Raw genomic sequence first — 124,087 nt, forward strand, 5'->3', positions numbered from 1 at the left:
TACTTATTTGGCAAAGCTGTGTAAAAATTGTCAGGGCAAAGTTGCCTGAATTGAAAAGGTTAACAAACTTGGGGACCCCCTCCCCCAAATTGTACTTGATTTTCACCACATTTCTCGATTCGTTCGTCCAGTAGAAAGGTCTCATTTTCTTTTTATTTGCACTGTCAATTTTTCTTTGGACTGTTCATGGTGCTATTATTCTATTTCTTATTGTTTGGGGAAAGGAAAACCGATGACAACTGAATGAATTATAAACCTTCCTGTTCTCTGTTTCAGTGTCCCTCTTCTTCCATTCATCTTTCTCTCCCTCTCTCCCCTATCGTCCTTCCTTCCTTCCCTGTCTCCCTCTTCTGCTGTTTCAATAGTTCGTCCTCTCCTCGCATACACCTCTCTCTGTGTCTCTGAATCACTGTTTCCACATGTTTATCCCATGCAGACCCTCTGAATCCCACTCTCTAGTGACTCAGTCCCTCCACAAACTGATCTGAATCTACACAAAACCCCTAATGTCTCATAGCCCACTTTAAAGGCCCTCTCAATTTCCAGTACCTGCCACTCCCATCCCCTCTCTGGTCTCCCTCCACCTTCTGATTCAGATGATAGATGTTTTCTTGAGCTGCAAATCTTTTCATGTGTCTTTAAAAATGGTTAGAATTAGTAGAGAAGTGAAAACCCAGAGACCTGTTTGGTTCTGGATTGGATCTTCTGCTGTTTCCCCTCTTTTGAGAGAAGCCTTTGATTTTCTCTCCCTGCTCTTTGAGAAATGGGCATTTCTTGTCTTTTTGCATGAGGAAATGCATTTCTGCTTCTAAACTGGGTTCAGGATCCCAGTGATTTTGCCTCTCTTTTGCCCCCCAGGATTAGACACAGTTTTTCCTGCTCATTCTTCTGTGGGCATTCTTGCATTTTCTCTCTCTGCTCTTTGGGAAATTAACTATTTCTTTTTCTCCTTGTGTCTTTTTAGACTGCAAGCTCCTTTCAGTAGGAGATTAGATGGGTCTTAAAGTCCTTATCTGTCCATTCTCTGTCCCTCTCTGCCTCTGTGTGTATCTGTTGGCGTAGCCCCGTCTTTTTTTTTTTTTTTTTTTCTTGTGGCATTAACATTTCCATTCTTCATCAGTTTCTGAGACTGTTACTGACCACACAGAAAGGCATGACACTCTCTGAACTTCTCCCATAATGCTCTTGTATCTCTCTATGGAACGGCCACAACTTGAATACTATGTGCAGTTCTGGTCACCGTATCTCAAAAAAGATATAGCGGAATTAGAAAAGGTACAGAGAAGGGTGATGAAAATGATAAAAGGGATGGGACGACTTCCCTTTGAGGAAAGGCTAAAGGGGTTAGGGTTTTCAGCTTGGAGAAGAGATGGCTCAGGGGTGATATAAAATGAATCACTTGTTCCAGTGGCGTACCTAGCATATGTGACATCCGGGACCCATCATTTTTTGACACTCCCCTCATCTATATGAAAAACATGATTTTTACTACTAATCCATACATCGCACAACAAGAATGTACCTAGGAAAAGGCAACATCTTACATAATGCAGCGAACAGTAGAACATCAATACACCCACTCTAAAACTAAACAAGCCAGACTAGTTAGTACAGATTGAGCCTGCAAAGAGAACCATGTCTTTCGTACACACAGAAAACATCTATGCCCAGTATGGAATATGTAAACACAAACTAAACTCCCCCCCCTCCGTTTCACAAAACCATGGCACGGTTTTAAGCACCAGTTCCGACGCTCATAGAATTCCTATAAGTGTCAGAGTTGCTAAAAACCGTGCTACGGTTTTGTAAAAAAGGGGGGGGGGGGGAGGTAAAATAGAAATTTGTAGACAAATGTTAAACTGAACCACCAAGAAGCTGGACTCTGCTTACAATGCAACACCACAGAAACAGAAGCAGTGATGCATGTCTCCTAATAGTGTGCAAAATATAAAGATAGCAGATGTAAATTTGAAAAAACCCCCAGAGAAATAGCAATCATCACTACAAATCAACAAAAAAACAACCACCCCCTTTTATGAAGCCGCATTAGGCTTTTTTATCGCCGGACATCCAATGTCTGCCCTTTTTCTCTCTCCATTCACCCCTCTTCCATCAGCATCTGCCCCCTTTTTCTCCCTCCAACCCATTTCCATCCAGAATGCTTCCACCCTTCTGTCTCTCACATGGAATTTCATAAATTGCTTCTATATAAAACATATCACCAATATCACAATAGCTTCATTCATTAAAAACCAGAGGCTTTCCTGTCACTCATCATAGCCAAGTTTTCAGTTTACATGTTAAAAGAAGCAACTGGAGGTCACTTTCACAGGGGACCATCCAAGCAAAAGTGTATCACCCAGTCTCAAAGAGGAGGTGAGAACAGCCAATATCCACATTGATCTTTTTTTAATTGTACTTCCCCCCACTTTCCTCTTGTTCTTATGTATGTTATGTCTTGTCATTAACAAGTATGTTAATTGTCAGATGCTTAGAATTCATGATTAGTGTTTCATCAAAATTTTAATAAACTTGAAACAGAGTCCATATCATTCACAGATTTAAAGGCTGAAAGAGCATCTACACTGGAAGGGCTGCGGACGTTATGTGGGGCAAAAGGTTCCCGGGGCCCCACCCAAATCTCTCTTCTTTCTGGGTGTAATGGTTTGCGAAATGCTGCTCAGTCCATACAGGTTGTGGCTCTAGGTGTATTTTAAAGGATTTGCCAACAATTCATGGATCACTTTGAAAATCAAGAGACAGAAGAATGACGACAGAAAAGAAAGGCAGGTCTGGAGAGTGATGGGAGCCCAGATGAGATATAGCGAGTGATGAACAAGGCAGATTTCCTGAGCACACAGAAACTCAGATGGTGAAAAGCCACAAGACAGAGAAAGACACATTGTTTACAAGTTAGAGAGGTGACTTTTTTCCTATTTTCAGCATAAAAGCTTAAAGCTGTCCAAAAAGAAAACAGAAAAACACTAAGATCTTTCCACCGGAATCAGCAAGGCAGAGAACGTGGGGTGGAGGGGGAACCGAGACTGCCAGCTATGCAAAGATACACAAAGACTGTCTCTTTAGAGACTTCCTTCACCCTCAGTAATGAGAGCAACATTTCCACCTTTACCCATTCTTTTTTTTTTGGGGGGGGGGATATTTCTGTTCCTCTGTATCATCCACACAGCACCTGATGCAAGAGAGTTGAAATAATATCATTACTGTTAATTTAATTCTATTTATGCTCCCTGCAGAGTCTGCGGTTCGTCCACACTGGTGAGTCTCTAATGTCCACATCAGAGCTGTAGGTCAGTGACCACACCCTGCCTCTAGTATCCAGAGGTCAGATCTGCAGCTCAGAAAGGTCAAGGGATGCCCAGAGGTCACACCCTGCCTCTAGTGTCCAGAGGTCAGAACTGCAGTTATGTCCCACCTTTCTAGAGTCAGAACTCAGAACTGCAGCAGAGACGCCAATATTTATCTTGCGAGTTGTACTATATTATTACTAATTGTGGGATCAATTGCCTCTTCCATAAGAACACAAGAAGCGCCATCTCCGGATCAGACCTTCGGTCTATCAAGTCCGGCGATCCGCACACAGGAGGCCCAGCCAGATGTACACCTGGCGTAATTTTAGTCACCCATATCCCTCTATGCCTCTCGTAAGGAGATGTGCATCTAGTTTGCTTTTAAATCCTAGAACAGTGGATTCCGCAATAACCTCCTCTGGGAGAGCATTCCAGGTGTCCACCACTCGTTGCATGAAGCAGAACTTCCTGATATTTGTCCTGGATTTGTCCCCCCTTAGCTTCAGTCCATGTCCTCTTGTCCGTGTCACATTGGACATTGTAAATCATTTTTTTTCCTGCTCTATTTTGTCGATTCCTTTCAGTATTTTGACAGTCTCAATCATATCCTCTCGCAGTCTCCTTTTCTCAAGGGAGAACAATCCCAGTCTCTTAAGTCGTTCCGCGTATTCCAGTTTCTCCATACCTTTAACTAGCTTCGTTGCTCGTCTCTCTCCAGCAATTTGATATCCTTCTTTAGGTTGGGAGACCAATGTTGGACACAGTATTCCAAGTGTGGTCTGACCATTGCTCTATAAAGCGGCATTATGACCCTCTCCGATCTACTCGTGATTCCCTTCATCATGCCTAACATTCTATTTGCTTTCTTTGCTGCCTCCGCACATTGTGCCGACGGTTTCAGGGTCCTATCTATCAGCACGCCCAGGTCCTTTTCTTGTTCGCTCTTACCCAGAGTTGCTCCTGACATTCTATACTCGTGTTCCTTGTTCCTTCTACCTAAATGCATTACTTTGCACTTTTCCACATTAAACTTCATCTGCCATTTCTCCGCCCATTTCTAGAACTAACATAAGACACTCTGGAGTTCCTCGCTGTCCTTCTGCGATCTGATTACCCGGCATAGCTTTGTGTCGTCTGCAAACTTGATGATTTCACTGGATGTTCCTTCTTCTAGGTCATTGATGAAAATATTAAATAAGATGGGCCCAAGTTCCGAGCCCTGGGGTACACCACTAGTCACTTTCTCCCAGTCTGAGAACTTCCCATTTATGCCCACTCTCTGCTTTCTGTTCTCCAGCCATTTGCCTATCCACCTTTGTATATCTCCCTCTATGCCATGGCTTTGTAGTTTCCTGAGAAGTCTTTCATGTGGAACCTTGTCGAACGCTTTTTGGAAGTCCAAGTATATTATGTCCACCGGTTCTCCATTATCAATTTGTTTGTTCACGGTCTCAAATAATTGAAGTAAATTCATCAAACATGATTTCCCTTTCCTGAAGCCATGTTGACTGGCTCTCATCAGGTCGTGTGTATCCAAGTGCCGGACTATGCTATCTTTAATCAGTGCTTCAACCATCTTTCCAGGGACAGACATGAGACTCGCAGGTCTGTAGTTGCCCGGTTCTTCTCTTGATCCTTTTTTGAAAATGAGAACCTTTAATAGAACCGATCATGTGTCCATCTCTAATGACAGAGAGAAACCAGGACTGGTTCAACCTCCCCAGATGAGCTGGAGTTGATTTCGTAAAGGTATATCCTCCTTTTGGGCTGGGGTGCAGTAATGGGACATTATGCAGCTTTCCATTCAAGGACTAAGATGTCTGTGGATTTAAAAATCTAGAGAATATGCAGAATATTTCAGTGCTGAACTTTGTCTACAGCTCCTAGTGTCTCTGGTTTACAGAAAGGTTTGGACAAATTCCTGGAGGAGAAGTCCATAGTCTGTTATTGAGAAAGACATGGGGGAAAGCCACTGCTTGACCTGGAATGGTAGCATGGAATGTTGCTACTCTTTGGGGTTCAGGAATCTTTTGTTACTCTTTGAGATTCGGGAATGTTGCTTCTCCTTGGGTTTTTGCCAGGTACTAGTGACCTGGATTGGCCACTGTGAGAATGGGCTACTGGGCTTCAAGGACCATTGGTCTGACCCACTAAGGCTATTCTTATGCTCTTAACCTTCCACTGCCCCAGGTGCAAAATAAGGACCTGCATATATGTAAACCGCATTGATTGTAATCACAGAAAAGTGGTTTATCAAAACTCTTTCCTTTGCCTTAAGCTCCAGCTGGGGAAACTTCAGACCTGGGACAAAGAGCTGTTATCACTCTATCTGCCTTAAATAACATGTAACAGCTCTCTCTCTTCCTTCCTCCTTCCCTCCCTCCCTCTCTTTGTCCCTCACACTGCCTTTGGACAGACCGTCACCCTTCAATGTGTCTTGGACATGCTAACCCTGGATTATTTGATTTCTATGGGAGCCCTTGTGACTATGTGGGGGGAAAGGTAGCTACAGAGGGTGCAGGGGTAACTCTGGATGGTATGGGGTAGTTCTGGATGGGGCGGTAGTTACATACGAGACAGATATAATCCTGGTTGGGCATGAGATAACTTCAAATGGGGTGGGGGCAAGTTTGCTTGGAACAGAGATAAGCCCAGAAGATCTGGCCACTGCAGAATTAGGGTAACTTCTAAAGATTGGAAACTATTTCCTGATGGTGAAGGGGTCATTCCAGAAGATGGGAGAGTAGATCCTCTTGGTGAAGCAATAACTCTAGAAGATTTGAGGTTAGGTTATAAATGTGACACAGACAGCTCCGTATGGAGTGCAGTCAAGTCTGGATAGTGTGGGTGTAACTGTGGATGATGCAGGGATAGTCCAGGATGGGAGAGAGGTAAGTCCCACAAGAGCAGGGGGAATTACTACTAGGATGGGAGTTACTCCAGAAGGTGCAGGGATAATCTTGGCTACCACAGGGGCAACTCCAGAAGATGTATATAATAATAATAATAACAACAACTTTATTCTTGTATACCGTCATACCCAGGGAGTTCTAGGCGGTCCACATCAATTAATCAAAATTACAAACAGCAATGTCGTTGAGGTTCTAGGTGAGTACATAAAGCAATGGGCTAACTCCGGAAGATGAGGGGGTTGTTCTGAATGGGACAATGATAATTCTGGAGGGTACAGGGGTAACTCTGCTGCTTATCCTAAGAATAAGCTGTGGATTTCCCCAAACCATCTCAATAATGGCCTATGGACTTCTCTATTAGGAAATTATCTAAGCCTTTTTTATACTAATGTTTGGTTTTATTTGTTTTACTGAATTATATACAGTAACAATATATAAACATTTCGGTTTAAACGGTACTGAAAACAGTAAAAAAAAGACAGTGAAAGAGAACGGGCTGCAAAGTAAAAGATATTTCAAATAATGTGGTAAATGGCGCCATCTGGTGGAAACAGTAAAAATAGAATGAATGTGAACGGGCTGCAAAGTAAAAGATATTTCAAATAATGTGGTAAATGGCGCCATCTGGTGGAAACAGTAAAAATAGAATGTATGTGAACGGGCTGCAAACTATTGTACTTTTCTTGTGTACCATTTTCCCTTTTGCATTTGTATTTTCTAAAACTTTCAATAAATTTTCAAGGAAAAAAAAAAAAAGATTTTCACATAATGTGGTAAATGGTGCCATCTGGTAGAAACAGTAAAAAAGACAGTGAATGTGAATAGAGTGAAAGATAATTCAAATAAGGAAGGGTATGAAGAGAATTTGTTGCCAGTTTCTCTTTTTTTCTGCAACATGAAAAGACAGGAATTGGATGCAATAGCTTTGTGTGCATAGCAACATCTGTGCCATGAACTGGAAGGTTGGTCTGCACATAAATTTAAGCCTTGTAAAGATTTTATGTGACACTCAGTCCTCTTACGCAGTCCCTGTGATCTCAAGGCAGGATGTCTCACAGGGACACTCAGACCTCATACGCAGTCCCTGTGATCTCAAGACAGGATGTCTCACAGGGACACTCAGTCCTCTTACGCAGTCCCTGTGATCTCAAGGCAGGATGTCTCACAGGGACACTCAGTCCTCTTACGCAGTCCCTGTGATCTCAAGGCAGGATGTCTCACAGGGACACTCAGACCTCATACGCAGTCCCTGTGATCTCAAGGCAGGATGTCTCACAGGGACACTCAGTCCTCTTACGCAGTCCCTGTGATCTTAAGGCAGGATGTCTCACAGGGACACTAAGTCCTCTTACGCAGTCCCTGTGATCTCAAGGCAGGATGTCTCACAAGGACACTCAGACCTCATACGCAGTCCCTGTGATCTCAAGGCAGGATGTCTCACAGGGACACTCAGACCTCATACGCAGTCCCTGTGATCTCAAGGCAGGATGTCTCACAAGGACACTCAGACCTCATACGCAGTCCCTGTGATCTCAAGGCAGGATGTCTCACAGGGACACTCAGACCTCATACGCAGTCCCTGTGATCTCAAGGCAGGATGTCTCACAGGGACACTCAGTCCTCTTACGCAGTCCCTGTGATCTCAAGGCAGGATGTCTCACAGGGACACTCAGTCCTCTTACGCAGTCCCTGTGATCTCAAGGCAGGATGTCTCACAGGGACACTCAGTCCTCTTATGCAGTCCCTGTGATCTCAAGGCAGGATGTCTCACAGGGACACTCAGTCCTCTTACGCAGTCCCTGTGATCTCAAGGCAGGATGTCTCACAGGGACACTCAGACCTCATACGCAGTCCCTGTGATCTCAAGGCAGGATGTCTCACAGGGACACTCAGACCTCATACGCAGTCCCTGTGATCTCAAGGCAGGATGTCTCACAAGGACACTCAGACCTCATACGCAGTCCCTGTGATCTCAAGGCAGGATGTCTCACAGGGACACTCAGACCTCATACGCAGTCCCTGTGATCTCAAGGCAGGATGTCTCACAAGGACACTCAGACCTCATACGCAGTCCCTGTGATCTCAAGGCAGGATGTCTCACAGGGACACTCAGACCTCATACGCAGTCCCTGTGATCTCAAGGCAGGATGTCTCACAGGGACACTCAGTCCTCTTACGCAGTCCCTGTGATCTCAAGGCAGGATGTCTCACAGGGACACTCAGTCCTCTTATGCAGTCCCTGTGATCTCAAGGCAGGATGTCTCACAGGGACACTCAGTCCTCTTACGCAGTCCCTGTGATCTCAAGGCAGGATGTCTCACAGGGACACTCAGACCTCATACGCAGTCCCTGTGATCTCAAGGCAGGATGTCTCACAGGGACACTCGGTCCTCTTACGCAGTCCCTGTGATCTCAAGGCAGGATGTCTCACAGGGACACTCAGTCCTCTTATGCAGTCCCTGTAATCTCAAGGCAGGATGTCTCACAGGGACACTCAGTCCTCTTACGCAGTCCCTGTGAGCTCAAGGCAGGATGTCTCACAGGGACACTCAGTCCTCTTACGCAGTCCCTGTGATCTCAAGGCAGGATGTCTCACAGGGACACTCAGACCTCATACGCAGTCCCTGTGATCTCAAGGCAGGATGTCTCACAGGGACACTCGGTCCTCTTACGCAGTCCCTGTGATCTCAAGGCAGGATGTCTCACAGGGACACTCAGTCCTCTTACGCAGTCCCTGTAATCTCAAGGCAGGATGTCTCACAGGGACACTCAGTCCTCTTACGCAGTCCCTGTGAGCTCAAGGCAAGATGTCTCACATGGACACTCAGTCCTCTTATGCAGTCCCTGTGATCTCAAGGCAGGATGTCTCTCAGGGACACTCTATCCTCTTACACAGTCCCTGTGGTCTGAAGGCAGGGTGTCTTTTATAGTAGCACTATTTCAAACAACAGAAACACTCAGTTCTTCAGTACAGTCCTTGCTGTCTCATCGCACAAACAGGAAGCAGACCAATGTTTCTGATGAGATCCCAGGGTACCTCCTGTCTGATCTGATTTCCAATATAAATATTCATGAGATAGATTAGCATGCCCTGCCTCATCTCATGGCTAGGGAGACTCCAGGACAGTTTGAGACACACTGAACAAGACACTGTCAAAATAAAAGTAACTGCCTCTACACCCCCTTTCTGTCTGGGGTTTGTACAAGGGCCTCAGCTGCTTTCATCAGCACTATAGAAACCAGAATTATAGTGTATTTACTTATTTTAAAAGCCTGTAGCCTGCTTAAATCCTAAGCAGGTTACAAAATCACAGACATGCAGCAAGAGGTGAAATTTACAGAATATTTTCTAAAGAAGTGAAAGCAAACCAGAAGCGAAAGTGAAACCATACTGGTGGCCTTGGTATTTGGAGGATCTCCAGTATTAAGGAACTGTGTTGTATCTGGAGTTCCCCAGTTGTGTTAGGTGTCCTAGACCAGGAGCTCCCCAGGTCTGTTAGGAGAAGCACCTCAGACCATCTTGTGGTAAGTGATAGGAGTTTTGTTCACACATTTGGAGAACTGTGCTCTGTCCTACCCATTAATCTTGCATGCTTAGTGATTTGGGCAGTTTCCCCAATGCCTTGCAGATGGTATTGGAAGGCCTTTTTAGGAGGCTATTATGTGGTTTATGGGATATGAATGGGGAACGGTATATCGGCCCCTGTAATGCTGAGATTTAATTGGTGGAGGGTGGCGATGTGGGTGTGGGTGGCATTGAGATGCCACCAGGAATTTGGATGTGAAATAAGACAATTTTAAAGGACTGGGAGGCAGTTTGGCCACAGCCTTATTCCAGGTCAGAGGACTTGCCTTTCCATCCTGTGTTTATTTTATTAGGTATTTATATACTGCCTATCAAGGTTATCTAAGCGGTTTACAAGCAGGTACTCGATCATTTATCCTTGTGTCTCAGTGGGCTCAAGGTCTATCGGTCATGACCAGGGGTTTGAACCGTATCATCTGGCCCTTTCCTCAATTACACTTCAGATGGTGGAAGGCTATCAGGTCATTTCAGCAAAGGTATTTCTCAATCACCAGCTACCAGGCAAGGCTTGACCAGAAAGGTCTGTAATTCTGGCTCTAAAAATAAGTGTTTCACAGATTAATTCTAGCACATAGATATAAAAAGTGAAAGAAAACCTATAGGGCCGTGGTGGGGAGTCCATAATTGAATGGGCTTTGTAAAAGGAGCCTGTAAGTGGCTCAGACGGTGACCAACAGTTTCTCAAGCTCCCATAAGCAGCAAAACTTCATGCTGCCTTGACTTTTCCTCCAGGAACTTATCCTTACCTTTCCAGAGGTTCAATGTTTTCCTTCTTGTAAGAGTAGACTCAGGTTTAGCCACTCACAGTTCTACAGACCTCTATGGCTCTGCTCCAACCTACGGATAGCATCTGGTTCCAGAAAAAGGAGGTTGGAAGCAAAACCCGGAGGTCTCAATCCAGCCTCCTTTTTCTGGAGCCAGATGGTAACCCTACTCCATCCTCTACCATTCCTCATCCCTTTCCTAATTCTTCTAGTTTATTGTTATTTGCTTAGACAGCAAAATGATATCCCCATTTCAACTCTTACAGAGGAAGAGAAGGGTTCTTCAAAGTTGAGCTCCTATTACAGGGGTGTCAAAGTCCCTCCTCGAGGGCCGCAATCCAGTTGGGTTTTAAGGATTCCCCCAATGAATATGCATGAGATCTATTTGCCTGCACTGTTTTCATTGTATGCTAATAGACATCATGCATATTCATTGGGGAAATCCTGAAAACCCGACTGGATTGCAGCCCTCGAGGAGGAACTTTGACACCCCTGTCCTATTGGTAGAGACTGGGAATGCTCATCCCCTATTGGTGATATTTTCTATGCTCTTGTAATGCTAATATCTCATTGGTGGAGAGCAAGGAGCTATTCTAACATGCTCTTGTAATGCTGATCTCTAATTGGTAAAGGGTAGGGCTTGCTGATCCTTCATTGGTGGAGGGTGGGGAGCTATTTTACATGCTTTTGGAATGCTGATCTCTAATTGGTGGGGAGCTAATTTGCTTGCTCTTAGTGGTGAGGGTGTTGCTCCCTGATCTCTGGCAAGTAGACAAGGGTTGTTCCTAACTTTCTAGGGCTGCTCAACTCTCTTCTCTTCATTACTAGGTGATCAGCATGGGTGCTAGTAGTGGATTTCCAGCAGGTGCGTAGTATTAGAGGGAATAAAGACAGAGGTCCCGGATGCAGTTTCCAATGCCCTTTTTGTCCTAAAGACAGAGAGCTAGGGGATAGTGGAGAGAGAAGAGTTGGGAGGGTTAAGGACCTGCTTGATTTTGGTTCCTGGGGGTCTCTCTCAGGAACTGGGCAGCACCTGGAGACCTTTTGCACAAGGGACAGGAGAAGCATGATGATCTGCTTACCAATTCTGCTCTATTCTATAGCTGCGACAGAGCAGAAGGTCAGCATCACACAGCACAAGCATGTCTCGGCCAACGAAGCGGCGGTCAGATAGCCACAAGTGTGGCCAGGACCCTTCAGCAGGAGGCCCTTTGCCGAGCAAAAAGGTAGCACGGATTCCTGCAGGCAAAGCCAGCGACCCAGAGCCAAACAAGTTGATGCACTCCGCAGCTCTCGTTATGTGCACCCCTAGAGCCCAGGAGGCCCACTCTGAGCAGCAGGAGAGGCCAAAGTGTGCTCAGCAGTGCTGGGAGGTAGGAGGCCCCAGCACACACCAGTCAGTCTTCCATACCAACCCGCTGGATGGCATCCCAATTTGTGACAATTTCCTACTTGGGACATGTGAGAAAGGGAGTCTGTGCTCTCTCCACCACACGCTGCGGCCGTACCACTGGCAGCTGAGAGAGAAGGCAACGCAGCAGTGGATGAGTCTGGGAGGCTGTGCAGAAGAACATCTCGAGAGACGGTACTGCAATTTGGAAGATGATGCCACGCTGACAAGCAGGTACAATCCTCCATTGTGGGATTCAGTGGAGTGCTGACCGGGGAAGCAGAAAGGCACTGGCTTTGAATTTAGGGCTGTTGGTTGGGATTAGTCCTTGGATGAGCAGCATCAAATCGGTTTTACTCCTTGGGATCTAGCTAGGTGCTTGGGACCTGGTTTGGCCACTGGGATTGATGGCAATTCTTAGCAGTGGCTGTGGAATACACTAGAGGATTAGGACATTGGAGAGCGGTGGAGGTACTTGTGTTAGGGTTAGAGAATGACACGGGGACAAATCTTTTCCAGTCCCTGCCCCATTCCTGCAAACAACATCCTTTAAAATCATAAGTGTTCGAGGCTGGTCCGGTTAAAGCAGAGCTTACAGGAATGGGGCAGAGATAAACTGGCGGGGAAATTGAATTCCTGTGGGGACAAATTTGGGGTACGTACAGGCGAGGACTAGCTGGGATGCAAGGTGTTTATAGGGTGGTTGTACACTCACGCTAACATATTGCTTTTCCCTGACAGCAATGGCTCCTCATGGGTGCTAAACCTGGACACCCTCAACTTGACTTCACACTGGGTTTACGACAAGGTCCGGCGTCTGTCCAATACTAGTGATCCAGGAGTTAACCCTTACTTCCCCACAGAGTGGTCTGTTTATTGGAAGGATGAAAAACGCTGGGTAAAATACGAGGTTAGTCATAGGGACACTTGGACCGAATGAACTGATCTAGAATTGATGGTCCAGGGGATCGGAAAGAGGCGGGTTAAAGAGAATGGAAAAGGGGGTATTTACAGAGAGTCCCAGATTATAAGATGGGGCAGCTGTAGGGGAGATGAAGCTGATTTGGAGGGGGTGGGGGTGGGAGAAGGGGAGTGTCATTTACAATCAAATTGAGTGCAAAGGAGGGGGAAATCTATGGTCGACTTGGATAGGGGGAGGGAAGGAGAAATTAGGTTCTTACCTGCTAATTTACTTTCTTTTAGCTTCTCCAGACCAGTAGAGGTTAACTTTACGATTGGGTATATATCTAATCATGACCAGCAGGTGGAGACTGAAAACAAAACTTTGGGACAGTATATCCTAGCCCCTCCTCTCTATTTCCCTCAGTCTGCCGAATAGCCAAGCAGAACCAAGAACTGGAAAACAACAGAGAGAAAAAACAATACTCCGAAAGGAGTAACAAATAACATACCCAAAAATGCTGTTGGAAAATGCAGAGGAGAAATTCCCGAAGGAATAAGGTCCCCACAGCTCGCCAGCTAAGCCAGCCGAGCCACAGCCGCTGTTCTTCAATTCTCCCCGGCCCTAGAAAAATACTAGAACCCGCAGCAAAAACCAAAAACTGCCCGCGCAACAGCCCCAACAACAACAACAACAGACAGGGTGGGGACCTCTACTGGTCTGGAGAAGCTAAAAGAAAGTAAATTAGCAGGTAAGAACCTAATTTCTCCTTCTTTAGCACTCTCCAGACCAGTAGAGGTTAACTTTACGATTGGGACGTACCAAAGCAGTCCCTCTCACGGGCGGGACCCCCGAAGGGCCGATACCAGAACACGCTCACCGAACACCGCGTCCCGACGCGCCTGAACATCTACCCGATAATGCCGAACAAATGAATGCAAGGAGGACCAAACCGCAGCCTTACAAATATCCACCGGAGGCACGAGCGACGACTCAGCCCAAGAAGCCGCCTGACCCCTAGTGGAATGAGCCTTGAGAAACTCCGGAACCGGCTTCTGACTCAGAAGATAAGCGGAAGCAATCATCTCCTTGATCCAACGCGCAATAGTAGCCTTAGAAGCGCCAGCCCCCCGACGAGGACCCGCCAGAAGCACAAAGAGATGATCGGAGCTCCGAAAATCCCGGGTCCGCTGCACATAAGCATGGAGGACCCGACCGACATCCAACTTGCGCAGCTGTCGTTGCTCAGAAGAACCCTCCCGACTACCCAAGACCGGGAGGACCACCGATTGATTGACATGAAAAGGAGAAACTACCTTCGGCAGAAAGGAAGGAACAGGCCGCAAAACAACCCGCTCCTTCGAAAACTCCAGGAAGGGAGCCCTACAAGAGAAAGCCTGTAGCTCAGACACCCGTCTAGCGGAAGTAATGGCCACCAAAAAGACCGACTTCAGCGTAAGGTCCTTCAACGAACAGCCATCCAACGGCTCGAAAGGAGGGCGCACTAGAACAGAAAGAACCAGATTGAGATCCCAAGAGGGAATCGAGGGCCTTATGGGAGGCCTGATCAACTTGGCCGCCCTAAGAAAGCGAATCACATCAGGAATGGCTGACAACCGCTGACCTGTCACCAGCCCCCGAAAAGCCGACAGGGCCGCCAGATGAACCCGAAGAGAAGACCAGGCCAGGCCCCTATCCAGGCCATCCTGCAAAAACTCTAGAATGTTAGGCAGAGAAGCGCGAAAGGAGACCACTCCCCGCGCTCGGCACCATTCCTCAAAAAGACGCCAAACCCGTACATAAGCCCGAGAGGTAGAAAGCCTCCGGGACCCCAAAAGTGTAGAGATCACCTTGTCGGAATATCCCTTCTTACTCAGGCGGCCCCTTTCAAGAGCCAAGCCGTAAGACAAAAGGGAGACGGGTCGAACATGGGAATGGGACCCTGCGTCAGAAGATCGCACTCGAGAGGCAGAGGAAGAGGATCCGCCACCAGATGCCTCACCAGATCCGCATACCACGGACGACGAGGCCAATCCGGAGCCACCAAGACCACCAGCCCCGGATGGCGAACAATGCGAAGCAGTACTCTGCCTACTAATGGCCAAGGAGGGAACACATACAACAGCCCCTCCGTTGGCCACGGTTGGACCAGAGCATCCAGACCCTCGGCCAGACCGTCCCTGCGACGACTGAAGAAGCGGGGTACTTTGGCGTTGCCACTTGTAGCCATCAGATCCATCAGGGGCTGCCCCCAAGCACGCACTAGCAACTGAAACGCCTCGGCGCCGAGACACCACTCTCCCGGATCCAAGAAGTGACGACTGAGGAAGTCCGCCTGAACGTTTTCTACCCCGGCAATGTGAGAGGCCGAGAGGTCCAGAAGATGCGACTCCGCCCAAACCATGAGCCGAGCCGCCTCCTGCGCCACCAGAGTGCTCTTGGTGCCCCCCTGACGATTGACATAAGCCACCGCCGTGGCATTGTCCGACAGGACTCTGACCGACTTGCCCAACAAAAGGGAGTGGAAAGCCAACAGCGCCAGCCGGACCGCCCTGGTCTCCAACACGTTGATCGACCAGGAGGCCTCCTCCGTGGACCAGGTTCCCTGAGCTGAGTGACCCAGACACTGGGCCCCCCAACCCAGGAGACTCGCATCCGTAAGGAGCACCGTCCACTGCGGAAGATCCAGACCCACCCCCTGAACTAGGTGAGGGGTCCGGAGCCACCAACGCAGACTGCAGCGCGCCAAGCCTCGCAGGGGAACCGGAACATCCATCCCGTGCCTCTGGGGAGACCACCTCCGGAGCAGAGCATACTGGAGAGGACGCATGTGGGCCCGCGCCCACCTCACCACGTCCAGGGACGCCGCCATCGACCCCAGGACCTGGAGGAAATCTCGCGCCCGAGGACACCGGGACGCCAAAAGCAGGCGAATCTGAGACTGCAATTTGCTCACCCGGGCCTCTGGGAGGAAGACCTTCCCCAAGGAGGTGTCGAACAGCACCCCGAGGTACTCCAGACGCTGAGCCGGAACCAACCGACTCTTGGAAAGGTTGACCACCCAGCCCAGCGACCGGAGAAACTCCACCACCCGAGCCGTAACCCGGGAGCTTTCCTGCAACGACTTGGCCCGAATTAACCAGTCGTCCAGGTAGGGGTGTACCAGGATGCCCTCCGACCGCAAGGCTGCCGCGACGACCACCATCACCTTGGTGAACGTCCGGGGAGCCGTGGCCAGCCCAAAGGGAAGTGCACAGAACTGATAGTGCCGACCCAAGATCGCAAAGCGCAGGAAACGCTGATGAGAGGCCCGAATAGGAACATGCAAGTAGGCCTCCGTCAGATCGAGAGAAGTGAGAAACTCCCCCGGCTGAACCGCCAGAATGACCGACCGCAGCGTTTCCATACAGAAAGAGGGAACCTTGAGAGCCCTGTTGACCCCTTTCAAATCGAGGATGGGCCGAAAAGTCCCCTCCTTCTTGGGCACCACAAAGTAAATGGAGTACCTGCCCGTGCCCCACTCCGGGGGGGGCACTGGAACTACTGCCCTGAGATCTAGCAAGCGCTGAAGGGTCTGGCGAAAAGCCTGCGTCTTCCCCGGAGTCTGACACGGAGAAGCGAGGAAAAAATCCGGCAGAGAGCGGGCGAACTCCAGGGCATAACCGTCCCGCACCACCTCCAGGACCCACTGATCGGACGTGATCTCGGCCCATTTGGGAAAAAAGTCGCGCAGCCGGGCCCCCACCGGAACCAAGGGGGGCGCCGGCAAGGCGTCATTGTGCAGGACGGGAAGCGGGGGAACCGGCGGAGGGGTTCCCTGCCCCCCGACGGGCCCCCCGAAAGGGCTGCATGCGCTGGAAGAACCGACCCCGGGAAAACCCCGGAGACTGGAAAGAAGCAGCCCCACGCCCAGGGCGATACTTGCGAAATTCCCGCAAACGCCCCCGGGCCGCACCACCCCGAGACGCCGGGCGGGCACGGTCCTCCGGCAAACGGGGAACTTTCGAGTCCGACAGAGTCTGAATCAACTTATCCAAGTCCTCTCCAAATAAAAACGACCCCCGAAAGGGAAATTTAGTAAGCTTAGCTTTGGACGCAGCATCCGCCGCCCAAGCGCGCAGCCACAACACACGCCTTGCGGCCACGCCAAAAGCCATGGACTTAGCCGAGATCCGCACCAAGTCATACAGAGCATCCGAGAGGAATGAGGCAGCCATCTCAATCTTCGCTACCTCCTGATCCACCAGAGACCAGTCGTCAGACTCTCGATCCAAGACCCGCTCCGCCCACCGAAACACGGCGCGAGCGACCAGTCCCCCACAAATAGCCGCCTGGACCCCAAAGGCAGAGACTTGAAAATTTTGCTTAAGGATTGTCTCCAATTTGCGCTCCTCAGAGTCCCGCAAGGCAGAACCGCCCTCAACAGGCACGGTATGCCGCTTGGAAATAGCCGAGACCACCGCATCCACGACTGGCGAAGCTAACGTAGCCCGATCCCCTTCAGGAATGGGATACAGGCGAGCCATGCTGCGCGCCAGCCGAAACGGCGTCTCCGGCGTTTTCCACTGCTCAAGAATAATATCCCGAATATCCTGATGCATAGGAAAAGAGCGGGAAACGGAACGGATCCCTCGTAACAGAGGGTCCCCCACACGCGGAGTCTCCGGCGGCGCGTCCTCAAAACGCAAAGCCGAAGAAACCTGTTGAATAAGGTCAGGCAGCTCATCTCTCTGAAAAAGGCGCACCACGGACGCCTCGTCACTGGAGAACGGGAAACCCGACAACCCGCCGCCAGCTTCCGTCCCCTCCAGAGGGTCCTGGAATTCCTCAGAAGGGTCCAGGTCCTCCTCCAGACCGACACGTTCCTCCGACCACAAATCCTCGTCCCACGACACCCGCGGACGCTTGGACAAGAGAGGCGGCGGAGGGGACGTCACGTCAGACGAGAGAGGCAAAGCCGCAGGGAGCGCGGAGGAAACCCCACCCCCCGAGACCCCCTGGGCGCAACCGGGACCCCCAGCCGCCTGAAAATAGGCTTTGCATAATGAAAAGAAAAAATCAGGGGAAAACCCCCCCGAGGGTCCCAAGGGACTCCCTGCCACAGCAGGGGACCCAGCAGAAACCTGCCCCTGCTTAGCCAAAACAGGGGGAAGGTCACCTGAGGTGGAAGACAAAATGGAGGGGCCAGACAGAGAAGATGGCGTCTTTCCCGCCAAAACAGCTCCCTCCATAGCCTGCAGCGGCTGAGAGACCTGAATAGTCTCAGCCGCTAAAACAGGCAAGCCGGCATCAGCTGTCAAAATATCAGCTGAGAGGGAATCCTCTAAAACCCGACCGTCGGCGGCTCGGGGAATCCCTCCGTGGGCGGACGGAGAAGACCGGGCTTCTCCACCGTTCCCTGCCGACTCGCGAGGCACCATCGGCGGGGAGCTCTGGGCGCCTGCAGCCGCTGCCGACGGAGCTCCTCCACCGCACCGGCCTGAACACCGCTTGCACAGGCCGGCCGCGAGTGCCTCGCGTCTGGAGCACAATGAGCACTTTTTCCCTTTAGAAGTGCTCATTGCTCCATACGCGACCTAGCTGCAAAAAAGTGCCGGTTAGTTGAAAAAATACAGTAAAATACAGTTTTCTTAAAGGGATACAACCCTCCAGACCAGCACTACCTCAGGATTTTTTTTTTTTTTTACACAGAACAGACTCCACAGGCTCTCGAAGCAATATGCCTTGCTTGATTTAGGGGGCAAGGCTTACTGCTGAGGCTCCTCTAAAAAAATATGGGGAGGTGGAGGAAGTGGGGGGAGGGACCCCGCTCGTGACCCGCCGGGTTTGACACCCCCGAGGTCGGACGAACCCCCAAACAGAGTCCGTCCAAGCTCCGTCCGGCTAAAAACAGGGACAATAAACCTCTAAACAAATTCCAACAGCCCTACCAAGGGAGATGGGTACAGATCACTCAACACCTGCTGGAGACTGAAAGAAGACTGAGGGAAATAGAGAGGAGGGGCTAGGATATACTGTCCCAAAGTTTTGTTTTCAGTCTCCACCTGCTGGTCATGATTAGATATATACCCAATCGTAAAGTTAACCTCTACTGGTCTGGAGAGTGCTAAAGAAAGGATATTTACAGGCAGACCCTGAAAGAAGGAAATCTCTAGGACAGACGGAGTTGGAAGCAGTTTTTTGGAGAAGGAATTTGAAATGTTTTCCCTTTGGGGGTTGACTGACTCTATTCTCTGTTGTAGCAGACCATCGCCTTAGAGCTTGAAGGAGCTTTTCAGAAGGGGATGTGGAATCATGCCTTCCGGCTAAAGGACAGACTTTACAATGCTGACCTGAAAAGATTCACCCAGACCAACATCAAGACAAAGTACAAGAGAGGCCTTCGGCACCGACCCACCTTCCAATGGCACATGGAGCTGGTACCTTATCTCAGGTGAGGTTCTGCTGACCCAGGGAACTCCTCCCCTCGAGATTTCCCACTTCCCTTGTTAGTCAATGAATGGCAGGACACGTCTGCGGAATTCATTTTCCCCGTATCCAAGTTTTTGAATGCAACGCAAAAGCTTTCTATTTCCTGAAGCGTTTGGCGAATATGGTAAGAAGTATGTGACAAGCAAAGCAGCATGCTAAAAGATCAGTATTTAGAAAGGGTGATCTATAAAGAACTTAAAAAAATATATGCACTTTCCCACTGGAGTAACAGTCATAAAAGCAAAAATGTGACATCTCTCTTCTTCTTTCCTATCAGGACCATATCCGCAGGCGAGAGTGTCGTCCATGGCATCTGCCCCCCAGGAGCAGTTCCTGTGGCCAGTTCAGAGGCAGCTTTTGCTAGGATTTCCAGCTGTTTCCACCAGACTCTCTCCAGAGAAACCTCCATCGTCTGCGCGATCTACCGGCTTAACAACAAACGGCTCCTGCAGAAGTACAGAAGGTGAAGGGGCTAAAGTGCACAAAAGAAACACTGGCTCAGAAAAATCTGCACCAATAGGAAGCCTTAACATCACCTGGGTTATTTTTAGTTTTTAAAGATTAGAAAGCAGTGTGTTAGAACATTTAGAAAAATTTTAAGGTCAACACCACAAATTCTAAAGTAGGTGGTAGCTTGAACCAAAGACGAAGCTTTACCATGAGAGATTGGGGATTGGGCCAGCCTATCGTGTAGGAGAGTTGTCTGTGCTGTACGGTCCCTTTCCTGGTCTAGAGCAGTTGGTAATGGCCTAACCCCTCTTTTCTTCCCCCTAGTCAGAAGACATTCATGAATCAGGGACTGACAGTCTTTGAGCGACGTCAGCTGGAAAAGAAACTCTACCATGGTACAGATGAGCAGAGTGTGACACCCATCTGCCAGATGAATTTTGACCCCCGTGTTTCAGGGACCAACGGAACCTGCTTCGGCCAGGGCAGCTACTTTGCCTGCAAGGCCAGCTACTCGCACAGATTCACCAGGTGTGGGCACGGTGGACACCGCTACATGTTCCTGGCCAAGGTGCTGGTTGGTAAGGCAGCACCTGGAATTAGTCATTATCGACGTCCGCCTGCCCTGGGCACCCCCGACGGTGCCCTCTATGAATCATGTGTGGACAATCTTTCAAATCCTCAACTCTTTGTGGTATTCGATAGCTGTCAGTGTTACCCTGACTTTCTCATCTGTTACAAAATGCTGGCTGATCCAATCATTGTGGATGAGTGAAATGAGCTCAGTTGCTCCTAAGAAGCCAAAACAGCTGAGCAGACTAGTTCTGTTCCCTGCCTCAGGAAGTTGATAGGAAGAGGCCGGCTTCCCAAGTTGAAATAGTGGTTACTACAGGACCCCGATTGGTTTTCCTTAGCTGGATGCGTTCTGCATGTCTTCATCCAAGTCGGTGGTTCTCAACTGTGTCGTAGGGGACCCCCCCCCCACAGCCAGTCGGGGTTTCAAGATATCCCTAATGAATATGCATGAGAGAGATTTGCATACTTGTCACTTCCATTATATGCAAATCTCTCTCATGCATATTCATTAGGGATATCTTGAAAACCCAACTGGGGGTGGGGGGTGGGGTCCCCTAGGACAGGGTTGAGAAACTGAGCTATAATCTCCAGTTTTTTTTTGTGTGCTTAGCCATTATAAGGCAGCCACCAGGCTGTTTCGTGTTTCTATCATGTCTGTACAGAAGGTTGGCTAGTTCCTCTTACCCTTGCTTGTGGGTGGGGGGCTTCCTCTGGAACCTGTGCTCTCACCCCAGTCTGACAAGGGCTTACCAATCTTGCTGAGATAGCAAAGACGGAGGCTTATCTGTTATGATTCTTTTCTCCTGCTCTGTAAAAGTGTGGTTATGGTTTTGAAATGGAAAATAAATACAAACAAGTTCTACAGATTACTGCTGGGAGTTTTCCGCCTCTCTTTTGCACAATGAAATCACTGTATGAACAGCAAGCTCAGAAATAAGATTTATTTACTCATTTTACCTTTTGTTATGGTTACAAAGTTTCTAAAGAAATGGGGAGGATTAATGGACACACATCATAATTGCAAATGGTAACAGTCCTCAGGAAAGGTGGCAGATCTACTGCATGTGGGGGCAAGTCCTGGTGAATGGATCAAAAGGGGAGAACGCACCTTCCCCCTTCAGGTCCAGAATACAAGTCTGTAATTACCATAATTAAGCATCGTCAGATCAAAAAAACGAAAGGTGAAAAAAAGCCTCTTATAAAATCCAGCCAACTCTTCTCATGCCCCCTTTTACACAAACTCAAAGCGATGTCTGCGTGTGAAGGAGGAAACGACGCCTCCCAGACAAATGCCCTCATTTCTTCACCACTTTGGGCATGAGACTGTCACTGGAAAGAGAAGGGAAGAGGGTGAGAAGCAGCCCAGTACATTGTAAAATCGCTAGCAGCCCAAATGTGTCCTCCCTCTCCTTGTGGGGCAAAGAGTCCTACTGCCCACACAAGTGAAGGGTTGTGCTCCGGCTGCCAAATCTGCTCTTCTCCACTCACATAGCTGATAACGTAGATCAGATGGAGTAAAGCTCGATTCAGCTCTACATGCATCAAAAGCATTAACGTTAACTTGGAATTCAGCAGATATAGATGTTTTTGAATGCACATATCTTCATATCCAGCCAAGAATGATTGATTTGAGGCAGAGGAGCTGTGGTAGTTTAAACAGTTCCAAGGATGACTGAACATTCAAACTCAAAGAGAGAATTACTGTACAGACACATATCTGCTACTTAAGTCGCCACTCCAGTACTCCCAGACTATAGCTCTTCAAGTTCAACATACATTTCTGTTAAATTTATGTGGATAAGTCAGCCAAATAATTTTAATGGCCCAGCAGGCTAAGGGTGAAGTAAGTCACTAAGAGCCAGAGCATGGAGCGTCCCAGACCTTACTGACATAAAGGTCACGACTTGTATGAGCCAAACTACCCTATCATATTCCTGGTGGCATAGCAAGGGGGTGTGGCACTCGCCCCGCGTGCCCCTTGCCTTCCTCAGTGTGAGGTTGCAGCCCGAGTTGGCATCGGGACTCACACCTAGGAAGTGATGTCAAAGGGTGAGCTGACATGGGCACGCTGCTCCCGCCAGAGAAGTTAAAAAGGTACAGGGAAGGGAGGGAGGTATGCCGCCACCCCAGGCACCGTTCACCCTTATACGCCACTGCATATGCCGCCCTTATGAATTCTTCAGAAGAAAGCCTGTCCAGCCTATTCTTTTCCAGAGGAGGAATGAACACGCCCCACACTCCTGTCCCTGCTGGGGTCAACCTCCCCCTTTCAGGTCCTCAAAGAGAGCCAGAAGGATCTATCCTCCCTTCAGAGCAAAATGTAACTGAAAACCTGGTGAGCAAAGCAGACTGAAGAACAGGAGCACAGAGCTGCCCGTTTTGGCTCGTCAGCCTGCTAAAATTCATGGTATATGTACCGCCAAAGCCATAATAGTTTGAGGCGGTTTACAATGAGAAGTAGTGGACAATCAGTGAAAAAATACAATACAAATCATCAGAAATACATACAAGATAAAAAGATTAAAAATAGTGAATCAGGTTCCAAATTGATCAAACAACTGGGTTTTCATTAATTTTCTAAAAGTAAAAGAAGATGAGAAGAGGCACCCCTGTACACACTTACATGGAGGAGTGGAAAACCAACTCTCCCTTTTCTTAGCCAGATTTCTCACGCTTCTGCAGCTTTCATCATGACTGTCTGGAGGGGGATTTCCAAAACCTGGCAGTCTCTCTGGGTTTTGGCTGCATCTGGAAGGCCTCCATGCATTTTTGGACGTGACATCATGTGGCATCCATGAATGCTCAGAGGCCCTCCAGACGCAGCCCCGAGCTCGGGGAAGAGGAGATGAAGTTCGTGTGGGGACAGGGCTGGGGCCACGGGTCCTCTTTCTTTTTACAGATGAAATCTGTTAACCCAGGAAGAGATACTGAAGGAGAATCACTCTAGAAGCCATTCATACGCCTGTCTCTGTCATCACCTTTCTTTAGATAAAAACTACCTATTACTATTAAATTCCAGCACTCAAGGTCATGTCTTACCTGCCCCTGCACGATGTCATGGACAGGTCAAAGAGAGAGAGAGGGAGAGAGAGAGAAAAAAAAAAAAGAGTTAGCTTTGAATTTTTCTCTTGCCCACGGAAGAGTCAAAATTCATACACACAAGATTGTCTGAAGACTAAAGAAAACAAAAGTGATCATCCCTTGCCTCAGGCAGGACAGCAAAGCACTAGGGAAGAGGGAGGTAGCATCTCTCATACCTTGTGAAGGCTTCATCTTGCAAGTTTAGCACAAGGCTTTCGGCATTCAGGTACACACGGTTCTGAGAAGCGGCAAGCTGAGGAGAGAGGCCCAGGAGTCTGTTAGAAAACACAGGAAAGAGCAACGACATGCGCACAGACAAGCGGAACAGTCAGTGAACCCTCAGCAGCTACAGATGTGGCTGGCTTGTCACACACAGCACAAATTCCACCTAGGGAAAGGAGAGCAAGCCAGCCTAAGAAAGACCCTTACACTGAAACGACATGTTAGCAGAATAGATCAGCTCAAGTTGGACATCAAATACAAATTAGAATCAGATTGGAAACTGCAAGAAGTCAGCCTCAAAGCAGAAATGCATTTCCTCCTGTATTGTGCAAACTCCAAAGACAGAAGAGATGCACGTTAGAGCATGACATGGGGAAAAATTGTGTCCCATCCGCACAAGCCTCAAGAGTTAGGATTGTATATTGAACATATTTTCTGAAAGTATAAAAAGGAACAATATTCTGTACAATTGTCACTTTATAAATACAATACAAAGCAAGGATTAACAAAACCCGTCTCCCCTCCCCTTCACTTATATCAAGAAAACTGAATAAGCCAAATTATTACAGAATTCTACATAGAATACCGAAGTCACACATGACAGGAAGAGTGTTAGGGGAGTACAACTAGGGCAACTGTCCCCCGGTCAGAGAGAGACCTAAGCCAGCTGGAAGCTAAAGAAGCACTGCCTGGGCTTTGCAGTCCGCAGTTATGTCGAACATCAGCTTTAGCAGGAGACATATTTCAAATCTGATATATTCTAATCACAAAATAGAAAATACAATTATTTTTTTCTATCTTTTGTTGTCTTGTCATTTGATCCTTCAAATCACATTGGTCTCTTTTCTTTTGCCTTCTCTTAACTCACTTGCCAGAGTCTCCTGACCATTTGACATTTCTTCTATCTCTGTGTATCTCCCCATGTTCAGTATCTCTCTTCTCTATGTCTCCTATACATCCCTTTCTAGTATTTTCCCTGTGCCCATCTCCCTGCCTTCATCATCTCACCATTCTATGATCCCCTCCTCCTGTGTACAGGGAGTGGGGAAAGAGAGAGAGAGATCCGTGGTGCATCTCTCCCACTCCCTCTACTGCCATATCCAACATTTTTCCCTCTCTCATCCCCTGGATCATGTGCATCATTTTTCACTATTGCTCACTAGCCCCATGCCCAACATTTCTCCTTCTATCACCCCTCTCCAGCACCATGCCACACCTCTCCCTCCATCACTATGTCCAACTCCTCCCCCTTGCATCCCCTTCAATCTGTCCCCCTGTTCCCTCTCCACCACCATAGTCAACATTTCTCCCTCTCGTCCTTCTCTTCTCCATCTATCTCTACCCAACAATTTTCCTCTTTCTTCCTTTCCCCATGTGCACCCTCTTTCCCTTTCACTTACACTCATCCCCAACAATTCTCCCTTTCTATCTCCTCCCTTGTGTCCCAAGTTCATGCCTCCTCCCTTCCTTCTGTGGCCCAAATTCTTGCCCCCCCTCCCTGCCTTCCAACCTTTGTCCCAAATTCATGCCACTCCTATGTCCCCCCCCCAATGTACTCCCCCCTCCCGATTCTCCCACATTATCCCTTCTCTCCCTTACTTGTTCAGGGCTGTCCAGCTGGGCATGCCTCCCTCCGCCAAAGCCAGATCAGCACTGGCAGCTACCGGCAGGTTCCGGGTCAGCCACGAGCAGCATGCAAGAGCCAATGCACGCTGTCCCAGGAAACAAGTGTGGCTAGCGCTGAAGATAAGGAGCAGCCAAGCTGTAAGGAAGACGGTGTCCGACGGTCAAGGTAACTGCCTGGGATCACCGGCTAACTAGAAAGGCTTCCCTCTGACATCGGAGGGAAGCCCTCCAGTCGGCTTCGACAGTGGCTGCAAGCACGAGGGGAGCTGCCAGTGCTGATCTGAAGGGTAAGGAAGGGAGGCAACTAGGCAGATTCTTTACTGCAGGGACACGGCGGTGAATGGCCTTGTCCCCATCCCGCAGCTACCAGTCACCATATCCTTCTCTAATGCACATTTCCCAAAGAGGAGAAAGAGAGTTCACAGCAAAGAATGAACAGGAAATAGTGAGTCTAATCTAGGGAGAAGGCCAGAAAAAGCAGCTACAGTGGCAAATGTGAGTTCTATTCCATCCTTTCTCAACTCCTGGAATTTATGTGTTTGCTTTCCTCTTATTTTTCAACCTGTTCATCTACTATATAATCTTTGTGTCAGTAAAACGTTTCTAAATCTGAGATGCCAAGACAGAAAAAGACAGAGATTCCTTACAGTTTTGGCGATGCTTTGTGCTGCTCGGATTCGGCGCAGTTTCAGATATCCAGGGTTTTTGCCGAGGGCATCACCGATGTGAAAAGAGAAGGTGTAAAGGAAAAGCACAGATCGTTCTGTTCAGCAGCCTTCTATCTCCCTCACTTGTACAGATGGAAACCCCAAAAGGGATGAAGCTGCAAGGCTTACTCCCCTCCCTATGTTACTTCAGCTCCACCCCAAGCCCCATCTCCTGAGGTCCCAGCAGACGACAGCAAGCACCAAAGCTTAGAAGCATCCAATCACCCTGGTGAAGGGAGTCCAAGGTCAACAGCAGAGATCAAATGCAACTTAGTTTCATAATGTGATTTAAGGAAGGCAGGCAAGCCAACCCCCAGCCCCCACGTCATAGGATATCATCTTAGCTGCCGCAGCTTCGCCCTCTGCCTGTACAATCTTTTGCTTCTGTTCCTGTTTAGCCTTCTCCACCAGGAATTGAGCCCGCTGTGCCTCCTGTTGGGCTAGAAACAGAGAAAGAGGGACACACATCAAAACCCTGCCCGAAATGAGACCTCAGAAATTGAGCAAGGTTTCTGTAAGAACAGAGAGAGAGCTAAGTCCACACTCACCCACTTGCTTGGACTCTACAGCAGCTGTGTATTCCCGGCTGAAGCTCAGTTCAGTGATGGCCACGTCATCCAGAATCAAGCTAAAATCCTTTGCTCTCTCCGTCAGTTCCCGGCGGATCAGCAGAGACACCTGTAGGGGAGGGGGACCCCACCTGAGATCAATGCATCCTTCTTCCCATGCCCCTCCCCACTTATCTGCACTGTGCAATCAGCTGCCTTCCTCTCCTGACCTCTCCCTTTGGTACCTGTGCTCGCTGTGTGATCAGCTGAGATGCGTTGAACTTGGCTACCACACTCTTCAGGACCTCATTAACAATGGAGGGCAGCACCCGCTCCTCGTAATCCAAGCCCAAACGCTGGTACAATGATGGCAGTTCTGAGGCCACAGGACGTGACAGTACACGCAGAGAAATATTTACCATTTGAAGGTCTGAGCAAAGGATGAGAATAAAAGTGTATAAACACGAGAGCAGAGGGAGCAGCAAGGGAAAGGGAAAGGTCTCTTTTGGAGCAGGAAAGGATTGGGGGGGTCTTGGGTACAGCATAGGAGGAGGGCAGCAAGGCACAAGCGAACTCCCCTCTCTCACCTTTTGAGCCTGTGGGAGAAGAAATCTTTCTGGGCTTTGCTCGAATATCATAGATGATTGGATACTGAAACCACGGAAATCTACAGATGAAAAAGACAACAGTACAAATCAAATAAGCAGAAGCACGCAAGAGGACGTGAATATGCATGAATTGCAGCCAATAAGGAAGGATGGAAAACATGCAATTACAAAATACAAGCAAGATACCCCATCGAAACACCATAATATGAGTACATAACCCTACTCAAATATTTATCCCAAACACACACAAACACTGCCATTTCTCTAAATCGCCATACATTAAACTAAAATTAGGAACAGAACACCAAAGGCTAAGCTGAGATCCAGGATAAATTCCTGTGGGATGATATTCCATAAAGAAGATGCAGCATAGGAAAAGACAGACCTCAGTTACTTCTAACATCAGCGTCATCCGTGGAGAGCTGAGAGAATGACAGTGGCCTTTGACCTGTGCTGAATGCAGTAGCCAAATGGAGAGTAAGACTAATTGATTAGGTCTTGTGGCTCTAGTAGGAAAGAGAACAAGCTAGATCGAGACAGAAACTACACCAGAAAAGACGCACAGAAAGAATATGGGACACAAATAAAAACGTAGAGGAGAAAAATCTGTGGGATCCTCTCTGCACAAGCAACAAAATGGGAGAATAATTTCTGGGATTTCGCTTTTGCTTTGTAATTTTCTTCCCCCCACCCCCCATGTATTGTTTTGACATATACAGACTGGAATGTCAAGACAGGATCTTGATTTGAACAGCTAAGAAATAAGGAGAGAAAGACGCCTCTGTACTCCAGGCGCCTTCTCTCTTTCCCACCACGTACACAAGGGGAGATGAGGGAAGATATACCTGAAATGCAGTCCTTCTGCAAGGATTTTATCTTTCTGGATCCCACCTATCCGGTTGAAGAAAATAGCTCTGTGACCTCCTTCCACTGTTGGCACAAAGAGACAAAGAGAGTTACGCCAGATATATCCCACAGATGAAGATTTCCTTTTCATTCAGAAATGCTTCTTAATGTTACTTCTCGTACTCATTTCATGACTTTTTGCTATAGAACATCCTTTCTGCTAAAAACCCTGTGTATTATTTGGAGTTAGGATGAATAATGTAGAAGAAATTCAATTTAACTGATATAAAGGATATAGGAGGATGGAGTAGCCTAGAGGTATGAGCTAGAGCCTTCCGCTCCTTGTGACCCTGGGCAAGTAACTTAATCCTCCACTGCCCCAGGTATATTAGATAGATTGTGAGCCCTTCAGGACAGACAACCTCCATTGATAGGCAGTATATAAATAACCTAACTAAAGTTGTGGAAGCCCTGTTCTTATCCTGGCTAATCGTACTTCACTTTCCTGAGCAGGGAAGAACAGTTTATCTTATAGGAAGCTGGTGCTTAAAATCCAATCTGACTCTATAAACTCAGGCACAGGAGCTGCTGGGTCATGGACTCTGTCATTTAAAAAAATGTAATATTGTTCATCAGCCACCAAACCTAGCAGTATAGAAAAGTCTGATTAACCATAAGATCAAAAGTATGTTACAATTAAAACACGTTATTACAATAATAACAACCACCCAACCTGTAAGAACATACATAAGAATTGCCGCTGCTGGGTTAGTAATATCTGATCTTTAGAGCTGTTAATCACTAGCTTTTAACTTTATTAATTCTACTCAATGTGTACCATCCTTTAATCTTTGTAAACCGCATAGAACTTCACAGTCCTGCGGTATATAAACTGTTATTATTATTAGACCAGTGGTCCATCGTGCCCAGCAGTCCAGTCCCGCGGCAGCCCCTAGGTCAAGGACCTGAGCCCTAACTGAGACTAGGCTTATGTGCGTACGGTCCGATTCAGCAGGAACCGGAGGGTGTTTTCCGGAAGAGCGTTCCAGTTTTCCACCCCTCTCTAGGTGAAGAACTTCCTTACATTTGTACGGAATCTATTCCCTTTCAATTTTAGTGAGTGCCCTCTCGTTCTCCCTATCTTGGAGAGGGTGAACAACCTGTCCTTATCTACAACGTTTCAATCGCGTCCCCTCTTTTCAAGGGAGGAGAGGCCCAGTTTCTCCAATCTCTCGCTGTACGGCAACTCCTCCAGCCCCTTAACCATCTTAGTCGCTCTTCTCTGGACCCATTCGAGTAGCACCGTGTCCTTCTTCATGTACGGCGGCCAGTGCTGGACGCAGCACTCCAGGTGGGGTGGTACCAGACGGTAAATGTCAGAGAAGCTCATTGAAGGCGATGGACCGTCAAGTGGCACCATGAATACCTTACCCGTAAAGACCGACTCCTTCAAGCCATAGGCCATGGCACCGGCACCCGCTAGGAGCTTCAGTGCTGTCCCCATGCCCCGGGGCCCTGCCGGGAGGCGGCCAGCAAAATCCTTCAGGTTCTGTGCCATGGCTGCTTCCTGCAAAGGGGAGAAGAGAGAAAGAGCTGGTCAGTGGCCTCAGAGGGAAAAGGATGAAGCCTGAGCTGTGAATGACCCCCCTGGGGGGAGGGGTGACCTTGACCACTTGACCCCCGAGGTGGGGGCCGGGGAAAAGCCGCCTCATACCGGCACAGTCTCAGTCTCAGCCTCAGGCACGCCACGAGAAGGACAGCGGAAGTGAACTCTGCAGCCCCGCCCACTTCCGCCCCTCTGCCCCCGGAAGCGGAAGGACGCGCAGCCTCTTCCGGCGCCTGCTCCCGGACATGGCGGCGCCCTGGAGAGAGCGGCGTGCGACCCCCGGGAAGAGGCCCCCGGCGGCGGAGGAGGAGGACGGAGGGCCGGGGAAGAAGCGGGCCGGAGGGCGGAGGCTGCTGGTGGTGCTGGAGGGCGCCAGCCTGGAGACGGTGAAGGTAAAGGGCGCTGCATTGTGGGAAATGTAGTCCCCACCCGCAATGAACTCAACGTGTCCTGTTCCTAGGAGAAGTAGCATCAAATCTGGTTCCCAGAGCTAGACTAATGAAGGCAGTGGATGCAAATCTCTCCTCTGCCTATTTACTGTGGGTGGGTTGCCCCAACTCGACGGCTGGGTCTTGAGGACCACATGGGTGATGATATTTACGAACAGGGGCTAAAGCAAATGAAGATCTAGTTCCAAAAAGTCACACTCTGCTTTTCTTTTTCCAGGTTGGTAAAACATATGAGCTCTTAAACTGCGACAAACACAAGTCTCTGCTTCTGAAAACTGGGCAGAACCCAGGAGATGTGAGGCCAGACATTACACATCAGGTATTGTCCACTCCCACTTCTCCACTGAGCTTGCCAGTGCTACTCCCACAATAACCTCCATCTTTCTGTCCTTCCTTCTCAGAGCTTGCTCATGCTCATGGACAGTCCGCTGAATCGTGCTGGCCTGCTGCAGGTTTATATTCACACCCGGCAGAATGTCCTGATTGAAGTGAATCCCCAGACTCGTATTCCCAGGACCTTTGACCGCTTCTGTGGCCTTATGGGTAAAGTCACCATCTCTGCCTTAACCACTTTAGTAGTACAGAGTGAGAGAAGCCTGGGGACAATCTTTAGCCTCTTGGAATACAGCGAGAGACAGTGTTAAGAAAAGGTTGGATAGGCTGGGGCTCTTCTCTCTGGAAAAAAGGAGGCTCAGGGGAGAAATGATAGAGACCTTCAAGATCATGAGGGGCATAGAGAGGGTGGATAGGGACAGATTCTTCAGACTGAAGGGGACAACAAGTACGAGGGGGCATCTGGAGAAACTGAAGGGAGATAGGTTCAAAACAAATGCAAGGAAGTTTTTCTTTACCCAAAGGGTCGTGGACACTTGGAATGCGCTACCGGAGGAAGTGATCAGGCAGAGTACGGTATAGGGATTGGACAGATTCCTGAGGGATAAAGGGATCATGGGATACTGAGGGAGGAGCTGGGATGTAACACAAGTATAGAAAGCTAACCAGGTAATAAGTATAGAAACCCAACCAGGTCATGCATGTGCAAGACCGGAGGATTAGGACTTCGATGGGAAGATAGGACTTCAATGTGAAACCAAGGTGGCAAGGGAGCCCCTTCTGGTGATACAGACAGGTCGTGACCTGTTTGGGCCGCCGCAGGAGCGGACTGCCGGGCAGGATGGACCTATGGTCTGACCCAGCAGAGGCACTGCTTATGTTCTTATTCCTTCCACTGACAGATAGAAACAATGGGTGGGGGAGGAGAGTCAGAGGTTGGCCTTTATTCCCGCCATGCTATGGTAAGATGAAATTGCCAGGAGGCTCATCTCTAAAAACCCCTTTGTCTTTCTTTATCACAGTCCAACTTTTACACAAGCTCAGTGTACGGGCGGCTGATGGACCTCAGAAACTCCTGAAGGTAAGATCTCTGCAGTGAGGTTGTGCTAGACCTCTAGCCCTTCTTCCTCTGATGCTGACAAAGCTTTTTTCTGCCTACATCTAGGTGATTAAGAACCCTGTGACGAACCATTTCCCTGTAGGCTGTATGAAGATTGGGACCTCCTTTTCCTGTGAGAGTGTAGCAGATGTGCGAGACCTGGTTCCTGAGACAGAACCCATTGTTTTTGTAGTGGGGGCCTTTGCTCATGGCTCGGTGAGAACTACATTTTCTTGTTCCTTCATTTTCTCACTTTGCAAATGTTTCATTTAAGTGAACGCAGACTTTTGTTGCTGTTTTGAATGTCTTGAGAAGATGTCCTGATTAATGGTTCTCTTTCATACCACAGGTGAATGTGGATTATACAGAGAAGATGATCTCTATCAGTAACTATCCTCTCTCCGCTGCACTGACCTGTGCCAAGCTCTGCTCTGCCTTGGAGGAGGTCTGGGGTGTGATGTGAGACCACAGGCAATGGCTCACTTATAACAAGGTGCTGGGGGAGCTCTGTGTTACCTGTACATTGTGCTGCTGTCTTCCTTCTTTTTGCTGTGAAGCTTTATTCAAATTAAACTAAGTTTCTAAGCTGTTAATTTCAGAAAAATGAAGAAAGCTAAGACCATATGGCCTATCCAGTCTGCCCATTCATGCCATCCCTTCTTCTCCCAAGCTTTCTTGAACCAGTCTTTACCTCTACTGGGACATTGTTCTACAAATTCACCACCCTTTCCATGAAGTACTTTCTCAAGTTACTGCTGCAACTGTCTCCTTTCAATTGAAGGAAAAAAAAAAAAAATAAGGACTCATCTCCTCTGCATTTATGCTACAGATATTTAAATGTTTCTATAATATCTCCCCTCTCCCAATGTATGCATAGAAGTCTTTATAAGTCTGTCCCCATATGCTTTATGACGAAGACCACTTTCCTAGCTGCCCTCTGCACTGACTCCATCCTGGGGGGCTCCAGAATTGGAAACCATATTCTAAATGACGACACTCGTAACCTTTTTCCTACTAGCCATTCCACTCTCTCTATGCACCCAAGCATCCTCCTAGCTTTTGCCATCACCTTTGCTAGCTCATTGGTCATACTCAAGTCCTACTCCTCTTTTGTGCAAAGAAGTTGGTCATCCCTAAACCGTATCAAATGTCCAACCCTCCATTTTTTAGATCTGAAGCAGGCACCCACCACCTCCCCCTTTCCAGTAAATAAATTCACCCACCACCGTGCTGAAAAAGACATACTTGTTATTCAGAATTACAACATACAAAAGAAGTTAGATAATGGATTATCCATTCAGTGTCTCTTCTGGAGAAGGCGTTTGAGTTCCACTGAGGAAAAGGCATTATTCCAAAAAGAGAAATCAACAAACCCCCTGGTTCTTTAGTCAAAGGGTTTTACATTCTGGGTCTCTGCGGTCCCCGTACTCATTTCACCCGCTCCATAATCAGTCAGAAATCAGATATGAGTGTCCATGTCTCTGTCCCCTGGGAGTGCTTCAGCAGGACCTGGGACACGCCCATGATTCCTCGTGTAATCTACAAAAGCAAACATGATTTGAGAGAGGAGAATAACACACATCTGTGCTAATGTGTTTACGTGAGGTGAATTACATTTTGGCTACTGTAGATATTCTCCTAACCAAGCAAAGAGACGGTAGCGGAGATGAGGTCACCGAGGGTCAGGATCTAGTGAAGGCACGTACCTTTTCTAAGGTTTCACTCCACTTTCCTCTCTTTCCTTGGCACAAGCACTTTGTGTAAGTAAGGCAGTAGGAGCAGCAGTGAGAAAAACAGGACATGACCAATAAAACAGACTGACGTAAAGACCTGGAAGTGACAGAAAAGAAAGGCAAAGTTATATTCCGAGTGACACATTCCTTACTCCTTTACCGTGTCAGAACACTGACTCCAGACCCCCACTCCCCCTTGTTGGGGGGTTATTGTAAAGCATTTTGCGGCAGTGCTAAAAGTCCATAGTAGAGCAAACACAACTAACTCCTCCCCCATCATACTTACCCTGAGCCACTTGTCCCAGGTGAAGAGGCAAAAGGGTACCAGTGCATATCCCATACACAACCAGTGGATACTCTGCTGGGCTATGTAGAGTGGTAAATTCAGAGCAGGTGTGGAGGTCAGCTGTGTAAGCAGTGGGCTCTTGTGCACCAGCTCAATGATCTGTGGGGATGGAGAAGAGAGTCAACAGATAGGCAGAAGGGGAAGCAGCTGCGATTGCTCATACATGTTGGAATTCCAAACCTCAAAATGCAGCAGTGTTGTGTAATGGGTGATTCAAGGACATACTAGCCCCACTTTCAAAGATGGTTGTATTGTTGATAACTTGTGAGCAGCACAGGGAGAACTGGGGTTAATTGGATGCAAAATCCGCAAATGAGGCAGACAATATCAGTCACACACTATTAATGAAACTACAGCCTCGAGTCAGGACAGTGAATTTTGATCCTCGCCTCATGTTACAGTTAGTTATTTTTTTTAATATACCGCCAATATTAACAAAAAAAATTAACAGATAAAAATGAAAGGGACATAATTTAAAAAAAAACCACAGCAGGGAAATGTATACTGTACAATTAACCATACTAAACACAAAATGACAATCAAGGACAGGAAAGATTTACAAATATCAAGAGGTAAGAACAAATGAGGTAAAAACAGGAGGAAAAGGGGAAGAAAAAATATGAGAAGAAAGCAAAGGAAGAACTAAATTGAAGTGTTAAGAACTAGAGTCAAATAATAGGCTTTCAAACATGATTTGAGATTGTTCTGTGCGCAGAAACTGCAAGACAAAAGTACCTTCATGTAACTGGTCTCTAAAGCTGTTGAAGTTGCTTTCGTTGGTCTTAAAAACTCGGAGCCCTGCTGAGAGCAGCCTTCCTAAACAAGAAAAGGAGCTGCTTGCTTGAACATGTGAAGCCCCCAAGGAAGCCAGAAAGCGTTGGGTTCCAAACAAGAGAAGTGCTTAACATTTGAAATTGATATCCCAAAAATGAAGACTTTAAGTATTATAAATATATAAGTCACTTTTGACATCACATTGTAAAGAAGACCAAAAAGTTATATGAAGGAATTTTTGGCTTGCAGTTTCTGGGGTCTCGCTTTCTCCGTTAACAAAATTCAGCTCTATTGACTCATGAGAGTTGAGGTTGAACACCACTGGCTGGGAGTTTACCTGTTTCTCCAAGACGACAATCAAGAATTCGAGTGAGAAGCAGATCAGATAGCCAGAATGCAGTCCATGCCAGACAGCCAGGAAAAGAAGTGCAGCGGCCTGGGAGATGATTTTATTCCCCAAGAAGCGCAGGCGCTTAAAGACATTCCTGTTTTAGGGACAGACACAGCTCCCCATTAAAATGTATTCATGACATCATTTAACCAATATTTGTACATGAGAGGAAAGGCTGGAGATCCATTACTGATGCAAAACATACAGAAAGCCTAAGCCTCTATTTCTGCACACAAGAAGGTAAGAAGAGCTGGGCCAAGTCAGGCTAAGATTCAGCAAGGCCAGCAGCTCCCATCTGTAGGATTTAGGGAGGGTTAGCTGGCTAATTTCATGAATCTTTCCTCCAAGAACTTGCCCAAACCTCTTTCAAGCTGCACTAGCCAGAACTAAGCCTAAATCTACCAGAAGCTGAGTAGAGACGATGCAGATCAGGAAGAGTCTCAGTGGCTTCTCTTCTGTATCTCTGTACATCAATAATATCCCCCAGGAGGTGCAGTCTCGGAGATGAACATTGCTTGTCCCTTAGGCTATGCCCCCAACCCCCACCAGTGTGGTCTCTGAAGCCACTTCACCTTGCGACCCATGCGTTGGTGTTGATGTTGAAAGATGCGATAGTGCCAGTGAAGAGAGGTGTTGTTTCAAACAGCCAAACCTTTACGTTGGCACAGGCATCCCACTGCGGCCTGCCGCTGGCGTCCATCCCATTGTACCCCATACCGGTCAAGATGCACACACCTTCCTGTGGGAGCAGAGCCAGAAAGTTACACCGTGCTGAGCTTCATCAAACTGCAGGGGAAGGGGACCCTCCCCCATTGCACACTGACCCTCATCACCTGTCCAGCACACAGACATACCCCTCTTAGAATATCTGCCTACATCCCTCTTCCACTCACCGTGACCAGCCAACAGGTGAGGTATTTATACAGCATGATCTTCCCCCAAATTGTTATATATACACAGCGGTACCAGAAGGGCTGGGCCTGGAAGAGATGAAAGATGACATCAGATGTTTCAGGAGGCCTGACACAGGGCAGGGTAGAAACTGGATTCTACAGAAGGTCTCAAGAAGGGCAAAGCTCAGAAGAGGGAAGCAGTCTGGCACAGGGCAGGAAGTGGCTTGTACAGAGGCCTGGCACAGGGCAGTAGAGGGCAAAGCTCAGAAGCTGGAGGCAGTCTGGCACAGGGCAGGAAGTGGATTGTACAGGGAAAAGCAGTACAAAGATAACAGAAAGGGTTGGTTGCAAGCAATTCCTGCTGCACTTACCAGGAACTGGTCTGTCAGGAGGTAGCTGTCAGGCAGGTAGGGGCTGATGATCGCATACACTGAGAGATAGATGAAACCCAGACTCAGGCGCTTTGCTGCTGGCATGAGACTGGAAACCCCCAGAAAAAGAACGAGGGGGCAAAAGTCACACAACAGACTCTCTTCTGTCTACACCCCCCCAACAATATGTCCTAAATGAGAAAAGAGAGAATAAGCTGGCAGATAAGGAGCACAGGGCCTAGTTTCTCCTTCTCATGCCACTCTGCAGAACCTGCGTCATCTCTCGTTGCCCTGCTGCTTTCTCCAAAGCATGGAAACCAGGTCATTTTCTAACATTACGCCTCGCATCAGGACCAGGGCTCAGCTTTTTTACCCAATACCTAAAAATTAGCACCACTGGTTTAGGGAGGGGAACTCACAAGATCCAGCTGGGCCCGCAGGAGACCTTGGGTTCTGCTTTCTTAACCCTATATGTCATGTCTGTCCAAGTTAGATTGTAAGCTCTTCTGAGCAAGGACAGGTCTATTAAATGTCAAAATGTACAGCACTACGTATGGCTTTCAACGCTATTTAAGTGATAAATAATAGTACCAATCCCGCTCAAAAAAAAAAAAGTTTGCTTCTTTTACATAAGTTATGGTAGTTGGAATGTTCTTATGCAATTCTGCCTCTTCTTGAGCTTAAGTTTAGATTTCTCCGGGGAAAAAGGGGCAAACTCTGCACAGCCACAGAAAACAACAAACAAGCAAATATGACCAAGGCCTTTAATAAGTAACAGATATAAGCAATAAACTTCTAACTCTAGCTGCCTCAATTGCAAGAGGACCCTGTGAGACTAGAAGACTGGGCGTCAAAATGGCAGACGACGTTTAATGTGAGCAAGTGCAAAGTGATGCATGTGGGACACTAATGCTGGGTTAGGAAAAGGATCTAGGTGTCATTGTTGTGCAGCGGCTGCTAAGAAAGCAACTGGAATGTTAGGAAAGGAATGGAAAACAAAGATGAAAATGTTATCACTGTATGGTATGGCCACTCCTCCAATACTGTGTGCAGTTCTGGCCACCATATCTCAACAAAAGATATAGCAGAAGAAGAAAAGGTTCAGAGAAGGGCGACAAAAATGATAAAAGGGATGGGACGACTTCCCTATGAGTAAAGGCTAAAGCGGTCAGGGAGATGGCTCAGGGGTGATATAAGTAGATGTGAATTGCTTGTTCACAACAAAAATACTAGGACTAGAGGACATGTGATGAAGCTATTAAGTAGTAGATTTAAAACAAACCAGAGAAAATATTTCTTCATAAAATGTGTAATTAAGCTCTGGAATGCGTTGCCAGAGAATGTGGTGAAATCGGTTAGCTTAGCAGGGTTTAAAAAAAAAAAGGCTTGGATAAGTTCCTAAAAGAAAAGTCCATAGGCTATGATTAAGATGGCTTGGAGAAACTCACTGCTTATTCTACTCCTTGGGATCTAGTTAGGTACTTGGGACCCGAGTTGGCCACTGCTGGGAACAGGGCTTGATAGGCCTTCAGTCAGTCCAAGTATGGCAAATTTTATGTTCTTATGTTAATGATGTTTATTAAAAATCTTTATATATCGCTCAGTTTGCCAAATAGGATCAAGGCGGTTAACAATATAATCCAAAGTAATGAATAGAACTCCATGTAAAAAGGCAGAGCAAAAAAATAAACTAAATATCACACATCTATCGTCCAAAATATTAAAGATAAATATGCAAAATAAAACTATAAAATAATGCAGGTTAAAGTACTGAATTCAAGTCCTATCAGTTGAAAGTAATGGGCCTATAAATGCCTTTGAAAATTTAGGAAAGATTCTTCCTGTCTCAATTCTACGGGTAAACTATTCCATGGAATTGGAAGCAGATAAAAAAATGCACAATTTCTAGTCAATGAACGCAGAAAACATTGAAGAGAGTGCATGAAAACAAGTGAAGCTACTGTACAATTGGCCGAAATACAGCCTATGTCGGGTTCTTTAGAAGCTTACTCGTGTGGAGGCCTTGGTCATCTCTGCTTGTTTACTTTTTGTTATTAGTTTCTCAGTCTCATCTGACAATGGAAGACGTTATCCAGCTCACCTATTTGGTCTTTGGCCTTTCACATCCGTCATAGTTCCCTCGGCCACCTTCTGATAGCGCTTTAAGGAGAACTGTGGGCCCACTAATAAGCCACCATAGAAATAGGAGAATCCAGCCACCTGCAGGAAGGAGGGGACGCTTGGCAGTGTAAACTGCTGCTGCTCGTTCGTTAACTGGTCCTGAGGAGACAGAGGGTTACATCAGTGTCAGACTTTTGGATCATTTAGCCCTGGGTTGACCTGTGCATAGCAAGGATTACAGGTAAGAAGCAGCACCTGTCTACCACCCCAAATGCACAGACATCTTTTCCTTTATTCTTATTGGGCTTTCCTTTAGTGTAATCTATTTTAGACTTTGTTAATTGTATATTATGTCTTTGTAATTTTGTTTGTGTATGTCCGTTTTAATTCTCTCCCTTTTTAAAAATATTATTGTGTCTCGCCTAGAATTTAAGATAGGCGATTAATCAAACTGGGACATCCTTACCTGAGCCTTTCCTCCATCATAGTAATCAAAGACGAGACCTGTGGGAAAGAGGAGGAGAGAGTATTACTCAGAGGGAAGACGTACGTGTCCTATTTAAGTCCACAAACAGAATACATAGATCACATCTGAAGATAAGCATGAGAGACACGAGCTCAGAAGAGAGGAGGAGAAGAAGGATGGAAGTAGACATGTTCCTCACCTATCATCTTGAGTGTAAGTACACAGTGTGGCATTGTCCATTTTATATCGTATTCATCTGTTGCAGTGTAGTAATACCCCGCCAAGAGATAGATCTGAAAGACAAGATCCAGCATGAAATATTACCCCTTAAAGGATACTGTTGAATCAGAACAGTTAGGGAGTTTTAAAAATGGTGAAAGAAAGCCAAGAGTGCTTAAGAGGGAAGCAGAGTAAAGATGTCAAGTTATCCCTGTCATCTTCTCAGCAGCTTGTAGATACAAGGAAAAAGCACAATTAGAGAGTGTCTGTATACAAATGCTAAAAGTCTAAAAAAATAAAGTAAGAGAGTTAAGAGTATATAGCACTGAATGATGAGCTAGATGCAATAGGCGTCTCAGAGACCTGGTGGAAGGAGGACAATCAATGAGACACTGTATTACCTGGGTATAAATGATATCGCAAGGATAGAGTAGATCAAATTGGAGGGGTTGCACTATATGTTAAAGAGGGAATTGAATCAAACAAAATAAACATTCTGTACAACACAGATAGCAGTGTGGAATCCATACGGAAGGGAAGAAATATACGGATAGGGTTATACAACCGTCCCCTGGAAGAGAAGGAGCAGACAGATGAAGAAATGTTTTCAGAGATTAGGAAAGCTGCCAAGTTGGGCAACAGTAGAATCCCAAAAAGCTTAGTAGCTTATCCACATTCAATTCAGGAGACTAGTCCAAAACTATCTAATTGCTATAAACTAACCTCTAGGCAGCGTTCTTGGAGACTGAAAAAAAAATGGGAGAAAAAAGGCTCAGTTGAGCTTCATGGCCAAAAAACCCCTTCCAGTTCGAAATACCTTCAAACTGTTCTTTATTAAAAATCTCCATGTACACAGCAACACAGTCCTTCAAGCCAACATGAAAGCAAACACTCAGCTTGCTCTGGCTCCAATCTGTCCGACTGCTGCTCTATTCTTCCCGTAGGCAATCAGTGCCGAAGAAGCACGTACATGTGAGCCCGAGCCTACCGGACCACCTCCAAGGAGGCCACCATGGATCCCAAGACCTGCAGAAAGTCCTGCGCCAGTGGACATCGGCAATCTATCAGAGAGCGAATCTGCACCTGTAATTTGCATGCTCTGGCCTCTGGAAGGAAAATTCTCCCCAAGCTGGGGTGTTCAAAAGCATGCCAAGATACTCCAAGCGCTGAGACAGAATCAACCGACTCTTGGCCAGGTTGATCACCAGCCCAGGGACTGGAGAAACTCCACAACTCAAGCCGTTACCCAGGAACCCTCCTGCAATGACTTCGCTCAAATTAACCAATTGTCCAGATAGGGGTACACCAGAATGCCCTCCTTGTGCAAGGCAGCTGCCACCACAACTATAATCTTGGTGAAGGTGCGTGGCACCGTAGCTAGACCAAAAGGAAGCACACAAAACTGATAATGCTCTCCCAAAATCGCAAAGCATAGGAATTGTTGATGAGAGGCCCGAATGGGATCATGCAGATATGCCTCTGTCAGGTCGAGCGAGAGAAGTCAAAAATTCCTCAGGCTGGATGGCCAGAATTACCAATTTCAGGGTTTCCATGCGAAAAGACAGCACCCGCAGTGTTCTGTTGAAACCTTTGAGATCCAAAATGGGCCAAAAAGACCCCTCTTTCTTGGGCACCACAAAGTAAATGGAGCATCTGTCGGTACAGATCTCCTGAGGAGGCACTGGGGCTACCGCTTTGAGGCCAGCCCTTCTCTTCCAAGTTGTCTGACAAGGAAAGGAAATGATCTGGCAAAGGACGTGAAAACTCCAGAGCATAACCATCCCGAATGTTCAATCTCTCTCGCTGCCAACCAACAACCCCCCCACCCCCCAGCAGCAAAGAGATGCCGATTCTCTCCCGCTGCCAAGAAACGCCTGCCACCACCTGGCCGCGCGCACCCCCCTCCCCCCGCAGTAGGAGAATTCTACCAAGTGACCCCTCTGCCATACACCATCTCCCCCCACCTCCGACGCCCCCTCACTCTTACCTCTAAGTGGATTCCCTTCTCCCAGCTGGCCTTCCCCTCCCGGGGGGGGGGGGGAGGTTTGCGGGACAGGCATTTCTTGGCAGCGGGAGAATTGGCTGGGGGTATTCACTGCCACTGCTGGGGAGGGGTGTTGTAATGTAAGGGGAGAGAATGAGTCTCTCTTCCCCTGCATCACAACATGGCTTATTTTTGTCGCCAAAAGCCAACGCCGCTTTTCAAAAATGGCTCGGCATTTTTTAAGAATTCACCGGAGGGTTCATTTCAATATTGAAGAGCCCATTTGCATGTCATTGTTGGAGACTACTAGAAAGCTCGCTATTGACAGCGATCTCTTGATAATCCACCGCTAAAATACATACAGGCTAATGGCGTTAAAAGTTTTGAGAGTAAGAGGGACTGCAAAGCTCACTAGCCAAATTTAGTGTCTCAATCTCCACCGGCTGGCAGAGGAGCATAAACCAATCCGTTTCCGTGCCGGCCTGGAGGGATGCTAAAGAAAGGTGAATTTGCACATTGCAGGTGCATGATACATTGAATAGTAATCTGTCCCAGTAGGCTCACAATCTAACTGGTACCTGTGGCACTGGAGGGTTGAGGCTGGAATTGCACTCTCAACCTCAGGAGGCCGAGGCAGTAGTTCTGAGCCCTAGGCCACATCTCCACTCCATTTAGCCTGTCTTTACATAATTTTCTGACTGCTGTAGGCTGAATTCAGGTGGGGGAAGAGAGGGGAATGTGGTAAGTGTTTAGGGATTCTCATTCATGCTGACCTGTAGCTCTTCCCACACCTAACAGAAGGTCCCTCTCTCCCTATGACTTAGGCTGGCATCATTTCTTACCATTTGGAAGGAGAAACTGGTGAAGACAGCTGTGATGGTCCTGCCCATAAGGCGGAGGATGAGGAACTGGAGCACCACACAGAGTAGGAAGTGACACATCTGGTACCCTGCAGGAAGAGTCATGTGTTAGTGGGACATAGTCTGGGTACTTGTCCTCTTCCTGGAGGCTGCATTATGCTCATTTCCAGCAATGTTCATGACCTGGGTGTGACGTGTCGTGTAATTCCTCAAGGTCAACTTTTCTTACTTTTGCTCACTCACTTTGCTTCAGCCTTTTCTGGACTGATCAGACCTAACAAAGTTAATGCGGGCTTTCATTAAGCCATGCTCAACTACTCTCATTCAGTTTTTGATTGCTGTCCTTAAAACATCTCTTAAATTCTTGCAATTATCCAAGAACGCCACAGCACAGGTAATATCCGGACCGATGGGATGGGAGGATGATATCAGCGCACCTGCCTTGTAGGAAGCTCCGTAAAACCTGGCTTTTCTTTATTTCTGTTTCTTTTTAATTTCTATGTTTAGTAGAACTTCTCTTTATTCTGTTTGTCTGTGATGCATCGATTCAATGAGTGATTGACAGATCTAAGAAAATGAGTTTATTCCTTGCTTTGATACCACACAGTATCTTGGGTGCAGCTGCTAAAAATAGGACAGATTTTAATCTGCATCTTTGTGCTGTGGGGGCTGGATGTGTAAAGGACCATCTGACCCTGTCTAATCCTACTCGGTTTTTGAGCGCATGCCAGGCCTTTGATTTAGTGCATCAAAGGAAGCCTGTATGTGGCCCATTCCCCTGCTCTGTGGCTTATCTTTACTTGAAGAAGTTAGTCAAAATATACTTGTTTTCACAAACATTTATTCAAATTATGTTTTTCTTTTTTTCCTCTGTGTGATGTTTGTCTTAAATATGTTTGTTTGCATTTTGAGGGATTTTTTACCTTGCCTAACCCTAGTGGGCTTTGTCAATACATGACCAGTAAATTTGGTCATTAAAGAAAATCAGATTGGCACAACACAAGTTTTATGGTAAGTGTTAGCACTAAGTTTGAGACAGAGATCATACTCCACATACCCTGGGGCTTAGGACCGAGGTTCACTCCTGTCATGCTACGTGGAGACATTGCATCAGAGAGTGATAAGAATGAGAGAGATGGACAGTGTGAATACATAAACATACTCAGCAAACATTTTAAGATGAAACAAATAGACATAAGGTAGAAATCCTGGATGAAGCATGGAAAGGAGAGTAAGAACTTTTGACTGTGGCTATAATGAAGAAAACTGGGTCTTTGTCAGGTTTCGATACAGAAGATGCTGGTAAAGTTAATATTATTAATTTGTAAAAATCCCGAAATGCTTTTGCATACTGCACTGGAAGGATTTTTTTCTGAAACTAATGATTATTCACAACATTATGATAGTTATTTTAGAGATCTCGTTTTTCCTACACACACGGGGGTGCTGAAAAGTTTTCAGTCCAACCAAGAAGAGAATGAGGTGGATACAGTTCAATCAATGATCTGTAACAATGTCAAAAGAGAGAATTTAGTTTCTGCAAATTGGCACTTTATGAAATAAGATAATGCTCTTTTCAGCTACAGTGGCAAAATAACGCTCAGTTTAGAAAGTTGGTTGGTTGGGCTGAGAACCTTTAAGCACTCCCTTGTACAGGGTCAACTGAAACTACTATGCTCTTCTAGTGGTTGGTTTTTCAAGACAAACAGAGGTGGGACCCTGGCCTGAACCAAGGACAAAACAGACAGAATCAGATGGAAACACGATGGGAAATAAGAGCTCGAGTACCATATCTAGAATTTAATACGACATCAATACAGACTGGTTACTGCTAGGCAGGGGCACCAGCACCCATTCTCCTCCCCACCCCTCTTCTCACTTACCTCTTTAATGTTCTGAGCGCAAACAGTAACTCCAACCTGCTGCTCGGACCAGCATCGGCTCTTCCTCTGCCGTCACTTCCTGGCACCTAGGAAGTGATGTCAGAGGAAGAGCTATGCCACTGCTGCTAACAGATGCGACATGGCCATGATAGTAGTAATCATTTCCCTCAAAGTCTTTTGGTTTGTACCGGAAAGCATGCTTTTTAGCCTTAGGAGAAATACAAAAATAAGGAGCTTCTAAAACTCCTCTCCTGCACTTACCAAAATTGAAATAGCTAAGCAAGAGGCCTGTGATGATATGGAAGAGATAAGTGAGGTGTGCTTCTTTTCCAAAGAGGTACCATCGCTGGAACAAGGCCAAAGGATAGCCTAGTTGGATGAAAGAGAAAATAATTACACGCTTATCAAGCCCTAGCGCTGGTGCAACTTGTGTCTGTGCATGAGAAGCCGAGGTCTCAAGTATCAGCTAGAAGGCTGCGCTTGAGAATCAATACATTAGTGACTGCCAAACAATAATGTCAAGGCCTCCTAGTGATGGTTCAATGACACATCCCTGCATACAGGCCTTTCTCCAGAGTAAAAGGAGAATAATTACATGACAGAACCACCACCAAGATTTCACAAGAGGATTATTCTTCAGAAAGTATGCTTATTCCAGAGCAAACTAAGGCTTGTGTGTCTACCTCTCAAAAGAGAAACATCTGGATGTTTTAAGAAGATAGATGAGGCAGCCAGGAATAAAATCTCAGAAGGATTGATTTCCTTGCTTGGTTTTTTAAACTAGCTCGCACCTTTTCAGTGGATGCTGAAGGTGATTTACATTCAGGTATATTAAGCGTTTCCCTGTCCTTGAAGGGCTTAGAATTGAAGATTGTAACTGAACAACCAAGGGTGAAGCAACTTGCTCAAGATCAGCTGGAATGTCAGTTTATGCCAGCCTACTTCATTCTGCTATTTCCGACCGACACTGGTTCTCATTTATTAGGTCTCACTTTCCTCATGCAGTAATTGAGATGGCCACAGAACACAGGTGACTGCCATCAGCCCAGCCCTGTATTACTTCAGATAGAAAAATAGATGAGAAGCCTAGTGGTTAGAGCACCAGAGGACAACCAGAAAGGCCTGGTTCAAATCTTGCTGCTGCTCCAAGTGATCTTGGGCCAATCACTTACCCCTCCATTTCCTTAGGTACAAACGTAGAATGTAAGTCACCTTGAGCTATTAATGAAAAAAGTATGAGGTAAATCCAATTACATATGAACATATGGAGACCCAACTTCCAATATAGTCAGTGAGACCTGCTTTGACAACTATGAATCAGCTTCCATTCCCACTGCTAACACCATCTCTCCCTGTGTGACCTTAAACCCGACGTTACTCAGGTACACCTGCAGACCTAAGTTCCAATCCAATTTCTCCCACCATCTCTCCCTGTGTGACCTTTAACCCGACGTTACTCAGGTGAGACACCTGCAGACCCAACTGCCAGAGAGCCTCTGGGGTGTCCGGGGGAGCATCCACTGAGCATGCGCGGAACCCTATGCCACTGAGAAGGGGAGAAGGTGGTACAGGCGAAAAGTCGCGTCCTCACCGATGAAGATGGACAGAATGAGTCGCAGCGCAGCTTCCGAAGACCCCAGAGCCTCCGCCGTCTCCTGCAACAGCGTCTGCCCGGTTCCAGCAGTTACCGCCATCTTTATCGCGGACAAGCCGCGACTCCCACGAACCCGAATCGCGAGCGCGACAGAGAGCAAGAGGCGGCGCGAAAGTCAGCACTCGCACGGCGCCACACCCCCCTACGCTGCCATAGGCCACCGGAGCGCAGCGGGCGTGATTGCGTCTGACGTCTTCACACCTGATTGGGCTCAGAGGAAGGAGGAGGAGCTTGTCGCAGCCGTCTGGGTATACTACTTGTGGCATTTACTCAAACCAGGGGAAAGGTCGCGGAGGGTTGACGAGTCGAGAGTGGAAAAGGGGAGGGGGCGTGGCTTAAGCTATCGAAAAGCCTCCCAAACTTAATGAGTAATGAGGAGGCGTGTTTTTACGCCACCGTACGACGGTGCAGTAAGTTATTGAAGGTTTTTGATTGGTTAGTGGAGAGTATGGAACGAGGGGAATGGGGAGGAGCCTGAGCTCTTGGGGTTACTGCCGGTCGTCGTACCAGTTCCGATGTTTTGTTAAAAGGGGAGGGAATCATAGTGCGCAAGCGCATTGGCTTTTTTACGACGTTCGTCTTGGAGGGCGGGTCACGCGCTTTTCCCGCTCTTTAGTTGCCTGCTCTGAACTTCTGAGCTAGACGGGTGCGCGCTCTTCTTAGAGTAGATGACAGCAGATAAAGACCCGAATGGTCCAACCTGATTCAATTTAATTTATTTTTCTTCTGTTTAGCTATTTCTCGGTAAGGATCCAAAGCTCTGCCCGGTATTGTGCTTGGGTTCCAACTGCCAAAATCTCCATCAAGCTCACTCCAGACCATCTACACCATCCCAGCCATTGACACCCTCCTCAACTAAAACGATCTGGACATTGTTTCGAGAAGTGAGGTGATTAAATTTGCGGACGATACAAAGTTATTCAGAGGAGTGAAGACACAGGGAGATTGCGAAGATCTGCAACATGACAATCATGCTCGAGGAATGGGCGTCAACATGGCAGATGAGGTTCAACGTGGCTAAGTGTAAAGTGATGCCTGTCAGTAACAAAAATCTCAAGCACGAATACAGGATGTCCGGGGCGGTACTTGGAGAGACCTCCCAGGAAAGGGACTTGGGAGTTCTGATTGACAAGTCGATGAAGCCGCCCACGCAATGTGCGGCGGTGGTGAAAAGGGCAAACAGAATGCTAGGAATGATAAAGAAGGGAATCACGGCTCTGCCCCTGAATTTCTTGAGCTGTCCTTGTGGGGGGCTGTTCTGCCCTTCCTTGTTCCTTTCGGGCCTGTAGCCTTTTTTTTTCCCCCCCCTATGGATGGGATTCACTGCCATTTGGTTTGCTACTGTTCCTGGTCCTACTGTTGTATGCTCCTGCGAGTGTTATTTGTATTGCTTGTTTTTTCCCTGTTTGCTCCCTCAATGGGGGGAAGTTCAATAAAAATTATAAAAAAAAAAGAAGGGGATCACGAATAGATCAGAGAGGGTTATCATGCCGCTGTACCGGGCCATGGTGTGCCCTAATCTGGAGTATTGCGTCCAGCACTGGTCGCCGTACATGAAGAAGGACACGGTACTATCCGAAAGGGTCCAGAGAAGAGCGACTAAGATGGTTAAGGGGGCTGGAGGAATTGCCGTACATCGAAAGATTAGAGAAACTGGGCCTCTTCTCCGAACAGAGGAGATTGAGAGGGGATATGATCGAAATATTCAAGGTACTGAAGGGAATAGACTTAGTAGATAAGGGCAGGTTGTTCACCCTCTCTAAGGTAGGGAGAACGAGAGGGCACCCTCTAAAATTGAAAGGGGATAGATTCCGTATGAACATAAGGCAGATCTTCTTCACCCAGAGAGTGGTAGAAAACTGAAACACTCTTCCGGAGTCTGTCATAGGGGAAAACACCCTCCAGGAATTCAAGACAAAATTAGACAAGTTCCTGCTGAGCCAGAACGTAAACAGGTCTCAGGGCGCTGGTCTTTGACCAGAGGGACGCCGCGTGAGCGAACTGCTGGGCATGATGGACCACGGGTCTGACCCAGCAGCAGCAATTCTTATGTTATGTTCAAATGGCCATATACAGATACAGACCGTGCAAGTCTGCCCAGTACTGGACTTAGTTCTTCAATATTTACAATTATTTTCTGATTCTAGATCCTCTGTGTTCATCCCACGCTTTTTTGAACTCCATCACCATTTTCCTCTCCACCATCTCTCTCGGGAGTACATTCCAGGCATCCACCACCCTCTCCGTAAAGTAGAATTTTCTAACATTGCTCTTGAATCTACCACCCCTCAACCTCAAATTATGTCCTCTGGTTTTACCATTTTGCTTTCTCTGGAAAAGATTTTGTTCTACGTTAATACCCTTCAAGTATTTGAACGTCTGAATCATATCTCCCCTGTCCCTCCTTTTCTCTAGGGCAGGGGTCTCAAAGTCCCTCCTTGAGGTGCGCAATCCAGTCGGTTTTCAAGATTTCCCCAATGAATATGCATGAGATCTATGTGCATGCACTGCTTTCAATGCATATTCATTGGGGAAATCCTGAAAACCCGACTGGATTGTGGCCCTCAAGGAGGGACTTTGAGATCCCTGCTCTAGGATATACATATTCAGGGCTTCCAGTCTCTCCTCAAACATCTCAAACACCCCACGAGTGGCTACTTAGGAAGCTGTGGAACCATGGGGTGAGAGGGGATGTATACCGATGGATTAAACCAGTGTTTTTGAACCGCTGTTCCGCGGCACACTAGTGTGCCGCGAGATGTTGCCTGGTGTGCCGCAGGGCCGCCGGGCCCGGAGCTGACAGGGGGCCCGAGGCAGGGGCGCCAGTAGCTCGCCAAGGCAAAGTGAGTCGATCACCCAGGACTCACTTTGTCTTGGCGATCTAATCTATCGAGCCGATAAGTCTTCTTCTCCCCGACGTCAATTCTACAGTCGGAGAGGAAGTTCGAGCCAGCCAATCGCTGCCTGGCTGGGCGGAACTTCCTTTCCGATTGTAGAATTGACGTCAGGGAGAGCATGCGTCGGCGTCGGCTTTGGGGCCTGTTATCCATTGGTGGGTCCTGTTCCCCGATGGCAGCGGCAGTGGCTTGGGGAACGGCAGGGAGAAAGAAAGAAAGGGGGCAGGCAGGGAAACAGAAGGAAAGAAGAGAAACAGAAAAAAAGAAAGAAAGGTCAGGGAGAGAGGAAGAAAAAGTTGGGGGAGGGAATGAGGTGTGGAGGAGAGAAAGCATACAGGCTGATAGAAGGGAAGAAAGATTGGATGCACAGTCAGAAGAAGAAAGTGCAACCAGAAATCACCAGACAAGGTAGGAAAAATGATTTTATTTTAAATTTAGCAAAGTGGAGGCAGTATTACCACAGTTTTCAAAGGAATTTGCCCAAATAACTTAATAGTTAACTGGGTAAATTCCCAGAGATGAAAACTTCCCTTCACTTACTATGCACAGTTCTGAATTTATATCTGCTGTCTATATTTTACAATATGGTCACCTTTTACTAAACCGCAATAGTGGTTTTTAGCGCAGGGAGCCTATGAGCGTCAAGAGCAGCGCTGGGCATTCAGCGCAGCTCCCTGCGCTAAAAACTGCTATTGTGGTTTAATAAAAAGGATGGAGGGTATATTTGTCTATTTTTGTATGCTATAAAATCCAAATACAGAGAGAGACTGAGAGCTGTTGACGAAGAGCTACGTGTGTGTCTTTCTTCGATTCCAGCCAGAATATCAGCTTTGTGTTCAGCCAAACAGGCCCAGGTTTCGCACTGAATAAAGTATTTTATAATTTTTATTTCGTAATAAAGTAATTATAAAATACTTTCTTTGTGTTTATTTGATTCCTATTCAAGAGAATTACTTTATATATAGTCAATATAGGCAGAGAGTTAAATTTTTTAACATTTTCTAATGGTGGTGTGCCTCGTGATTTTTTTCATGAAACAAGTGTGCCTTTGCCCAAAAAAGGTTGAAAAACACTGGATTAAACAATGGTTGGCAGAAAGAAAGCAAAGGGTTGGTGTAAAAGGCCAATACTCGGACTGGCAGTGGGTCACGAGTGGTGTTCCGCAGGGGTCGGTGCTGGGACCGCTGCTGTTCAATATATTTATAAATGATCTGGAAACGGGGACGAACTGTGAAGTTATCAAATTTGCAGATGACACCAAACTCTGCAGCAGGGTTAGAACCACGGAAGAATGTGAAGACCTGCAAAGGGATCTAAAGAAACTGGAAGAGTGGGCAAAAAAGTGGCAAATGCGCTTCAATATAGAGAAATGCAAGGTCATGCAAATAGGGAAAAAGAACCCGATGTTCAGCTACACAATGGGGGGATCATTGCTAGGGGAAAGCAACCTTGAGAAAGACTTGGGTGTGCTGGTGGATACAACAATGAAAACATCGGCACAGTGTGCGGCAGCCTCAAAGAAAGCAAACAGAATGTTGGGTATCATTAAGAAGGGTTTCACGACCAGGACGAAGGAAGTCATCATGCCGCTGTATCGTGCAATGGTGCGCCCGCATTTGGAGTACTGTGCCCAGTATTGGTCGCCGTACCTCAAGAAGGACATGGCGATGTTTGAAAGGGTCCAGAGAAGAGCGACGAAGATGGTAAGAGGCATGGAAAACTTTTCATACGCTGACAAGTTAGAAAAGCTGGGGCTTTTCTCCCTGGAAAAGCGGAGACTTACAGGACACATGATAGAAACTTTCAAAATTATGAAAAGCATAGAGAAGGTAGACAGGGACAGATTCTTCAGACTGTGGGGAACCACAAGTATAAGGGGGCACTCGGAGAAACTGAAAGGGGACAAGTTTAGAACCAATGTCAGGAAGTTCTTCACTCAGAGGGTGGTGGACACATGGAACGCGCTTCCGGAGGTTGTGATAGGGCAGAGTACGCTACGGGGATTCAAAGAAGGATTGGATAAATTCTTAAAGGATAGGGGGATTGAGAGGTATAGATACAAGTAGAAATAGGTTAGGAAGAGTATAGATAGAAGAAAAAGGGGATTATAGGGCTAAGTCAAGGTACACATGAAAGGTCATAGACCTGATGGGCCGCCACGGGTACGGACTGCTGGGCGGAATGGACCTCTGGTCTGACCCAGTGGAGGCAACTTCTTATGTTCTTATCTTCTGGTGCAAGCCTATCATTTTCGTCGCCCTCCTCTGGATCGCTTCAAGTCTTACGTCCTTCGCCAGATATGGTCTCCAAAACTGAACACAATACTCCAAGTGGGGCCTCATCAATGACCAATACAGGGGCATCAACACCTTCTTTCTACTGGCTATGCTTCTCTTTATACAGCCCAGCATCCTTCTGGAAGCAGTCACCGCCTTGTCACTGTTTTTTCGCCTTTAGATCTTCAGACACTATCACCCCAAGGTACGTGCATATCAGTCTCTCATCTCCCAGCAGTATTAAATACTCAATGAACAAATTGTGAAGACTGATGCGACCACAAGGAAACTGGCCAGATGTTAAAGACTAAATTCACACAGGCTTAGGATCAGATGCCTCAAAGCAGACAACGGTGATATCTCTGAGGGGGAGCACTTTTCGGGACCAGAGTACTGATCAATGACTTATGGTCAGAATACTAAATACTAGAAAACTAAAAGGACATTTTAAAAGAGTTTAACTTCAAAGATCTTACATTCCCAAAACAAGCATGTCTTTCATTTCAGTATATCTGATAAACCACCCAAAAGCATGATAATTATTCCACAGCTTCCTGTAATGTTCTGTGGTTCAGTTGCTATGTTTGCAGTTATGTATTTATTTATAGCTCTTTATACACACAGCTTGATATACTACAAGTTTGCCACTAATAACGTCAATGAAGTTAACAAATGTAAGAATACTACAAAGGAAAGGCAACCTAGAAATTGCATAGAAAAGACAAGAGTTATGGTAAAGAGTGTTTATGGAGCAGTGAGACCAAAGGTCTCAGAAAAGAGGTGTGTCCTGAGCGGTGATTCCATAGTTTCTCTGGAGATACTCAAAACGGAGATGAGGAAGGGAGAGAAGTGCCAGTAGGGAGCAAAGGGAATAGGAAGGGAGCGTATGGGATAAGAAGGCTGTTGATATAGGAGGGGGTTGAGTGAGTTGGTTCATATATTTACCCAGCTTTATGAGGTCTACCATTTTTTCCGTGAGTGCTCCCTCTTTGGAATAGTATCCTGACTTACTTACACGAAGAATCAATTCTTAACCATTTCAAGACAAAGCTAAACACATTTCTTTTTCTTGATGCCTTTGAGATCTAACTGCCCTTTTAAAGGCGATCTAGAATGATTTTACCCACAGTTCCCCTCCTATTGTTTTTCCCCTAAACGTTATATTTTACCATGAAAATTGTAGTTCTGGCCTATTTACCTTTTGTCCCCGTTTGTCATGGTATTATGACTCGGAATGTTATTGTCGTCCCTAGAGATGCCCTGTAATCTTAAATCTCTATTTTAGCCAATGTATGCTTTTACGAATTTGTACACCGCCTAGAAGCCGATTAGGCGGTATAAGAAATTTTAAATAAACTTGAAACATAATAGTCTTACTGGTCTAGAAGCCTGTTCTCATGGTGGCCAATCCAGGTCCTTAGTACCTGGCCAAAACCCAAGGAGTAGCAACATTCCAGAATCCCAAACAAAAGATTCCAGAACCCCAAAGAATATCAAGATTCCATGCAGTTTCTCAAAGAATAGCAATAATCCGGAACTCCAAATGGTAGCAACAGTCCATGCTACCGATCCAGGGCAAGCAGTAGCTTCTCCCATGTCTTTCTCAATAACAGACTATGGACTTTTCCTCCAGGAAATTGTCCAAACCTTTCTCAAAAATAGCTATAAAAATCTTGGCTGTCATTTTTATGTGAAAAGAATCTGACTAGAAATATCGAGATAACAAAAATGGACAGTTTTGTAACTAGGATGAGGCATGGAGGACTAACCTTATGGTTAATGCAGTGGACTGAAAGTCAGCTTCAATTCCCATTGCATTTCCTTGTGACCCCTGGGCACATTACCTTACTCCCCCATTGTCCCAGATACAAAATCTTAGATTGTGAGTCTACTAGGGACAGCGAAAGTACCTGCATAGAAAGGCAGTGTATCAAATGCATGACCATACTGCATGACCATGCAAGACCGATAGTATGGCACACGACCTCCTCCTACTGGAGAATTGGTCCAGGACCTGGCAACTAAACTTCAATGCCAAAAAATGCAAGGTCATGCACCTTGGCAACAAAAATCCATGTAAGACTTACACTCTTAATGGTGAGATCCTAGAGAGAACTGTAGCGGAATGAGACTTAGGGGTAATCATCAGTGAGGACATGAAGACTGCAACTCAGGTGGAGAAAGCTTCATCTAAAGCCAGACAAATCATGGGTTGCATACGAAGGAGTTTCGTTAGCCGTAAGCCCGAAGTCATAATGCCATTATATAGGTCCATGGTGAGACCCCATCTGGAATACTGTGTACAATTCTGGAGACCACATTACCGCAAAGATGTGCTGAGACTTGAATCGGTCCAGCGAATGGCCACACGGATGGTCACGGGGCTCAAGGATCTCCCGTATGAGGAACGGCTGAATAAATTGTAGCTCTACTCCCTAGAGGAACGCAGGGAGAGGGGGGACATGATCGAGACATTCAAGTACCTCACGCGCCGTATCGAGGTGGGGGAGGATATCTTCTTCTTCAAGGAACCCACGTCAACACGAGGGCATCCATGGAAAATCAGGGGAGGGACATTGCATGGCGACACCAGGAAATACTTCTTCACCGAGAGGGTGGTGGATCGATGGAATGGTCTTCCGATGCAGGTGATTGAGGCCAGCAGTGTGCCTGATTTTAAAGCTAAATGGGATCGAAAGGTGGGATCTCTTCGCAAAGGGAGGTAGGGGAGGGTCATTGGTGTGGGCAGACTTGATGGGCCTTGGCCCTTATCTGCCGTCACTTTCTATGTTTCTATACTCAGTGAATATGATATGATAAGCAATGCAAGCCAGATAACAAAGGTCATCACAGATTAAGAAAGCAATCTTGTGTTTTATAACTGTTCACTGCCCTGCAGTAACATCAGTATTATTTAGTGACTAAATCCCATTGGAAATGTATAACCTGTAGTAGATAATGTGTGTATTAAGCTTGTGTTAGTTTAAAAAGAGTAGGTAAATACATAAAGACAGAAAAATAAGTGATTTTTTTTCATATTGTTATAGGGGTTTTTTGGGATCATTTTTAATACATTCAAGTGGACTAACACCAGCCACCCTAATATGTCATGTTAATGTTAACATGGGTTAATGAAGAGCCCCATAAGATCAGAAGGGCACATGGAAAGGCTGGTGGAATGCTCACCAGTGGAGATGGTGAATATGAAGACAGTATATGAAATTAAGAAAGCAGGGCAAGCACAGATGATCTTTGAGGAAGAGAAAGGTAGTGTAGTATTTAAGAGATGGAGGGCAGACTGGATAGGTTGTATGGTCTTTATCTGCTGTCATTTTCTTTGATTATATTGTATTCTATCACCTTTATTTTTTAATATCTTCCTGGCCCCTTTGTTAACTCTAGGACAATCTATTGGTTTCACAATGTTCGCTTATGCAGATGATGTCCAACTAATTCATCCTATCAATCTAAACAACTCAGACGAGGTGATAACTATAAACCTAAAATTGGAAAAGATTAAGTCATGGCTAGATTCCAACATGTTGTCCCTCAATATTGAAAAGTCCAAACTAATGATTTTTCCCATCAAAGAGGGATTGTCCCTATGGGCTCCTCTAAAATTCAAATCTTTATCTATCAAAGTGGTATTGTCTTTAAAATTTTTAGGAGTTACCTTTGATAACAAATTCAATTATCACCTTCACATCAGTACAGTGGTCTAGGGCAGTTTCTACCATCTACGAATGATCAGATCTCTTTCTAAATTGCTTGAACCTTAAGAACATTGATCCACTCTCTGGTGATTTCTTGCATAGACTACTGCAATGCCCTCTACAATGGCATAACAAAAAAGGAAATAAGACATAAGAACATAAGCACCGCCTCTGCTGAGTCAGACCATAGGTCCATCGTGCCCAGCAGCCCGCTCCCGCGGCAGCCCTCCAGGTCAAAGACCTGTTAGTGATCTTTTACATACAACATTTTGCCTTGTATAGTACAGAATACTGCAATAAAAATTATATTTAATGCAAAAAAATATGATCACGTCACTCCCCTCTTGTACAAAGCATACTGGTTACTGGTAGAAGGCAGAATCGGCTATAAAATTATTTTACTAACATTCAAAACCCGACAGAATAACCAGTCTGAATTCATTGACAGTTTTCTTATTCCATATAACCCCTCTAAGACTCTTCGATCCTTGACTCAGAACCTTCTGTCAATTCCGTCTTTGAAGTACATCAATACTATGAGATCAAACATCTCCCACTCTATAGCATTCCATCCCTACCTATTGATGCGAAGAATCATTGCTAAATCAATTCAAAACAAAGCTAAAAACATTCTTATTTTTGGATGCCTTTGAAACCTAACTGCCCTTATAAGGATGAGCCTATGTTGTTTTCCCCCAAAGCAACCCTTCCTAATGTTCTTCCCCTATCTGTCACCTTTTTCTCAGAATATTGTAGTTCTCACCTTTTTACCTTTCGTTCCTGTTTGTTCAAATTTTAAACATCTCTGAATGTATTGGCTACCCTAAAAGATCCCTTGTAATTTTAAGTTTGTATTTTAGTCAATGTATGTTTTATGATTACTGTACACCGCTTACAAGCCTGATTAGGCGGTATAAGAAATTTTAAATAAACTTGAAACTATTGGGAAAGGTTCTGTGGTTCTGTACTATGCATGCAGTTCTTCACAGTGAACACAAGATGGCACGTAGCTCACAGAATCTTTGTTGGGGAGGTGGAGGAGTGAGGGGATTGAAGTGGAAGGTTTTTCATTCCTAAAGACTTTAACCATTCTGTGTACAGATGATTCATCTTCCATGCATAGTCTGATATTCACTCCCCTAACATCACAGAGATCTGCTCTACAAGCCACTAGTACTGGGATTGGTACACTTGGCTTTGAGCTGAACATCGGTGGATGGATGATAAACTTACTCTGGCTGGAACAGAATAAAATTAGACACACATTTTATTGTTTGATTCACCCTAAAGAGCTACCAGTAGGCAAATAACTTGATATTGAGATTTGCAAACATCCAAACTAAAACTAAACTTAATTTTATAGACCAGGTTTTCAACCAAAAGGTGCTCAACTCGGTTTACAATATAGAAGAAGAATGTAATCTAGAATGGCTTAGTTTCTAAAGTGTTTAGTAAACAAGAAAGTTTTCAGAGCTTTTGGAAATAAAACAAAGGGGTAGAGGCTTCTAAGTGAAAGCGGTAACTCATTCCAGAGCTCAGTTAGTTTGAAAATGAAAGAGTGGCTGAATCTCTTGATTACCCCTAAGGGAAGGAAATGTAAGTTTTAATTTATTTGAACTCCTAGCAAGATGAGATCTGTGTACATTCCAATCTAAAGGAACCAAAGTAATAAAGATGCCAAAGAGAATTTTGAATGCAATACAAACGCACTTAAATTGAACTCTAAGATACACTGGAAGCCAATGTAATTCCTTGAGCAATGGGGTTACGTGATCGATTTACTCATCAAAAATGAGCTTGGCAGTGGTACTCTGTATCAATTGAAGTCTCTGCAGACTGACCTTTGAGAGACCCAGGTACATTGAGTTGCAATAATCCAACCTTGACAAGATAATGGAATGAAACAATGCAGAGAAGTGTTGCTGATGAAAGAGCGCTCTCATTCTTCTCATGATACGGAGGCTGAAAAAACACTTTTTAACGAGAGAATTTAGCTGATGTTTAAATGTAAGAGATGAATCAATAAAAATACCCAATATTAGCAAGGAAAACTCAATTTTCAGAGATTCTCCTGAGTCTAAGGTCACAACTGTGGTAAAAGGAAATACCTGCCTGCTAATTTGTGTTTTAAACATTCCAGCTGTTATTTGGAAAGGTTTATCTCCCCCCCCTCCCCGCAATATTTGGGATATGAAAGATGCAGCTCCATCCCTGGGTTTTGCTCTGTTGCTGGTGGCAAATACTTTCTGCTGCTCAGTGTGGAGAGAAATTTGGGGAGCTTCATGTGGCTTCTGCAGTTGCATCATCCTAGAGCACCCCAACACCACACCCTGCAAACCTGCTATGGCTTTTAGATGGAAGTGTTATGACTTGGTTGATGAGATGGAGCATCTGTTTCATCTGATGCCGCTTTCCTTGTGGGTTAATTTTTCACATGCCATGACAGTAATGAATGCCACTCCTAAGCCAGGCTATGTGGAGTAAGATCAATCTCAGGTTTACTACTAAGACTCATCATACTACTTGCATCAGGCCATAGAGAGCGTCCTTCTGGAGTTCATAAGATGTAAAGTGTAGGCGATCTAACCAGGTATGCTCAAATTATTTTTAATCAAGGATTTGTGCATTTTGCCTGTGATCTGATATCTGAACATTGCACATAGTTTCTGCTAGTCAGCATTCTGTAAGAGATCATTTACATATGAAGGTGACCATTTACCACATCAATAACTGGAATCCCATCATTTACATCTAAAACTATAGAATAACTTCCATTAAACTCTCCTGCAAAATCTCCAAAGCTGACTATAAAGATAATCTAACCATTACACTATTCTACACCCCCCAACAAATGGAACCAAGCCAAAGAAGATCTCTACAAATTCCTCCTCACAAACTCCGTCGCGGGCACTCACAATCTTCTCGCAGGCGATGTCAATCTACACCTTGAACAGGAAGAGAATTCTAACGTGGCAGATCTCCTCTCCTTCCTAACATCCCTAGGTTTCTCTAAACCACCCCCTACTAAAACCCATGCTAAAGGTCATCACTTAGACCTGATCTATTTCCTCCCCAATACCCCTACCATCCCCAGCATAAGCTTTAAAGAAGAAAACTGGACCACCATCCCTTGGTCAGACCACCTCCGATGCAATTTCAAATTACACTGGCTTAAAAAACAAAACAAAAAGCAACCAAGAACCATCCACATGTCAGATTAATTGTATTATCAAAAAGGGATGTATAATTATATATAAATTTGGAAGGAATATTTTATTGATATGGAAAAGGGTGGGAGGTGGGGGGGAATAAAAACATGTATAATAATATTATTTAAGAATGCCAAGTGTGTTATGTAAATTAATTGTAATAATACTGTACACTTGTTGAAAGAAATAAAAAGGAATAAAGATTTAAAAAAAAAAAAAAAAATGAACCATCCACAAAGAAAAAACAATATGGACTAGAGGCCAACTAAACCCAGAAGAATTCTGGTCCCACTACAACCCATCCATCCCAGACCTAGACCCTAATTTCATCTCAGGTTGGAACAATTTCAGCAATCAGGTCCTAAACGACATTGCTCCACTGAAACTATGCAAGAAAAAACTCCGCTCATCTGCCAACTAGTTTGATGCCGACCTACTCACCCTGAAACGAGAAGTACGCAAACTGGAAAGAACCTGGTGCAAATCAGGCACAAACACTGACAGACACTCCTGGCGAATAAAAGTTACAGAATGCAAAAGAATGATCAAAGAAAAGCGCTACAAATATTACTCCCAATCTAACAACACCCCATCCCTGAACAGCAAAAAACTCTTCAGACTAGTTAACTCCTTATTTGACACCAACCCACATAAAAGCTCCCCCACAGAACTACCAAGCTCCCCCACAGAACTACCACCCTCCCCGACAAATCTAGCCGACCACTTCGCAAACAAAATTCTTAACTTGAAAGCATCTCTCGCAACATCTTGCACTTACCCATCTATCCATCTACCTACCCCAGAAAACGATGGTTCAATGGCCGACATGACCTGGTCTCGTTTCAATAACCCAGATTGGAACCTATTCCTCAAGCTATACTCAAAATATTCCAAATCCAACTGCCTACTAGATAACTGCCCTCCATCCATCATGAAAACTGCCCCCTCCCCTTCAACTGGGTCACTCTCTGCTTGTCTACCAACTACTTCCCGCTGGAACTCGGCCACATCCTCGTGTCTCCAATAATCAAAAATCCCAAAGAACCACCCTCTGCAGCCGCCAACTACAGACCTATTGCCAATATTCCTCTCTTCCTCAAAATTATGGAAGGTCTTGTCAATCATAACCTCATGTCTTACCTAGAGAAATTTAACATCCTTCACGATTCCCAGTCAGGATTCCGCACCAACTACAGTACAGAAACCGTTCTAGCCTCATTAACCGATCACCTCCTCCAACTATTCTCACTGGGAAACAGCGCACTGCTACTCCAGTTTGACCTCAGCAGTGCATTCAACCTAGTAGACCATGACATACTGCTTAGCTGCCTCGACTCCATTGGCATTTCCGGACAGGTACTAACTTGGCTCACAGGCTTCCTAAAAAACCGCACCTACCAAGTCCACAACAACGGAACCTTCTCCCATACCTGGTGCAACCCCTGTGGAGTTCCCCAAGGCTCCCCCCTATCTCCTTCTCTGTTCAATATCTACATGGCATCACTGGGACACATGTTATCAAACTGAAACCTGAAATCCTACATTTATGCAGATGGCATTACAATCATCATCCCTATTACCTCACTGTCACAAGAGACAGAACAACACATCTCAACTGTCCTCACCATGGTTGAACACTGGACCACACGCGTCAAACTGAAACTAAATCCAGAAAAAAAACACGTTTTTCCTTGCAAGTCCCAACCACAAACTAACGACCACCACCCTGCAACTTAACGGGCTAACGTATCCAATCAATTCTACCATTAAAATTCTTGGAGTCATCCTGGACCGCTGCCTCACCTTTGAAGACCATACCAATGCCCAGATCAAAAAATGCTTTTCCACCCTTTGGAAACTCTGTTCTATCAAACACTACTTTGATTTCCTCACCTTCAGATTGCTGGTCCAATCCCTAATCTTAAGCACCCTGGATTACTGTAACATCATATACTTGGGTCCCACGGCAACAAGAGGACATCCGTGGAAAATCAGAGGCGGGAAACTGCGCGGTGACACCAGGAAATTCTTTTTCACCGAAAGGGTGGTTGATCGCTGGAATGGTCTTCCACTTCAGGTGATTGAGGCTAGCAGCGTGCCTGATTTTAAGGCCAAATGGGATTGAAACGTGGGATCTATTCGCAGGGTAAAGGCAGGGGAGGGTCATTAGGGTGGGCAGACTGGATGGGCCGTGGCCTTTATCTGCCGTCAATTTCTATGTTTCCCTCCCTCCCAATCTACTAAACTCGACCCTGCCTCCCTTCCTTCCCTCCCTTTCCTCTCCCTTCTCACCTATATACCCATCTCCCCCGGATTTTCCTATCCCCTTTCTGCACTCCCTTGTAATTGTTACTGGATTATTTTGTAATTGCTACTGGTTACATTATACACTTGTTAACGAACTCTCTGTATCTTCGCTATATATGTAAAGCCTCTTCTCCTGTAAACCGCTCTGAACTGTTTTGTGGTATTGCGGTATACAAAAATAAAGTTATTATTATTATTATATCAGCTGAGGTTTTCCACTCTATGGGGTTCATGCACAAAGGCTTGTGGTTGAGTGTGTAACATAGCACTGTACAAGATGCAAAGCAAAATATATGCAGATTTTATGCATGGAAAACTTGCATAAAACTAATGGGGGGAGGAACATGCCTGATACCAGAACACAAAGGTTTCCGGGTAAAGGATGGCTCTTGTGCACATGCCCAGACAAAAGCTGAAGAGTTCGCACACATTGGTATAAGCCTCGCAAAAACTGCTAGGCTCAGATGTGTGCTTTTACTTTTGGTCTTTCTTTAAGAAAATGCTGAAAAATCAATTGTTTGTTGGCACTTTGCTGTGTTAGTTTTTTAATGAGAGCTGTTCTGAAATGTGTCTAGATGTGGTGTTTAACTCGTTATGATCGTAATTTTTGTAAACCATATAGTTAATATACAGTATATAAATGTTTAAATAAATAAATACTTTCAGACACACATATTTGTTACTTTCCATCTGCATTTAAACTTGCAGGACTTTGCTTCCACTTGTAAAAGAAAACAGTTAAATGTGAAAAACTAACAAGAAACTCTTTCCTCAAAACCAGGGGTGTCCAATGTCGGTCCTCGAGGGCCGCAATCCAGTCGGGTTTTCAGGATTTCCCCAATGAATATGTATGAGATCTATTAGCATACAATGAAAGCAGTGCATGCAAATAGATCTCATGCATATTCATTGGGGAAATCCTGAAAACCCGACTGGATTGCGGCCCTCGAGGACCGACACTGGACACCCCTGCTCAAAACCTTCTGTGCTGTCCTGGATCTGGCAGAAAAATGCTGTTATTGCATGCACATTAAAAGGTCTTAGCACTGACGAATAGAGTAGGTGGCCACGTCTTCTGCACTCAATCCTTTTTTGCATTCTGTGTCCAATAATGAATGCGTATACTTGGTGGAAACTGCGCAGTAAGGCTTGCAGTAGCTTTGCGCATGGGCCTCTCATCTTTTGAAGCCAAGGTGAATATCTTTGAGAGTGTAAATGAGGAGGGCAAGAGTTGAACCGTGGGCAGCCATTTTTGAGATCTTGCTCTTAGTTTGTGCTGAAATTATGACCTGCACATGTTCTGTGTTATCCTATCCCTTTTTCTGTAGGGACCGATCTCACTTGAGCAGCTCTGTGTATATTTTAAGGAGTGAGGTTATGGGCTGGGCAAACTCCAAATGCTTTGTTATGCTATTCAATCTCCTGCTGTTGCTTTAAAGAGCATTGTAAAAACTTTCCAGGCCTTCCTCTAAGGTATTTCTCATGCCTTACTTTCCTGGCTCGAGTTCATAGGGTGTATTTAGTTAAAAAATAAGTATAGTCTGCACAATCTACATCAACTAAAACAACAGACAATAAAATGTACTTTAAAACCAAAGTATGAAATAGAAGCCTTCCAAAAAGTGCCCCTTTCGCCATGTTATGTCTCTGTTATTGGCTATATAAAGATGAACTGGGTGTTTCCATGGGAATAATCTTCAGTGAAGTCTTGACATGGTCTTTCTGCTGAAAAGTCACCTGATTTCCCTGAAAGGGCAGGCTCTGGTTTGGACTTTAATTTGGCCAATGATTGTGCAATTTTGGGAAGTCCTGTTTCTCTCCATCCCCCTTCTGTCCCAGGACTGTCGATATGAAGCAGCAACTTGCAAGGTTACAGGAAGGGGGCGCCCAAGGATCACAGCATAGAGATGCCTCTTCTGTTTTTCAAGGGGAGATTCAATGGAATTCTCTGCAGGCCAAACACAGTCAAGTTGAGATGTAAGTTTTAGCATAGAAACTCCCCATCCTGACTGTTCACCACAGTCCAAATAACAGAAAGTTCCTAAGCACTGAAAAAACGAAAGGGAAGAACGGAGAGGTGAGAGATGGATTATGTCACACTGCTGGTTTCTCGCAAAATGAAAGCTTCCCAAAATGATTTTTTTCCCTTATTTATTGACTGGTTATTTTATGTTCTCTGTTTGTGCATAGTCATAGAGACTGCTGTTTGTTCTCCATTTCTGTTGGTGCTGGAATTGCAGGTCCTGGGACTGAGTGATTCGCCAACATGAGGTGAGTTTTTATGCTATGAAAGGTGATCGGTCCTCACAAACACACTTTTGTGCTTTGCTGTATAACAACTTTCTGGATTTTTAGTATTGCTTGTGTCTGACAGACAGGAAGGGGAGCAGAAGCTTTGTTATCCAAATAGCAGATGAAAATTTAATGTGGACAAATGCAAAGTGATGCACATCGGGAAGAATAATCCAAATCATAGTTACCAGATGCTAGAGTCCACCTTAGGAGCCATCACCCACGAAAAAGATCGGCTTGTTATTGTACGCAATACGCTGACATCTGCCCAGTGTGCAACTGCAGCAATAAAAACAAAAACAAAACAAACAAAGCAACAGGATGCTAGGAATTATTTAAAAAGGGATGATAAATAAGACCAAGAATATTATCATGCCTCTGTATCGTTCAGTTCTGATCGCAGTAGCTCAAAAAAGATGTAGCTGAATTAGAAAAGGTTCATAGAGCGACCAAGATGATAAATGGGATGGAACTCCTCTTGTATGAGGAAAGTGCAAAGAGGTTAGGGCTCTTCAGTTTGGAAAGGAGACAGCTGAGGGGAGATATGATTGAGGACTTCAAAATCCTGAGTGGTGTAGAATAGGTAAGAGTGGATCCATTTTTCATCCTTTCAAAAAGTAGAAAAACCATAGGATCAATAAAATTACATGGAAATACTTTTAGGTTCAAACAATTTTTATTGATGCAATCAACAGCAAATACAACACCAGGGCACCCCAAAGGTGCACAGTACAAACAATGATGCATCATATACAATAATATAACAAGCATGGACAAAAGAAGAGTAACAGCAACCAAACTCCCCCCCATCCTACTCTACATAGGGCGAGCAAGATTAATGAGGATGGAAAGGCACTCCGAGGCCCTGGACTCTTATGAGCACCGAAGATCCCGCACCACCCCCTCCCCCCACCTAAGCCCACGTATACTATCCGAGACTAAGTGTCAGAACCTTCCAATACCCCCCTCCCCCCAATGGTACTCTCCACCCCGCCCCACCAGTACTCGCCATTGCTCTCCCAGCCCCACTATCCGAGCATCCAGATTAGGACACCTATTTTAAGACCACACTGCGGCCCTTTGGATGCAAGGCTTGCAGATAGGGCTCCCAGATATTCAAGAATAACATCTTTCGCTTCCTAGCCCCTCCGGCATCTCACGCCTCCCAGATGGCCAACTGATGCAACTGGTTCTGCCAATGCCAAAACGCCGGAGGGTCCGGGATCATCCAGCACTGAAGAATACATTTCCTGGCCAGTAAGCTCATCTTCCTGCACAGAGCCCAATGCCCCCTAAACAAATGGCCAAAAGCCTCTGGCAAATCCAAGACAAAGTGGGCCGGAGTGCTGTGCAAGGTTCTTCCAAGTAACCCTGACATGTAAGAGATTATACGCCTCCAGAAGCGCTGGATAATGGGGCAGGACCAAAAGGCATGTCCCAAAGTATGTTCCCCCTGTCCTACATTTATGACACAGTGGAGTAGAGAGACCCCCACTGTAATACAACTGTGTACGAGTGTAATAGGCACATAATGTCATACATGTAAATACTTTTAAAACAAATAGGAGGAAATATTTCTGCACTCAAAGAATAGTTAACCTCTTGTTGCCAGAGAATGTCGTAACAGCTAGGTTTAAGAAAGGTTTGGACAGGTTCCTGGAAGTAAAGTTCATACAGACGTGCTGTTGAGACAGACATGGGAGAAGCCACTGCTTGCCCTGGATCGGTAACATAGAATGTTACTACTATTTGAGTTTCTGTCAGATACTTGTGACCTAGATTGGCCACTGTTGAAAACAGGAGACTGGGCTAGAAGGGATCACAGGTTTGACCCAGGAAGGCTGTTCTTATGGTATTTTCTTTGAGCTGGTTGGTTGGGACCCTTTTATTTTGTGTTCTTGGAGGATGGACCCACTGGTGAGATCTTTTATTCCTTTCTCTCTATTCCCTGTATCAGGTGGCCCATATTGCTTGCTTTTTTGGTGTCCGGCAGTACTGCAGTGCAAACCATGTATGGGGAGATACTATCTCCCAACTACCCCCAGGGCTATCCTGATAATGCCCAGGAGACCTGGACTATCACAGTGCCACCGGGGTTTGGAATACACATCCATTTTACCCACTTGAACATCGAACCTTCGGAGAACTGCGAGTATGATTCCTTAAAGGTAAGGGTACAAAAGATGCAGCCATCTGTTATGAAGTGGGAAAACTGTGGGAAGAGGCAGTGAGGACTCAGTATGTTTCCTTGAGTCATTTAAGACAGGGACATACTGCAGGACAAAATTGTGTGCATAGACTTGGACAGTTCCATTTTACTTATGTACATAACCAGTTTTCTGTCTTTCACTTTTAGATCATAATAGGGGACACCACTGATACGGTCCTGTGTGGCCAAAGAACAAACAAAAAAAATGGCTTCCCAATCCTTGAGGAATACTACTTTCCATCCAATATGATAACTGTCACATTCCAATCTGATTTCTCCAACCAGGAGCACTACACAGGATTTGCTGCATATTACATGGCTGTGGGTATGCTGATTCAGTTCTTCCTTGGGCATCTACGAAACATTATAAGGTGAAGGCCAGCTAGGACTCCAGTGGTGCAGTGTCATGTCAGCTTCTAAAACTGCAGTGCCCTATTAAAGGGACACAAGCAGTGTGAGCCCCCTCACTGCACTGCCTGCCAGGAAACCAGCAGTGTCGGCCCTCCCCTCACTGCATTGCCTGCCAGGAAACCAGCAGTGTGAGCCTCCTCACTACACTGCCTGCCAGGAAACCAGCAGTGTGGGCCCCCCTCACTGCACTGCCTGCCAGGAAACCAACAATGCTGTAACATTCTGTAATTAAATTCTTCTGTCTTAAGTTCTTTTCATCTCTTTTTTACCTTTGTTTTCTTCTCTTACTCCCTTATACAGATTTGAATGAATGTGAAAACCTGCAGAAGGAAGCCTGCAGCCATTTCTGCAATAATTACATTGGAGGTTATTTCTGCTCCTGCCGGCCAGAGTATTTTCTAGAAGAGGACAACAGAACCTGTGCAGGTGGTTTACGTCTGCCTCCCCAAACGTTGCATGTGATCGCGCCGATCCTTTGTGTTTCCCTGCTAGTCCGCAGCTTTATTTTGCCAACCTGCGCTAATGTCTAGGAGTTGAGCTGAAGCTGAATGTAAAAGAATTGAATCCTCTTAAACAGCCTGGCCTTCAAGGATTATAGGTTTTATACCCTGCACTGGGGTACTGCTTTTCACTTCCATGATATCTTTGATTAAAAATAAAATGTGTTCAGTATTTTGATGGGTTTAGGGCACGAGATATTAATAATGTCTTTCAACCAATCCTTGTTGCTGTTGTTGCTTCCTTTCAGTGAACTGCAGTGGTACTGTGTACACGGACCTCAAGGGGGAAATCATGAGTCCTAACCATCCCAGCCCATATCCTGAGAATTCCCGCTGCGAGTACCACATCCAGTTGGAAACTGGCTACAATGTCGTGGTAACCTTCCTGCCAGGGGACTTCGACATAGAACACAAGGATGGTAGCTGCGGATATGACAGCCTGATGGTAAGACCTGGAGACACACAATTTGCAATGCTGGTGAAGGTTTTTCAAGGCCATTCAGAAAACAGTTTTGGTTGCTTCTAGAGATTTTCATGGGCACCCAAAGCAATGAGTCTGGCCACTTAAACCTAGCTGCTTCTCTCTTTCTTTTTTTTTCCAAACTCTTTTTTTTTGTTTTGTTTTCTTTTTCTCTTTACACTTTCCATCATCCTTTTTATGTTTCTCAGGTGAAGACAAATGATCGCATGTTTGGTCCTTTCTGCGGCCAACAAGTTCCCAGTCCATCAAGAATTGAAACAAAAAGTAATAAGGCTACTATCATTTTCCAAACGGACAGCGGAGGAAACAACACGGGCTGGAAAATTCAGTACTCTGAGGATGGTGAGCGGCTTCTGCTGTGATATGTCCTTTTGTCACATGTAGTACAAGAGTCCTCAGTAACCCTCCAAAGTCTCATGTCCTTTATCACCTTCACAGGATCTTTGACTTAGAACTGAACTCATACGCTTGCTGTCTAATGAAGCTGCAAACTTTCTGTTCTTTCCTCCCACTGGAAAGACCTGTTAGCAAAGAGATAAAGCAGAGAAAGAATGGATATGTTTTTGGGAGGGGTAATAATTATAAGTAAACAATAGAAGGATGAATTAATTCATTTAACCCCCGCCCCTTTTTACAAAATCACAGCAGTAGTTTTTAGTACAGGCCGGCAACTGAATGCTCTGCGCTGCTCCCAACACTCATAGAGTGCAGAGCATTCAGCATGCCAGCTGATGCTAAAAACCACTTTTGTGATTTTGTCAAAGGGGAGGGGGGGTAATGTAGTTTAATTTGAAGCTTGCAGTCTGCCTTTCTCAGTTTCACAAACCGACTCAATATAGATTATATACTTTATTAATAAACACTTAAGGAACCACATAGTACATCCAGAAATTACATAGAAAGCAATTAACGAAGGCACAAAGGACTAGAGATAAGGATTAATAAAATAATTGTTTCCTATTGGGAGGTGATTGAACTGTTTAGTGTAATGGATAATGTCCACCTAAGGTGGTAGATGGATTCATTGATGCACTGTATGGATGGACCAGAGACATTGTCGTCTCTCTAACTTTTCTCCTAAGCTGTTCCCTGTCCAAGGGAAGTGACACCAAACTCCAAGCTGATTCCCAGCCAGGAGAAATATGTCTTTAAAGATGTGGTGACAGTGCAGTGTCTGACAGGCTACGAGATTGTGACGGTAAGTCCATATGAAACCTGTTCACTTCCCCTTCTCTGTTTTGGTTATCATTGTTTCCTGCAGAGGTGGAGAGATTTAGGTTTATTAAGAAAGGTGAAGAGATGTTGCAGAAGATGCTTCTCAAACTCTTATGGGTTCTTTCCATTAAGGCTTTGGTCAGCTGATATACGAGGTAGGGAGTGGGAGGTAAATGCTCCACTGATGGATGTCATATTTAATTCCAGGTGGGAGGCAGCCAGTATTCCTTTATATCTGACTGCCAGGCAAACGGAGAGTGGCGAAACGCACATCTCAGATGTGAACGTAAGCTTGCCCTTTCTTTCTTTTGTAGATTGCATGGATCTCACAGACCAGGCTCTGTACAGATTATTCTCATACAGCTTTTGTCTGATGCATGAAACCTTAAAGTTGAATACAGTTGGATTCTCCATCTGTTTGGTTTTCGAGGAATGTAGATTCAAAAATATGGGTAATTGAATATTTAACCTGCCTTTCCAAATACTGTTCAGGACAGTTTACAACATGACTAGTTATTCCAGCAGAGCAAGCCTCCTCCTTAAACAGTGTCCAATCTAAGTGGCTCTCTGAAGCAGTAGGTGATAAAGGGACTTGCTCAGGTTGCATGTTACTTGGATTAGAACCTTGTGTAGCTTTGTTCCAATTGCACTCCATGCTTCCTTCCCTTTAACTTTGTGGGAACTGGTATTGGGATTCTGGATCCACATTTTAATAAAGCTTTCTTTCCACTGTTCCCAGTGTGGACATTGGAGCGGTTGTCTGATACACTGACTTCCTCAGGTCTGAGAAATGGAGTGAGGTGAGAGAGGATCTTGGTAGAAAATAGAAGTGAATCATAAAATCAGTCCCATGAGAACATAAAGGGGAGGTGGAAGGGGCCAAGAGGCAGGTGTTTGATGTGTTAGAATAGATCAGCCATCCAACTACAGATCCTCGAACACAAGAGGACATCCGCTCAAACTCAGGGGAGGGAAGTTTCATGGAGACGTCAGGAAGTACTGCTTCACGGAACGAGTGATAGAGCATTGGAACAAGCTTCCAGTACAGGTGATCGAGGCCCGCAGTATCCCAGACTTCAAGAATAAATGGGATACCTATGTGGGATCACTGCGAGGGTCATACCAATGAATAGGGTCGCTAGGATATAGACTTAATAGAGCAGGTCAGTAGAGTTAAGGGGGCCAGTAGACTTAAAAGGGGGTCAATGGTATGGGCAGACTTGATGGGCTGTAGCCCTTATCTGCCGTCATCTTTCTATGTTTCTAATACCACTACACTTCAAGCTAATGGAAGACCTGGTAGCATAACTTCTTACCGACTACCTAGAAAGCCATAACATACTCCACCTCTCACAATCAGGCTTCAGGGCCAACTACAGCACAGAAACACTACTAGGCTCTCTCCTAGACACAGCCGTACAACAACTAAGCGAAGGCAAAAAAAATGGTAGTCATACAACTCGATCTCACCAAAGCATTTAACCTGGTAGATCATGACATCCTACTGCAAACACTGGAAACAACAGGAATCACAGGTACGGTTTACACTTGGTTCAAAGGATTCCTTTACTCCAGGAGATATAGAGTCAAAACAATGAAAAATCAGAATCCTGGATCAATTCCTGTGGAGTCCCCCAAGGCTCTCCTCTGTCTCCAACACTCTTCAATCTCTACATAGCCACACTCAGTACTTGCTTGGACAAACTAGGCATAACTTCATACAGCTACGCAGATGATATCACCATCCTTCTTCCCTTTGACCAACCTATCCCCAACACAACAAAGAAGCTACAAATAACCCTAGAAACAGTGTCACAATGGATGATAGAACACAAACTAAAGCTGAACCAAGACAAAACTAAATTCCTACTTCTCGGAAAATAAACCAACACCCCAACCATAACAAACCTAGAAATAAACTCCATCACATACCCCAAGCAACCCAACCTAAAACTGCTGGGAATAATGATAGACAAAGGCTACTCCATGCAGCTACAAATTAGCAAAACAGTTCAGAAAGCCTTTGCTGTCATGCGCAACCCAAGACAAGTCCGAAAATACTTCGAGAAAAAAACAATTCAGACTCCTGGGCAGTCCCTGGTCCTCCTAGACTACTGTAATATTCTATACCTGCCATGCCCTGCCAACATGATAAAACAACTACAAGCACTGCAAAATACAGCCCTTAGGCCGGGGGTGTCCAACATGCGGCCCTGTGAAGTATTTTGTGCGGCCCCAGTCGAGGGCGATGCAGTGTTTTCCTCTGCTGCCCCCGGGTGTTTACCTCTTGCCAGCTCCCTCCTCTGTCTTGCTGCAGCGTTTGCGCGACCCCAGAAACATAACTATCTATCTTGTAATTTCTCTGGGTATGCCCAGACCAATTCTTTTGTAATCCGCCTTGAACCGAAAGGTAGTGGCGGAATAGAAGACACTAATGTAATGATCGGAAAGTGACAGTTAGTGGAATTTTACGTCTCCTAATCAAGTCTTTTAAGCCCTTTTCTCATCATTTTCAAAGCATCTGATCATTTTAATTTCCGATGTCTTCTGTTATTGGATTGTTTTGAATGCCCGTCTATTGAGGTGTGCCTCGCTCTTCCCAGTAGCGTGTAATCTTATATTGGTTAGTTAGTTTTTTAATATCTAGCCTCTGTCACCAGCATGACACTCCTTTTTACATTTTTTTTGCATTGAATGATAAATAATGTATTGAAATGCATTGTAGGATTTACTAGTAATCCTGTATTTTACTCATTCTGTTTTCAGACTTGAGGAAGGGAAATTAGCTCTGAAAACTAGTCTAAAAGCTGGTTGTTTTTCTTTCTCTGCATTCAGCTGGACTAACACAGCAAACACGGTGGTACTTTTGTTTTGCAGCACTGAATTGTGGGCCACCGGAGGAAGTAGACAATGGTCGTATAGCTTATATATCAGGCTCGGAGAGCTACAGCTATGGGTCTGAAATACGGTACAGCTGCATAGAGAAATATTATAACATGAAATCTGAGGGAAATGGTATGTATACACTGTTTGGAAAACACATTGTTCATCCCATAGGCTCCAACTCACATGCAGAAAGGGGGGGTACTATGGGGAAGCAAGACAGCATATACTAGATTGCAATATTTTAAGAGCTATTATTTTGCACAAAATTATGCAAAATGCCAGCATTTCTCACTTTTTTTCACAGAAAGGTCTGTGGCTCACTGGTAGAGTTGCTGCCTCTGCACTCAGAGGTTGTGAGATCAAATCCCAGTGCTGCTTCCTGTAATCCTCCAGTGCCCACCGCTTTGAAATGACAAAAAGGCAGTATACAAGTCATTGCCTTTCCCCTTTCTTTGAAAGAATAGGAGGTTTGGGCGCTGTGCACAGGGGACGGGTTCTGGGTTTTCATTGTGATGTTCAGTTACGTGAACCAGGGAGTTTCCATATAACCCATGATTTCACAGTGTTGGCTTGTGAAGCATAGGGGTTTTTTAATGTTTTGCTTTATATTTGATATTCTTCTTTTATTGGTGTATTTCTGAAACTAAATGTGATTACAGAGCTTCAAAATTCACTTCAAATGGGTATTTCACTTTAGAAATGTAGAGTATGGAACTTAAATTAAATCTTCAAGATAAACTTTTACATTAGAGATTATTTAAATTCATAAATAATGGGCTGATGGAATGCAAAAAAAAAAAAAAAAAAAGCACCTCATTATTATGAATGTTTTTGAAAACTTGTTCGTGAGCTGCTCAAAGTACAAAAGTTCTTGCGAAAGTTTGCTTTGCAGCTCATATGCTTCGGTAACAAACTTTTACCAAAAAACAGGCTGCCAACCCAGAGCAAATCTCATAGCTTAGCACTTAAGAGATGGTGTCAACCCCTCTGCCTGATGTAAAGGGGGCAATTTGATACCGTAACCCCACAGAAACACCGGAAGTGTGCTCATATCAACAAATTCTCAAAACAAATATATATACTGTAGTTAGTTCCATCTCAAATTTGACAGCTGTTATTTATTATTTACACACACAGCCATGTATTTTCAAAAGCACTCATGTAAATGCAAATCCATTGCCACAGTCTGGGTAAACTTGTACAGGCAATATGAAGAAGTTTAAGCACATATGGGACACTTGATTTTACAGAAGCTTATTTCTGTACAGAAAGCACCTGGGTTAACCACTGTTGGAAACAGGATACTGAGCTTGTTGTATCTTCAGTGATATTCAGCTGCTGAGAGGGACTCTGTGTGGTTGCCTGTCGGAGTGGATAAGCCAAGCTTTGTATCAAAGTGGCAGTTCTGTATCAGGGAAGCTGTGGACATAGGGTTAAAAAGCCTTATGAAATAAGGCAGAAGTCAGTAGTCGTCCTCAACTTACCTCATAGTCTTTATCTGAAGTCGCATTGTCTGTTTTCTCTCTTTCTGGCTGGTCTGTGAAGGGCTGTACCGCTGTTCTGAGGATGGAACGTGGAAGAACGATGTTGCTGGAGTGGTTGTTCCCACCTGTAAGCCAGGTAGGAACTCTGTAAACCCAGAGAGGAGAACATGCAAAGCAAGTAAAGTACGGGCCTGGGGCTCAGACATTTAGGAGAGGCCCCTAATTCTGTGGCTCCCAAGGCACATACTTGATGTGCCACCTAACATACAGGAAATCTAAGCAGTTTGGCCTTGATAAATCAGTTCTGACAGAAAGAAGGGAATATTGGGGAGAGGGAGAAGTTAGGTAGACCCAATTCAGCCTGCTATCCCCTGTGCAATGTCATCCGGGTGGTGGGAAGGGTTGGCTAGCAGCACATCTTACCGTCTGCTTCTCACTTTGCCAATTTTCCCCTGTCAGATTCATGCAGGCCCCTGTCTGTATGAGTTTTAAGAGGTATTTTTATTGCAATGGGAGCCCACTGTGCTTTTCGCCTAAGGCACTCCAGATGTTTAATTTTGTCCAAAACAAGGAGAGGGAACATCTTCTCCATGGTCTCTACTCTGAATGTAAATTGTGGTCTCTTGTACTCTGCCTCCTGGGAGCAAGGGATCCTGTACAAGAAGGGTTTCCGGGTAAACATTGAAGACTGGAAGCTTCTAGTCCTGTAAAGCTGGATTTCCAGGCTACACCATTTGTACAGAGTGATTTCTTTCACCAAAGCAAAGCTTCCTAGTCCTTGCGAAGGAGCCACTTCCCAGTACTTTCAGATACCAGAGATCTCACTCTGGGGCCAATGCAGAAAGCCACAATAGACCGTGTGCAGATGTCAGCTTCTACCCTAATCTTGGCAGGCAGAAAGCTAAGTCTATGCACATTTTATATATGCAGAGCTTACATGCAAATTGAGGGTGGGAAGAGCCTGCTAGACACATGCACTCAAAACTTTTGTGATAAACTCAACTTCTTATGCATGTTAGAACAAAAAAAGTGTCTGCACATGTGGAGCCCAACCCCTCCTGCCCCTGAGACACCACCCACCCCCTGCCCATGACGAACCCCCCCATGACCACCCCCCCCTGAACCCCCGATCGCCCCCAAACCACGTGACACCCCCCCACCCGGCGACACCCCACCCCCAACCCTTACCTAAAATCTGTTGTCTGGACAGACGGGTCCCAAGCCCGTCCACCCAGCAGGCCCGCTATCTGCCAAATGGCGAGTCTTAGGGCCTGATTGGGCCAGGTGCCTAAGGCCCCGCCTGGATCTGATCAGGGGTGGGGTGGGGGGAGTTGCCGGGGCAGGAGGAGTTGGGCTCCCTCCTGCCTGGATCAGATTGGGGGGCTGTGTCGGGGCAGGAAGGATTGGACTCCCTCCTGCCTGGATCGGATCGGGGGAGGGATTGCGTCTCGGCAAGAGAGAATGGCTATCTCTCCTGCTGCGATGGCGATTCCCTCCCCCCGCCCCGAACCGCAGTACTTCGGGGGAAGGATTGCGGCAAGGGAGATGAGGCATGTCTCCTGCTGCGACCGTTGCAGTGGGGGGTGGGCAGGTTGCCAGGGCCGCTGAGCTGATCATGGTAGCCGCGATCAGCTCAGCGGCCCCTTTTTCGGTACTTATAATTGTTTTGACTTGGTCTAAGTCAAAACGTATAAGTGCCGATTAGGCAATCTGTTCAAACTTTTGGTTATACCTGCTGTATGACTATGTCTAGGTCGACCCACCTCCCGCCCTTTCCCCTCATCTAGAAACGCCTCTTTTCGCTCTATGCGTTTAGAGGCAGGGGAAAGGCCTAAGCTCGTTTTAGATACATCTAAAACCAGCTTTGATTATCGGTACTTGGACGATCTGTTTTTTTGTTCGTCCAAGTACTGATTTAGGCCACTTTTTAGACGTTTTTTGTTTTGGTTATCAGCCCCTTAGGTCTCTGCTTCATAAAAATATCAGTCTTGCAAATATTTCTAGAACATAATAATTTTGTGAGGCTGATGTTTATGAGCAAAGGGATTAGTGCCGATGCGTGCTGGCACTTTCATTTTTGTTGCAACACGTCCATCTTCTAAATTAATGGCACCTCTTCTGGCTATGGAAGAAGACAAAAATTGGCAGTTAAATATTAAAATCTGTCATTAAATCCCTTCTTTATTTCCTTGGACCTGGCAAAAGCCTCTGCTCCCTTCTCTGCTGGCTGCAGAATACTTAATGGCCTCATTGCCAGACATTGTAGTTCGGTCTGCAGCCGTGGCGTGCGAGTTAACTTCTGCGCTGAAGTCATTTGTGCGTTGCTTAGCGATCAATGCACATGTACAACTCTGTGGTTTTCTGCATCGGCCTCTATGTGAAACTAAGCAAGAGCTAATCTCTGTTTTTTTTGTTGAGGGAAATAGTTCATAGATATCAGAGTCTCTGTGACCCGTATCCTTTTCTCTTCCCTTACAGTCTGTGGAATACCAAGTGAAGCATTACCTAGACTAGGACGAATTTTTGGGGGAAGCCGCGCTAAAGAGGGTAATTTCCCCTGGCAAGTATTTTTTGAGAGCCCATATCGAGGGGGAGGAGCCTTCATTTCAGATCAGTGGGTGATGACAGCTGCCCACGTTGTGGAAGACACGGATGCACCGTCAATGTTTGCAGGACTAACAGATGTAGGTATAAGGACACCCGACCAACGCCTCCACCCAGCAAAAGTAAGAATTCATCCAAACTGGACGAGAGAAGATCCATACACCCGGTCTAATTATGACAATGATATAGCACTGATAAAACTTCAAAAGAAAGTTACAATGGGTTCATTAATCTCGCCCATTTGCCTGCCCGGAAAAGACCCCAAGTACACTGCAGAGGAGGACACTCTTGGGTATATCTCTGGCTGGGGGAGAACAGAGAACAAAAACATAGTACGGAGGTTACACATGGCCATGATTCCTATAGTGAATGTGAAGAAGTGCCAGGGAGTGAAAGCAGCAAACAGAGATACCAGCAACTACGTTTTCTCTGAGAATATGATCTGTGCTGGTGGAGGTAGGAATGACAGCTGCCAGGGAGACAGTGGGGGCGCGTTTGTCATGGAAGACCCCTATGAAGAAAAAGGTTACTATGCAGCTGGGATTGTGTCTTGGGGTCCTGTCTGTGGCACCTTCGGGATATACACCAAAGTGATAAACTACTTGGACTGGATTGAGGAAACACTGAGGACGGAGGTGGATGAATAGCTGCCAGTGGGACGCATGGGGTGTTTGCTGTCAGATCAAGGCATGAGTGGTAGAGGAGAATGGAGTAGAAATCTTATAAAGCGAGGAGACCACCTTGAGTGGTTTTGAGTGATACTGAAGCTGGATATCTGGGGCCTGGTGAGATTCACCTGCTTTCTAATCTCTTTTATGCTTTGTATCATCCTACCTCTTTCCTGTTTGCAGTCTGGTCATTTCTTCATTATAATCCCGTAAACAACTGTGTCTTTTAGAGGTTATGTCATTGTTTCTAATGGAGTTACACATCTTAATTAAAGTTAAATGTCTTGTTGCACAATCCCTGCCTCTCGGAGGGAAGGAGGTCATCTCCCACATGTTCACTCGTATTTTCCATTTCAGTGTTTCAAGTTTCAAATTTATTTAAAATTTGATATCCCGCTTATTAAATATCTAAGCAGTGTACAACATTATCAAAATTTAAAATAAATATGGGGTATCAAGTACAGGCTCTCTGACTAAGACATACAATATCATACATGTGGAAAGGTAGGGGAAATGGAAAGATTGCTAGGACAGAGATGCAAAAAAAAAGGGAGAAACAGTAGGGAGGGAATATGCTCGTCATATGTAGTAGTTTTGTCTGAAGAGTAAAGTGTTTATGAATATTTAAAAATTTAATGCATCTTTAAACAGAAAAGTTTTTAGATTAGATTTAAATTTGCTTAAAGAAGATTCATCACGGAGGAAGAATAGCAACAAATTCCATAGAGAAGGAGCAGTTACCAAGACTATCATAGACTATTTTGCAAAGCGATGGAATGGCTAAAAGATTTGGGCTGCTTGAACATAGTGATCTGGGGGAGCTGTAGGGAAGGATTAATCTATCGCTGAATCCCGGAGAGTGAAACATTCATGATTTAAAGGTTAGAAGTAATATTCTGTAGGTTATTCTATGGGAAAGTGGTAACCAGTGAGCATTTATCAAAAGTGGGGTTACACGGTCGAATGTTTTGGCCCTAGAAACCTCATCACATTACTCAAGCTTGGATACATCCTTCCTGTTTCTCTGCCATCCTGGGCACATGGGGATTATTCTGGAAGGACACCAGTCCTAGACTTATCTGCACTCACAAGTCCTCTCACGCGTATTTTACCTCCAGGCTTTGGAACAATGCAAACAGCTGCCAAAAACAGTGTTCCCCCAAATGTCCAGCTTCCTGTGTCACTGGGGCTTCAACCACCAGCAACTTTCTGGTACCAAACCGCTTGCTTTCTGGAGAATTATCGCCTACTGTTATTAACTTAAGGGCCCTTTCACTAAAGCTTAGCAAGCAGAAACAGATACTAGAGCAGGCTAAATGCTGCATGTCCTGTTTTATACCTGTAGGCCATGTAGCATTTAGACAGGCAATGTCTGTTAGTGCATGCTAAGCTTTCGTGGAAAGGGCCCTTAGCATGCTGCCTGCAGTGTCACCAGCCTCTGCTTCCTTTCTCTGCCTTTTGCTCTGTCTCTATCTCCTTTCCCCTCACTCCTGCTCTCGAGGGAGTGAAAGGTGGCTGTTTTGAAATACTGCAACCTCTGAACCTTGTTCCTATCCCTGTCATAGAATATGGTGTCACCCCTCCACTACTGAGTAATGTCACCAATCCCAGCTGATGCCTAGACTCCCCTTTACCTCTTCCCCATTAGTGAGACTCTGTTTGCCTCACTGGCTTTCTCAAATCATTTTACCAGTTTTCTCTCCCCTGGAAAGCCTCTGCATCTAACCTGTGCCCTTTCCAGGAAGAAATAGTTCCTGATGTTGCTTTTCACCCCAGAAAAAAAATCTGAGAAGGCTTTGGTGGTTTTGTTGAATTCAAATCATCAAAAATAATCTTAAAAATGTTTTTTGCTAATTCTGAGATAGTAAGAGTGAAGGATTGAATGGAATGGAATGAAATCACTGTATGTCTTCCTTAATTGTCACTACAAATGAGCAAAGAGGAGAATGTGGTGAGTTAAATGGCAATTTTCACCCTGTTCAGTGAAGTGCCTTCAGGCTGAGAACTCAGTGTCAACGGGGAGAGACCAACACAAAGAAAATGAGGAAAAATGGGGAAAAAAAGAAGAATGTTTACAAGGCCAGTGGATATCTGAATGTGAGCCCTGGGGATCATTGCATTTCCTTCCACACAGTCTGTGCTGTGGAACCTGACGGAGCAGCTTAAATTCCACTGCTGTCACAAATCTGCCTGTGTCTGGTAGCCAGATTTTCTGCTCTCTGTGGCTGGACGTTTATGTGTTGTTGCCCAGTACTGCGCTCACTAATGACTCTGTATAACCACCACAATAATAATAAACTCCATCATGTTCTTGCTGTGAGCAGGTGTTTGGGGTTTTCTGTGTGTTTTTAAACTTCTGTTGAATGACGTTTGTACAGAAGAATAAAAAACATTCAAACAGTCATAGATCAAGCAATACAATTTATACAGGCTCCCTTTCATCAAGGTTTTCGTGTGGGCCGGTGCGGTAAATGCTCTGATGTTCATAGGAGTTGAATGAGCATCGGAGCATTTCCTGCAGCAGCAGCTTGATTATTCTAACAGTTAATATAGTAGTATTGCTGTTTTGTATTTTACCTGGAATGTAGCAGGTTGATTTTATTGTAATCTGCATTGAACCATTTTTTTGACTTTTGTATTCTAAGTTATCATATCATATTGTATTATTCCAACAAACCAATTTCAAGCATGGATCTAAACTAAAAACCAATGATGTACTTTCTACCTCTGTCTCAAACCTATTAGTTTCAGAGCAGTTTCATCATACATTGAAATGAATGCCAGATAAAACACAGATGTGACTGGGGATTAAAAAATAGGGGATATGGCATAGCGATTGTACCATGAATTCTACTGTCATGCAACGCACCAAAAGCAGTCATTGTTTCTAAGTCTGATCCGCAACCCTTCCTTCTACTTGCATTAAGATGGAAGCATTCACCTTTTTCAAGATGCCTTAGAGATTCAGGTGCGGTGGGTAGGCCCCTGCCCCAGAGGGCTTACATTTTAAGCCGTACCTAAGGTAACGGTGGGTTAAATTACTTGCTAAAGCTACAAGAAACATCTGTGGCAGTTGGGTGTAGTATGGGCATGTTTTGGGTTGGACGTGACATGACACATATAAAGAAGGGGAATGCATCTTTATATCCACTTAAAAAGATGCCCAAAGAGATAAATAATTAAATAAGCACAATGAACTCTGGGGAAGTAAATAATCATAAATTATTAATAATTATTACGTGAATCCTCAGTGTGAGATTGTGAGCCCTAAAGAGAAAATCTCCAATAGGAGACAACTCTAATGGTCTAGTATCCCCGGAAATAGACCAGCACAGAAACCATGAAGATTTCAGCCACACACCATTATCAGATTTACCATTGTGTGTGCACAAGTGAATTACGTGAGAAAGATAATGTACTAGTGAATCAAATCAGTTTCAAATGTATATTTCAATAATGTTTTCTACCAGAGTTCACAGTGTTAGTCCCCCATTAGTCAGCCATGATATGAATCAACAGCAGCGTTAAAACCAACAAAAAAACTTAGCTTGTGAGTGTAGTCCGTTTGCCATTCAATCGGGAGCATCAAAGTTTATTAATTGTTGCTGTCTTCCTTCTGTTCAATAACATTCTTGATTCGGTTACATCCACCGACATCTGCTCACGCTGCTGGTTTAGGGCAACACTCCACTGGAGGCATTAGGAGTGGTCCCTTCATCTCCCAGTGGTTTTTGTACCCCCTTGAAAGTGATAGAAGCACAAGATACAGGGGTGCTTGGACAGCTTCAGAAAAGACAGACGTATTTATTTCTAAAATCACTGATAACACATATATGCTTCAGCATATGCACTGTCATGTTGCTGTTTGGACCCCGTTCATATTGTAGACAATGTGTGTGAAAGGGATTCTCCTACTACATGGAATCGCTGCCTACCCTTCCAATGCTGGATGTCTGCACATCAGCAAATCCGGTTCTAAACTCGACATGACTCAGATTAGACTTATTTTACTGATTTTGCAAAAATAGGAGTCTGGATTGATGAATTAGAGGGCATAGAGAAAGTGAATAAGGACAGATTCTTCAAACTGTGGGGAGCCACAAGCACTAGGGGTCACTCGGAGAAACTGAAAGGGGACAGGTTTAGAACAAATGCTAGGAAGTTCTTTTTTACCCAGAGGGTGGTGGACACATGGAACGCGCTTCCGGAGGAAGTGATAGGCCAGAACTCGGTACAGGGGTTCAAGGAGGGTTTGGATAGGTTCCTGGAGGATAAGGGGATAGAGGGGTACAGATAGAACTTGAGGTAGGTTATAGAAGTGGTCAGAAACCACTTCATAGGTCGCGGACCTGATGGGCCACCGCAGGAGCGGACCGCTGGGTGGGATGGACCTCTGGTCTGACCCTGTGGAGGCAACTCTTATGTTCTTAATTAGCTTTTATTTTTTAGTAGATCTATTTTACATTCTAGGTCTGCAAGGTTATTTCTGATACAATATGAGACTTTTAGAAATGAATAATGCTTATGAGCATGAAGATGGCAATTTTTATAGTTCATGTACTTTTTTCTGTGCCTACTCTCACTTTGAAGATTACCTCAGGAAACTTATGTGACAAACCACTGGGTTCATTTACATATATTATAAAAAGTATTTGATTTTTTTTTAGCCCGTCCTCCCAAAGTAGTTTATTCAAGGTGGCCGATGCATTACACACAACCATGTCTTTCATACACACAGTCACCCAGTATGGAATAAGTAGCTAAAGGTTAAACTGAACCGCCAGGCAAAATAGAAATATGGGTCAATTTGAAGAAACTACTAAGAATTTGCCATTTCACTGGCCTAATCCTTCTTCAGGTTCCATTCTAGTGGGGTTTTGGTCTCTAGAAGTTAACTGGAAAATGGGGTCAAACGAGCTTATTTTCGGCTTCTAAAAGTTACAACAGTCTTTTCTTCTTTTTCCTACCTTTTGCCCCTCCCATAAACCGTCTCTCACGGAAACAGGAAGTTGACGACCGCCCTCCGCGCTCGCGCGCTCACAATAACCGTCGCTCTGCGGCGGCGCTTGCGCTTGCGCTTTCCCGCCACTTTCCGACAACCCCGCCTCCCCAGGACGCCTGCGCAGCGCAGCACGTGAGGCAACGCGCATGCGCCACGCTACTCGGGATCACGTGCCTCTGGGTTTCATCCATCCAATGGGTGTCTTGGATCCAGCACCCAAACCCCAGGGAGCCTCCTCAGGCTGGGATGCTGCCCACTCCAATGACACAGCTGCAGCCACTCGTTGGCATTGGGGTGGTCAACATGGGGCATTTGTTGGCACTTGGCACGGGTACTACGCTAACACAACCATGCATACATGTGCACTTACACAATAATAGCACGCATGTAATAATTGTGCACTTAAGTCCCATAATGCACCTCTGCATAGGGAGCCTTGACGGCTGTGTCATGGGCATCACGCCACTTATAAATAATGTAAGTTGCGCAGTTAGGCACGCCCACTTATGGCTGCCATTGAGTTGGCATAAGCGACTGTGCCTATATTTTCATGCCCCAATGCCACCTGTATTCTACAACATCTCAGCTCCGCCTAAGCGCCGTTATTCCATTTGCACGCCAAGTGCAGCCCAATGGTGGCACCTAATGTTTGATGCCAGTTCGCAGAATTGCCAGCTTAGACCGCGAGACGTCTGAGACAGTGAATTACCTGCAGTAGCTCATCGTGACTTGCCTTGGGTTTTGCGATCGAGCTACATGCCAAATAAAGTTTTAAAAACATTCAGCTGTCGCAGTCCACAGTTTTTTAATTAGTGGGTAAATTAAGCATGAATCTTCAGCACCGCTCTCTGGATACCAAATGGCACTGAGAAATCGAGTGGACCTGCAATACTCAAACCGCTTTCTGGACAAAGTTAGAACAGCCGTTTTCTGGCCTAGCCTTATTCAGACAGCAGGTTAAATAGCGCTGCTCTTTGGATTAGAGAATGACACAGGGACAAATTTTCTGACCTAGCTTTATCTGGATAGGGGTGAATATTGCTAGCCGCACATAAATCCTTCCTCTGTTCATGCTGGCAATATTTAGATAGTGATGAAGCAGTCTGGAAAGATATCCAGCAGGGCTGCTGATACCCACAGATAGCATCTGGCTATGGCAGCCTTTATCTGCATATCTTACTCTGCAGGGACAAATCATTAGCTGATTTTCTACCCAAGCACCATCCTGTAAACACGTGTGTAACCTACATAGCATCTCTGATGGGAGGACATGCATGTGGGCAGAGGCAGTGCAAAGCATAGCTGGGACTCATCCTTGTCTGTTACTAGGGCTGGCTTAAGTGTTCCTGCCTAAGAAATGGGTTCATATCTACTAGGATACCCTTACTACTCTATAAAAGGCACTGGACACCTATGTTCCCTTATAGCAATGTCTCTCAAACTGTGTGCCAAGGCATAGTGGTGTGCCCCAAAGAGATTCTGAGTGTGCCACAAGAGATTCCAGAATTTTACATTATTTTAAAAAATTCCCTTCATAACTATGCACTAGAATAGACGTCATGTACATTGCGAACACAAGAGTCTGTCAATGTTATGAGTGTCTGTGTGCGTAAGGGTACAACCACCCAGACAAGCATCATTCTTTGGTGTGATTGGTCCCTGAAAATTAACAGCAAGTAATTTTAGTTTAATTTTTATTTTTTTATGCAGTAGTTATCCTAAGTTGAGCAACAAAGCAATCAAGCCTTTGTTACTGTTTGATTCTTCTTATCTTTGTGAACTTGGATTTTCAGTTCTGACAAATTAAAAAAAAAACAACAACTGCAGATGGTGGATGATGAAATGTGTGTTTGCTTGCCAACTATTGAGGCGCATTTGAGTTAATTTGCACTCAAAAACAAGCACATCCATCGCATTGATTAGCAATTCTATTCTATCTACTTTAGTTTCACCCTTGTTACAATTACCCAGACATAGCTTAAAGAAGTTTAAATAAATAATAACTATCAAATTGAATTTTTTGTTGGTTTTGCAATTTTATAATTTCAATTATAATGTGCCGCAAAAAACATTTGCTCCATTTGAGAGACACTGCCTTATAGAATAAGCACCTCCCAGACACTACCCTCTGTGTGTTTAGGAAACATTTTTGTGGGGAGCACTCAAAGGAATTTAAGTTTATTGCATAGGTTCCATAGTCTTTGTAATGGTCTTGATTTTATGCAAAAATTGATGAAGGGATTTTAGTTCTTCATCACCTCGCTCATCCAGTCTCGATAGTTATTGAGTTTGGTGTAGAAGCCGTATCCTTTTCCACAACCGATTCCCCAAGAGACAATACCCACTGCAATCCAACGGTTGATGCTCGGCTCCTCCACAGTGAACACCCCACCGCTGTCTCCTTGGCAGGAATCCTGGCGAATTTTACTGGTTTCAGGGAAACCTGCGCAGAACATATTCTCAGAAAACACATAGGCTTGGTTAGTTTCTTTCCCTGCCAGATAATTTCTGCATTCACGGTCACTCGTAATTGGGAGTGAGACGTATCTAAGCTTCTTTGCGATCTTGTTTTCAGTTACACCAAAGCCACTCACGTAGCCCAGTTGTCTGTCACTGTAGAGGCTGTTATGGCTGCTGTCTGGAAGGCAGATCGGCATGGCGTCCCTGTTCATGGTGACACTGCCTGACAATTTGATGAGAGCAATGTCGTTATTGTAATTGTGTTCATCCATTGTGTAGCCTGGATGCACAAAAATGTTCTCCACAGCATAATTACCTAGTTTAATCAGTTCCTCAACCTCAGTGTGCCCCAGATAGATCTCTGTATTGTCCATGACTTTCTGTAAGTCTTCTTTCTTGTTCTCCTTGGGGTGTATCACATGGGCTGCTGTGAGGATCCAGCGTTCAGCAATTAATGCTCCTCCACCCAAGCCACTTCCAGATGTCCGCAGATACACCTGCCAGGGGAAGGCCCCATGTTTCGCTTCATGTCCTCCAATGATCCTCCCAATTCCTGTCACAGGCAAGTCAGGTTTCCCACACACTGTGCAAAAAAGTAACAACAACCAAAGTCTGCACTAAGTATTACAATATAGTGTTACTGTGCAGTGCTGAGTACAGAGAGACTGCTATATGAAACTAATCCATAGAAAATCCAACATCCTGACTTAACCCATGTCTCCTGCATTACTGTACTATGTGCCCAATCTACTCTGCAAGCCAGCTATCTCAAATCCAAACTCTTCTCTGGGCTGGAAGAAAAACTGCATACATTCCTGACTGGAGTGGAACAGATAAACATGAATAAATTGCTTACTTCTGCCAAAATTAGGGACATCCCATGAAGTTATTAAGTAATGCATTTGAAACAAATCGGAGAAAATATGTTTTACTCAGTGTATAGTTAAGCTCTGGAACTCATTGGCAGAGGATGTGTTAACAGCTTTTAGAAAAGTTTCTGAAGGACAATTCCATAAACCGTTATTAAAGTAGATCCAGGGAAAGCCACTGCTTAATCTGCATGTACAAATCTGGATTAGAAAAACCCAGCACCTAAGTTTATGCAAGGTAAGGGAAATTCTGTAATTGAAACCCCCAGAGTTCTGCAACCCTAGCAAGCACAAATGCACAGAAAGTGACCACTTACATACCAAGTCCCCTAAGCGCTCTTATCTAGGGGGGGGGGGGATGTGGGTGGGGCATAGGTGTGTCTCCCACTTACATCTATAAGTTACAGAATAATGTAAGGTCCATGCACATCAGGTGGCTACTGTAGTTGCTGGCACTGTGTGCCAATGCTGGGTTATACCTATGAACTCTCATCGTGCACCCTGGAACACCTAGAAGGACACCAGTAGGTATCCCCATGGGCAGAGAAGGGCTGGGATTGGAACTCCTTCCAAGATGCATGCATAAGTCCAAAGCTATACTTGTTTCAGGGTAGATGAATCTAAGTTCTCTGTGATAATTTTACAAAGGTTCTTCCTTGTCTAGATGCCCATTATAAATTCACTCTCTTACTGTGCTAAGGTGAGAAACAGATGATGAAATAAATGCATACAAGACTCCCACACACATGCACACAAATTCAAAATGGACTCTGCCCCTGTGCTAGAAATGTCTCCCTCAGCCCAGGGCTCTGCCCACCTGGCAAGCAATCTGGAATGCTCTCAAGGTCCTGTGTGTCCTTCCACAAGCGCTGAGCAGTGCAAGTGTACGTGTCTAGAAAAAGAGACAAGTGGAATTTCTCCTTCAGTGTGTTAGAATCAAAAACATCAAAATGCAGTATAACATTTCATAACGAACCAAAATTAATAGGAAAATTCAATAGGAGCATGCAGTTGATATGAATAGAAATGAACAAAATGTATAACCACCATTCAGATGCTGCCCTCAATCAAACCCCAGATGTTTTCCACACTCTCTTCTCTCAAAGAAAACAAATCTCATCCACATTTAATAAAACAAAAGTCAGCTGAATCCAAACACTCTCCTCATCCCGCTCCACTGCTTCCAAAGGAGATCCCCAGTCTTTTCAAGAGACAAACCTAAGCAGACCCATAAAAAGACTGAGAGGCAGAGAATTGTCCAGTGTGGAATGGGTACATTCTTGCTAAGATCCCTGAATGTCTGATCTTAGAAGGTCTTGTAATTGGGAGGAAAAACATTGATTTAGGGGATTTCAGGAGAGGAGCAGAGGGCCAAAGGTCAGGTGATCAGTGAGTGAGATACTTGGACATGGAAGGGCTGAAAGACAGATGAAGGTCTGGAGGGAGAGTGGCTGGTTATGCTGAAAGAGGAAATGATGGATGTATGGAAATGAGAGAGAAGAAATACTGTATATAGACAGACCTATAGATAAAAGAAGGGTGTAAGGAGAATGAAATATGGGTGAAATGAGGAGCGGCTAAATGAGGGGTGACTGAAGGTTAGACTCTACGTGGCATGAAGTGTATGGCGGGACAGTGACTTTCTTTGAATTTATCTGTTAACTCAGTGTTACGTAGTTGCAAAGACTCACCATTGCTGTTTTCTTTTATCATGCTGTAATAAGGCTCGTTACACTGATACTTTATCACCGACTGGTATGTGTTCTCATTTGGTGAGCTCTTATAAGTGTACTTTCCATTTTCCAACTTCTTGGGCTTCCCGCAGCTCACAACTGTAGAAGACAAATATTAATATATCACTGTCATGACTTACAAACAGGGCAATTGTTGAATTCAAATCACAGTTCCTTATTTTAACTCAGTTATGTGATTTATGGAAACATTCAAGGTTGGATGGATATGAATGAACTTGACTCATTCCATGAGCTGGTACCCACTAGGAGAGGGTTGGGATCTGACTAGTGCAACACTAGGCATGTTTGAGAAAGTTCAGAATATTGAAACTCCTGAGAAGAGATGAGGTACCATTGATGGTGTTCATCTAAGTTTATGTGAGCTGTCAGGGTAGGGCTGGGTTGGGTTGGGATTCCATTGATAGGCCAGTGGTTGTATGAGTTTGTGTGTTTGTGAGTGTCTGTGAGAGAGAGCTCTCAGGGTAGGGTTGGGATTCCATTGATAAGCCAGTGTGTGTGAGAGAATATAAGAACATAAGCAATGCCTCCACTGGGTCAGACCTGAGGTCCATCGTGCCCGGCAGTCCGCTCACGCGGCGGCCCAACAGGTTCAGGACCTGTTCAGTGATCCTCTATTTATACCCTTCTATCCCCCTTTCCAGCAGGAAATTGTCCAATCCTTTCTTAAACCCCAGTACCGTACTCTGGAAGTGCATTCCAGGTGTCCACCACACATTGGGTAAAGAAGAACTTCCTAGCATTTGTTTTGAATCTGTCCCCTTTTCCGAATGTCCTCTTGTTCTTTTATTTTTTGAAAGTTTGAAGAATCTGTCCCTCTCTACTCTCTCTATGCCCCTCATGATCTTATAAGTCTCTATCATATCCCCTCTAAGTCTCCTCTTCTCCAGGGAAAAGAGACCCAGTTTCTCCAATCTCTCAGCGTATGAAAGGGTTTCCATCCCTTTTATCAGACGTGTCGCTCTCTTCTGAACCCTCTCGAGTAACGCCATATCCTTCTTAAGGTACAGCGACCAATATTGAACGCAGTATTCCAGATGCGGGTGCACCATCGCCCGATACAACGGCAGGATAACTTCTTTAGAAACATAGAAATAGACGGCAGATAAGGGCCACAGCCCATCTAGTCTGCCCACCCTAAAGACCCTCCCCTACCTTTCTCTGTGAATAGATCCCACGTGTCTGTCCCATTTGGCCTTAAAATCAGGCACGCTGCTGGCCTCAATAATCTGAAGTGGTTGTAATACCCTTCTTGATTATACCTAGCATTCTATTTGCTCTCATAGCGGCCGCTGCGCACTATGCCGTCGGCTTCATTGTCATGTCCACCATTACCCCCAAGTCCTTTTCTTGGGTACTCTCATTCAGTAACATCCCTCCCATTGTATAGTTGTACCTCGGGTTTCTGCTTCCCACATGCAATACTTTACATTTCTCAATGTTGAACTTCATCTGCCATCTCATCGCCCATTCCCCTAGTTTGTTCAAGTCCCTTTGCAATTCTTCGCAGTCCTCTTTAATCCGAGCTCCACTAAATAGTTTGGTGTCATCTGCAAATTTTATTATCTCACACTTCGTCCCTGTTTCTAGATCTCAGGGTAGGGTTGGGTTGGGATTTAATTGATAGGTCATTGGTTGTATGAGTTTGTGTGTGTGTGAGTGTCTGTGAGAAAGAGAGAGCTCTCAGGGTAGGGTTGGGTTGGGATTCCATTGATAGGCCAGTGTGTGTGTGTGTGAGAGAGAGAGATAGAGAGATCTCAGGGTAGGGTTGGGTTGGGATTCCATTGACAGGCCAATGGTTATATCAGTTTGTGTGTGCCAGCTGTCAGGGTAGGGTTGGGTTTCCACTAGTGGAGAAGTACTTGTGTTTATGATAGGGTTGGAATATAATTGATGGAACAGTGTTTGTGTTGGAGTTACACTAGTGAAGTAGTATTTAGGTATTCATGTGTTTGCGTACATGTAGGATCTCTAAAAGTAGGACTTGGCTTGCACTGATGAAACAGTGTTTTGTGCGTGTGTATGTGTTTAGGTATGGGGAGGGGGGCATGGGATAGCTTTTCATGGCAGTGTTGAAGTCCCTGTGGTGAATTATTGTGTGAAGGAGAAGCTCCATAGAGAATAAATACAGGGATTAAATTCCCTTCACCCCAAGAACAGAGGTCCTTCCAAGGATGAATGTAGGGTTCAGCGTTAATCAAAGCATGTGGGACTTTATCAGAATGGAATAAAAATAGGAGATCATTCTTCCCATCAGTGGAGCAGTTTGGAGAAACTTTCATGACAGAAGAAACCTCTGTACAGAATCTTCAGCAGGTTTGAGGGAATGACTGAGCCTGTGATGACCAAATCTTCCCACCAAGACCAGTATGGAGGCTTCATACCATGCATGTGCACTTACTTTCACAGTGTGGGAGTTTTCTGTGCCAGGTGCCGTCAGGTTGACAGACAGAGGTGAAGGACCTCAGCTCCTCATTATCCTAGAAGAAACACAAAACTTGAGGAGGGATGTTGACAGCAAAACTCCAGCATGATGCCGAAGAGAGAAAGTACTGGGGTGAATAAGCAGGGTGCCTGGCTCAGGAGCACATAGGGAGAGCTGAGTTTCCTGCATTTATAGATACGTGCTCAAGACAAGGAAGGACTGAAACAGGAGGAAGAGAAGGACAGACACCAAACGGGCCAGAAAAGCCCCAAAAGGAAAGGTAGGGACAAGCATGGTGGGTAAAGGTGAACACTGAACTTGGAGAAGGAGTGAAGTAGTGAGCGAAGTATGCTCGAAGGTGGGACTATACAGTACCTCCATGAGCTTGTAGCCCGTCTTACAGCTCACAAGGATGTAATCATGCAAGCGATACTCTGCTTGTTGCGGTTTAAGGATGCTAAATTTATCCCGCACAACAGGCATAGGACAGCGAACTCCTGCAGGAGAAAGATACCTGTCTAAATGAGGTTCATGAGCCATAGCTTCTGCAACTGGTATGGTATTACGCTCCATCATTTTCTATGCCAAATTGAGACTGCCTAGTCAAACTCAAGGAAGCAGCTCCTTACGCTCTGAGGTGTAATGAACCTTCCAACCCCTGCAGTCTCCTGAGTCATCAGTTAAGAAGAGGAGATCCACAGTGTGACTCTGGGTGTCGATGGTGCCCGGATTCTTCCTACCACAGTACTTTCCAATCCTGTTCCCTTTTGCATAGATCTGTGGGAAAGACAAAATAAAGGTTTTTCACTGTGAGCCCCAGACGGGGTGATCAGTGGAATTATGCATGACAGAATGAAGGGAGAGGCAGAAATTCAACCAGTGCCTGAGGAGCAGCAGAGGGGTTTTGATAAAGAGAGCTCACGTCTATATCAATAGCAGCTTACGGCGAGTTACATTCAGATCTAGGAATTTCCCTGTCTCCAGAGGCCTTTGTACATGAGGCAGTGGAGGGTGAAGTCATTTGTCCAAGTAGGATTTGAACTCTGGCTCTTGGCCTACTGCTCTAACCATAAGGCTCCTCCTCCACCTTCAGAGGGTAATTTCCCTAGATACTTACCCATATGAAAATCCTCTCAATACCATGTGGCAAGCACACCTCCCTAGGAAGCTTGTGAGAGGGAAGGCCACAAGCGCCCTGAGCCTGAGATTAGGAATTGGGAATGGTCCCTAACAGAAGAATCAGCCATTCCCCAGAAATGTGTTCCCACACAGGGTAAGTGTGGAGCGCCGTGTATTATGATCATGAGATGGGCTGAAGGGGGCTGGGATTGAGGGGGAACCTATGGTACAAGGGCCCCAAGTGAAGAGGGAACCTGTGGAAGATACAATGAAGTGTGAAGCTACAGGCCTCTGAAGGCAGTGAGAACAACAGAACTCTCTCTCTGTGCACTGCCATTTGGTGTTGGGGGGCCTCTCTTTTTAAATCTTTTTTCCATACACAAACTTGGGAAATTAGAAACTGTGAATGTTTTGGGAGAGATTATAAATGGACAAGCTAAGAAATTATAATAAGTCCTGATTCTACCAGACGTGAACCTGAATGGGCTCCGAGTGCAAATCCAACTGCCAGCGTGCTGTAACAATTCATCTAGATGAACGTATCCATGTTCTGAGAGTAAACTCATGCTTACAGTCTGCTGGGTAGGTCTGCATTTACCCAGCTCGATCCCTTTGAAAAATATCCATCCAATGCAAAAAGGTGAATGATGCAGCCCAGTGGATGATTCATGAGAGCTGGAGAATGGCTATTAAAGCCACTGAAAATGTAACTTGGTCAATCACTCTCTTATGATTGATTTTATTTACTTTTATATCCCTCTTCTCAGAAAGCTCAGAACGGGTTACGAGTTAACATACATTGCATTAAACATACCTAGCGCTGCCAAATTTCCTCTTTAAAAATGAGGGCATCTGGCCACGCCCCATTCCAGCCGTGTTCCACCCCAGCCCTCCCCCCAAACCTCATGTCTCCTTCCCTGAGCTCGAGGCCGAGTCTGGAGGGCATCTGTGAAAGCACGGACATTGACACAATGAGATCATGCACATGCATAGATGCCCTCCAGACATGACCACGAGCTCAGGGACTTCAAAACCTGGTCAAACTGCCAGGTTTTGGAAATTGCTCTGGGTCTGGACATGTTTGGGTTTCCCAGACATCTGGTAACCCTAAACATACTGGAGGAGATACATAGCGTCAACATACTGGAGGGGTAACAGTTAATGTATTGGAGGAGATATCAACTAGAGAGATAGATTAGCAAGGAGATACCTGCAGAGTGTCGTATGGACATTCCACCTGCTGATGGTCATCTATTTCAAAGGGATCCAAGAACTTCAGGCTGATGCTTAAACCCTTCTCCAGCCGAATGCTATAGTTACACTGGAGATCTGCAGGATATGGGCTCGGATACTCCGGGCTGCTAATGTATCCCTCCGCCTCCGTAAACAATTCATTGATGCATTGAGCTGAAAACACAGAGACAGCATAACACCTCATCCTGCTGGTTGCATTACAAGGTGAGAAAATTATTTTGTTCACACACCACAATGCCCTTTTCACTTTGTTTCCAGTGTCATAGTAAATGATGATGACCTGAGCGGTCCATCCAACCTGCCCATTAGTTATACCCATGAAAAATACATGTTTAAATTAAATTGCCTCTTCTTTGATATTTCTGGGTCATGGACAAATGTGGTGCCTTCTCAAGACATCGTGCTAAGAACAGCGGCCGTCTTTGTGCTCAGTCATTGCTATTCGTTACCTTTGCATGATCTTTGGTCACTCTGGAGCTGGTAACCTGGTCGACAGGAGCAGAAGTAGCCCCCGATGTAGTTGTGGCAATGATGATCACAGAGGGGGTGTTCAGCGCGGTTAGACTCATCAACATCTCTAGCACATTCATCCGTGTCTCGAGAGGGGGAGACAAAACAGGAGTTGCCACAGTTAAAACCCCCAAATCAGCTGCATATTTCCAGTGCGCTTTGTGCCTAGTTTACAAGTTTATTTAAAGTTTGAAACCCCGTCTAATCAGGCTTCAAGGTGGTTTACATATTTAAAACAAAGGGGGATACATAATGAATTAAACAAATGAACATAGCACAGATAAACATGAATTACAAAACACAGACTGGAACAGGAACGAAAGGGAAAGAGGGGAAGAATGACATTATTTGGATAGAAAAGTCTAGTTGGGGAAGGACATTAGGGAGAGAAAACGTAATGGCCGGTCAAAAATGCATGTAAGACATCCTTAAAAGGACGATCATAGGTCAAAGGCTTCAACCCCTTCAGGGACCCTACTGATTGCAACTCTTGGACTCTTTGAGCGCAGGGAAGGCCTTCTTGTTATCCTCACAGAGCCCATTGACCTTCCACCTGAAAGCCTGCCTTTCTTTTCTAAGAATGAGCTACATACCCACAGCTTGGTAAAAGGCCAGGAAGCCTCTGTAGAAGATGGTGACACCGTTTTCTTCGTTGGAAAAATCGGAGTTGAAAAGGAGCTTCATCTGGTTTCCTCTGGATATAAATTCTTGCTGACCAGGGTGGTTACCCACCTTAGAACTGACCTGACCGCAGTATCTGCCCAAATCCTTCTTATCAGCTGAAATCTAAGATAAAAAGTACCATGAGAGGTTTTCTAGTGAAACCAGTGCTCATGAACCCCACAAGGCTGTAGTACTGGGGAGGGTTCAGCTCAGTGGCAGTGACTGAAAGAACCATGAGATTGACATACTGGGCTGGGAAAATGAGTCTGGAACGGTGAACCTTTAAGTACTGGGGAAAACCCAGGAAAGGAGTAGCAATTGTAGGGCCCATGAGATTGTATTACTGGATACAGCTGAGCTTGGGGGCAGTGAGTGAGAGACTCTGTGGTACTGGGTAGACTCAGCATGAGGCAGTGAGTGAGGGACTCATCAGTTTGTGGTATGGCAGAGACTCAGCACAGGGCAGGGAGTGGGACCCATCAGTCTGTGGTACTGGAGTGGAATCAGTATGGGGCAGTGAGAGGAAGGTTTATGAGCATTTTCTTTCTAGAAGACAGACAAATTGCATTTCCCCTTCTCTCACCTTCACATAGTCGTAGTTACAGGCTTCAGAGGGCTCCAGGTCGAACTGCCAGAAGTTGAGCTTGACATGGAAGCCCTCGGGCACAGCTATGTCCCACACACTAATATTGTTATTGGGATATGAATTGGGATAGTTTGGGGATGTAATTTGCCCATAATACTGCCTCTGAGTTGGAGCAGAATGTACCAGTCTGCAGATGAAGATCCAGAGGAAAATCTGAAACCTGCTGGAGCCGGGGGAGGCCGGCAGAGAGAGAACAGACATTGGTTAGATACAGTGGGAAGTTTCCAAGACAGCAGAACACTGGCCTGAGAGAGGGGACGAGAGGAGACGTCTGGCCCTCCACAGTGTCATATTCTGTTATCACTTGATTCCCTTGATATGTAATTCTCAAAATTGAATCCTCTACCACACCATTTAATGTACACGAATCACTGTTATGTAATTTATCTAGATAATCTTTATTACGCAATTCTTTTGGTAATTCCTATAATTTGTATTCCGCCTTGAACAATATATAATGTATAATGTATTCGAAATTAATTTTCCTATGAACTGTTTTCCTACCTTCTTCTACTCTATGTTTATAACCTAACTAACTTATTTTTCTCAAGTACTTTAGCAAGAATGTGAGCCTTTGGGACAGTCAGGGAACTCTAAGTACTCTCTCTTCATCTTAATTAATCTTACTTATTGCATTTCTTCTGTTTCTACTGTAAACCGCTTAGAACCTCTCGGTACAGCGGTATATAAGAAATAAAATTATTATTATTATTAATCACTTCCCTCCTTCACAGTGTGACCCTCCAACAATGCATTGAGTTATAACTTTTCTGGCTGAGACTTTTCCCTTTACATGGGCATCTTATCCTGTAAATCACCTTGAACCTGTACTGGAAAAGTGCGATTAAGAAATACTGATTATATGAGATCAAGATTATAATAAAGTGAGACAGATAAAATGAGTGAAGGTGAGAGATAGGGACAGAAGCAGCGAGGAGGAGATGGAGGAGCAAAGTCAGAGGGGAAAGAGCGAGGGGGCAGGAAGAGGAGATGGATAGGAGGGGAGAGAAAACAGGACAGGAGCAGGAAAAAGGGGATGAGAAGGAGGGGAAGAGTGGAGTGAAGAGGAAGATGGAGACTGATATCACCTTTTTGTTTCAGTGACTGAGCTGACCATCAGAACAGCACTGTAGTTTCTGCCATCCTCTCTTTCCACACACCCCTCCTTGCACCCCAATTCTACTGACCCAAGGAGTGTATCATAAGCAACAGCTCATGTTCTAGCACTACACCTGGTCAATATCAGCCACCCTCCCTCACCGCTTCCCACTATTAACTAGACTCACATATCTCCCTGTCGGTTGCCTGGGCTGTGTCTGCACCACCGTCATATACCAAAATGAAACTCAGAGCAGCCAAACTTGATAATTCTCCATGCAAGGGGAGGAGGAGGGAGCCTGGCCAGGGATACAGAGAAAATAAACCCAGAAAAAGTGTTACAGTATTCTGAAAATAACCCACTGCACTCCTTGGCTTTCCCTCTAGCCTGTGCTGCCCTCTCCTGGCTGTCTGCTTCACAAGCTCTTAGACCCCACAGTCCCCTCTCTTATTTGCCCCCTTTCCCCAATCCCCCCACCCGCCATTACTACCACCCATAAAACAACTTTAAATGACATCTTTACACACAAAACACAAAACAAGGAATTACAAATTAGAAACAGAAATTTAAAGACCAAAATGAGAACTTTAGCACTCGAGAAATAAAACCAAATGCACTTCCTTTTGTAAACATAAACATAACCATGAGGTTTACAAATAGAAGTTTCAAGTTTCAAGTTTATTCAAAATTTGATGAATCGCTTATACATAAAATACTAAGCGAAGTACATTAAAATCCAAATTTGAACATACGTTAAGATACAAGGTAATAATAATAATAATAAATCAAAAGAACAATGGAGAAATTGAATTACCTGAAAATTGAAAAAAATAGATGGGTCTTCAAATGTCTTCTGAACTCCAAATATGAAACAGATGCAAAGAATAGTTGCCTAAACTTTTTGTCTCAAATTGCAGCCTGATATGATGTCTTTTAAATTTGCAACCTTTCACTGATGGATAACTTAAAAAAGCACAAGCTTTGCAAAAATATTTTGGATTAGGGACTGTGAATGCATCTAATAAGTAAGAGGGAGCCTGGCCTGTTATGATCATATAGTAAATACAACCAAATCTGAAAATAATACGGGCCTCCATGGGCAGCCAATGCAATTCGTGGTAAAGTGGAGATACGTGACCATAGATCAATCTCCTTCCTACCAGCAGTGTTTTCTAGACATATTCTTCTTTACCCCTGCTAGATAGATTATATTGTAATAATCTAGGTCAGTGTTTTTCAACCTTTTTACACCTATGGACCGGCAGAAATAAAAGAATTATTCTGTGGACCGGCATCGGTCCGTGGACCGGCGGTTGAAGAACACTGGGCTGTCGTGGGCCAGACCCCCGCCCATCTCTACCCAATCTCCACCCCAGACCCTGCCCCCATAATAGCACTAATTGCACCTTGCACGTCCCGTGCCTCATCTGGAAGCCTTCCCTCTGACGTTGCAACGTCAGAGAGAAGGCTTCCGGTTCAGGCGCAGGATGCCCGTAGGAGCCACTGCCCGTGGCTTTGTGCACTGAACCAGTGAGGAAGAGGGAGCTGGCTCGAAGATAACGCCGCATCGATCACACCGTGGACCGGCGGTTGAAGAACACTGTTTTGGGCCTGATGCACGTGCTGGCCTTGTGGTTGAAGAACACTGATCTAGGTGTCCCAAAACCAGCAATTGAACTAGTGACTTAAATGCAGTGATATAAAAAACAGCATAATTGTGGCAATGAAAAATCACTTTAAACATTTCAAAATATTTATGTGGAGGAAAAGACCAAATAGTGAAAGTGTGGAACTCAATTCCCACAACTACAGTATACACACAGTTTCACAAAACTCTAAAAACATGGCTTTTTAAGAAATCCCTACCAGGGAGGGCTGTTTTGGACCAGAGTGCATCTCTGAGATCAACCGACAGGCACCCCCGTGAACAGCCACCGATATCGGGTGCCAGGAAAAGAGGTCCTTTTATGCCTCTTAAACAACATCAAGCCGCGGATTCATGTCCGAAGGGGCATGGCCAAAGGGGTAGGACATGCCCCTTTTGAGGCTCTTTGGAACCCTGAGCAGCAGGAAACTATTGTCTTCAATATAATGGACAAAAGAAAAGTGAAGATAATTCCATCCACTTTTGCAAAAAAAAAGACTATAATTTATGTGAATCATGTAATATTTATTTTGTTTCATTAGTCAATGCCATGAGATGCACTTTTCACAATGCTGGCACTGTACTGGCACCCCCGGACCAGTCACTGATTTTTTTGTCACCAAAAGCTGACGCCACACTTGGAGAATGACTCTTTTTTTTTTTTTAAGGGAGTTTAAGCATGCTTCTTGAGCACATGTATGTATTATAGCCATGTTTTATGAATTATTGTAGTTTTTGTGGAAGAAAAGGCTTATGTTATGCGCGCTTGTTCTTTCTGATTAAAAGAGCCACCACTTCCTGTCCCGATCCAAATCTGAGAACAAATGTATTTATCTTCTGAGCCTGTGACGTATCTTGAGGTTTAGCTGATCAGTTAATAACAAATCAAATTTACAGGTGCTGTTTCCTGCCCTGATCTGAAGGTGCCACATAAACGCATTTCTTTAGCTTCACGTGCTAGGATCTCTTAAATGCACTTCGCATGTATCAGTCATTCTGGTCAGTCCAAAAGTTTACTAAACCCACCCTCCTGTGTTCAGTACTAACCAAAATAGGATTCCAAGGAGTTTTTATTTATTTATCGGGATCTATTAAGCGCCTTTATGAAGAGATTTACCCAAGGCGGTGTATACCAGGTATACTTTAACACAAACTTTATAGTTTTGTAAATGTTATAACAATAGTGAAATTATCAAATACAGTATACACCTACTCGTAAACCTTCTGAGTGAAGAAAAACCTCCTGTATACACATACTGGGAAACGCTTTTTACCTATGCGGATGATATCATTATACTGATCGAGATTGATTGAATATTACTAATTTAGCTTTTAAAATAAACCACTGTATTTCTAAACTTCAAGCTTGGGCTATGTCAGTCCAGATAAAGTTAAATGCAGCCAAAACTAAACTTTTGTGGTTAGGCCCAAGACTGGACTGCCTTCCTTCCACCGTAGTTCTGGATTCTGGGGCCTTCCTGCAAATTGAGTTCTCTTCTAAGATTTTGAGAATCCTTTTCAACTCCTCTTACTTTTAAGGATCAAATAAATTCTCTGGTTAAGAAATGCTTTTTCAGTTTACGAATGCTGAGGAAGATCAACGTCATTTTTCTGTCCTGATCCAATCAATTATACTATCTCAGCTAGATTACTGCAATGCTATTTATCTTGGCACCACAAAGATCTGTCTCCAAAGTTTACAACTGATTCAGAATACCGCTGCGAAGTTGATTTATGGAAAAAGCTTTTGAAAGGGGATAGATTCCATACAAACGTAAGGAAATTTTTCTTCACCCAGAAAGTGGTAGAAAACTGGAACGCTCTTCCGGAGTCTGTTGTAGGGGAAAACACCCTCCAGGGTTTCAAGACCAAGTTGGACAAGTTCATGCTAAACTGGTGAGACTGGACTCATTTGGAGCACTGGGGCCACCACGTGAGCGGATGGACCATTGGTCTGACCCAGCAGCGGCAATTCTTATGTTCTTATGTTCATTGGCTCCCGGTTCATCTCAGGATTCAATCTAAATGTGTATGCCTTACTTTTAAAATTTTATATGGGATTTTATTCCTCTTGTTCCTCTGCTATGGAACATTTATAGATTTTCCTATGCTAGAGGCATTCAACAATTTAAACTTTCCCTTCCTTCTAGGACAGTGGTTCCCAACCCTCTCCTGGAGGACCCCCAGGCCAATCGGGTTTTCAGGATAGCCCTAATGAATATGCATGAGAGAGCTCTGCATATAATGGAGGTTCCAGACATGCAAATCTGCTCCATGCATATTCATTAGGGCTATCCTGAAAATCTGACTGGCCTGGTGGTCCTCCAGGACAGGGTTGGGAACCACTGTTCTAGGAAAGGTGTTAAAGGAGTCAAGAACTTTAACTTTTAAATTTTCTCAATTATGGAATGAACTCCCTTTAACTTTGAGATGCCCTCGTCCTTTCCAATGCTTCCACAGATCATTAAAAACATTTTGAAAATTAATCTCCTGCAATTTTAGCATTGTTTTTCATTATTGTTAAGCTTCCTCTGGTTGATGGCCCGGTATATAAAGCTGAGTTTTAGTTTAATCTCCAGAGCTATCACTCTCTCCCCTGAGGGGCTACAGTCTCCAGCACTGTCAGTCCCTCCTCCTGCCTGGTTACTTGGGTGGGGTGTTACTGTACACTTGCTCACTCACGCGCTTGATGTAGTCGGAAATGTTTTTTAGATGTGTAGGTGGGAGGGCTGTGAACGGAGATCCTGAGACACACAGAAGTCCTCAGTCTCTGCCAAGAGAATGACAAAATTGCGGTTAGAGTGTCCCAAGAATATGAACCTGGTCAATGGAAGGTGCTGCCAGATGTGTCCTGCGGGTAAGATGGCTAACGAATGCCTTACACAAGCAGTGGCCAGTGTAGGATATGCAGGATAGTCACATGGGATTTAAACACTTCAGAGACACATAAGCACGAATGGATGTACACACCACATGCCTAGATATTTGGAGGAAATGAGGCCAGGATGCAGGAGAGAGAAGAGAAAGAGTCAAAGAAGGCAAAAAGGGGAAGTAAAAATAAAAGAAGGGAGATGGAGAGTCTTTTGTCACACACTCAGTACATGTGTATGTGTCTGACATGGCTGAGGAAAGAAGAGGCAAAAACCAGAGCGCAGCCTAGTCACACAGCAGGGTGAGGGGTGCCTAGACGATCGGATCAGTACAGCAGGCTGATGGTCACTGGAATGATCAAAAGGCCCTCAGGGGAAACAGGTGTTGACGAGATCTTCTATGCTCAGTAGAGAATAAATATGAATCTGCTTTGGAACGACATCATCTGTCTGGCAGCTGTAGATGTCTGTTCCAGTGCAGAGAGAGAACTGGGCAGACTGGAGAAACTGGTAATTTTGCCAGCTAGATCTGTAGCCACACGCAAGCTGAGATCTGGGAACTGGGTTGAAGCCTTCCCTTGCAGTACCGAGGTTCAGGAACATATGTTGGTCAGCTACATTTCTTTGTACTTCAGGGGGAGAAGGGAAACAGTACTGTAAATCTGTCATCTCCATGGATTTAGAGGCTCATTCTAGGGTAAACTGGCTAGATCCAACTGGATCGATTTTATAAAGACTAGGTGGCACTTTTAAAACCAATAGGAGGAAATATTTTTCACTCTGGATTGGAATGCATTGCCAGAGGATGTGCTACGAGTGGTTAATGTAGTTGGTTTTAAAAAAGATTTGGACAAGTTCCTGGAGGAAAAGTCCACAAACTGTTGTTGAGACAGATATGGTACGGTAGCATGGAATGCTACTGCTCTTTGGGTTTTTGCCAGGTACTTGTGACTTGGATTGGCCTCTGTGAAGATGGGCTACTGGGTTAGATGGACCCAGGAAGGCTGTTCTTAAATATCTCTCACAGTGTGTCATAGTATATGCCTATCTGAGGATATCCATGCAGTCAACTGCAAGTCTGTGATGATGGGACCCCTCCTCAGCCCCTCAATGATGCATTTTTCATTTCAGGAAATCACAAGCTGAAAGACTGCACAGACTCTGCAAAAACCGAATGTGAACTCTGCGAAAAAGGAACCTTCATGGAGCATGAGAACTCCCTCGCCAAATGCCAGCCCTGTTCACACTGCAGAGGTCAGTAACTGGAGCCCCTACTCTGAATCGACCGTTGCTGATCGATGACTTGTTAAGCTGAGCATAAGTGCTGCAGAAGGTGGTAAGTGCAGTGAGAGGGGCAGAAAGGAAGAGAGAGATTCAGTGTTCAACACTGTTGAATTGGTGCTCCTGGAAACAATCTGACCTTGAGACGTGCAGTAGCTTTGACCCCTGACACGGGCTTTTAGTTGGAAAACGGGCCAGATAGACTCCCTTTCCTTATCGTCTTCTCATGGCCCACTGGTTTTTGTTTTGCAGGCATACACCTCATTGAGGCCTCTCCCTGTAATCAGACACATGATGCCCTGTGCCAATGTTCGGAGGGCTTCTACTGTTCCCTGAGAAACAGGGGTGCCTGTGAATTCTGCTTGCACGTGTCTTCCTGTCCTCTTGGCTTTGGGGTGCTGAGAAGGGGTGAGTGAAATCAATGAATTATATTGAACTACTAATGCAGATAAAAGGATTTGAATGTGTGTGAGTACGCGTGAGAGTCTCAGTACTGGAATAACAGGGGTGCGGCAGGATATTGATGGAATCAGATGTGATAATTTCTCCTTGCTTTCTAGCAACCTCCTGGGATGACACTGTGTGTGAAATCTGCCAAAATGGGACTTTCTCGAATGTCAGTGACACCTCTTCCCCCTGCCTGAATCACACAAAGTTAGTAACAAAATATTATATCTATTTTACATTGAATAATTCTTCAGACAAAGAATCTGTCAAGGTTCCTCTTCTTCACTAGACAGTTCACAGGACACAGGAATGCACCAACACGAGATCTTTAAAAAACAGTGTCGTGCAGACGTACAAATAGGATTCATAGTCTTATGTGTGATTAATATTCTTCCAGATGCCCAGAACTTGGACTAGTGCTGACGCTTCATGGAACAAACGTCACAGACAGTGTGTGTGCTACACCCTCAGCAACCTTGTGTAAGAGCTCTTCCTCACTTCATGATCTGCTTCCTTTCTGGTCCCCTCTTCTCCCTCATCTCTCACTAGCTTCTCCTCTCCTTGTCTCACAGCTCCATATTCCTTTTCATGTTATCTGTGTCTTTCTCCCTGCCTCCTTATCATTTTGTCTCGTTCTCTCGGTCTCATTTTCTCCCCTCTACATTTCCTTCCTAACTTCTTCTTGCTTTTTCCTTTAGAATATTAGCACCAGAGTCTGTTCCCAGGGGTCCTATATTACTGCTAGATGTGGAAACTCTAGGTTCGATATGCTGCCCTGTGCTCTGTGTAATGACTGCTTTCTATCCAATGGTTTATTTCCCAGCAGCAACCTCTTGGTGTCTTTTGCTGACTCTATCTCTGCCTCTGGTGATCATCAGTCTTATCATTCTGCTGTGGAGACATTGCGGCAAAAAACGTGAGTTCTGCTCAGACTATCATCAAGAGGGACATAGAGGGAGTCCCTGGATACAAACATTACAACCTAGGAAAAGGAGAATGACATAGTGACAGAGCTAGGGATTAGAACGGAGGCTTAAGGAAGTCTAGTCACTCTAGTCACTGTGATATTTGCAGACAGATTTATAACATAATGGAAAACAGACTAAAAGGGCAAGAAATGCAGAGCATATAAAGCTACAGATCAGTGAATGCTGAATAAAACCATTATGAGCAACTGCAGGAAAAAAAAAAAGAATTTCCGTGACCCATCCATTGAAAGCTTTTAATAGCATTCTATCCTCTTGGATAAGGATCTCAAGCTTACCATGACAATATAGCAAACTAAACTCTATCTGAACTGTCCAGATGGACCATTTCTTATTTCTAACGTTAAGATTTCAGAGGCTCCCTGTCACCACTTTTATTTTGTATGGTAATAAATCCACTGTTGGAAATTAATTGAGTTTGATTTTGTTCTTAATCTCAGAGACCTAGATAAGAACATGAGTTGCTATACTGGGACAGACCAAAGGTCCACCAGGCCCAGTATCCCGTTTCCAACTTGGCCAACCCAGGTTACAAGATCCCAAAGAGATTTTCCCAAGTCCATCTTAATAATGGCTTATGGACTTTTAGGAAATTACCTTGCTAAGCTAAATGGCCTTCAGATGTGCCAGGTCTACTGATGCCAGGCTAAGCTAGTTTTCTATATTGAAATCTGGGTGCCCAGATGCGATTATAGAATAGTTTCTCACTGCATGGCATTGGGGCACCTAAGAGAAAGTGCCATCTAGGTGTAGAACAGAAAGTTTTAGGCTTACTTAACAGCATCAACGGACATAAATACACAAAAAATGCTGAAGCATGAAAGGAAAAGATGGTTGGTCTCTATCCTTAAACCTGGACAAGTGTTCCAACAAGCAGAAAGATTGAATGATGGTCCACCAGGATATGGAGGGGAAAGAAACTCTTTAAAGAATTGGACCAGCAAACAAGGAAAAACAAGTGAGCCAAGCACAAGTTCATCCAGAAATGAAAAGCAGATCAAAGCCAGACACAGAAACTTCAACATGAGATGTTGATAACTCGTATATAACAACACAAAATAGTCACAGGCAGCAGAGAAACTGCATAAATGAACCCAAACTGACTTACAATGCATTTCGAAAAGCAATCAAAACCACCCTATTCGACAAATTCATTGACCAAAACAGACCACCCTCAAACCAAAACAAACCCCCATAAAGGCTATTCAGTCTCTCAGGAAGCTCCAATTTTTCATGTATCCTTTACCCATGGAACTTAAATTAGTATGTAACTTGTTTATGTAACTTTTCTATTTTAGGCTCCTCATTATTCGCTGACTGTCCAGCCTTCTTTCAATGTGAACCGCCTAGAAGTCGCCTGACTATGGCGGTATAGAAAAATAAAGTTATTATTATTATTATAGAAAGAAAGCACGTAAGCAGACAAGTGCAGATTTTGCAGCCCTGAGCTGGAAATTGTCATTGGATATTTTTATTTTTATTTATTCCATTTTCTCTACCGTTCTCCCAGGGGAGCTCAGAATGGTTTACATGAACTTATTCAGGTACTCTATCTATCTAACGTACCTAATGTCCAATCCAGTCTAATCCTTGGTTTTCTATACCGATTCATCCCTTACAAAAAGGGCTGGACTCGGTTAAGAAGATTTCCTAAATTCAGCTAGAGAATGAGATGATTCGATTCAAAATGATCTTGGAAGCGAAGAATCAACCAGAGATTTTTCCCAAAAGTTGTCAAATGAGAAACTAACCTGGTCTCCGAAGGAAGCTCATTCCACATTTTTGGAAAGCCAAGTTTATATTTCGGAGTATTTCTTGAATGAGATGGAAAAGAAGAATTGAAAAAGACAGGAATTAAGAGGGAGAAAATCCCATCCAAAATTGTAAAAATCACACAAGTACGTTTGAATTGAATTCTCCAAAACACAGGAAGCCAATGAAGTCAAGGGGTCACAGGATCGTATTTGTGCTTCCCAAATATCAATTTTGCAGCAGTATTCTGAAGAAGTTGCAACCTTTTCAGGCCTGTGCACAGAAGAGCCCGAGAAGCAGGGTTTCCATATGGCTCCAGAAAAAGGAGGACAGATTGAGACATCCGGGTTTTACTGCCATTGCTTTCAGTGGAAGTAAAACCCGGATGTCTTAATCCATCCTCCTTTTTCTGGAGCCATGTGGTAACCCTAACAAGAAGGTCCCATGTTTCTTCCACTTGAGACTGTATAAACATTATAACATTGCTGTACCCGGAAAACAACTAGTATTGTAGAGAATGAAGACACTGCGATTACCCGAGACGTTCACATTCCTTCTGATAATGCCAGAGCTGGTGATTAGAGCTCAGGCAAAGGGAGATAAAGTGATTTACCCCCCCCCCCAAATCATGTGCAGAGTCAGTGACAGAGGCGGGGATTAGAGCTGAGGTACGGGAGATACAATGAGGGCTTCAGTCAGTGCTATGTGATCCTGATTCATCCTCTTCCATTCTTTAGGCTCTACGCTGAGACTGCAGACCCCGGGGACTCTAAAGATGGTGAGTCTGAGCAGCAACTCACTGGCAGGAACCTTTTACTGCATTAGGCCTTATCTGGTGTAGACTGGGGCTCCCAGCACTGCTGTTTACAAATACTTGGTAAAGATTCAGAGACGCTTTCATGACGTTTGTGACGTGACTCTTTCCATTGTTTGATATTCTCCTCCTGTTAGCTCTGAACCTTAGTTTGGCACGGGCCTAGCAGTGGTTTCATGTCTCCACCCATGCATACTTCCTCTGTATGTAGACCTCATCTTCCTGTCAGTGGTTAGTGTAAGATGCATCTGTTTCACAGCTAATACAGGCATCTCTGTATACCTATAGAGAATACGAAGCAGATCATCATGACCTGAGACCAAAATCAGCTATAAAGGCTACAAGAAAAAATTCTTTGAGCCCTCCAACAAATCTGCTATTACAATCATTCAACCAACCCTCTTATATCTGAGTGAAGTCTGAGATAGAGAGATGGGGAACAAGCGCAATAGGATCCTGTACAATAGTACACCACAGAATTCCCTCATAGGAGCTCAGTTGTCCTTGGGTTTGAGGAAAGATGGTTGCTTTTAGCCCATCCTTGAATTGCCGTTGAACAGGTGCTGAAAAGGGGTCATCCATCTAGAGGTAGAACCAAGTATCTGTACGGGAGACATTCTATGACATATCCTGTAAAACTATTTTCCTGCTCGACATCCAAATGGAACCCTCTCTTGACAAATTCAGATCCAAAATTAAAACCTTCCTCTTCAAAGATGACATGAAACGTATTGAGCAGAGAATGATAACCGCTGCTTTAAAACCTTCTCCTACTGCACTCTCCCTCCCAAGTTTTATTTCAAATTTGATAAAACTCTTATAAACATTTCTAAGCGATTTACAATTAAAAGAATCAGGGTAAAAACACGTAAATCATACCAGACCAAAACAAGACAGTCACTAACAGGACCTACAAAGAAGCTGTATTTTCTTTCCTTCTATTCCACTTAGTAGTTGTGGTTATGTCAAACCCCTTTTTCAATTTTATTTAGAATTCTTTAATTTGATTCTGGTTTTATTAACCCTTTTTTTTAAAGTCTACTTCATTACTGTAAACCATTTAGTTGCTCCTTGATAAATGGTATATCAAGTGACGAACAAACTTGGAAACTATCCATAGGGCCCAATCAGCTGAGCAACTGGCTTGAGGTAGACGTTAAACAGAACAGGTGACAGTCTCGATCCTTATGAGACCCTGTAGAGGTGCCACTGAACTAAGCAAGTCCTGTTCCACTGATATTGTGTGTCAATCAGTGGCATAGTGATTGCTGGAGGTGACCAGGGCCCCCTGTACCCTCCTCTCAACACCCCTGCTCCTTCCCCGCCTCCCATGACACACTTGCGCCCTTCCTTCTCCCCATATATCTTTGCCAGCGCAAGGGGCTTCTCTGACCTGCTGCTCATGCTGATGTTGGCTTTTCCTCTGACATCACTTCCTGGCCCTGCGACCCAGGAAGTGATGTCAGAGGGGAGCCAGGCCAGCGCGAGCAGCTGGCCAGAAAAGTTGCTCGCGTCAGCAAAGATTGAAAGAGGAATGGTGGGGAGTAGAAGGGAGAGTGTGAGCGTAGCTTGGGGGGGGGGGGGAGCAGAGAAGTGCTGTCGCCCCCATCAAGACAGTGCCCAGGGTGGTCACCACTGGTGTCAAAAGCTTCTGAGATATTCATCAGGACTTAGACTGAGGCAAATCCCATGTCTCGGTTTCTGTAAAGATCATCTAGGAGGGATATAAGGGCCGTTTCTGCTCCATAACTGACGTGGATGTAGCCAATCACTGAGCTGAATGCAGAAGGTTTGCTCTGTAAGTTTTCCTGGAAATGGGTTGATAGATACAGGCTAGTAATGTTTGAACTTGTCCTGGACAAGGCTGTTCTTTAGCAGAAGATGCACTGCTGGCCTTTCCAATGCCGTTGGCAGTTTATTTATGTTATTTTAAAATTTCTATACCGTTTAAAACAAAAACATGATAAAATAAACATACAAACAGTCCTCAGAAATCATGTCTACAAACTGGTACCATGACTTGCATAATAAAGATCATGAAAAGTTCATCAACACTGCCAGAGAAGAAAATGATTGGCTAGAGAAAGACATCTACAAATAAGTGCGTCGCAAGTCATTTGCTAAACATGCCCTTTTCAGGGCAATTTCGTATCTGTTTCCATTGTTTGATATTCGCCTCCTGTTAGCTCTGAACCAGGCCTAGCTGTTGTTTTTAGACTGAGAGTTCATGATTTTTGTGGCCCTTCCATGGGTCCCCTGCTTGCCTCTTGCATTAATGTGAAATTGAATTGAGGTAAAGAGAAGAAGCAGCGGTGTGGTAAGGGTGAACGGCGCCCAGGGCGGTGGCACCCCTCCCCCCCTCCCCCGCGCCCCCCGCCATGCATGCATCTCCTTCCCTTTCCCTGTACCGTTTAAACTTCTCTGGCATGAGCAGCATGCTGCCTACGTCAGTGACGGCTCCCGTTTGATGTCACTTTGTAGGTGCGGGTCCCGGAAGTGACATCAGAGAGAGCACCACAAAGGTATGGGGGCAAGGCAAGGAGAGGAGAAGAGAGGAGCGGGGTGGGGGGGCTGAGAGGAGGGGGGGCTGCTGCCACGCCCTTAGGAAGACCCGGGGTGGAGCTCACCCCCCGAACCTCCACTTACTATGCCACTGAGAGACTTAGGTTGTACACATGGTTCTTTCTACATATGCCAATCTCAGATTATAAGATATTTACAGGTTTTTCTATGATCCTGGGATGAGCCTTCACACAGATGCATTTTCATTTTATCTTTTAAGCACCGGTTGGATAAATACATCTCTGGCTCACAGGACGGCGTAGCCTCTCCAAGATCACTGTTCTCTTCAAACAAGGTCCTAGACGGAGAGAACCCCCGAAAAACAAGGTCCAATATATACTGTGGTCCCTTTCTGCAATCCTCGCCAGCATCCTGCAGACATGTAGAGAAATGTAAGAGCACAAGGGGCTGCAGGAGTGGGACCTTCAATACCTAAATGGATCCTAGCACTCTGTATCTAGAACCCGTCCAACATGGATCCTAGCACTCTGTATCTAGAATCCACCCTACATGGATCCTAGCACCCTGTGTCTAGAACTCCCCTTATACAGATCCTAGCACCCTGAGTTTAGAACTCACCCCACATGGATGCTAGTATCCTGTACCCTGAGTCCACCCTACATAGTTCTTTGCATTCTGAATCTAAGATGTAGAATCCCAGCATCCTGTACTTTGACTAATTTCCACATGGTTTTCTTTTTCTCTCAGGCTCTGCAGGGATTCCAACTGCCGCAGTCCTTCCTCCTGTTCTACCTATCAAAGTCAAGTGTGTACTTTCTGCAGAAATGGCTCATCTTCCTTGTCCTTCCTCCCAGTCTGAAACCATGGAGGGACCAAGAGGCTGCAGTTCAGAGATGGGAGAAGAAGACGATGTCTGTGACTCATTTTGCATTAGTAAGTGATTTTTGTCAATGAACTGTGCAGACTCACAAACAGGAAACAAAATGAGGGGGAAAATTGCACTGGAATTACAAACAGAGGTAGGGAGACTTCACTGCAAGCCTCAGAAGAATAATGCAAACAGGATAAACATTTTGGAAGCACTTTTCAAACAGCCAGCTTTAAATAAAAAGTAAAAAGACAGAGTTCCATAAAGTAGGGGCCAGATAAGGAAAACAAGGGTGGCATGAATGAGAAGAGGGAATAGTCAAGAAATTCCCTTGGAAGGATGTTAGTGAGCATGTGCGGCTGGAAGGAGAAAGAGTTCAGTGTAATTGGCAGGCCAGTCTTTGTATTGTACAGGATCTTGACAACTGTGTTCCGCAAACATTGCAGATGAGAGAGAGGAACACCTGCCAACAAGGAGTCGCAATAATCTAATCTACGGATGACCAAGGCATCTATTAGGGCTTTTAAGACTGTAGGGCTCCTTTTATAAACAAGTCTTTTCACTTCCGCGTACGCTAATCAGTAGCACCGCTTTGTAAAGGAGCCTGAAGTGTCTAGAGAGCTGGAAAAGATTTCTCCACAAATGCCACAACTTGGAGCCTGAAAGTCAGCTCGCAAACAAACAAGATCCAACATGAAAGGCTAATGCTTTTCATGGACAGGAATGGGCCAGATAAATGTGATCTAAATAGAGCAAGAAAATGATTTTGAGAATCGGATACATCATATTTCAGGGGATTTCATTTCAATTTATGTCTGATGATACAAAAGTGAATTCTTGTTAAAATCTGAATCGATCGTATTCCATTTAGAATATTGACATTGGTTCACAAGGTCCTACACTTTGGCATCCTTAGTTATTTAGCTTCTTGAATTATTCCTTATTCACCTACTTGTATCCTCTGCTCCTTATCATCCCTCATCCATCAAAAACAAAATGGGAAAGAACTAGATGGTCAGTATTTTTTATGGAACTCATTACCATCGCATCTGAGGAGTGGTATAGTGAGGGGCAGTGGCATTCCCCTCCCTTCTCCCCACACCTCTTTAAATCTTAACCAGTGCAAGCAGCTTCTCCCGCCTCCTGCTTGCGCTGGGATTTGTTTTCCCTCTGATGTCACTTCCTGGTCCCGTGACATGGAAGTGATTTCAGAGGGGAGCCAGGCCAGCGCGAGCAACAGGCTGGAAAAGTTGCTGGGGAAGGGAGGGCAGGTGCGTGGCATGGGGGGGTGGAGAGGTGCAAGCACCCCCACCAAGATGGCGCCTGGGATGGTCCGCCCCCCCTTAATACGCCACTGCAGCTCTAAAAACCCATCTCTTTGAACAAGCATTTGCTCTCGACTTGTTCTGTTCTTAATGGAGTTCTATTTTAATTAATTATATGGTGAATCACCTTTATTTGCGCTGCAACAAAAGCGGTATATCAAGTTCAATAAATGATACAAACGTATGTTCTTGCTTAGACTTTGGAAGAATCTGGCCTGTGGAGCCAGAGAGAGATTAACTCAAGATGGAGCTCCGTCAAGGGGAATGGATCTGATATGCCATCTTTCTGTTGTGCAACCCAAGCAGTCTACAAGTATTATATGCAGATATTTTCGCTGTTCCTAGTGGACTCATAATCCAAGTTTTGTATTTGGTGCAATGGAAGGTTACGTTCAGGGTCACAAGGGGCTGTTGTCAAAACTGAACCCAGTTCCTCAGGTTCTCGATAGAGACTAACTGAATATTGACTTCAGTTTTGGCTTTGCCACTGAAACCGGCCTGAAATATGTATTCAGCCTTGTTTCTGTTTCTTACGAAAATGCCTGTACTTTTTTGTAGCTGAAACTGGAACTTACTCTCTAGACATAGCACATGATTGCTACTGGCAGCCATTTTGAGCAAAGACGGTAGGGTCAGGAGCGAGTAGGGATCGCTTCTGCTGCACTAGCCAATACACCGCCAAGGACTCAGAAGCAGGCCTGGGGGACCAGATGTCCGGGAAAACCCAGCCATGTCCTCGTTTTAGAGCAGGGGTGTCAAAGCCCCTCCAGTCGGGTTTTCAGGATTTCCCCAATGAATATGCATGAGATCTATTTGCATGCACTGCTTTCATGGTTTGCTAATAGATCTCATGCATCCCGACTGGATTGCGGCCCTCAAGGAGGGACTTTGACACCCCTGTTTTAGAGGATCGTGCCTGGAGGGTTTTGGAATCCCCTGAGCTTGAGCTGCATCTAGAGGGCCTCTGCACATGTGCAGATGTCAATGCGATGACTTGACATGCAGGCGTGTGATGTCATCGCGTTGACATCCGTGCATGTGGTCCTGAGCTCAGGGAGGTTCATGCGGGGGTGGGACTGGGGGTGGAATGGGGCAGAGCTGGAGGTGGAATGGGAGAGGTTGGGTGGTAAGGGGCGGGGCCAGATGTCTTCTTTTTTTAAAGAGGAAATCTGGCAACCCTTCCTGGGGGTAGCTACCATTCAGGGAGGAGAGAGAGGCAGCAACGACAGCACTATTTAGAATACTGTGTTCAATTCCAGAGGCCGCACCTTCAAAAAGATATAAAAAGGATGCAGTCGGTCCAGAGGAAGGCTACTAAAATGGTGGGTGGTCTTCGTGATAAGGCGTATGGGGACAGACAATCTGTATACTTTGGAGGAATGGCGATTGAGGGGAGATATGATAGAAACGTTTACATACCTACCTAATATAAATATGCATGATCGAACCTCTTTCTTTTGAAAGAAAACTCTGCAATGAGAGGGCATAGGATGAAGTTAAGAGGTGAAAGTCTCCGGAGTAATCTGAGGAAATACTTTTTAACAGAAAGGGTGGTAGATGCATGGAACAGTCTACCGGAAGAGGTGGTAGAAACAGAGACTCTCTGAATTCAAGAGGGCCTGGGATAGGCACGTGGGATCTCTCAGAGAGAGGAAGAGATAATGGTTACTGTGGATGGGCAGACTAGATGGGCCATTTGGCCTTTATCTGGCATCATGTTTCTTTGTTTGGAGGGAGGGGAGGAGGCTGCTATGGTTTGGGGGCAGGACTGATATCAGTTTCAGCTTCAATTATGGCTAAAATTGAGCAGCAAATTTCAGATACTGATTCGGTTTCATATGAAATGCTAGAAAATGGTTTCCATCAACCTGTAGTTCTCAGTCCACTGCACTAACCAATAGGGCTCTTCCTCCACTTCTCTGTGCATGGTAAACGGTATGAGAAGGGGTGCCTGGCTAAAAAAGTTCTCTCTAACTTGAATCTGAATGATCAATAGGGGGTCGCAGAGTGCCAGTAATCTTTCTGATTGACCTCTTTTCCACAGATGGGGCAGAATCACCATTAAGGACTCTGGAAGACAGTTGTCCTATGTCCCTACCGACCCTGACTGCATCTCAAAACTTGACGTGTGACCCTTACCACATGGTCCAGCCAGGGCTAGAGACTGAGGTCAACTCCTGCAGCATTTGGGCTCCTCCCTGTGAACTGAAGAGCCAGGTTCAGGAGAGACACACTGGGGAGAGGTCTGAGACTTCACAACCGGAGGAGGATGAGTGGAAGGAATGAAGACAGTTGCAGGTGTTAGAGCTGACCCGGTCAACTTGAGCCTTTATTTCACCAGCTGCACAAGATCGCAGCCAGAGGGGACAATAGCAGGAAGGCATGTGCCACCTTCTCACCCAGCTCTCAATCCCACCTCTGCCACTATCTCACATGCTGTGATCTTCAGCATGGAGTTATTCTGAGCTGTGACATTTGCAGACCTAACTCTCAATCTCACCTCTGCCACAATCTCTTACTGTATAGACTGTAACTTCTTTGGCAGAGACTTTCTAGTTATTGGTTAATGAAAAGCTATAAAGGGCAAATATTGCAGTGATTCTGTCACTGAGAAAGTGGTTGTGGATTTATTTTGATACATTTTTGGACCTGGCTGGAGCCTTAGGCTGACATTGCAGAGTGCCGCTTGGTATAATTAATTTTAATTTAATTTAATTCTTATAAACCGCTAATAACTGTGAGGTTTCTAAGCGGTTTACAAAAATGAATGCATTAAAAGATACAATAAATAAGATAGTTCCTTGGAAATTCCCTAACTGTCCCAAAGGCTCATAATCTAACTAAAGTACCTGAAGAGACCTCTGTAATAGTCCTACTTGCACAAACATATCCTCCAGGTAGCGCTGGGAAGTGTTTTCTGGTTTTCTCTCAGTCACAACTGGACAAAGAGGTGTGGGGAGAGGGGACATAGGAAGGTACCTCTTAAAATCTCCAAGAGATGGTGTGTGCAGAGGCAGAAAAGCGTTTCAGAGTGAAACCAAGGTCCTTTGAGTCCTGCATCCTGTTTCCAACAAAGTGTAGTTACTTACCTGTAACGTAGGTTCTCCGTGGACAGCAGGATAGTCAGCCACACAACCCACCCGCCTCCCCATACGGCCGACCTGGCCACAGCTAGGAACATCCTGGGGATTAGGGGGAAGCAGGGGGAAATGGGTAGGGCTCGGGCATGCCCAGGGGGGCCCGGGCACTGCACGTGCTCAGAGGAAAAAAAAAAAAAATCTCTCTGAGCTATTGGAGAGCTTATCCGCAAATTGGGAGGTGTTGGGACAACACCCATATCACGGAGAACCTACGTTAATACAGGTAAGTAACTACACTTTTTGGTTTCCCTAAGATAAAACACAGGACTGGAAGATCCATTTGTGGCCTGAATAGCTAAAATCAGTCTGGCTGGCGCAAGCATGACGCTTACTGGTGAGAAGGGGAAGTTGATAGGGTGAATGTGACCTTAATGTTGGCCTCTGATGCAGTCCGAAAGGTAGTGTCCCAAATCACCAGGTAAAAGGGAGGCACTGGGAGGTGTAACGGGACCATGATCCATGACTTCCAGGTCAGACCAGGTCCATTTACTAGTGACTGGACTCAAGTCTGCTGAGAGAACCCATCCCAAGACTCTGAATCCATTCCCTCTCAACAACAACCAAACCAATGAACTGAGCAGATCTAAGAGGAAATTCTGCCTTGATCCTTATCCTTGGAACGAGTTCCTTTGAATAAATCACTGCACATTGGTCTGCCAGTGCTAGCTTTGGACAGGGGGTGTGAAAGCAGGACCGAATGACCTGCCTGATGACTTTCATGGATACAGACCTCCCCCCACCACCCCACTCCAATAAAGCACAACACAAAGTGTCACGTTGAAATCTGAAATGCACTTTATAAGGGTCACAGTGTAAGGTGCATGGGGTGGGGAGAAGTTTCTATGTTCTCGGCTTCCTGGATTTCACAATGTGAGGCTTTGCTCACTTCACCTTTCGATAAATTTGTCTGCTCACCGCATCCTCTGCTGTCAATTCCTGCCATGGGGAAACAGAAAGAGGGGAGGTGAGGGCAGCTTTTTATTCCCTCAGAATACCTCATTAATCTGATCTGAGTCTCAATCAGTTCAGGACTAAAATGTCTACATACTGTCGGATTTTATTACATTAGAGCATTCCTTCCATCCATTCCACTCATCACAGTGTGCCATTGTCTTTATTGGAGGTATTTTTGAATTTTATTTCATAGTTCGATATATCCTGAGTGATGGCAAGGGGTGGGGGAAAGAGAGAGAGAGAGAAAACACCCAACATTGGGTCCAGAGAGGGATTAGGGTGCTTGATGGCCCTTTTCTGCCGTCATTTTTCTATTTCTTTTACTCTGCTGCATATATATATAAAAAAGAACATTTAAATTCTGGAGTCTGCCAAAACTCTGCCCACTCCTATGAGTTCTTTGATATAGCACAACCCCCTTCCCTCCCCACCACCACACATAGGACTAAGGGAGGAAAAGTACGGTAGATAAGAACTTAAGAATTGCCGCTGTTGGGTCAGACCCGTGGTCCATCGTGCCCCGCAGTCCGCTCACGCGGCGGCCCTTAGGTCAAAGACCAGTGCCCTAACTGAGACTAGCCCTACCTGCGTACGTTCTGGTTCAGCAGGAATTTGTCTAACTTTGTCTTGAATCCCTGGAGGGTGTTTTCCCCCATGACAGACTCCGGAAGAGCGTTCCAGTTTTCTACCACTCTCTGGGTGAAGAAGAACTTCCTTACGTTTGTATGGAATCTATCCCCTTTCAGTTTTAGAGAGTGCAGGAACTACCAGGACTCACACAGCAAGAACCCTGCCCACGAAGAGACAACACTATAAATATTACATCAGCCCTAGAACATCAAGACCCCTCCCATGGAGAGAACAGACCCAGCTGGACTGCAAAGATTCTTCCAATGAGATCTTTGTCCTGAGACTCAAGTCTTTGTTCTTTTGCCTCGTCTGAACTTAGTTTCATCAAGCTCCACTGCTAATAAACCCACAACTCAAAACCCACCTATGAAGAACCTGATGGCAGTCAAATTCCTTTAGACCCTCTCTTGTCCTCCCTTCCCTAGGGCCGTTTTTAGACATGCTGGGGCCCAGGGCAGAAATTAAGAAGGGAGCCCCTCTTCTACCTTTAAATGACTTCTTCACACACAGAACAGACAGTCCTTCACCAAATATAGAACAATGGATCACAAATTAGAAATATGAATACCACAGCTGAACTGGAACTCCCAAAAAGTTAAACTCGGCAAGTACTGTACTTCATTTTGAACACAATCAGTGGCATAACCATGAGAGGGGGCTGGACCTCCCACTTTGAGCTTGGGCCCCCTCAAAATGAACATCTCTCTTGCTTGATCCCCAAGCCTTACCAACTGACGCCCATCTCCTTCCCCTCCAACTTCCCAAGTTCTGCAGCTGGCAGCACTATTGCTGCTGCCTTCCCTCCTCCCTGCCCAAACCCCCCAGCTTGGCTTTCATGCATGCATGAGGATATTGCCATTAGCTGCAAAGCTTGGAGATTTCTGGTTGCCGGACTGGAGGAAGATGTCTTCAGTTGGCAAGGCTAGCTTAACTATTTATATATTGCACTCAGGCCAGGAGAAACTTTAGTGCCCATCCACTAATTTTGGGCTCCAATCCATTTGTTCTACCTTGTTGTCTGGACATTTTGTTTTTCCATCATCTTGGTCCCAGTTTTTTTTTTCTGCTTTTTGTCTATCTTCTACTAATTCTCTTTCCAGTGTCTGCTGTCCATTCCCTCCTTATGCCTGCCTCCAACATTTTGATTTTTTTTCCCTTTCAGCTTTCTTTTCTCACCCTTCTTCTTTTAAAATGTTCAGCTACTTCTCAGTTCTCCATCTCCTCTCAGTCCCTAGCTCTCCCATTTCCCAGCCTCCTACTTCTTTCTACCTACTCAAGTTTCAAGTTGTATTTAAAATTTGATAGATCTCTTAATCAAAATTCTAAGCGATTAACATAGTTAAATTTTTTTTTTTTACAATATTCAAGGGGAACCATATACAGACGTACAAAAGACGCACAGGACTTACTGTGCCCAAAGGGAGAGCAGGGTAGGAAATACAATAATGGATAAGAAAGACATCCGGATGGGTGTGAAGAGACAAAACTAAGATAAAGAGGAAGTGCATAGGCCCACAGGTATGGGAAATTTGAAGAAGTTCCTCTTTTGTAAGATGAAATATGGGAATTATGCTTTTATGATAACTGGTTGCTGATTGGTTCTGATTGTCTGATTGGTTTGGTTTGTATGTGAAGTTGTTTTAACTATGTATGTACTAATTGCAACCCCAAGTCAATAAACCATAAACCACTGTACTCACTGTTCTCTCACTCATCTTGTCATCTCCCTTTTGACCTCATCCAAATGGCTCACAACTTTCAGAACCCCCCTCCCTCTCTCCACTGGTCCCTTTCTCTCCATCCCCTAGCACCTTCTTATTCCAGATCTCTTCCCTCCTGCCCTCCCATGGGTCCATCTCTCCTCCTTTCTATGCCCCCACCCCCTCCCTCTGTTTTCTGTTGTTCTCCCCCCCCCCCTCTTGATGCTGAACAATGAGATGAAGGGAAAAAATGAGATGCTGCACTTCTCTCCCTTCCACCTCCAGGCCTAACATTTCTCCCCCCCCCCCCTTCCATTCCCAGGTCCAACTTCTCTCCCTTTTTCTTCCTAACTGTCCCCCATCCCTACCTGCCTCCCTCCTCCAGGTCCACCATTTCTCCCTTTCTCTTCCCAACAGTCCTCCCTTCAAGTATCTCTTTCCCCAAGTCCAACTTCTCACCCTTCAGACCATTGCCCACCGTATCTCTCTCTTGCTCTCCTCTGTTTCTGGCCCCATAAGCTCTCCCCTACACCCAGTCTGGCACTTCTTTTAATACTCTCCCCGGTCCAATGTCACCCTCACTTTCTGTCTCACTGAAAAATCTGATGGCCTTGGCTGTGATTCAGAAACATTGTCCGCAGTTCCACTTCTGGAAACAGTCCTTAAACACATCTTTAGGAATCGCCAAAAGTTGCTGGTTAAATTTTGCTTTACATCTTCAGCATGGATTTCAGTTTAGGAAATAAGAAGTCAGCAGAGGCCATGTCAGGAGAGAAAGGTGGCTGGGGAAGAACTGTTATCATGTGTTTTTGTGCAAAATTTATGAATTATGATGGAGGCATGAGCGGGCGTATTGTCATGATGCAGGAACCATGACTGCTTCCTCCAAAGTTTGGGCCACTTCCTCCTGATTCTCTCATGGAGTCATTTCAACACTTTCTGATAGAAATTTTAATTGACAGCTTGTCCTTGTGGCAAAAATTCATAGTGAATAACCTGTTAAGATCACTTTGACGTTCGACTAAACTTGCCGAGCTTTTTTTGGTCTTGGCAATGTTTTGGTTCTCCATTGAGACAATTGAGCTTTGGTTTCCACGTCATAACTGTAGACCCATATCTCATCACTAGTCATAACTTTATCAAGAAATATTTTGTCTTCATTTGCCTGCTCAAGAAGATTCTGACAGATCATGACGTGGTTGTTCTTCTGGTCGTCAGTCATCAACCATGGAACAAACTTTGCTGCAACGTGAGACATCCCCAACTTCTCTGTTAGAATGTTGTGGCATGAATTAATGGAGATGTTGCATCCGTCTGCCAATTCTCAAGAACCCTCAGTTGATTAACATGATCATCATCAGTTGACATTGATGGTCACCCAGTTTGTGAATCGTCTTCCACTGATTCACAATCACTTTTGAAGCATGAATACCATTCAAAACTCCTTCCACAACTCACGACATGTCCCCATAAGCAACTTTCAATATTTTATAAGTTTCTGTAGCAGTCTTATCCAATTTAAAACAGAACTACACAAGGTAGCACTGCTTATTGAGGTTGCACATGATGAAAAATAGCCGATCACAAAAATACACTTTGTTAAAAACAGCTGTAGCTCGGAGATGAAAACAGATATCAACAAATGGAAAAAAAGGAGGTTACTGATGAGATTTCAAGCTATTCAGCGCCACCTAGTGCATTTCAAAAGAACTTCCCATTGGTGTGCAATTCAAACTGTCCTGAGACTTTTTGAATAGACCTTGTACAGTGAAAGTAGGACTTAAGGACATGTAGTGGCAGCTCTTCCTGCATAGGGTTACCATATGGCTCCAGAAAAAGGAGGACGGATTGAGACATCCATGTTTTACTTCCATTCCTGCATCCGATGCTGGGAGGCTGCTATGGACAGAGAAGAGTTTGATCTATCAGTTTAGGCAGCTCTTCTGAGGTTGCTAATTGGTCTGTTTTTTTTAATGCAATGTATGATCTTTTGGACCCACTGGAGTTTTGCTGGAATATTCCTGTATGTTATGACTTGTACTTCAGAGAAGTGTTTGGAGCAAACAAGCCCTTGAAGAGCTTTAAATTCTTATTGTTTGTTATCGCTACTGTTAGTTCAATTCTGTCTTTCATAAGGCAAAATTTAAATGCAAATGTTTTGCTCTAAACTGTTCTGGGCTTTTTGGGAGGATGGACTGAAACGTAAGGGCCCCTTTTACTAAGATGCATTAGGCATTAGCGCGTGAATTAGCGTGCACTAACACACACTTTAGCAGAAAAGGCTCCTAATGCGCCTCTATGCGGCCATCTACGCGTTCTAATCCACGCACCTTAGTAAAAGAAGCCCTAAGGAAATAAAGAAATACATAAAATTCATAGTAATACCTTTAAATATAACCAATTCAAACAGAAATATCAAAGTGATAGCATCATTAGAAATATTAATTACAATCAAAGTAAAATAAACATTCTAAACATCAAATCAAATTAAAAAATAAAACTAGTGAAGGAAAAGAATTCCAAGCTATTCGTGGCACTCTTTAATGAAGAAGAAAATTCAATTCATTGGAGGCATTTCCTGTGTTGATCATATTTCATTGGCTTCTGATTGGTTTTTGGATTGAATTATTTATTTTTTTTATAAAACAATGTTGTTGGTTTTCAAAATAATTCATGATAATATTTCAAAATATTGACACTCATGTCCTTTGAGATCCGAACATAAGAGTTGCCATATTGGGACAGACCGAAGGTCCATCAAGCCCAGTATCCTGTTTGCAAAAGTGGCCATTGCAGGTCCCAAGTAGAGAATTACATGGGGACAAATTTGTCCCCGTGTCATTCTCTAGTCCCAAAGCACTTGGCAAGATCCCAAAGAGAAAAAGAGATTTCTCCAAGTTCGTCTTAATGGCTTATGGATTTTTAGGAACTTATATAAACCTCAAACCTTAACTGCTTGGACTACATTTCAGAGTTTAATTATTTTCTGCTTCACTGGATATTCTTGATGTACCTTTTTTTCAATCCGTACATTTAGAAAAATACAGATTGACCATTTTTTTCCATTGCTGGCCTGAAACATTGGAATATAAGGAGTATTAAAAGCCTTTAGGTTTTCAAAAACTGCTTGAAAACATTTTTATTTCAGTGTGACTTTGGATCTGGTTAACGCTCCTGATTCCAAGAGAAAATAAGAACAGTTTCCTCCGGGAACTTGTTCAAACCAGCCATGTTAACCACTCTTAAGCCACCTCTGGATTTTCTAGCCGTCTCTTGTCCAAGCTGAAGAGCCCTAAACGTTTTAGTCTTTCCCCATCCCCTTTATCATCTTGGTCACCCTTCTTTGAACCTTTTCTAGTGCCGCTATATCTTTTTTGAGATAAGGCTCCAGGTGAGGTTGCCTAGAGTTATAGACAGTACAGATGTGGTATTATCACTTACTTTGGTACCCCAAAGCTTTTCATTAATAAAAATGCTTTCAATTGTTTCCTAAAACTAGCAACATCTGGTATCATTGGGATCTGGTTTCATTGTCTGGTCTAAATACGGTATCAGACTCTCTCTGACCCATAATGGTCTTGCTGACATAAACACTTTCCAAACTGTGCAGTCATATTTTCCTTTCCTTACTTCTTAACCCATTACCAGTCATTAGGGCCTGAATTTCCTTATTTTAAAGGTCCATAAGCTTTCATGTTGTTTATTCTTGTAGGTGTAAGTAGACTCCTTTGGCCTGTTTCTGTAACTCCAAGACAAGGGCCATCCTATCTGCTGCCTCTTTTCTCTTTAGACCTTGAAAGTCATTTTTTTTCAGGTTTCTGGAGACTACACACTAGCCGAAAACAGAAAGCATGGACAAACCCTTCACCAAATACACCACAAGTCAGAAGCAGACAGCTGAACTACAAACCATAAGTAGTCAGGCATTGCTTGCTGAACTAGAAGCAGAAATGCATTTCCTCCTGTACTGTGCAAAATCTGTACATTTTCCAAAGAGCAGAGAGAGAGAAAAATCAAAGACTTCCCCCAAAAGAGAAACAACACCTGGAACAGCAAAATCTGGGGAATCCTGTCCCCAGGCTAGAAGCAGAAATGCATTTCCTCATGTACAATGCAAAATCCAGAGAGAAAAGAGATGCGCAATTCCCAAAGAGCAGAGAGAGAATGTGCAGGAAAAACTGTGTCAAATCCTGGGGAAAGGGGAGAAACAGCAGCTGGAGCAGCAAAATTTGGAGATCCTGAACCCAGACCAGAACCAGAATGTGAGCAGAGAAAATCCAGGTCTGCGGCAAGTGTTCTGGCATTGGGGGCGTGGCTTGGACACGCATGAAGGAGGTCGGTTAGCAGAAGAGCTCCATATTTTTGGGACACCAAGCCGCAAAATGGTATAAATTAATATATGGATTTCTAAATAAAAAAAAGAAAACTGGACTTAGGGATATTTGGAGCATTGAGATTGGACAGACAATTTCTGCATCTCAATGGTCAAGATTCTGGTCCTGGAGATTAAGATTAACAAAGTCAGCATCTATGAGTCAAACATGGATATTTTTATTACATAGAGTGTTATGGACCCCGACGCGCTTGCAAAAAATAGATAATACTAGATCTAATAGATGCTGGCATTGTAAAATAGAAGTAGGGACATTAGATCATTTAATTTTTTTTTGTCCTTGCATAAAAGCCTATTGGAATTTAATTTGGCCCCAAATTAACATATTACTAGAAAATCATATTGGTCTCTCATATGATACCATATTATTTGGTACTGCAATGAGAACACAAAGTCCAATATCAGCAAACAATAACAAATTGCTTTTAATATTGACAGGAGTTGCCATGCAGCAAATCACACAAAATTGGAAGGATTATACCAAGCTAAATTATACATTCTGGTGGAACTCGGTGTGTCACATATACAAAATGGAGAAAATATTGGCATTACAACAAGGAAATATAAAAAATTTTAAGAAAATATGGGATCCATTGACAAAATATTCTAAAGATCAGATATCTTAACACATTGATAATAATAATATAGGGTTAGGGAGGGAAATATAGAAATTAATATGAGGAAAAATGAAAAAACAAATAACAGGGGAAAGGGATTCAATATATATGATATGATATTGTACATACAACTATAATTATTATAAACTAAATATTATGCTATTTATTTATTGTAAGAATGAAAATTTTATAAATAAAAATTAAAAAAAAAAAAAAAAAAGTGTTCTGGCATTTCTATTCTGCTCTTTGTAATTCGCTCCTTCTGCCACTTTGTGGAGAATTTTCCGATCCACTGACCTGGTGTAACAGAGGTATACAGAAGAACACGTGAGCTGATTTCTCCTTCTAAAATGGCCGGCATCCTATTTCAAACAGCCACCTTGGGGCAAAGCCTGTGGGTACTTTCCCATAAAAACTGCCAGAGGGTACAAAGGACCTGTTAAGAGTGCCTGAATGTGTTTGTGTAGTATTCAAAATCTTGCATGGTATTTTTGCATTGCTATTACCTCTATCTCTGAATGCACAACAAGAAACATTCAAAAAGACAACATATATATAGATTCAGTCCTTTCGTAAATCTATGAAAACAGTATTTAGACAACTGTCTCAGAGAAAGCAAACAATTTTGTTCATCAGTCGACAGGGAATCTTTGCCTAATAATTTTAGTTTATTCCAATTAAAAACCATCTGCTTTGTCTGATGCTTATTTTGTTAACCAAATCGAGCTCCTTTTTAGGAGATGATGCAGTATATAAATCTCAGTCGTAGATTAGACATTTATAATTTGCCAACCCCCCCTGGGAATGCTTTCCCCTATATGCAACTGCAGGTATAAACAGGGAACCCCATAGAAACTGTTATCTGGACTGAGGGGGTTCAATTTGCAGACACTTGATTTACCAGGATAGAACCTGACTTTGAAAATTGCTCTCCACGCTTTCCTTTCCTGATACAAATGGTCAAACCAAAAAGATCTCTCCCTCTCTCTCTCTCTTCTCTCCCTTCACCCCCATCAGCCCAGATTAGAGAACACCAGCAGTGGACATTTCCAGCCCCTGAAATACATTTTGGAGTGGAGGAAGGGAGAGAAACCAGTGAGATGTTGCTCAGCTGGTGCTATGTCCATTCTGGGTGTATCTCGTTTCCTCTCACCAGGTACAGCAGGTCTCCCTCCAGCCAATGTTTCCAGCCTCGGTTCCTTATCTCACCTTTTTGCACACAGACCAGCACATCTCCTTCCCAAGTGACAGTGGTCTGCAGGAGAGAGAAAATGCACACATCAGTGAGGGAAGAGGAGAACGAATGGGTTTAAAGGGGATTTGATACGGAGATAGGAGAGAAAAACGTAAAGCAGTCACCCTGATGGACTTCAGTGGTCTCACCCTCTTAATGATGTCATTCAGCCTTGGGATCCAGGAAGGGATCATTTCCATTGGGTTTAGTACCTGACATCCTGGTCACTCCCATAGACTCTCACCTTGCACTTATGCCCATCTATGGCTTCCAGGTCCTCCTCAAACTCTACTCCTAGTTGGAAATCCATGGTGTAGTTCTTGAAAGTTGAAAGCGTTCTGATGATCATGTGGTCCCCTTCCTGGATTAATTCCCTCTGGGGCTTCAGGAGGCAAATGATCTTTCGCAGGGCTACGTTAATATCTGGGGGGAGAGAGTGCAGCCAGATGCTTGAAATACCTTCCCAAACATGGGGGTGATTACACCCCTGTCATAGTCTTCACTACAGGTCCCCATCCCAGTAAAATTTGGAAACCAGATGGGCTGCTTGAAGGTTTTTTTTTAACCATCAGAAGGGAAGGGGGGAGGGAAAAGTATGACCATCTGCAGCCCCTTGCTGTACTCACCTAGTGCTTTTAGGTAGGCTTCAAGGTTCTCATGGGAAACGAAGGCGTATGACCCATTCAGATCCACAGGCATTGCAGGAGAGAGAGAGGCAGTGAGTACTGGGCAGAGAGAGGGATAGAAACTGGAGCTCATGTAAACTTCCCTCCCTCTCTGTCTGCTGGAGCCCTTCCCTCTCCCTATGAATTGCCTTTTCTCGCTCCCTCTCTTTTTCCCTATAAACTCCCCCCCCCACACACACACATACACACCCAGACTCTTGGGTGAAGGTCAGAATCCAGTTATTGGTCAGGAACTGAGGTCTCTTACGATTACTGGTCTTCTTTGTCCCCTCTGCTGGAGAGGGGACAAAGAAGCAGAGGGAGGGAGCAGAGGCTTTAACTGAAGTGTTTCAGAGCCAAGTAGAAAAGCCAGATTAGAAAATAATGGGTCTGAAAACAACTGAGGTAAATCACCTTGTCCTGGGAATGTGAAAAAATATCTCCTAGGTAGAATATTTGGGGATTAGAAAATGTGAAACCAAAGCGCCAACCCAGGATTTCAGCTCCTCAGGTGTTCTCAGGCGTAGGGTAATTCTAGAGCTGATGCCTTTCATTTTGACTTGGTTTTGTAAAGATTTTTTTTTCATTATATATTGTTCGTGTGTCTTATTTGAGTTATTATATTGATGTTATTGTGAATGTTATTTAGTGAACCACCCAGAATAGTAATTGTTGGGGTTATACATTTTTAAATAAGTAAATAAACTAAATCTTATCCCTATGAACTCAGAGTACCTCATCCTATCCCCATTATGCCGAGTGAATTTCTATATGTGATTTTACTCTCTGTGAGTTCAGAGTATCTCATGTCATCTCCCCTACCCAGAGTTCTAATCCCCAGTTCTGTCACTATATGTGATCTTAGGGTTCACTTTGGTGCACATTTTCAAAAAGCAAAAACATCCATAAAATGGCAGGTAGACGTTTTTCTCACCAAACCCTTCCAATTCACTATTTTTAAAACCTATTTTCTAGATGGATTTCTCTGCTGTTCATCTGTAGTTTGTCTAAATCTCAAGTGGGCCCCTTTGCTCTGTTGGGATGTCTGTGTGGCCAGTCTACTAAAAATGCTGGGCTCCTTCTACTTCCTAATGGCTTTCTCTGTGTGTTTTTGTTTTGGATGTGGGTTGTTTTTGTTTTTTTCTTTCCTGAAAATGGTTCAAAAAGATAAACACTCGGTGTATGATTAAACGCTGGAATTTGTTGCAGGAGAATGTAGGGAAAGTAGTTAGCTTAGCAGGGTTTAAAAAAGGTTTGGCTACTTTTTTTAAAGAAAAATCTATAATCCATTAAGATGGACTTGGGGAAATCCACTGCTTATTCCTAGGATAAACAGCATAAAATCTGTGTTACTCCCTGGGATCTTGCCAGGTACTTGTGACCTGGATTGGCCACTGTTGGAAACAGGATACCTTCGGTCTTTCCCAGATGGCAACTCTTATGTTCTTCTGGCAGGTCTCCTTTACCAAACACAGGATCTCTGAAGAGAGGGCTGGTCTCCTTTCCTCAGGGTAGGGATTCAGAGTCCGAGCAGGAGGAAGCAGACAGCAGTATGACCTGAGTTTTTGGTTCCTTCCTGGATTATTGACCCTGGGAACCTTCTCATTTAAGTAAAGGGAAATACTGATCTTTAAATTTTCTCAGAGTTATTAAGTATCCCTCTCATCAAATCTTTTTGCCTGAATCCCAGGCCAAGACCTAATCACTGGGCCATCGAATTAACTTGTGAGTGTTCCCTCAAAGCTTTCACCTAAGCCGCTGTGCGATGTACTTCTGAAGCTGTCTTCAATTTCTGTCTGTCCTGAGGGCAGTTCTACAGCTGGTTGCATCCATTTAAGTGCCTCAAGGCTGTATGATGAGAGCTTCTCTGCAGCGGACCTTGGGTGCCCAGGTTTGTTCCAGAAAACTCAAATAATCCACTATTGGTGTTAGATTGTGAGGCCACCAGGACAGACAGAGAAAAATGCTTAAGTACCTGAATAAATTCATATTAAGCGTTCTGAGCTCCCCTGGGAGAAGAGTATAGAAAATTGAATGAATAAATAAGTGCCTAGACCCGGCATAACTGCAGGCAAGTAAGTTACCTTTGTAACTAGGAACCCTCGCCTGCATGGGGAGGGTTTCATTTTGGACTACCACTGTTATCCTCGTTGCATAAAATAGTTAAAATGACGTACCTTAATGGTAGCTTAGGTTGATAACTTCCCCCCTTAGTGTGAATGTTGTGATGTCATAATGCCTCAGTCCACCAATAACAGCCAACCTCATCAGTGATGTCACAATGGCTTCATTGTCCTATAACATATAACCGTGATTCTGATCTCATAAGAACATAAGAATTGCCGCTGGTCCATCGTGCCCAGCAGTCCGCTCCCGTGGTGGCCCCTAGGTCAAAGACCAGCACCCTAACTGAGACTAGCCCTACCTGCATATGTTCCAGTTGAGTAGGAACTTGTCTTGAATCCTTGGAGGATGTTTTCCCCTATAAAAGCTTCCGGAAGAGCGTTCCAGTTTTCTACCACTCTCTGGGTGAAGAAGAACTTCCTTACGTTTGTACGGAATCTATCTCCTTTCAATTTTAGAGAGTGTCCTCTCGTTCTCCCTACCTTGGAGAGAGTGAACAACCTGTCCTTATCTACAAAGTCTATTCCCTTCATTATCTTGAAGGCTTCAATCTCTAGAGCCACTCCTTCAATCTTTAGTATAAGAAGAAAGTTATCAATGGAGACTGTTAACTCCAGTTATTATTAGTAACTAGGTCTCATAGCATAAAATGGGACATCTGCTAAAATAACCCTTTTTATTGGTATCTCACATTGATAACTTCTCCCCCTTAGTGTGAAGAGTAACCAGAGCTGAGATTGTGACATCATAATGCCTCATTCCACCAATAAGAGCCAACCTCATCAGTGATGTCACAATGGCTTGATTGTCCTAAACGTGGCTCACTTCTATTAGATATAGTAGCGATTTCCATTTCTAGAGAGATCAACGTGGGTTACTGTTAACCCTAGTTATTAGTAACGAGGTCTCCATGCTACACTAGCACATTTTCATGGTAGTCACGTTGACAACTCCACCCCTGTGTCACGTACTTGCCCCCTTACAGACTAACGCTTAGGCGACCTGCTGGCATTCTATATGTTTATATGGACAAAGGGGTGGGGGGGAGTGCCTACTCATAGCATTGTCCTTTAGCAACTGAACTGATTGGGGGCAGATTCTTGGAACTCTCAGGTTAATACGTAGGGGAGGGGAATAAGTCCATTTCTTGTTTGATTTTCGATGAACTGGAATAGTTCTGGCCGTAGCCTCATAGGCATGTCCAGTTATTTTTCTACCTCACATCAGATTCAGACTAGAAAACAATCCCTTCTAGCACAAATGTCATACACCAAAGAGGCTATTTTCATAGCCAATAAACTCGCCTAAGTGACAATGTACGAAGGGACTTTGTACCCAGCCAAGTTTTAGCCAATTTTCAAAGATCTGTCATCGAGGTAGTTTACCTTTGATCATTCACTACAACTGTCCCCGTGCTGGAAAATATGCCCCTGCTTGTATGTCTGAAAATGTAAAGCTGGGTGCCTTGTTTTCAGCCCCAACGTGAATAATCCTACGTGTGTAGTGTGTGAACAAACGTCTTTCCACATTGTAGAGTCAGATTTAAATTTGGCTATATAAGCTATAAAGTCTGACATGGTTTAGCATCTGATTATCTTTTATTCATTCATTCAGAGGGCCCAAGATGTAATTGTAATTTGTTTGCTTTTGCATCGTCTATACAAGAGATATTTTCAACGACTCCTGTCTTTTCAGGCAGACTTTGTAACATAAGAATGGTCAGACCAAAGGTCCATCAAGCCCAGTAGCCCGTTCTCACGGTGGCCAGTCCAAAACCCAAGGAGTTGTAGATCTGTTAGTTAGCTCTGTCTCTTATCAGCAGTTGCGGAAATGATCGAAAACCTACTTATTTAAGAAATCTTTGCAATTTCTAGGTCATTTGCTTTTATTCTCACTGTTTCAATTTTCTTTTGTAAACCGCAGAGAACTTGTAAGGTACTGCAGTAAATACATTTTTATGTTATGTTATAACACCTGAAATTACATGTGAATAC

At 44.8% G+C, this 124,087-nt stretch overlaps 8 protein-coding genes and 1 long non-coding RNA gene across 18 annotated transcripts; 4 read left to right on the forward strand and 5 right to left on the reverse strand.

Moving 5' to 3' along the window:
* The first annotated feature begins 9,533 nt into the window (after positions 1–9,533).
* LOC117350802 (protein mono-ADP-ribosyltransferase TIPARP-like) lies at positions 9,534–20,784 on the forward strand. 3 transcript variants are annotated; one of them, XM_033925425.1, is made up of 6 exons: positions 9,534–9,745; positions 11,674–12,194; positions 12,702–12,870; positions 19,104–19,294; positions 19,610–19,795; positions 20,107–20,784. In XM_033925425.1, the coding sequence occupies exons 2-6, from the start codon at positions 11,713–11,715 to the stop codon at positions 20,552–20,554; spliced, it is 1,476 nt and encodes a 491-aa protein (XP_033781316.1). In that variant the 5' UTR covers positions 9,534–9,745; positions 11,674–11,712; the 3' UTR covers positions 20,555–20,784. The 3 variants fall into 3 exon arrangements, with proteins under 3 accessions (XP_033781316.1, XP_033781318.1, XP_033781317.1); XM_033925427.1 differs by having other exon boundaries at positions 19,107–19,294; XM_033925426.1 differs by lacking the exon at positions 9,534–9,745 and having other exon boundaries at positions 11,418–12,194.
* Positions 20,785–21,272: 488 nt separating this feature from the next.
* On the reverse strand, positions 21,273–29,806 carry PHB2 (prohibitin 2). Its single transcript, XM_033924169.1, has 11 exons — positions 29,708–29,806; positions 29,425–29,560; positions 27,993–28,077; positions 27,127–27,206; positions 26,785–26,969; positions 26,540–26,669; positions 26,328–26,431; positions 25,932–26,009; positions 23,613–23,689; positions 23,395–23,400; positions 21,273–21,684 (listed from the first exon to the last, which is right to left on the reverse strand). Exons 2-11 carry the CDS (start codon positions 29,549–29,551, stop codon positions 21,651–21,653), a joined length of 906 nt encoding a protein of 301 aa, XP_033780060.1. The 5' UTR covers positions 29,552–29,560; positions 29,708–29,806; the 3' UTR covers positions 21,273–21,650.
* Positions 29,807–29,810: 4 nt separating this feature from the next.
* Positions 29,811–32,331, forward strand: EMG1 (EMG1 N1-specific pseudouridine methyltransferase). Its single transcript, XM_033924171.1, has 6 exons — positions 29,811–29,991; positions 30,266–30,367; positions 30,450–30,591; positions 31,404–31,462; positions 31,547–31,696; positions 31,830–32,331. Exons 1-6 carry the CDS (start codon positions 29,845–29,847, stop codon positions 31,941–31,943), a joined length of 714 nt encoding a protein of 237 aa, XP_033780062.1. The 5' UTR covers positions 29,811–29,844; the 3' UTR covers positions 31,944–32,331.
* A 380-nt stretch (positions 32,332–32,711) lies between these two features.
* On the reverse strand, positions 32,712–45,396 carry LPCAT3 (lysophosphatidylcholine acyltransferase 3). Of its 4 annotated transcripts, none has more exons than XM_033924168.1 (13): positions 45,377–45,396; positions 43,783–43,890; positions 41,621–41,727; positions 38,775–38,868; positions 38,576–38,613; positions 38,090–38,268; positions 35,989–36,097; positions 35,618–35,704; positions 35,297–35,463; positions 34,671–34,818; positions 33,500–33,658; positions 33,187–33,310; positions 32,712–33,019 (listed from the first exon to the last, which is right to left on the reverse strand). In XM_033924168.1, exons 3-12 carry the CDS (start codon positions 41,717–41,719, stop codon positions 33,200–33,202), a joined length of 1,191 nt encoding a protein of 396 aa, XP_033780059.1. In that variant the 5' UTR covers positions 41,720–41,727; positions 43,783–43,890; positions 45,377–45,396; the 3' UTR covers positions 32,712–33,019; positions 33,187–33,199. The 4 variants fall into 4 exon arrangements, with proteins under 4 accessions (XP_033780059.1, XP_033780056.1, XP_033780058.1 ...); XM_033924165.1 differs by lacking the exon at positions 45,377–45,396 and adding an exon at positions 45,113–45,320; XM_033924167.1 differs by lacking the exon at positions 45,377–45,396 and adding an exon at positions 44,820–44,839.
* Positions 45,397–61,505: 16,109 nt separating this feature from the next.
* On the forward strand, positions 61,506–76,647 carry C1S (complement C1s). The gene is made up of 12 exons (XM_033923909.1): positions 61,506–61,654; positions 61,768–61,848; positions 63,827–64,037; positions 64,226–64,403; positions 64,790–64,915; positions 65,238–65,434; positions 65,659–65,812; positions 66,553–66,668; positions 66,893–66,971; positions 69,563–69,700; positions 71,117–71,191; positions 73,534–76,647. The coding sequence occupies exons 2-12, from the start codon at positions 61,844–61,846 to the stop codon at positions 74,304–74,306; spliced, it is 2,052 nt and encodes a 683-aa protein (XP_033779800.1). The 5' UTR covers positions 61,506–61,654; positions 61,768–61,843; the 3' UTR covers positions 74,307–76,647.
* On the reverse strand, positions 76,086–81,083 carry LOC117350027. Its single transcript, XR_004537225.1, has 2 exons — positions 79,295–81,083; positions 76,086–78,067 (listed from the first exon to the last, which is right to left on the reverse strand). It is a non-coding gene; the product is annotated as an uncharacterized LOC117350027 (long non-coding RNA).
* Positions 81,084–81,491: 408 nt separating this feature from the next.
* C1R (complement C1r) lies at positions 81,492–92,446 on the reverse strand. Of its 4 annotated transcripts, none has more exons than XM_033925174.1 (11): positions 92,313–92,446; positions 90,964–91,186; positions 90,311–90,503; positions 89,657–89,803; positions 89,164–89,360; positions 87,464–87,611; positions 87,210–87,331; positions 86,811–86,889; positions 84,350–84,490; positions 83,476–83,550; positions 81,492–82,372 (listed from the first exon to the last, which is right to left on the reverse strand). In XM_033925174.1, coding segments are annotated over exons 1-11 (2,127 nt in total). In that variant the 5' UTR covers positions 92,315–92,446; the 3' UTR covers positions 81,492–81,572. The 4 variants fall into 4 exon arrangements, with proteins under 4 accessions (XP_033781065.1, XP_033781064.1, XP_033781062.1 ...); XM_033925173.1 differs by lacking the exon at positions 92,313–92,446 and adding an exon at positions 92,115–92,275; XM_033925171.1 differs by lacking the exon at positions 92,313–92,446 and adding an exon at positions 91,738–92,073 and having other exon boundaries at positions 90,964–91,317.
* Positions 92,447–96,503: 4,057 nt separating this feature from the next.
* Positions 96,504–109,348, forward strand: LOC117350687 (tumor necrosis factor receptor superfamily member 3-like). Of its 2 annotated transcripts, none has more exons than XM_033925176.1 (10): positions 96,504–96,627; positions 97,772–97,894; positions 98,174–98,329; positions 98,482–98,575; positions 98,766–98,848; positions 99,192–99,284; positions 101,844–101,884; positions 104,703–104,874; positions 105,191–105,376; positions 108,681–109,348. In XM_033925176.1, the coding sequence occupies exons 1-10, from the start codon at positions 96,552–96,554 to the stop codon at positions 108,920–108,922; spliced, it is 1,266 nt and encodes a 421-aa protein (XP_033781067.1). In that variant the 5' UTR covers positions 96,504–96,551; the 3' UTR covers positions 108,923–109,348. The 2 variants fall into 2 exon arrangements, with proteins under 2 accessions (XP_033781067.1, XP_033781068.1); XM_033925177.1 differs by having other exon boundaries at positions 99,195–99,284.
* Positions 109,349–110,658: 1,310 nt separating this feature from the next.
* Positions 110,659–120,006, reverse strand: RBP5 (retinol binding protein 5). The gene is made up of 4 exons (XM_033925488.1): positions 119,931–120,006; positions 119,549–119,727; positions 119,224–119,325; positions 110,659–110,712 (listed from the first exon to the last, which is right to left on the reverse strand). The coding sequence occupies exons 1-4, from the start codon at positions 120,001–120,003 to the stop codon at positions 110,659–110,661; spliced, it is 408 nt and encodes a 135-aa protein (XP_033781379.1). The 5' UTR covers positions 120,004–120,006.
* Positions 120,007–124,087: the final 4,081 nt, after the last annotated feature.

The sequence above is a fragment of the Geotrypetes seraphini genome, chromosome 16 (assembly GCF_902459505.1).
Source record: "Geotrypetes seraphini chromosome 16, aGeoSer1.1, whole genome shotgun sequence".
NCBI lineage: Eukaryota > Metazoa > Chordata > Amphibia > Gymnophiona > Dermophiidae > Geotrypetes > Geotrypetes seraphini.

Bases quoted from the DNA above. Each gene is read 5' to 3' on its own strand.
- LOC117350687 (XM_033925176.1), top strand. From the start codon at position 96,552: ATGACAAAATTGCGGTTAGAGTGTCCCAAGAATATGAACCTGGTCAAT. The intron at 98,330-98,481 runs GTGAGTGAAATC...CTTGCTTTCTAG, and splicing joins CTTTGGGGTGCTGAGAAGGG to CAACCTCCTGGGATGACACT. The intron at 98,849-99,191 runs GTAAGAGCTCTT...TTTATTTCCCAG, and splicing joins TACACCCTCAGCAACCTTGT to CAGCAACCTCTTGGTGTCTT.
- C1R (XM_033925171.1), bottom strand. From the start codon at position 91,227: ATGTCTGTTCTCTCTCTGCCGGCCTCCCCCGGCTCCAGCAGGTTTCAG. The intron at 89,361-89,656 runs GTAACGAATAGC...CTGTGTTTTCAG, and splicing joins TGACCAAAGATCATGCAAAG to CTCAATGCATCAATGAATTG. The intron at 87,612-89,163 runs GTATCTCCTTGC...TCTTTCCCACAG, and splicing joins GTCCATACGACACTCTGCAG to ATCTATGCAAAAGGGAACAG.
- RBP5 (XM_033925488.1), bottom strand. From the start codon at position 120,003: ATGCCTGTGGATCTGAATGGGTCATACGCCTTCGTTTCCCATGAGAAC. The intron at 119,326-119,548 runs GTGAGAGTCTAT...TCTCTCCTGCAG, and splicing joins TAGATGGGCATAAGTGCAAG to ACCACTGTCACTTGGGAAGG. The intron at 110,713-119,223 runs GTGAGAGGAAAC...TCCCCATGGCAG, and splicing joins AGGGAGACCTGCTGTACCTG to GAATTGACAGCAGAGGATGC.
- EMG1 (XM_033924171.1), top strand. From the start codon at position 29,845: ATGGCGGCGCCCTGGAGAGAGCGGCGTGCGACCCCCGGGAAGAGGCCC. The intron at 30,592-31,403 runs GTAAAGTCACCA...TCTTTATCACAG, and splicing joins CCGCTTCTGTGGCCTTATGG to TCCAACTTTTACACAAGCTC. The intron at 31,463-31,546 runs GTAAGATCTCTG...GCCTACATCTAG, and splicing joins GACCTCAGAAACTCCTGAAG to GTGATTAAGAACCCTGTGAC.
- PHB2 (XM_033924169.1), bottom strand. From the start codon at position 29,551: ATGGCACAGAACCTGAAGGATTTTGCTGGCCGCCTCCCGGCAGGGCCC. The intron at 28,078-29,424 runs GTAAGGTATTCA...TTGTGCCAACAG, and splicing joins GAAGGAGTCGGTCTTTACGG to TGGAAGGAGGTCACAGAGCT. The intron at 26,970-27,126 runs GTGAGAGAGGGG...TCCTTTGCTCAG, and splicing joins TTCTCCCACAGGCTCAAAAG to ACCTTCAAATGGTAAATATT.
- LPCAT3 (XM_033924165.1), bottom strand. From the start codon at position 45,215: ATGGCGGTAACTGCTGGAACCGGGCAGACGCTGTTGCAGGAGACGGCG. The intron at 38,869-41,620 runs GTAAGAAATGAT...CTTGTCTTTCAG, and splicing joins CCAGTTTCTCCTTCCAAATG to ATCTATCTCTTGGCGGGGTA. The intron at 33,659-34,670 runs GTAAACTCCCAG...CCATCCCCACAG, and splicing joins TTGTCGTCTTGGAGAAACAG to ATCATTGAGCTGGTGCACAA.
- C1S (XM_033923909.1), top strand. The intron at 66,972-69,562 runs GTAAGCTTGCCC...TTTGTTTTGCAG, and splicing joins CGCACATCTCAGATGTGAAC to CACTGAATTGTGGGCCACCG. The intron at 69,701-71,116 runs GTATGTATACAC...TGGTCTGTGAAG, and splicing joins CATGAAATCTGAGGGAAATG to GGCTGTACCGCTGTTCTGAG.
- LOC117350802 (XM_033925425.1), top strand. From the start codon at position 11,713: ATGTCTCGGCCAACGAAGCGGCGGTCAGATAGCCACAAGTGTGGCCAG. The intron at 12,195-12,701 runs GTACAATCCTCC...TTTCCCTGACAG, and splicing joins GATGCCACGCTGACAAGCAG to CAATGGCTCCTCATGGGTGC. The intron at 12,871-19,103 runs GTTAGTCATAGG...TCTCTGTTGTAG, and splicing joins AACGCTGGGTAAAATACGAG to CAGACCATCGCCTTAGAGCT.